Source organism: Peromyscus californicus, unplaced genomic scaffold (genome assembly GCF_007827085.1).
Source record: "Peromyscus californicus insignis strain IS unplaced genomic scaffold, ASM782708v3 Scaffold_14__1_contigs__length_90479793_seg_2, whole genome shotgun sequence".
Lineage (NCBI taxonomy): Eukaryota > Metazoa > Chordata > Mammalia > Rodentia > Cricetidae > Peromyscus > Peromyscus californicus.
The window spans coordinates 79,915,269-80,037,205 of NW_026294436.1; the positions used below are offsets into that span (position 1 = coordinate 79,915,269).

The 121,937-nt window shown below is 42.5% G+C and overlaps 2 protein-coding genes and 1 long non-coding RNA gene across 16 annotated transcripts; 2 read left to right on the top strand and 1 right to left on the bottom strand.

The window, feature by feature from the left end:
• Positions 1-27,394: 27,394 nt before the first annotated feature.
• On the top strand, positions 27,395-49,981 carry Cd34 (CD34 molecule). 2 transcript variants are annotated; one of them, XM_052738106.1, is made up of 8 exons: positions 27,395-27,744; positions 36,999-37,166; positions 37,804-38,066; positions 39,469-39,549; positions 47,004-47,160; positions 47,395-47,447; positions 47,649-47,813; positions 48,518-49,981. In XM_052738106.1, the coding sequence occupies exons 1-8, from the start codon at positions 27,666-27,668 to the stop codon at positions 48,701-48,703; spliced, it is 1,152 nt and encodes a 383-aa protein (XP_052594066.1). In that variant the 5' UTR covers positions 27,395-27,665; the 3' UTR covers positions 48,704-49,981. The 2 variants fall into 2 exon arrangements, with proteins under 2 accessions (XP_052594066.1, XP_052594067.1); XM_052738107.1 differs by having other exon boundaries at positions 27,402-27,744; positions 48,371-48,635.
• LOC128110192 (uncharacterized) lies at positions 45,635-61,457 on the bottom strand. Of its 4 annotated transcripts, none has more exons than XR_008218141.1 (4): positions 60,451-60,752; positions 53,965-54,052; positions 47,729-47,820; positions 45,635-46,307 (listed from the first exon to the last, which is right to left on the bottom strand). XR_008218141.1 is itself a non-coding variant. In XM_052738108.1 (4 exons), exon 1 carries the CDS (start codon positions 61,455-61,457, stop codon positions 60,849-60,851), a length of 609 nt encoding a protein of 202 aa, XP_052594068.1. In that variant the 3' UTR covers positions 45,635-46,307; positions 47,729-47,820; positions 60,451-60,601; positions 60,759-60,848. The 4 variants fall into 4 exon arrangements, 3 of the variants coding, with proteins under 3 accessions (XP_052594068.1, XP_052594069.1, XP_052594070.1); XM_052738108.1 differs by lacking the exon at positions 53,965-54,052 and adding an exon at positions 60,759-61,457 and having other exon boundaries at positions 60,451-60,601; XM_052738109.1 differs by lacking the exons at positions 53,965-54,052; positions 60,451-60,752 and adding an exon at positions 60,759-61,457.
• LOC128110194 (uncharacterized) lies at positions 60,994-121,655 on the top strand. Of its 10 annotated transcripts, XR_008218142.1 has the most exons (11): positions 60,994-61,107; positions 61,981-62,175; positions 66,316-67,618; positions 67,763-68,195; positions 69,548-69,741; positions 75,656-75,869; positions 93,248-93,437; positions 101,551-101,655; positions 102,788-103,039; positions 107,489-107,659; positions 108,226-121,655. It is a non-coding gene; the product is annotated as an uncharacterized LOC128110194 (long non-coding RNA). The 10 variants fall into 10 exon arrangements; XR_008218147.1 differs by lacking the exons at positions 101,551-101,655; positions 102,788-103,039 and having other exon boundaries at positions 68,097-68,195; XR_008218144.1 differs by lacking the exons at positions 66,316-67,618; positions 67,763-68,195.
• Positions 121,656-121,937: the final 282 nt, after the last annotated feature.

Here is a 121,937-nt window from a genome sequence, read left to right on the forward strand (position 1 = left end):
ACTCAGAGGCTTCCAGTCTGAGGAAACAGGATCTGATGAGGAGTTGGTGAGGTGAGAGTGACTGTAGCTTGTTCTGTCTCTCTGATCTTTCAGAATTTACCCCAATATCTGGCTCTGGTTTTTTTCCATTTATTTATATGACCGATTAAGATTCGTGTTACAGATCAGAGATATGCTGCAAAGTCCACAATGAATGGCTGCTGTAATTTGCTGGAGTAGAATAAAATGAGACAGCTAATTCTGTGTATTTTGTTCAACAATAATAAAATATATTTTATTAAGAGGCATTTTCAGCAAAGGCACAGTGAATTTGATAAACTCTCAGCAATCAAAGAAGAAATGATGAAATTTTTTATTAAAATTGGATATCTAAGGAAAAATGTAAAAATTTTATTTTTAAAGATACTTTTATAGGCATGTTTTGCTCAATTTATGTATGTGCACCTGTTTAGGTGGAAGCCCTACCAGCGTCCATATATACCCAAAAAGATTGGGATGTTGGGGATCTCCAGCTCGGGGTTCCATTCCACGCTCTGGTCTCACTCCTCCCATTCCAGACCCCTCCCCTCAGAAAGCCCGCCAATGGTCAGCTCCTCCCCAAGGCCACACCTACAGGCTGCTTAAGACCTGGTTGTCAGACCTGCCTGTGCTCTCCTGCTCTCTTCCCTGCCTTCCCAAGAGTCACTCAGGAGTTGCCTCGCTCTGTTTATTAAACCTTAATAAATTTGGTTTGATTGACTTATTGCATTGGTGGCAGTGGATATCCAATAACCCAATAACCGGGGATCCAATACTTATTGATGGATTCACAACACGCCCCCATGGTTGGTCATGTTTGCGCATGCCTGGCGGACCTAGACACTTCTGCCTAGCCAGTTCAGGGTCAAAATAGCCATTTCCGGACCAAGGTGTCTCACGTGACCAGGACCCCGTGACTTTGCATGGTAAGAGCGCACAACGCAACCATGTGATCTGCGCATGCGTGGAGTAGCCACATTGACTTGTGTACGCGTGCACCACCCAGCCTTTATAAGCCGGCGCCATATTCCCAGCTTCCTCTCCTTCTTCTTCTTCTTCTTCACACACATGTCTCTCCGCAGGCCTGAGCACTCGTCTGTCTCTTTTATCTTAATAAAACTCTTGTTAGTGGATTCTGTCCTGTTTCGTGGCATTTCCTCGCAGAGTAAAAGTGCCACTAAATAACTAATGCTTACCAACTTGGTGCCAAAACCCTAGAACTGAAGTTACAGATGGTTGTTGGTGTGGACCAAATGGTGACCATTGCTGCTTGACAAAGTTCCAGCATTTTAACATCGCAACCCACACTTGTCCAGCATCTTTGACTTTCATTTTTAATGATTCTCAAAATTAATACATTTCCCTTTGGGAAATTTTTGCAGGCTTTGGTAAAGAATAAAAATGTGTACAATGGTAGCCTCTCTAAACAAAATAATTATTTGGAAAAAAAATCTGCAATACCACAGAAACAGGAATTCCACTGTGCCCTCCTAATTACACCAAGAACAGGAATGTTAAAGATTTACTAGACACACCTGATCCCAAGGATGAAATGCCTACAATTCTGATCTAGAGTCTGAGGCCATTAAAAAGGTAAGAGTTCAGTTAATAAATACAGAGAAATCAGAATGGTATGGTATAATGAGAAAAAAGTAAGATATCAGGACCTTCCCTTTTGGGAGCTTTATGAGGGGAATAGGTCCATAGAGCAAGACTAAGAAACTGTAATATAGTGTCTGCTCCCCAGAAGTCCTTTTCCCAAGGTCAGGCATTTGGATAAGGGTCTCCATTCCCATGGGAGCTTGAAGAAAGTTCTTGCTTGATAAAGTGGTCATTCTTATCTCTAGGAAACTAGTGGCCCTTCATTAACACATGACTGGTGCCTATTGTCAGGGTCAACGCTAGATTCCTGAACTCCTGATCTCAAGCCACACTCCAGTTCACATGCCCCTTGTCTTCCTTTTAATCCTATGTGCAATGATACAGTATAAAAGTTGTAATCTTTTCTCAATTAAAAGCTGCTGGCAGCCACCCTGATTCATTCACCCTCAGATTGTGTCTGTGTCATCCCCATCTTGTCCTGCTCCCTCCCTCCACCAACTCCACAAATCCTCTTTGGGCCCTGAACCCCCTGCCAAAGCAAATCTAAGGCAGGTTGTAAACCACCATGTGAATTCTGTGAACCAAATCTGGGTCCACAAGAGCAACAAGTGCTCTTAAACACTGAACTATTTCCCCAGCCCCAGTAACTTTATTATCTTTTTATTTTAAAGATGTAAAAGTTTTAACAAGAACCAAGTTTGTCTCTTTGGACAGATGTTAAAGTGCTTTGCTTCACAAATGTACATATAAAATACATACACATTTTTATAAGGAAAGATGCATGCTGAAAGAAATGAAACAGTAGGCAGCAGGGGTTGGGGATTTAGCTTAGTGGTGAAGTGTTGTACCCGTTTCGCAAAACCCCCAGAGACCACCAAGGAGCCAGTTTCCGATGCAAGCACATAAGGGTCCTTTTATTGTCAGGTTCAACCTGGGCCACTGCACTGCAGATGGAAGGAAATGTGGCAGTGGCCACAAGCCCCGATGTACAGAGTTTTTACAGGGAAAAACCACAAGCTGGGAATTGGCAATTTGGGATTGGGTAGAAGGAATATGGGGCAAGGTGATTTCCTGAAACCACTGGTCCAGACTTTCTGCATGAAGCCACATTTGAAGCTATTGGATTGTACTTTTGGCAGGAAACCACAACCTGTTGAACAGGATTATTTGGATTGCTCAGCAGGATTATCTGGGTATCTTCAAGGGCCATAAACCACAGACAGAATGTCTGCAGAAGCATGCTGTCCTGTATCTGTTTGAGTTGTCATGGCACACTCCTGAGGTCCTTCCTGGAACCGAGTACAGCGGGTTGCCCTACCCCAAGATGGGGTCTGTATTGCTTTCTCAGAAGCGCTTGCCTAGCAAGCAGGCAAGTCCCTGGGTTCAGTCCTCAGCTCTGGGGGCAAAAAAAAAAAAAGGTAGACAGCACCTGAGGAATGACCTCTGAGTTCCTCTAGATTCTGTTTGCACGCCTACACATGTGCGCTCGCGCGCGCGCATGCGCGCGCACACACACACACGCACACACACACACACACACACACACACACACACACACACACACACACGTTTATATATGCATGCTCAAGAAAAAAGAATGTTAAGAGCTGAACAATAACAAAGATCCATTGATTCAAATTCTAAAATACTCCAACTTTCTTTCCACTTTTACCCGCTGTGGGCTTTTGGCTTTCTGTTTTGTTTTGTATTTTTGTTTTAAACTTAGATAAGTGAGAAGATATAAAATACATTGTCCAATAAGGACTTTAAACATGTTTCAATCCAAAGAATGTTTAATTTACCAAAAAAAACCCCATTTCTTTATTCACTATCAAATTCATGTGTTGCAGTTATTTTAAATATTCTACACCTCTCAAAGGAGAATTTTGGAGAAATAGTAAATATTAATTTCTAACCCAGCAAACACTTTTCCAACTAAGTTCAGTCAAAATTCAGATTTATTGGAATTTTCAAAGGCAGACTAGTATTTCCTTTACTTCTTTGTTTCACTCTATGATACATTTGAAAAATATTTATGCTGTTTGTTGAAGCAGACTCCATGAAGTGTGCCCTGGATACTGTTGTTAAATCATTCATTGTATACATGCAAAAGCAATGAGTCATTGGAGGGTTATGGAACTGTTGAAAGAAGTAGGAGACAATAAATTCAATAGCTTCATGACTTCTTTGCCAGTGTTCTTCTATTGAGTCATGAAAGAGCTCTACAAAGATTTATGGCCTGTTTATTCTAATATAAGATTTTCTTATGAAGGAAAGTTTGTTGAATATTTCAAAAAAAAAGACAGTATGATTTATGTTTTCATTTGTAATATTTTACTATGTCTAAATGAGCCAAATTTATAACTCTAAGGAATTGAAAGTTTACCTTTGATTTAGCTAATTAAATTCAAGATTTTTAATTGAGATAAAGCTTTTCATAATATAATCGATAAAATCACTTTTGCCTTTTTATATGAGTCCACATGCACAACACGTTAATTCTAATAGATACTATTATAAATTGCATAAAAAATAACTAGAAAAATGTGAAGAGATTGCCAACTGAGAAAGAGTTGCTTTCCTATCAATTAATTGTAGCAGGAATCTTAAAAGTTCTTATTAATAAAACAAACCTGGAGCCAAGTATTGGGGTGAACACTAGAAGATCAGAGAGACAGAACAAGCCACAGCTAACCTCACCTGGCCAACTTCTCAGCTGATCTTGTTCCCTCAGACTGGAAGCCTCTGTGTCCTCATATCCGAATGGCTCTCGCCTGAACTGTGCTGCTAGAAGCCTGAAAGCTTAACCAGCCAAATGCTTAACCAGCCAAATGCTTCTAGTTCCTGGTCCTCATGCCTTATATATCTTTCTGCCTTCTACCATCACTCCCTGGAATTAAAGTCTCACTCCCTGGGATTAAAGGGGTGTGTCACCATGCCTGGCTGTTTCCAATGTGGCCTTGAACTCCAGAGATCCCAGATGGATTTCTGCCTCTGGAATGCTAGGATTAAAGGCGTGAGTACCACCATTTTCTAGTCTCTGTATCTAGTGGCTGTTCTGTTCTCTGACCCCAGATAAATTTATTAGGGTGCACAATATTTTGGAGAACACAATACCACCACAATTAATCAAACTTTAAGTTCAATGTTAACTTCATATAAATTAATTTGCTTAACTGGACAGACATAGTTTTGAAACTAGTAGTTTTTTCTTTCTCAAAATGGTTACTAGTAAAATGACAGAGCCAGTGTATGTGGGGGGGGGGGGTGTGTGGCAAAAACAGCTTGACCACACAGCTGCCATGACATGCTTAGAGGCCTAGATACAGCTTCTGGCAGGCATTATCTGGAACCAGGAAAAGACCCAGTGGGGCCTGCATCTAAGGGGAAATACCTAACATTTCAAACATTCCTTGTACCTTAGACAAATGTCAGCCAATCAGGGTTCTGAACCCTGGATATCCCATCACTCCAACCTCTGCTATGATAAATCCTTTACCCTGCCTGGGCTCTGGAGTCTCTGCTCTCACTGCTACATTGGACAGAAAGTCCAAGCTCTGAGCTTGAAAATAAAGGCTCTTTGCTTATACATATGGGATTTTGTCTCCATGGTGGTCTTTTGGGAGTCCCTGCAATCTGGGCACAACACCAAGTGTAGTGACATACACTTGCTAGCCCAGCTTTTAGGAGATTGAGGGAGAAGATTAGGAGTTCAAGGCCATACTCAGCTATATAACAAGCTTGAGATCAGCATGGTCTACATGAGACCCAATCTTTTAAAAAATCATGAAGGGTGGAGAGAAACAAACCAGGTCTAGGTGAAATTATTAAAGAATAATTTCAGCTAACAGGAAGTTTGTAAGTATGTTTGGGATATCTTATTTTAAAAATCTGAGTCATGGCACCAATGTTTTAAAAAAATGATAAGTGGCACTGGTTACTGTGCAGAAAGGTCACAAGCCACAACAAAACCCAGTATCAGACCATTCTTAGGAGGAGGCATGGGGGGGGGGTCAAAAGAACCAGGCCTGGGAAAGAAGCATGTTCAGAGAACACACAGAGAGAAAGGTAGAAATAGTGGGGGGAGGAGAGAATAGAGAGGAAGGGGAGGAATCTGTGTCCTGCTTTTTAAGGTGCAGGTGGGCTTATGGAGCTATGCCACACATGTGCTGATTGTTGGACCATGCTGTGCGCACATAGTTACCAGCACTCACTGATGACATAAGATGCAAGACCCCTTGCTTAGCTGCTGATCTGCACATGTGTAGCCATGCAACTGGAGTGGTGGCAGAATGCTAACAATATCCATATACATGATTTTTTTCACTGTAAATTTATAAAGTCATATACTTTAACTCAACTATTTCCCAATTAGAATTGAGTATTAGGGCTGGAGGGATGGTTCAGGGTAAGAATGCTTGTTGTACATGGTGGAGCACACCTTTAATCCCAGCACTCAGAAGGCAGAAACAGTTGGATCTCTGTGAATTTGAGGCCAGCCTGGTCTACAGAGCTAGTTCCAGAACACCCAAGAATACACAAAGAAATCCTGTCTTGAAAAATCAAAAAACAAAAACAATTAAAACAAAAAGAATGCTTGTTGTACAATCATAAGGCCCCAAGTTCAGATCCTATCACCTACATAGCAACCTTGGCATCCTGCAAATACCTGTAACTCTAGCTATGGGGCATCAGACACACATTCTCTGGCCTTTGTGTACACACAAGCATGTGCATAGGAACACACACACATAATTTTAAAAAAGAATATATCATCTACATCTGGTGTATAAGTATATAAAGTTTACATAGCATGAAGAAGAAAATCTAAAATAATTAAATATTTTTATATTCATCATAATTTAAAAGGAATATTTTGAGTGCATTGGGTTATATAAAGTATATAGCTAAAATTAATTTGCCTGGTTCCTTTTTCTTTTTTAATGTAACTAATAAAAAGTTTTAAGTTAAGAGAAACATTTTCTCAGTTGTGTAGCCACTAGTAAGTTGCCCATGTTCCTGTAAATAACCTCTTACTCATCTATAAGCAACCCTAATGAAACTCAATGGAAAAAATAAATTAAATATAAAAGGCATCAAAATAGAAGAGGGATTAGTTTGGAAGAGGGAGGTCAGCAGGAGTAGGGATGGGACAAGAGAAAGTAATGAGATGAATATGATCAAAATACATTATATACATGTATGAAAATGTTACAATGAAACCCATTATGCATAATTAATATAAAATAATAAAGATAAAAGACAAAAATTTCAATTAATATGAGTTTAAATAAATTTCTAACAGGGTACTAACTAGAAAAGTGGAAATCATCTGGGGTTGCTGACTAGAGAGACCCACCAGAAACCCAACTAGAGTGAGAACTCTTTTTCCTCATGGGTATCAAGGCTTTGTTGTTTGCCATTGTCTTTCTGGTCCTTCCTCTTTTAACTGTGAAAGAAAAAGAGAGGAAGGTCACTTCTGGAAGCTTAAAGCAGATTTCCTCTAGATATCCAGCTGGTCAGTGTAGCTGGAGTTTTCCTGCCTGGCTCACAGTCAGGACAAATCTCTCTCACCTGCCAGTCCCACTGCCGCTCAGACCCGACCAAGTAAACACAGAGACTTGTATTGCTTACAAACTGTATGGCCGTGGCAGGCTTCTTGCTAACTGTTCTTACAGCTTAAATTAATCCATTTCCATTAATCTATACCTTGCCACATGGCTCGTGGCTTACCGACATCTTCACATGCTGTTTCTCATCGTGGTGGCTGGCAGTGTCTCCCTCACTCAGCCTTCCACTTCCCAGCTTTATTCTCCTCCTTGTCCTGCCTATACTTCCTGCCTAGCCACTGGCCAATCAGTGATTTATTTATTGACCAATTAGCAACACACTTGACATACAGACCATCCCACAGCAGGTCAGAGTCTGTTCAGAGAAGCCAGATGTGAAATTGAATGGCCTTCCCTAGGTGTAAGAGAGGACACGTGCAGGCTTTTGTCTTTAGGGGTACCACAGGCGGCACTGAGGAAAGAAGGGAAGAAAATGATTTTCTGGGTCTATGAGAAGCTAGAACTTGGGGCATCAGAAACTTCACCTAAGAAAGTAAAAGATTGGTTTGTTTTTATTAAGAATTTTTTATTCATTTTACATACCAATCAAAGATCCCCTTCTTCCCTCCTCCCATCCTTCCAGCCTCCCACTCCCAACCCACTCCCATTCCCTCCTACAAGAACATAAGGCCTCCCATGGGGAGGTACATTTAGTAGAGGCAGGTCCAAGCCCCTCCCCCTGCCTCAAGGCTGTGCGAGGTATCCTATCATAGGTCGTGGGCTCCAAGAATCCTGCTCATGCACCAGGGGTAGATTCTGATCCTACTGCTAGGGGGCCCCTTAAGCAGATCAAGCTACACAACTGTCTCGCTATGCAGAGGGCCTAGTCCTCTGCAGGCTCCACAGGTATTGGTCTAAATTTCATGAGTTCTCACTAGTTTGGTTTGGTTGTCTCTCTCTGTAGGTTTCCCCATGATGATCTTGGTGCCCTTGCTCATAGAATCCCTCTTCTCTCTCTTCAGCTGGACTCCTGGAGCCACGCTGAGCTCCAAAAGATTGTTTTTGTAAAATAAAAATGTGAGGTTAGATGAAGAAGTGATTAAGGATGATTTGGGGAAGAGAAGTTAAAGTGGCTGCTTTCTGACTCAGGCAGAAAAATAGCAGTAAATGACCTTGGAGGTATAATTTTGAAGAGAAGAGGTCTGTGTTAGAATGGGCTAAAATGTGGTGATATATTTTGATTGGACATGTTAATTAGGTGAACCAAAGGAGGCTTTTAATTGCTGGACTTTAGTACTTTGATAGCTGGACCTCGGTAGTCAGCCTCAGGAGGAGAAAGTGGCCAAATAAGGAAATAGACTTTGGGGGCTAGCTTCAAGAATGTAATATTACAGTTTTTAGTAAGGCAGATGGAATTAGGGAGAAGGGCAAGGCCTGCCAGAGCCACATGCTCAAGTGGGCCAGTGTCCCTTCAGTTACCTAACAATTTATGATTATGTTTTAATATCATGCTTATATGCTTATACTATATTTAATATAGTTTATATTTATAAATATAAATTATATATTTACATGTAATTTTACATATTACATGGGATATCAGCATATACAGACTGTCACTTTGTCTTGCTGTCTGTGATCTGGGAAAGAGTACTGTAGTCTGAAGAGATGAAGTACTATGGAGAGCTAACCCGTTTACACAGTGGCAGAATGTGGCACCCAGACATGAAAACTGGGAAGGAATAAACCTTCATGCAGCAAGCTTACCAATAGCCTCCATGTTGGGTCTTCCTTACAAATAGCTCTGTGCCCTGAGACCTGGTACGATGGAGGCAGCTAGCATCATTTATTAGACAGAATTGTAAAATGAAGTCATTTCCATAGAGGGATTTGTTGTCTAATCAGCAGAGTGCAAAGCTTAAAAAATTGAATAAAAATAATTATTTGTCCTCTTTGAATTTTGTTTCTATGTCTTTTCTTAACAACAAACAAACAAAAAACCTTTCACTTCTTTTTTTAGAAGTCAGTGGATCTATGGACATACACAGAGAGCCCTTGACTAATAAAGTCTTACATGCCAACTTTTTCCTGTAATGACCTGCATACATTTCCTTGTATGTGTTACCCTCACTGAAATTCTGCTGTAAGACATCTTCCTGCTGGGGCCAGTGAAACTCAGGATGTGAACACAAGTCTGGGCAAGAAATAGGAGATCTACAGTTGGTCCTCAGTCATTCCAACTATAACATGGATTCTTTCTTGCTTGCATTATTCATCCTATTGTTTAAACTTGTGTTATATCTAACATCTTCCCAATGCTTAGCAAAAATGTTTTCTCAGAAATAGAAAAGCTTGTACAAAAAAACCCCCACACAAACCAAAGAGGTCCAGCAAAACTCCTAAAAGCACTACAAAGGAATGTGAAAGTGTGTGAAATGTGAAATGCATTTTGAGAGGGGTGAATAAACAAAACAAAAGGATGACCTGCCTTATAGCAGACATTTAAAAAGATAGTCCCAAGCAACAATCAAGACTATTCACCAATGACTTCACTAAATGTACTGGGGTTTCAAATACTTTTTAACTTTAAGGAATCTCCATGGATTATTATAAACATTACTGAATGAATAATTTGTGGGGAAACTGGTTGATTATCAAAACACTAAGCAGCAATGAAAATATCCTACAAGTTTCCAGAGAGAAGAAGTATAACATCCAAAGGTCAGGGTTAGAACAGCTCTAGACTGCTCCCTAACAGCAACACTAGGACCTATGGAGAGCCTAAAGCAATACTGTCAGAATTATAAAGATAATCAAATTCCAGTCAAGAACTGTTAACTAAGTGTGAGTAGACAAAAGAGAATTTCAAATAGATACGCTATTAAAGTGATTGCCTGTGGATTTCTCATAAAGTTGGTGGAGGCTGTGCTCCTTACAGATAAAGTGAGATACTAAAGAGAAGGTGAGAAGCAGGAAATCCAACCCAGGAGAATAGAATGCAGCATCTTAGATGGAGAGAAGGAGCCCAGAGTAAGAGTAGCACCAGGCTCAGGGGACAGAGCAGCTTGGGACAGATCTGATATCTAAGACACTTAATTGTTAGAGTAACTATTGTGTCTAGATCTCTTGAGAGTTTCACTTTTTAAGAAAACCAATGATGAATTCACAACAATCAAAGCAAATGTAAACTCAATATATTATATGGCAATCTGTGTCCTGGAGAAATCCATCACTCATAAATGCAAATGGATACAGATTAAAATTAATTAAAAAAAATTTAAAAGCTCAAGGCGCTGGAGAAGTGGCTCAGCAGTTAAGAGAACTGCTGAAGTTCAAAGTCTTGAATGTGAACATAGACTAGAGTAATTGCAAAAACCAGGAAAGCTCTTGCCAGGAGAGAAGGGAGCAATAGAGAAGGAAATAAAAGGATGTAAGTGACCTGAAAGGGGGGGAGGGGATAGGGGCTTTAATTAGGGAAGGAGAGAAGATAATTACAGAAAGAAGGGGGAAGGTAAAATTACAGTAAGGACATCTGACAAGTCATACTAAGAATATATATAGTACATGTTAGTATATAAATATACATATATAGTTTAAATGAAAAATTTCCATCTGAGTTGACTCTCCAAGGGCCGAAGGCCACCTAACAAAAACTCCAGCACCAGGCATGAGAAGCTCTCTTTTGAGTTATTAGTCAGGGTTGCCCAAGAGATTCTCAAAACATAATAGGCTTTTGCTATTGCTATTGCCCTTGGTTGCCCCCCAGAGATGGAAGGTAAGTCCCTGCCTTAAAGACACCATGCACTTCATACACAGAGCCCAGAGACCCCAAGATGGATCTGATCTGAAAGCCTCTTCCCTGAGGACTAGCTTTCATGATACCAAAAGGATCCATTCAAGCTTCCAAAGGAGGAAAACAACCAACAATCCTAACCAGCTAACGATGTCTATAAATCACAACAATGATCAGCATGACATGATAATCCTAAGGGTGTAGTAGTGGCATGCATACTTTGGTGGTAACCAACAGCTCTCTAATTAGAATTAAGACACTCTCAACAAGAGGGAAATCATGTCTGATACTGGGACCCTAGCCAACTACCTAGGTCTTGTGAAGTCAAGGATCTTGAAGGAGAATTTGCAAATACCAGTTTACTAAACCAACATAATCCCTAACTACATTATAAATATTTGTCCTTATACTCACAGATAAATGTAGTTCTCACCCCTCATCAAAGGAACTTATTTTTTAAACAGATGTAGATTAGTAATGAAAACTATAGTAAGTTGAAATGCAGAATTTTAGGGCCCAATTCCAATGAATATATTTAAAATATAATTCCTGCAACTAAGGCTTGGGAATTACTGTGGAAGAGGCAGCAGAAAGATTGTAAAAGCCAGAGGAACAGAGAGTTTGCTGAGAAAGTCTGTCTCCTAGGAATGTCAGAAGCTACACCCATGAAGTCTCACCAACTAAACATGACCTGAATAAGGATGTCACCAATAGAAATGCCAGTGTGGATGGGGAAAAGACCACAAGGCCTCAACCCTACACAAAGAACTATAGGCAACTAAGAAATGCTGAGAGTGGGAGACATAATATTCCCTAGGGAAGAGCACACCAATTGGTTATTCAATACCCAATGGTCAACCCTGAAAACATATGCAAACAAGTAACATTATATGTACAGAGCAGGTTATATTCATATAGCTAAGGACACACACACACACACACACACACACACACACACACACACACACACGTAACAACAATTAAAGAAAAAGAGACCATGAATCTAAAAGAAAACAATGAGGTGGTGCAGTGGAGAATTTGGAGGCAGGAAAGGGAAGGAGGAAATTATGTAATTACATTAATCTCCAAAAATTAAAAAAATTAATTAAAAAAGGAACACTTGCTGATTTTACAGAGGACCAGGTTTGATTCCCAGCACCTATGTAGTAGCTTACAACTATCTGTAACTCCAGTTCTAGAGGATCTGATACCCTCTGCCCATGCAAGGCATACACATGGTGTACATACATATATGTAGGCAACACACACATAAAATAAAAATAAATAAATCTAAAAGACACCCCCTGAAAAGCAAAACAAACTCCACTAAACTTAACCTATGGCTATTTCCAGAAAATATTTTTTAAGAGTTTAGGGAAAAGGAAAAAATTCAAACGTCACTTGGATGACCTCCTAGTTGAGCTCATATAGCTATAGAATACTAAGTGAGTGATATGAATGTTACAAGTCAACATTAAGATGTAAGTATGAAAAATGAACTACTTATTATATTTCCTGGAATTAATCTTGTAGGGTATGAAGAATGAACTGAAAAACATAGGAGGGAGAGTATAAGCCATAGCTCATCTGTCAACCAAGGGAATTTATGAATAATGATTAAAAAGAAAAACCAGTAAATATAGACATGTTATCTAGAATATGGGGAGAAATACCCAAAGAATTGCGTAAAGAGGGAGCTATGGCTCATACAAAGAGGAGAAATGAGGTGAAAGTTTCTTTTTCCCTTTCTGTTTTTATTTCTATTTCATCTTTATAATAAGCCCTACAAAACAGAAGTCTCATATTCTCTTTCTCTAAAGACTCTCCTTCCTCCAATGTAGCTGCTTGGCAACCTCCTTTGCTGAACCTACCTGCTTTCTTGGACCCTAACTCAAAGGGCATAGCTGCCTCTCTTCCTCTTCTCCATCTCCCTCCCTTTTTACAGCAGCAGTCTGGACTTACAGCTTACTTGTCCTGTTGCATATGTGCAATTTGACTGGCCTGTTTCTACTTTTACGTATGTCAGCTTATACACAAAGATAAACTAGAAGATAATTTCTCTAATCTGCCTGAACTTTGAGGATAGAGTGAGGAAGGGACTGCATTAATTTGGTTTCTGCTGGTGCGATAAACATCATGACCTAAAACAACTTGGGGAGAAAAGGGTATATTTTGTCATACAGCTTATAGTCCATTGTGAAGGGAAGTCAGGGAAATAATTCAAGGCAGGAAACCTGGAAGCAGAGACTATGGAGGAATGCTGCTTACAAGTTTGTTCACTCACTATGGCTTGCTCAGCCTGCTTTTTATATATCCCAGGACCACCTGCCCAGGGGTGACATTGCCCACAGCAGTCTAGGCTCTCTGATTAATTAGGAAAATGCCTGCAACAGACTTGCCCTCAGGCTAATCTGATGGAGGCATCTTCTACATCTTCCCTTCCCAAATGATTGTGCTTTGTGTCAAGTTGACAAAAAACAACCAGTGTAACCAACAGGCTGAATGGTTAGTTCTAAAAAGATACTTGTGCCTCTTAATCTATCAGACTAATGAAACAATGGATTGCAAAGAAGTGAGAATTTCCCCAGGAATCTCATGCAGGAAGAAGGAAAACTTGTCAGCCAGAAGGGAAACTTGTCTCCTGGAAATGAAGAAATTTCATACAGTTCTAACAACTTGTCAGCCCACCTTACAGGATGACACAGAACCCCAGATAATGGTGGGCAGGACCACATTTTGATGAGGATTGCTTAGATATGCTTATCCTTGGCTCTTTATTTAATTGTGTAATTATTAAATTTACTATAAATATAAAATATTCAAAATAATTTTGGAGGTAAGTTGATTATAAAATTCATATGAAAATATGGAAGTTCAATAATAGTCAAGATTTCTTTTTAAAAAAATGAGGTAGAAAGAACTGCCTTTACCATCTATATCTCAAATTTTATTTTAAAATTATAGTAGTTAGATGGGTATCAGTTCACAATAGATATATAAATGAGTGGAGGTACCCAGAAATAAATAACAACACTGAAAATTTATCCAAGATTGAGCTTGAATTTAAGATTGGTAAGCAAAACCGGGTATTATGATATACACCTGTAATAGAAACACTTGGGAAGTGGAGCAAGGAGGATCAGGAGATAAAGTCCAACCTTGGCTATACAACAAATTAAATGACCAGTCTAGGCTACATGAGATATTGTTTCAAATAACCAAAACAACAATAAAAAAGAACAGTAAACAAAAGGCAGACTAACAGTTAATAGTGCAGGTTTAGTTAACTTCATGCAGAATAACTGTGCCAAGCCCCATCTTTATGATACCAACAACCATGCCAGTGTTATCAAAAGCTAAATGTGAGAAAGCAACACTTAAGGTTTTGTTATGAAATTATAGAAAGATGACTTTACTTCTGTAACATAGGGAAGAACTTCTTACATAAAGTACAAAGCACAGATAATAAAGTAAAAGATTGGTAAATTCAACTTCCTCACAATTAAAACCTTCTATATTATAAGACAAATAATTTTAAAAGAGACAAATGACAAGCTGAGAGAAAACCTTGTAATATATTACTCACAAATAATATCTTAAAAATAAAATATATCAAAATTCAAAATTTATACATGTAGAGCATATTTTATATCTTAAATAAACTATTAAAGTACGTAGGTTTAAAATAATATGCAAAGAAGGTGTGGTGACATTTTGTTCCCCAAAATATTGTGCACCCTAATAAACTTATCTGGGGTCAGAGAACAGAACAGCCACTAGATAAACATAGAGGCCAGAAAATGGTGGCAAACATGCCTTTAATCCTAGCATTCTGGAGGCAGAGATCCCTTGGGATCTCTGTGAGTTCAAAGCTGCACTGGAAACAGCCAGGCATGGTGACACACTCCTTTAATCCCAGGAAGTGATGGCATGAAGCAGAAAGGTATATAAGGCATGAGGACCAGGAACTAGATCCTGGCTAAACTTTTAGGCTTTTAGCAGCAGTTCAGCTGAGATCCTTTTGGATGAGGACTCAGAGGCTTCCAGTCTGTGGAAACAGGATCAGCTGGGGAAATGGCAAGGTAAGGTGACTGTGGCTTGTTCTGCTTCTCTGATCTTTCAGTGTTCACCCCAATACCTGGCTCCGGGTTTGATTGTATTAATAAGACCTTTTAAGATTCATGATACAAGAAGGAACTAGTTGAATTAGTGCATAGTAAAATAGAAATGAAGAAATTTCTAAAATACACCTCTAAGAAGTAAAAGAGAGAGAAAGACAAGTAAATAGACATGGAACCAAGCAAATTAAGAGGGTATATTAAGAAAACCTAATAAGGATTCAATCAGAGATTCAAAAGGAAAGAATTGGGACACAGAAAAATTGTGAAGAGATACTAAATGAGTCTTTTGCAGACCTGATGATGAGTAAGTGGAACATTCATTGCATTAGTGCTTGGGATTTAAAAATAGGGAAAATAACTGCAAAAAAGAAGATACATTTCAACATATATATCAAAATGCCATGCACCACTAGAGATTAATGAATAAGAGTTATGTATATATGTCAACAAATAAATATCATGAAACACTGGCAAATGAAATCAAGCTACAGAACATGTATAGTACCACGCTGTTTATTTAAAATATGCACTCTTATAAATGTACATCGCTTAAAGATACACACAAATGTATGTAAGTGTAAAGACATTTTCAGAATATCCATTTGCTGTGCTTCACACCTGTAATCCAAACACTCAGGAGGCTGAGGCAGGAGAATTGACACAAGTTTGAGGTCATGCTGAACTACACAGTGAATTTCAGATTAGCCTGGGTAACAGAGAAATATCCTGTCTCATAACACACACACACACACACACACACACACACACACTCAGAGTGGGTTGTGGGGAGGGCTTGAGAGGGCTTGAGACAAATAAACATCAAACTTAGGGGTGACTACCTTTGGAAGTAGAGGGACAAGAAGAAATCATTCAGAAATGAGGGCAAAGGAATCTCCACTGTATTGGTAATGCTGTATTTTTTTTAATTTCTGGATTTTATTTTATTATTTTTAATTAGTTCTTTTATCTTGGGGATTATAATATAATAACATTTTCTCCTTCCCTTTCCTCACTCCAAATCTTCTCATATACTCCTTGGTCTTTTTATGTTGCATTTCTTTCTTTCTTTTCTTTCTTTCTTTCTTTCTTTCTTTCTTTCTTTCTTTCTTTCTTTCTTTCTTTCTTTCTTTCTTTCTTTTTTAACTTCTTTATTGACTCTTTGGGAGTTTCACATCATGCACTTCATCTTTCAGTCCCCCCATATCTTCCCCTTATCCCTGCCACCACTACTACCACCCACCTATGCACCCCAACCCACCCTGCCACACATAAGGAAACAAATCAAAGTATGTGAGCAAGCAAGCAAAACCAAAACCAAACCAAACCAAAACCACTTCAACAGGAAAATCTCTGCTTCTTCTTCTTTCCTGCTTCTCCAACACCTCTTCATTGTCCTGGTGGCAATGGAGGCTTCAGTCTGCCATGTAGTCCACCTCTTTGTCCCATCCATTTTACTGGCAAGTGTTTATTGCAATGAGTCACTGGTCTGGTTCAAGGCTTCTGGTTTCTGGTACACCATCATCACTGGATCCTCACTGGAACTCCTCGGGGATATCCTGTGGCTGCCACCAGGGTATCATTCCACAGGACCAGTCCCTTTACCAGCTCCAGCAGGTCCTAGATGGGGTAGATGCTAGAGTGGGTCAACCCAAAGCCCAGCTGTGGGCCTGGATGGTAGCCAGCTGGTCAGTCCAAGCTCCCAGGGGCCACCCACCTCAAGCGAGGTGGTGGAGTTAGCTCCCCTACATGCATTCCCTCAGAGTAGCTTCACCCTGGCCTGTGGTGAGGGGTGGAGGCAATCTCTCTGGCGTCAGGGGCCAGCTCTCTTGCTATAGTGTCCAGGGAGAGGCAAAGCCAGCTTTCCCAGGGCCAGTGAAGGGTGTGGCCAGCTCAGCATGACCCTCTGATTTTATCTCATATGGTTCCTAAGGCCTCCTGAGGTGACACAGGCCACAGACAGCCACACAGACCCCAGTTGTAGCTGTTCCACTTTGCTAGGGGAGCTCATCTAAAGCATCAACAATCTACTGAAAGTTAATTCAAAGCAATTTATCAGATCATAGACACTTGTTATATTTGGTGTTATTGATTTGATGGCTCCCTCCTTGGAAGCTGCTTTGTCCCTTGGTTTTGATAACTCTTCTTGTTCCCTTTACCTCTCTATACCCCTTTCGCATTCTTCACGGTCTGAGTTGTCACTTTTCTATAACTCAGGTGAAGTATACATGGGTGTGTTTTTTACATTCTATTCCATCTCATTCTTTAGTTATCTGTAATTGTTCCAAAATTCATTATCTCAATTAATTACTGTACCTTTAGAATAGATATTAATATTAACATTTTGGCTTTTGAACTTAAACCCAAATTTTAGAAAATTTAATTTAAAAAGTTTTTTCCATAAATATGTGCCCAACAGATTTTTGGAAAGTCTGGAAATCTGAAGTATGAGAATATCTAACCTAGTTTTTTGTTACTCATTTTCAGATTTAACTTTGGTGCAGCTCTTTCAAGATCCTTTATGTGTGCTTACTATAGACTCCTCTGGTTCCATTCTTACATGGACTCATATTTCCCAATGTATGGTTTCACTCAAGAAATCATTCTAAAAATAATGATATCAGCTATTACTCATGTCTGATAATTAGTTATTTAATACATCTCATAGCCCTTATGCAGTATCATATCACTAACAACAAAAAAACTAAGTTGTAGAAAAATAAACCCAGTTTCCTGAGAAAACACAGCTAATCAGTTTTAAAGTTGCAATGGTAAAGGTGTGATTGTAAATCTTGATTGTCGACTTTATCAGATCTGGAAATACCTAGGAGGAATGCTTCTGTGTGTAGCTAGAGTTTTCCTGCCTGGCCCACAGTCAGGACAAATCTCTGTCACCTGCTAGTCCCACAGCCGTTCAGACCCAACCAAGTAAACACAGAGACTTATATTGCTTACAAACTGTATGTATGGCCGTGCCAGACTTCTTGCTAACTGTTCTTACAGCTTAAATTAATCCATTTCTATAAATCTATACCTTGCCACGTGGCTCGTGGTTTACCAGCATCTTCACATGCTGCTTGTCATGGCGGTGGCTGGCAGTGTCTCCCCTACTCAGCCTTCCACTTCCCAGAATTCTCCTCTCTCCTTGTCCTGCCTATACTTCCTGCCTGGCCACTGGCCAATCAGTGTTTTATTTATACAGAATGATATCCACAGCATCTGTACTTGTTGGTAAGGGCATTTCCAGAGAGCTTCAGCTGAAGAGTGAAGACACATCCTGAATGTGAGCAGCATCATGCCATAGGGTCCAGGGTTGAATACGAGGAAGAAAGAAAGCTAATTGCCAGTGTTCATCTCTCTCTGCTTCCCAGCTGTAAATGTGACCAGCTCACATTCCTGCTGCCACGATTTCCTTGCCGTGATGGACTGTACCCTCAAACTATGAGCATAAACAAACCCTCCCTAACTTATGTTGCTTTTGTCATGGACTTTTGTCACAGCAACAGAGAAGAACTAATGTGCCAGGCCTGATGTTTTTTCTATTCACTCCTCCTCTTCTAATGATATACTTAACCTCAACATTAAAATTTAGTTACAAGAAAAGTATTGATAAAATGATGCTTACTTTAAAAAAAACTAATGAATAATGGACTCTATGGAAAGTGAATAAAGTTTCAATATAAATTTAATTTTAAAATATTATGTCTATATTTCCCCAAGCCAGAAAGTTGCTTCTGTTTGAATTAATAATTGCTGAGTAATAAAACACTGCACAGCTTGCTGGTATAAAACAAGAAGCACTGCATCCATTCGTGATGTGTGTGGGTCAGAACCCAGCAGGAAATATAGTTTCTGCTGTCCACTGTCTGAGATGATATGAATAGCTGGGAGGTGGAACAATGTACAAGTCCTTTCATTTAAATGCCTGATGCCAGGGTTTCAATGACTGAGAGATGAGCTGTTATGTGAACTATGCATATGGGATCCAGATGGGGCCCTTTCTGTGTGGCATGTATGTAGCAACTGGTTTCCAAGAATTTCTTGACCAAGTCAGAAGAGCAGAACATTCTGAAAAATAAGCACATTAACAAATAGGAGCATTTCCAGTGTTCTATGACCTTGCTGTTCAAAGTGTGATCTTCAGGCCAGTAGCATCAGCATTGCTTGGAAAGGCTTTACAAATGCAGAACTTCGAGTTACATACTACATCTATGAAATCAAAATCTGAATTTCCACATGGTATCAAATGAGTTGCTCATATATTACATTTTTTGGGTCCTGCTTTATGAAGTAGATGCTACTAAGATCACCTTTTGTAGGTTAGGAGATCCCAAAGAGTGAGGAAACTTGTTGGACAATAATCAATTTGTGAATGAGAAGAACTGGAATTCGAATTCAGGGGAATGGATTCTCCTACCTACGATGTTTATAAATGTTTGCCAGGGCCTCTCAGAAAACTTCACAACCTTAGGAATATGCTGCTATACAGACAACTGCCTTGTGTTTAAAGAGAGGTTCTAAAAGCCTTCAGTGCTCTAGAAAAGTTCTGGAACAGTGTTCCCCCAAAAGCATCTTTTCTCCCTCTTGTCACACATCACTTGGCCCTGTGACTTCCTGCTAGACTGCATTCCTGGAGTGACAGGACTGTGGCCTTGCTTGTTTATATAGCTCTGGAAGCTGACTTAACACAGCAGCTGCTCCTTCCTTGCTTCTTGATCCACAGGCACTGACTTAATGACTCAAATGAATTCTGCAGATTGTGGGTGGATAACTAAGGGGTGCTAAGATTGTTTACCATGAAAGGTGTATAAGGGATCTGTCTGTGTTTTACCAACAACCCAGGGTTTCAACTTCAGCAAATGAAGGACAGAGGCAACAGCTATGATCCTGTGGGCTCAGCTTATCTCTCCATCCAGACTCTCCTTCCTAGCAAGCAAGGGAACTTCCTGAGAAACAGTCTCCTTTCTTTCCCACCCCTGCTGCAGCTTAACTCCTCTAGATCTATAATTAACTTTCTTCCACTTGATTGATGCAAAAGGGATGTGACCCATGGGAAGGCAAGAAAGCTTGGCAATAATTTCCAGGTTTCTGTGGTGCCTCAGTTTCTGGTACTTTTTAATCTGTTCCCTCTTACGTCGCCTTTTTAAGACATCCACACAGATGGGAACATGACTGCCCAGCAATTGACAGTAGCTAGAACAACTGGAAGACTTGGTTTAACCAGATAGTCATTTGTGTTTGCCACCCTGGCATATTTATTAGCAAAATCCTCTTTTACTGCAATTTTTTAAGCCTCATTTGGATGATAAATTATAATAACTAGGTTATACAATGGTCCTGGGGTCAGCTTAGGAGCTAGAATAGACTAATTTCTCATCTAAGGACCAGGATGTACTGATCATTTAATTGTTTCTCCAAGGGTAGTGTTTATCTGCTGCTTTAGCTAGAAGTGTAGGTAGGTTTTTAGGCTTTGTCTTGGCTCCACTCAGGAGAGATCCTTCCCTTGAAGGACCTGCTTTCTGTTCTAGTATGAATACTTCCAGCATTGGCTCTCAGATTCAAGGCCTGTAGCTTCTTACCTTTCATAAAATGGCCTTAATTCTAGCATGCCTGCACACTATAACACTATTATTGGGTGGCAACATCAGAAATTAGAACTGAACTCCCTGGCAGCCCTTTGATCCTTAGCGGGGGAGAGAATGGCCGGAAGGGACAGCCCTGCCTGGGGCTAGACAGTTAGCATGCTTTCCTCTGGGCTCCAGAGGGTTGCAGACCAGCAGGAAAGAGTGCAGCTATTCTTAGACAAGGTGTGGGAGCCTGGCAGGAGCTGCAGGCACTGCCCCAAGGGTCAGAGACCGGAATCAGCCACCCACTCTGGCTGCTTCCCCTCTCCCTTGGCTGCCCCTCACACAAGGAAATGGCCACCCCACTCTCCCAAACAGAAGTAGTTTGTGGCTGGGGATGGCGCTACCCCCTAGTTCCCTCTCTAGACAGCAGAGCTCTGCCTTCATCTTATGCATCAGGAGTGGGTGGGTGCACTGAGAGCTAGGGGCCTGAAACAACCTGTGTTTCTCCAGAGAACCCTGTGTCATCATGGGAATATCAGTTCTGAGTCTCAAGGAGGGGCCCTGATTTGTCCAGGTATCTAGGTACTGTGGATGTCCAGAGTTGCACTCAGAACTCTATCAGGTAGTCATTAGGCTGATGTTTCTAAATGCCAGCCAGGACAGGGGCTGCATATAACCACATTTCCATAGACTCTCTGTAAAATGAGGAAAACTGGCATGATATTTCATGCTTCTTTGGAATGGACTTTCTCCTAAATTTACTTCTTAAGGTTTAAAAAAAGACCTTGCTTTTATGAAATGGATACAGTAATATACCACAGTCCTTGATATTAAAGCCATAGAGTGGAAAACACTCAGAAGCATATGAAAACAGTTCATTCATTTTCTCAGCTGGGTTTTAGGGTATTTACTTTTAGTCTACACTGTACTAAGGTACCAAGTATACCTGATGTCTTCATGTTTCTTACAGTCAAATGGAGAAGACAGGCAATAAAAATGTGACCATGTAACTGTACAACTGGAAAGGATCACGAATGAGCCTCTAGAAAGAAGACAGAGGAGAACAGAAGATGACAAAGTGCCAGTGTGCTTAGAATGAGCAAGAAAGAGCAGTTGGGTAAAGGGTTAGAGACTTGAGGCTGGAAAGGAACTTGGTAAGTTTTAGGAACTAGAAGAGGCTAGCATAGTGAAGATAAGAATAGTCAAGGGAGAGAGACAGTGGGAGTCCAGTCCTTTCAGGTCTTGCAGGCTATGATGAAGGGTATGGACTTCATCTTAGAGGAAAGGGTAGTCAGTGGAGAGTTTTCAGCAAGAAAATGCAATGGTTAATTTTGATTTAAATCATGCTGCTCTGCCTGCTAAGTGAATCAGAGCCATAGTACAGGCCAATGATATTTCAGCAATGAAGAGACGGAGAAAGGATGGCTCCAGATGATCCCTTCCCCAATTCTGCAAAGCAATACTTTTTTCATGTTTCAGGGACACACGTGTATGTCATTTCATACATTTGGGCTGTTTTGCAGAGGAAATCAGAATTTTTAGGTTCTTCCTAGGCCTTTGCTGTCAGGTCTTCTGATGGTCAGTTTCCAAATCCATACATTTATCCTCAGTGAATCCTCCCTGGCTTGGCTGTGGTACTCTATCTATCCTGCCAGCTCTCCCTAGCTTGCATACTCCATCTCTGGAGAAAACACATCTGGGAAGCAGCTGCTTGGCAACTGTCACAGAATCATATGCCCCTGATCCAGTTGAAGTTGGGGTGGAGAGGAGGCATGAGGACTAGGGAAAAACATGGATTCTTCCTGGTATAAGATAAGGGTAGAGTGTTGGGGCATCACTCCTTTGTTTTGGAGATAGGCCTCTGGGGTAGCTGTTGAATTTACAACTGGCCACTGTGTCTTCCTCTAATTCCTACAAGGCCAGATGTGTCCCACAGCTGCACACCATCTGCCACTCTCCACCACTGGGGAAGCTGCAATTGGAGCTTAGAGACAGGAGGGAAGAGAGTGAGCTCGTCTTTGGCTCTGGAAGGCTTACTGCGGGACTCAGCAGTCAAGACTTCCCACAAAGCGGGCACACAGCCTGGCATTCTGTACAACCACCCCCTCCAAAGTGCCCTGGAGTTTCTAAACTGCGTCCCTACCCAAAGTTCCAGATGCTAGCTTCCAAACTTTATCTCTCTATTTGCTCTGCTCCTTGATCTTTTTCTTTCCTCCCTACTCCAAATGTACCCTAAGTTCCCAACCTGGGTCATGGTGAGTCTAAGTAGTCAAGCTGACATTTAATCCTCCCTGAAAAAGAGAGCATGCTCCTGTCCAACAGATGATGCTATCGGCTCCACCCTGGGCTCCAGGCTTGCCTCAGCCCAGACATATGGATCTTTTTAGAGACTTATGCAATTTGGCTTCCCTATTTTACACCCTGCAAACCCTGCTGCTTTGACACTATATGCTGGGAATGCACCCAGAGAGGGAGGGAATGGATCTGTGCAGGCTCTTTTATTCTTTTCTCCTTGTCATTTCTCCTGGCAACTTCTTGCTCAATCTGGAAAACAAAAAATTTTCTTCTTCTGGCTCAGATCTTGCCTAAAAACAGGAAAGAAAGAAAAAAATCAAATAAGAAGGAAAAATGGGAGAAAGAAAGAACATAAAACTGCCCTGTGAATATTCTGGTCAGTTTTCCAAAATAAAAACTGGGAACCCCTCAGTCACCAACACATTCTGTTCCTCTCCTCCTCCTCCTCCTCCTCCTCCTCCTCCTCCTCCTCCTCCTCCTCCTCCTCCTCTTCCTCCTCCTCCTCCTCTTCTCCTCCCCTCAATGTGAGATGTGAACAGACATAGATTCCAGTCTCTCTGAATCCTCTGGTTTGTAGAGTATATAACCTGAGCATCATTCATTACAAAATAGCCTCCCCCATCACTTAAACCACCCTGAACCTTTGATGGGTGAATTGAAACTTGCTCTGTGTTCTCAGAAAGATACTTTTCTGTGGAGATTTATGTCTCCGAATCCCCTACACACCCCAATCTAGAAACGGGAAGCTGACATGTCTTGGGATAAGGGGAATTCTTTTGCTACCTCTAGAAGAAAGAATGCCTTCTCTGCTCTGAGTACAGCAGCTGCACTGTTAAGGGAGGGGTCCTTGCACTCAGTTGTTATTCTTCCAACATGAATCCCCGGTGGCTCCCAGCTGAGCAGTCTGCAAAACTTGAACCCAAGGGTGGGGACATTTTGGATACAGTTGCTACAATGGGCACATCCAGAACTTCACAGGAATTTGGCTATCTTTGAGCCATGCTTATACTCAGTCTCTAAGGTAGCCTCTTGCAGGCTGTAAACCCATCTTGGAGGGGAAGGAAGGAAAGCTTTGTTTCACCCTTTTCTTCCAAATCTCGGAGTGGACTGAACACTGTGTTTTAATTTGATAGAGCAGTTCTCTGTGTGAAGTCAGAACAGTTCGACAGATGTTTCTTTTGTAGTTAAGTTTAAAACAGCCGACTTAATGCTTGGGCATCCATATTACACTTGTCATGAAAGCTCCTCGTTTGAATTTGCAGACACAAGCTGATTGATTCCTGCCCTTTACAGCCTATTGGGGAGGGAACTGGATACAATATAGGGTGTAAGAAGACTGAGCCCCTTGTGAGGATTCCAGTTCTCTCTAGTAAGGTAAATTGTTGTCTTAATCTACCTTGTGGACATTATAAAGAATAGTTTCTGTATTCTTGAATGAATTCTTCATCTTGGAGTTTTCTTGAAATTGATTGTCCCCTGACCTCAGGTACCAAGAATCTCTTTGGAGCCCCTGGCTTTAAAACACACATGCTCCCTTGCAGCACTCATGCTAAGTTAGACTTGCACCATCACAAAGATTTTCCAGAAGTTTAGAAAAGATTTAGAGAAAGGAGCAGAGGCAATGTTGGCATCCCATCATGCTGCATTCATACAAAGCAGGTCTTTGAGGGCTGCTTCCCAGAATCAGGAAGCGTCACTCAGGTTGCCTTCATTACTAACATTTGGACAAGCTGTGTTCATCCTTCATAAGATTAGTCCCACAATGACCCAGACCTAATACATCCAAAGAAAATTATATGTGTGATTCCAGCTCAGAGGCCACTTATTCTCTTACTCATAAGTTGGTTGTTTTTAGAGGCCAAACTGATAGGGTGGCCCTGGCCTCATGGTTGGATAAAATAAGAGAAATATGAGGTCTTGCTTTCATGGTCTCTTTTCTGGACATTAATACAGTTCTGTCTTTAATGATATCCCTTCTCATAAACAGCTTCACCTATACAAGTATAAGAGATGGTGTTTTCACAGCATAGGAGCCTCTCCAGCTCACTTAAAGTTTATATGTACATTTACTTATAAGATATTTATATATGATATATTTATGACACGTATATATGAGATACATATTTACATAAAAATATATAAGAATCTGAAAACCTTTCTGAGTTAGACATCAAAAAACTAAGATACAAATGACTAAAAACCAATTAATTATATTATTAATTATTAATTTAAAACAATAAATTGTGTTTTCATGCATTAACAACAAAAAGTAATTAAACAGAAGGTTGTGTTTGCAATAGTTTTGAAACATTCATGGGCAGTGATAAGTTAGACCAGGAAGATCTCTGAAAAGTTTACAAGAGACCAGAGAAAGGAACAGAGGTAATGCTTGGCACCCCAACATGCTGCATTCACACACAGTGAGACACAAATTACTGAGGAATAAATCTGATGAAACATAAACTAGAACAGAGAAAATCATTAACTTTGCAGAGACTCAAACCATTTATTTATATATTTATATTTATATTTATATTTATATTTATATATATATCTGGTTCACTGGGCAGACAAATTCAGTTCTCCCTGAATTAATCTGTACAATAATTTTGTTCATAATTCAAAGGAGAGGAGCAGAGTGTGATGGTTTGTAATCCTGGCACTGGGAAGGCAGAGGCAGTAGGAGCTCAAATTTGAAGTCTACTTAGGCAACATAATGAAACCTTGCCTCAAACAAACAAACAGTAACAACAACAAAGAACGAAGAGAGGGAGGAAAGAGAGGGAAGAAAAAAATCTAAGAGGATAATTTTTATGAAATTATTATTATGCATTGAAGAATAATGACCTAAGAATAGCTAGGGCAATTCTGAAGAAATAGAGGAGGAGGATTTGCCTGAAAATTAATAGGACATTTTGAAAGCTGAATTAAATAAGATGATAATACAGGTGGTGTGAAATGCATGTGTTATAAAGGGCAGATGAACCAACATATGAATGTGGCAGGCGACTAAAAGGTCAGGTCAGATCAGGAGAGAGGAGACTAGACAGCAAACGAAGTTTGGAACAGGGTAATCTTTATGATTAATATTTGGGCCTGGATTTCTGTCAGTAATTTCTGCTGTGTCTCTAAGCCTAATCCTCACCTTTCCATCCTCTTCTTGATAGTACACTTGTTCCGTCAATGTAAACCGTTCAACTCTGCCACAGAGGACGAAAAAATGCAAACAGAATGTATAGAACGCATACGATACATTAACTAAAGATCATAGCAATTTGTAAGTCACTGGCAGAATTTAGAATGTGTGCTAAAAATAGGAAGTCAGTAACCTGAATGAATGACATGTGAAATTAGAATAAATAAAATATATTACAAAATGATGAAACAAAGTAGACGGTTGCTCATAGGTAGAAAGAAACAGGAAAGCACATCATAACCAACATATTGATCATGTTATCTCTGGGCCAACAGCATGCTATTTCTAAATTGCTTGTTTATTTGTGACCGTATTCTGTCTCTGAAATTCTGACATAAAAGATGACTGCCTAGAGCACTAATAAGCTATGTAAGTGAGCCTCAGGCCAGGCCTCTTCCAGTAAAACAACAGTACACGGGTTCCAGGTGCCTTTGGTATGCTGACTGCCTTATTCCATAGTCTCACTTCTTGTCCTTACAGTTATAGCCTCCTTGTTGGAAACACAAGATCCAGATGGTACATGTGTTTGCACCCCATCCCAAGTGGATTAACCTTCTCCAATTCTTGCCTCTTGATTCTGGTATTTTATGGCCCCAATAACCTTTGTGACTACCTCATAATAGTGTGGTCTGGTCTGTATAATAATGTTCCTGGTCTGTATCCTTTGGAATAGATTGCCAGTCATTGAGACAGCCACCACATCAAGATAGTTTTCCACAAGACACTGAGACAGAGAATCAGCAGGTCAGATATTCCAGATTTCACTATCAGATGTCTAGTCTGACTATGTCTAAAGGAGGCCCTGGAGGGCAAGAAGAGTAAAAGAGGGACTCAATTTTAGGATATAAATTCTCGCCGGCGGTGGTGGCACACACCTTTAATCCCAGCACTCGGGAGGCAGAGCCAGGTGGATCTCTGTGAGTTTGAGGCCAGCCTGGTTTAAAGGGATTAAAGGCGTGCACCACCACCACCACGGGCTGTCCCGCTCGCTTTTAACATGCAGTACAGACTCTACTGTGACTATCACTAAAGGCGTTTTCAGATTTGTGTTATTTCCTGATCAGCTAAAAACCTTAGTCTTGTAAACTCAGGCTCACAGTGGCCTCCTACCACACTTAAAACTTGAAAATAAAGAAAACAGAAAGGAAAACTTGACCCTGCCCAGACGCAGCCAAGATGACACAGGGTTAAAAGTGAAGTAGAGGAGTTCGAAGACCTACTATCCCGATCTGCCCACTTAGTCAGCGGCTGGCCTGGCAACCTTCCAAGTCATCTGTCTGCAGCCCCAATCTTATGGCGCAGGTCCTGGGCCTCTGAGTTGACCGGGAACTCACGTTGGCAGCAGCCAAAGAGAGGGGCCGGCTCCGCCAAGACACAACAGGGAGGGGATAAGCCAGCATCCCCCACCCTCTCCGGACAGGCAACAGGGGAGGAGAGCTAGTATCCCCCACCCCTGCGCAGGGCGGAGGAGCGCGTCCCGCGCCCGGCGCCTCCTGCACCGACGCATCTCCGGAGCAGTGCTCGAGAATGCAGGTCCACAGGGACGCGCACGCGGGGCTCCTGCTGCCATGGGGATGGGTGGCTCTCTGCCTGATGAGTCTGCTGCGTGAGTATTTACCGCTGAGGGCCAGGCTATGGGTGGGGAGGAGGGAAGACCCCCGCTGTTGACCTCACCTGGGAATCCTTTGCTGGAGCTAGGTGTGAGCTTACTCTGATAATGCTGGGAGATGCCTGCTCCTCATTGAGTGGCTGAAGGTGCAAAGCTCAAAGTTGGAGCTAGAATGAGGATGGAAGGAAGGAAAAGTTCTGTAACTGTCCTTGATTTAGAAAGCAAGGGCCCAGAGTGGGGCCCAGGGAAGGGTTCAGGCACCCTTTGTTCCTAGGACATGGACATAAAGAATTTATGAGGGTAGCCAATTCCAATGAGGGCCAGGAGACCCTCAAGGAGCACTGAGGGACGTTAGTGGAGGAGTTTGTAATAAAGAACAAGCGGAGAAAAGGAACATTTTTTAAATTTAAGATTAGAAAGCTAAACTGGAGTCGCCCCTGCAGATACCACGCAGATGCTAGTGGGAAGGTGCTTTGATGTACACACCAAGTCCTTCTGCTTACCAGTCTTCATCCTGCACAAACCCACACTCATTACTCTTTGGAATGTTCTTGCCCTGCTTTCCTTCAGATTCTAAAGCTAGTCGGCAGGCAAAGCAGACACCTCCTGCTGCCCACACATACTCGTACTTATTAAGCTCTTCCTCTTTGGTTGGCAAAAAAAAAATTAGTATTCACTCAGTCTATAGCAAATTATATTGCATTGGAGGGTGCTGTTCATCCCACCTCATGTTCTTAGAAGTTTTCAATGTTGGGATTTATTCATTTTGCTTCTAGCCCCTTGGGGCTCCTAAATCCCCATCGTATATCTTAAAGGTCACTCACCATGGCTGCGCAGAGTGACCTGGATCTGCCCACAAGGCCTCTTTGTCCCCAGTCTCCTGTACTATTGTCTTTGGGTCCACCTCAAAGAGAGCTGGCTGAGGAGAAGTTGAATTAGGTTCTGGATTCACCTGATTGACAGCTCTGGACATACCCTTTTAGATGGGGTAAAACTTGCTGAAGACTGAAATGCCCAGAATAATGCTATACTGTGCCTTCATAACACAGGTGGATGACCATGGGCTGGAGTTCTCATTAGATGCTCTCTTGGTTACTCAGCTCAGCAGTGATCCAAGCTGGGGTGGAGTGCTGCTTTTTATTTCCTCAGCTGGCCCATGTCAACCATGTCTTGAGCTGAAGGAAGGGGTGGCGGTGAAGAGCATAAAAACCTCTGCAAACCTTGGACTAATACGCTGAGGATATCAGTGTCTCAGCTTTGGGGTAAAGGGCAGGGCAGGGGCCACCATTTCCAACCCAGCCAGACTTCATGGGTCAGTCAAGGCTTTGTACTTTTTCCAAGAACTTCCTAGGGTTTGTGTTGAAGTTCTTTTGTTTGTCAATACTGTTGTTTTCTGTCCTGGGATACATTGTGGAATAAATTAAACCAATGACTGTATGTAATTTAAAGTACCCACAGTGGACAACAGCAAAAATTCAGTGCTGCTATTACTGGAAAATTTGGTTTTGAATGGGAATTCATGCTGAAGAGATAGATTTCCTCTGTCCTTGAGAGAAGCTAGTATAAACACCTACTAGCCAACCACAAGTGTCACTTTTCAGGGGCAAGAGAGATAAGTGACCAGAGTCTAGGTTGTGGCTGGGGACTACCAGTCAACACTTTCATGCACCAGCTGAACTAGAAGCCTTTCAGGTAACTAAGGACCCTTTTCACCTGGGTATCCTTCCTTAAGGCCTGTGTTACCCCTTACCCCAACAACCTGGGTACCCTTCCTTAAGGCCTGTGTTACCCCTTACCCCAACAACCTGGGTATCCTTCTTTAAGGCCTGTGTTACCCTGTTCCCCAACACTACCTTCAGTTCCTATTCACATTCCTTTTCTTCCTTTGGATCCTTAGAGTCTGCTGACCCCACACCTATATCCTGCCTGGGGCTACATGTAAAAGGGGGTGGGGGGAAGCGAAAAAACTTTTATCAGATATTTTCCAGAAGGGAAAGGCCTTCACCCTTTGCTCCCTGCTACATGGTGAGAAGGAGTAAGAGTTTAGGGACTGCTGAGTAATTCAGTGATCTGAGTGCTCCTCTTTGGAGGGTCAAACCAGGCTTCACAACCTTTGCAAATACACTTTTTCATCAGCCTGCGGGCTGATAAGCAGGCAAGGGCCTAGGCCTCTTTCTCTTATCCCTTTGGCCCCACCCCTTGGGCCTGTTCATTGTGTTGCCCTTATTGCTTTTCTTTCCTGAGTGGTCTTTGTCTCCAAAAGCCCTAGGCAAGAAGTGCCAAACTGCAGCAGATAAAGTTAGCCACAGAGTCCTAGAAAAACAAGCAAAAAAGAGCAGGCTCCACTGTCGGTGATCTGCCTGATTTTCTCTGGCTTTGTGCTTGAGGACCTGGGCTTACTCTCAGGGTTCCCCAGCTCCAGGCTCCAATACTTGGACTTCCCTCTCTCATTGACTTTGGTTCATCTAACTAAATGTCCTGTAATGTGGCAAACTAAAAATGGGAAGGCATGGAAAAAACACAAATTTGTCTCTAAAAGAAATGTTCACAGTGGCCAGGGTAGAATTTACATATGGGGGGGGGGCTTTGACGTTTCTAATGATAATATTTTCTTATGTTGGCTAAGAAATAAAAGCAGACTGTCTTTAAATTTGCTCTTGGGGTCCTGGCTGTACTATAGGGAGAATGGTACATGCATCTTGGGGTGGAGTGGGGTAGCGATCCAAACAAACTGGGAGGCCTGGCAAGGTACACTTCCCTGGACCTACACTTGGGAAAGGCAGGGAATGAATCATTTCCCTAATGATGCAAAGGAAAGGGCCTCCTGGCTTAACTGGGAAGTCTGCTACTTCCTGGAGTGGAAAATAAAAGTGAGCCTCTTAGAGAAGTGGTATCCCTAGGTAGTTTGCTCCATTGCTTAAGAAAATGTGTACATGGGTCTTTGGGTAAGAAATCTTAGAACCCTAGACAAGCTCTGAATGTCCAAAGGCAGGCAGGAGGCAGGGTGGCTAAGTGGGAAGTAGAGTCTTGTGTTGGGGTGGTCTAAGAGAAAAAAGGCAGAAGGACTCCAGAGCCCAAGGTGAGCGCAAAGGTGAGTTTCTGCAGAGTTGGAGGACTTATAGGAGATTTCTTACAGAATAGCTTCATTAGCACAGCATTGACTTAACATTTCAAGGTTGTGTCACTATTTCTTCTGACTGCTCTATAATTTATTCCATGCTTTCAAACCTCTGGCAAAAACTGCCCAAGTAGACCAGGTTTGTTGGAGAAGGACTCAGAGAGACTAAGGAAATGGTTCTTGGCTGGCTGACCTGTAGAAGTGACAGTAGTGATCAGAGCAAGGCACTGAGCTGGCACCCAGGAGTGAGTGGCACCAGAAAAGTGAAAGAAAGGCAAGTGGGAGAAACATAGGCCTCTTGGGGATCCAGAGAAGTGGAGGCATGAAGACAAGCTACTTGACAATAATGGGGAAACCGCAATGTAGTGTGGATGCTCATGCCAGTTCATGCTGACACCTCTGCCTTGCCTCTGAAGCTGAGGAAAGCTTCTGTCAAGCCCTTTGTTCTAGTCCAACAATGGCTCAGACTCAGGGTGCATGGCAGGTGTGAAGGGACCCTAATAAGATTTTCTGAATATTCACTTACCTCCTAATGAGCTCATCCCATTAAAGCTATCTGCATTAAGTTCGTTTCCTGTATCGCTGTGAAATTAGCCTTTCTCTGACTTAAAATCATTGTCCTATTTCTGTTCTTTGGATTGTCCCAGGATGAATCCAGTCTTCATGAAAATCCCTAAAGACCTGTCTAGTCAGCCCCTCTCCTAGAGAGATTTGTGTAAATCACAGAGCTGCTAAGGCCTAAGGGTGGAAAAGAATCAAATGATCCCTTATTTTGTATTTTTTTCAGGACTTAGTGAGATCCTTTGCATGTCCTTTGTGCTTAAGGGAAAAATGCATATACTATGAAAGTGATATTAGTCTACAAGAGGGTTATTTACAAACTTTTCCTATGAAGGGCAAAATAGAAAGCATCTCAGGCTTGGGATCTGGATGTGGCTTCTGATGCATACAACACTTTGTCTTACTTTATGACACTTGAAAATGTAGATGACATGCTTGACTGACTGGCTGACCACATGCTATCAACCCCAATGCAGAATTTGTCCTAGGAGCCATAGTTTGCCAACTCCTGATCTGAGTGAAATCAGGTCTTTAGCAATGTGACTTGGATTGTAGAATTTTCCTCATTATATGGAGAAACTGGATGTCTTTAGCACAGTCACTCCCTAATTTAATAAATTTCCTCTTTATACAGAGCATTAGGGGTAAAAGTGCTTGCCATGCAAGTTTGAAGACCTGCGTTTGATCCCCAGAACCCAGATAATAGGAGAGAAATGACTGCAAGTTGTCCTCTGACCTCTGTGTGTGCTGTGGTATATCCTTGCCTGCCCTCACACCTCCCTCTCTTTCCCTTCCTCTCTCCCTCCCTCCTCTCTCTCTCTCTCTCTCTCTCTCTCTCTCTCTCTCTCTCTCTCTCTCTCTCTTTCTCTCTCTCTCTCTCTCTCTAACACACACAATAATAATCATGATAAATAATAATAAACCATAGAGCATCAGAATAAGACTAGAAAGGTGTAGGTGGTGTGAGCAGTACAGCTCAACCCAGTTGCTTATCCTAATGCCCCAGGATCTGCCAAGCATCCTGAGTAAAACACACATATGTAAAAAAAGGTCTTGACATTCAAGAAATTTATAACTTAAGTGAGGTGACAGTTAAACCTCTCCTGAGGAAGCAACTTGTGTGACTTTATGCCAGATGAGTGATAGAGATAAGTACTGATCTGGAAAAGCAGAAGGAAGGGCCTTTTCATGATAGTCATGGACCAGACAGTCTGGCTGCTTTGTATCTCCTTACTTTCTTTGTTTCTCAGAACAACCACAGGCAGGGCCTGCTTTGATCCCATTTTACTGGAGAAGTTTGAAAGTTGCAATGGCCACGGAGCCACACAGCTAGAACACAGGAGAGAAGCCCCTACAGCATCTATCTGCAAGGCATGGCCTCTTTGTCTCTGGGTAGTTCTGCCTTCAAATCAGTGGTTCAATGGCTCACCTCTTAGGGAGTGACTTTACCTCAGATATATCCAGAAAGGCTGGACATCTAGGGGCTGGCTGAGGATGTGATCAGAAAACAGCATCAGGAAAAAACTAAAACTAGCTTGGTGTGGTGGTATACACCAGCAATCTCAGCACTCAGAAGTCAAAGGCAGAGAGAGCAGGAGTTCAATGCTGTCCTTAGCTAAAGTGAGTTACATAAAGTGTGATTTAGCCTGGGCTATATGACACCTTATCTAAAACAAACAAACACACAAACACCCCCCAAAACTCTAAAACTAAGGATATCTGAAAAAATTAGACCAAGAATGTATGGAAACTTGGTTATTTGGGTAATAACTTATTGAATATCTTAGAATATGTTACCTTTTTACAAAAACTGAATCTCCAGTTTACTAATGTTAAGTAGAATTTTTTTAAACGTATTGCACATGCCTCTGATTCTTCATAATATCCCCTACTCTAAAGACTTTAAGCTTTTGTGACTCAAATGGATTATGAAAATAAGGTAGTTTTGTTGCAGTCAATGGCATGATTAATACATATCAAGGTGTTTATTTCTGTTTAATGTGATTATAAATGACTCCAGACCAGTATGGGTTGGTACTTAGGTCTGATTTTAATTTAGAAATTTCAGTTTCTTAGTTTTCAGCTCTTGCATCTCCCTATTTGTTTCTAATTTTCATCTTTGACTGGAATATCAAGATTGCCAGGCTTATTATACTGTATGTGAAAATAATTGCTTCTAAGTAAGTACCTGTAAGGCCAGTGTGTGAATTTCACTATACAAATTCTTTCCGTTACATCTGTTGGTGTCTTAAGATTCTTATTTAATAACTTCCCAATAGCTTATCTCCTGTCTTGCTCTAGGTTTATTGAACAAATTGATAGAAGCTGGAAAGATGACTTAGTGGTTAAGAGTACTTGCTGTTATTGCAGAGGATGCAGGTTTGGTTCCCAGCACTCACTTGCTAGCCTACAACATCTGTAACTTAAGTTCCAGGGCATCCGACCCTTTTCTTCTGGTCCCCTTGGACATACATGTGATAGATATACATACATATCTACGAGAATAACTAATCAAGTAGAGTCTTTGAGGTGCACAGGACAGACTAGGAACTAAATTCAGGAACAGTGTTTTACTTAGTTCGGAGTTATACTATCTTTGCTGAGGGATGAGAGAAGAGCTCTTCCTCATGTCTGTGTGTAATGAAAGAAAGGTTTCCTTAGTTTTTCAGCATCTGAAAGGCTTTCAGTGAGTGTAGGCTGCTCTTATGCCTTTCTAGAATGGGAATCAGAAATTCAGAGAAAGAAGGCCAGTGTTTAATGGTTTAAGGTAGTGGATATATGTAGAAAGAGAGAACAAAGAGACACATTGCAAGTCTTAGTACAGCCTTCCTTTGTGACACGCTAGTTCTGCAAAAGAGCCTTGGAGGCTAAGGCCCAGAGATGCACTCACAGAAGTATCTGTGATGTAGTGTGTAAGTCAGGAGCAGCTCCTGACCTATGGCCATGGCATCCCCTCACCTATGCTAGTTCTTACGTAGCCCTTCACTTAGCCTTGCCTTCTGCCCCTTTTTCTTTGTCCTGTTCTATAGCCTCACAAGCTTTGCTGCTTACCCTAGGTTTGCAGCTATACATCTGAGGTTGGGTCCTCTTTTCATTTTCAAACTGTCCAAAGAGTTGGGGGGCGGGGGTGGAGATGAGACTGCTACAGCTGGAGCACATCCCCAGTGGGTCCATAGCTGGCTTGGATCCGGAGTTGATTCACTATTCTGGAACAGGCACCTCTGTCTTCAGAACTAGCAGCAGGTCTCTCTTCACATCTGGAAAAGTTCAAAAATGTTTGTCTAGATGAAGGAGGCCCCTTGGGGGAGGGGTTCAAAAGCATGACATCATCTCAGCCAGGCCCAGCTTCCTTTGGAGAAAGAGAAGGTCTGGGCCAACATAGACCAGATGGGATTCCCAGGAATTGACGTGTTTGAGTAGAACAAAGAGGGTGTGGGCAGAAAGAAGTGTTTCAAGGGGGAATTCAAAGGATATCTTAGAATGGTACATTGAGAGTGAATTCCTTTAATTCAATATCTGAATGCTACCACCACTTGACCCTACAATGAATTCATGTCTTAGGGTCAGGTTGGTGGGACCCTATCTTAAGAAGGAAATAGCTTAGGTTGGCTTCTGTATCTAAACTACACATGTCCTGTTGTCTGCAAAGGCTTTGAGGCTGTATCCAGATCCTTAACAGCTACCAGAATCAGTAAGACCCATGTCCTTTGCTGCTTGACCACACGATCTATGTTCTTTCCCTGATCAACTACTAGGTGACATAGGGTTTTCATTTCTGGAATGAAGATGGTAATATCACTTCTTTCCCTATTTACCTGGTACATAATAAGACATGATTCCTGTGCTCAATATTAATACAGTCTGCTTGTTACAGGTTAGGAAGAAGGTAGAGGTGGGAGTTGAGACCCTGACTAGCACCTTATGGAAAACATTCTTGGCCTTGGGTTGACTAGAAGCTAAAAATCTGACTTTCCTCTTGATTCTGATGACAATAGCAATCAGTCTACATTGTTGTTGACCTTGGAAAATGGAAAAAAATATAGAGCTAGATTTCAATCAGGAAAATTTAGAGATGCACTTCAGGGTGTGCTGGAAACCTTAGGAACTTTCCTTGCAGATGGTATTACAGTTGTGAACTATGGAGCCTGAGTCTATCCTGGCCAATGAACAAACATCCTGTATGTTTGAACTTCACATTGGTAACTGAGGCCAACTTATAAACTAAACAGCTTCGTCCTCATACCTTAATCATATACCTTTTCAGTCACTAAGAAAGCTAACTTTGAATTCGGAACTTTTTGGAATTCAGTCTTTATGAGGCTGATCAGGATAAGATAGGCCTTGGCCCTAGCTTACTTCCCTTCTTCCTATCCACAACTCTGGCTCCAGATCACTTCTCTTACTTTCTTCCTTCACATGACTCAGGATCATGGTGTGAAGGGTCTTGCATGTACATATAGGATACTAGTATACCCATATGCTAACCCTTCTCTCCTCAACTTGTCATTCCTGGACCTTGGGGGTACACAGTGTGGTGCTGCAGTTCACCTATAGAAGGATGAGCCATCATAGGCTAATACTGGTCTGGATGCGAACAAAGAGCCAATTTAGCAAGGTGTATAAAGAATTGTAGTCTCCAAATTGTCATCTAGAAGTAAGGGCCATCCTAGTTGGCCCATATAGGAGGTAGAAAATGCTTTGGGACCCATAAGATACAAGGTCAAGGTTCTCCTTCCTGAACTTAAGGAAATATAGAATAATGGGGGCAAGAGCATTCACAAGGTATTCAGAAAATGTATACATCAAGAATCACTCTACCTTAGTAATTTGATTTTTCTGACAACTCATGTAAAAATAGATAAACTACCTGTATTTAGGGATTATTAAACTGAGGTACACATGAATGAAAATAGATGGTCCTGGTAAAGCCAGATAAGGCTCTGTGTCTTCCTTCTATGAGACAGGATGGGAAACCAGGCCTAAGTTCTCTAGTCCCATCAAGAGTTTCAGTTTAGAACCTCCTGAAAGTCTCCAGGTTGCTCACTGCAGTTCCTCATTTAAAAGAAACAGTGAGTTCTAAGGTCTTGAACTTTGAAAAAGCAAGACTGAGAATGAAAAATTATTTAAGGGGATTTTCATAGAAAAAGTATGAATCTAGATTATTTTCAATAATTAGTGTATTGGATAGAGGTTGACCAAAAAAAGAGAAGTGTGTAATAAAAGGGAACTAGGAACATAGCCTCTCTCATATTTTCAATCCTTGTAATGTTTACATAGGTGAAATCTTGGTATTTTGCTAAATACATTACAAACATTGTGTTTTTACAGTTTTTAATTATTTGTGACATTTCTATGTTTTAGAAATGTTTCAGATATTTCCTTATGGAAAACCTAGTATAGAAAACTAGTCTGATGTCCAGGAGTATATTATTAATGTTTCCTCATTGTCAGGGGCAGCAGCAATCTTCAGGCAGATTCACCTTAAGTCAAGAAGATGAATCAGGTGTTGTCATGAGGCTCCAAGGTCAGGTTCTGACTTTTCCTTATTTCCCTGTAACCTCTGGTCTCACAGATCTAAACAACTTGACTTATGTTGCGACGGAGACTACTGCCCCAGGAATATCTCCATCAGTTCCTACAAATGAGTCCAGTGAGAAAACCACCATACCTAACATCCTTGGAAGTACCAACTCCTACTTGTTCCCTCAGGGCAGCAATGAGACCACATCAGCCATCTCAGGTAATCAGCTAGTAGAGTCTGTTCCCCCACCACAGATGGGGTCACAGAAACCAATGCTTCATGCAAGAGTACTCTTAAATAAGTTCTAAATGGCTTTCTCTATGCTGTCTACATTTGTAGGCCATATATGACAAGTGGGTCCTGAACAGGACTGATTCTTGTATTTATGCTAAGTTCAGCTGGTAAAAGAAAGGATCAGATTGGATTCCATTGATGGATGTCTCTGTTCTCCTCTAAGTGATAAAAGATGGGTCTGGGTTCAAACTATAGGTCTTTCACTTCTGTAGGATGGAATCATTTTCGATTTCAGAATTGGTGGGTACCTTGATACATTCTAGATCATGCATGTCCAGTCTGATACCTGAAGGCCTCATGCATCTCAGATTAGCTATGAATGAGATCCAACATATTTGTAAACGACAACATGTTACAATGTTAAAAGGTTAGAAACCCTTGTTTTATATTATAACTATGGTTCCAACAGCTGGCTTGAAATGAATTGGGTCAGGGTTAAGATATGAAGTAACTGTCACCTCACCAAATTCCTGTTTCTGTGCAGAAATCACAAAGTGAGATTGTGTGTTTCTGAGTGTATTGTGCAGCTACATACACACACTTATGTTTTGGTGTATTCCAGAGACAATGATCAACTTTACCGCTACCACTGGAAATACTTCAGGCTCTGGAACCACACAAGCTTTTGTGCAATCACAGACGTCCCCAGCCGTCACCCTGCCTACCACTTCAGACAATGCTTCCACTTCAGAGATGACCTGGGAGCCCAGCGTGCCATCTGTAAATGTTTCTGATTACTCACCTAATAATATCAGTTTTGAGATGACATCAACCACTGAACCATATGCATACACCTCATCTTCTATTGCCCCAATTACAATCAAGGTGGGTGAGTTGGGCCCAAAATGGCAGATTATGCCTCACTCCCTATCCCTCTGCTCATATCAGTCAATGAGATTTGGTTCATCTTGAAATCAACATGAAATCTTAGAATATGTACTTTATGTATTACTAGAAAGGCTAGACAGGAAGAAGAAAAGGAGAAGAGGGTTCACAGTCCAGTGAGAAGTCTGATCTGATCTTTGGATTTTGCATTTTGGGGAGATTCTCAGAGATCCTTCTAGTTCTCTGGTTCTTCAGAGGCACCATTTCTTTTGGGGAATATTTAGATCTGTCCCCCTGTATACTAGGGTTTCCTTCCCTAAAATGTGTAGGGCAAAGTGTTTCTGACATGGGAGAGCTTACAGAATGGCAGTAGGTCATCTGCAGAGGTGAGAACTGGACACATAGGGATTTGACCTTCTTGGCCTTGAGCCTGTGGCAGTCAATAGTTTTCAGCCTGAAGGAAGGGCAGGAATATGAAGGTCTAAGGACAGCCATGAGGGGCCTATTGTTCGTTTGTTTGTTTGTTTTTAAAGAGGTAGTAGAGACTCCTCAGGGCCAGGAGGAAAACAGGTGTCACCAACAGCTCCCTGACTACCCCTTTGTCTGTGTAACTGACTGAAGGAAAAACAAAACAAAACAAAAAAACCATTTTCTCTTAAGCATCACCCAAGCCAGGTTTCCCACAATTTTCAATAGCATCTTGCTATAAGCCAGGATAGTAACAAAAGGCTTTATTCTCTCTTTGGGAAAGTTTATGAGGTGGGAGCAAACAATGTAACTACACTGAGTACCCTTAATCTGAAAATCTTGGGTTCAGGTTTTTTATTTTGGAATATTTAATTTGATTTTAGAATATATAACATGAGATCTTGAAGATAAGAACCAAGTTAAAACATAGAACTCATCTGTGTTTCATATATACCATATGCACATAATTTAAAGGTCATTTTATATCACACTTTTCAATAATTTTATGTACTCAAAAGTGTGTAGTGTGTATTTCCCACTTGCAACATCACATCAGAAAATTTTAGATTTTCAAACATTTTATTTTCTGAACTTTTGGATTAAGGGTGCTCAATTTTTACTGCAAATCGCACTGGGCATGTCTGAAATCACAGCAACCAAAAGGCTGAAGCAGGACAATTATGAGTGGAGGCCAGCCCAGGTTACATAGCTACATAGTGAATTCTGGTCCAGTCTGAGCTATAGAGTAAGACTTTGTCTAAAAAAACAAAAGCAAAAAAAAGTAGCTAAATAAATGTAAATCCCTAGGCCTCTGAGAACTTTAAAATTTCCTTTTTCCTAAACTTTTTAAGAGAGTACCTTGACATGAAAGAGGTGGGGGGAAAATGAGGGGCAAGGGTACTTGCATATTTACTTTGTCTTTATTTTAATGTAGGGAGAAATCAAATGTTCAGGAATCCGCGAAGTGAGGTTGGCCCAGGGCATCTGCCTGGAACTAAGTGAAGCAGCTAGCTGTGTAAGTCTACCTTGACCCTATTCTTCCCATACCCACTCCAACCCCTCTGAACACCTGAAGTCGTCTTGGATTGGCCTTACTTGAGTAAGTTGTTTGGGAGCTTAGCAGAGTCAGACTATTTCTAATATTAATCCTTGGATTTGGACAAAAAGAGGCCCCATCTAGTGAGCATAAAAGGCAAAACCAATTTTAAATAAATTTTGTTATTTGATGTCAGATTTTAGTTTGTTTTTATGTTAAGAAAGTCCTGGTCATTGCCCAGATATTAACCAGCCAACTAAAATTCAAATAATTTTATTATTCACATGTAATTCTTTAATGTACACTGAATTTATTCTGGTGTTTATATTAAGTTTTTATATGACTTGGTAATATACTTCAGAGATACTTTATTTGTTCATGTTGATTATACTTTTGTCCATTTCAAATTTGTTGTGTGTAGCTTGAGTTTTCCTGCCTGGCCCACAGTCAGGACAAATCTCTCTCAGCTGCCAGTCCCACAGCCACTCAGACCCAACCAAGTAAACACAGAGACTTGTATTGGTTACAAACTGTATGGCCGTGGCAGGCTTCTTGCTAACTGTTCTTACAGCTTAAATTAATCCATTTCCATTAATCTATACCTTGCCACATGGCTCGTGGCTTCCCGGCATCTTCACATGCTGTTTCTCATCTTGGCGTCTGGCAGTGTCTCTCTGACTCAGCCTTCCACTTCCCAGCTTTATTCTCCTCCTTGTCCCGCCTACACTTCCTGCCTAGCCAATGGCCAATCAGTGCTTTATTTATTGACTAATTAGCAACACATTTGTCATACAGAACATCCCACAGCACTTCCCCCCTTTTTTTTTTCAAAAAGGAAGGTTTTAACCTTAACAAAGTAAAATTACATATAATTACATATAATTTGGGAATTTGGGCGTAGCTTCTCTTACTACTTCCTGCTGGAGGGGGGCACTGTATCTTATGCTAGGCAAGTATTTCATTGCTGAGGCATATCCCTAACATTTTTCACTGTAAGTTTGATGGATTTTTAGCAAGGATATCCTAACATATATTCTAACTTACTATTGCTTAGATATTAGAAAATAATTGGAGTTTGAATATTTATCTTCAATTTGTGTCTTTCTTGAATCTGCTAATTAATTTTTCATTTTTAAAATGAACTACAAATTATCTGCTATGATGTGTTATTTTTCTCATTCTTTTTAGTAGTAATGATTCTTATTTCAGTTTCTTGTCATACTGCATTGGTTAGAGTGTATATGGCATGGTGTGAATTTTTGTGTGTTACAGTAAATCCTGTTTCCTAGCAATAACAAGGCCCTGGAGTAAGGATGGAGGTGAAGGGAAAAGTGCTGTTTTCTTTTACAGTAAAATATTTTCTTAAGGGAATGCAGTGAAGGGAACCTTGTAGGTAACAGCTGACATGGTTTGGACAGACTTTAGGCTGTAGAGACATGTCTTACTTATTTTGGCTACTCAAATGACTGGTTTCTTACTTACAGCTATCTGGTGGGTACCTCTGACTTACAAATCTTTTAAAACTACATATTAAAAGGACCATTTAACTTAGAGCATTTGAAAGTGGCAGTAATCATAAAGACACAAGTTTGAAGAATGAAATAACTCAATGAAATTTTCAAAAACATTTAGGATGAACATAATAGACAAAGTACAAGCAACAGTTAGTGTGTGTCTGATGCCAGTTTTTAACCTCACTAATTAAAGACAAAAATAAAATCATCCCATCTATTTAATTTTACCTATCATCCTGATAGAGTATTTTTATCTATCTATCTATCTATCTATCTATCTATCTATCTATCTATCTATCTATCTCTATCATCTATCTAGCTATCATTTATTTATTTATTCAATTATTTATTTATTTATTTATTTTGAGCATCACACATGTCTGTGCCAAAGTGCTTGCTCATTGTGCCCAGGGTTTAGAGACAACTGCAGAGCATTTTTCATATCAGTCTGCTGTTCTCAGTATCTAATTTAACTAGGGTCATTGTCTAAGACAAATGATATTCCAGAAAGAACTGCTCTTTCTACCTGTGGTCTATACTGTTCGTCTGCTTCATTCCTGACCAGAGAGCTCTTTGTGTGTCACTTTGAGATTGGTGGAGGATCTGTGATTAGCATCTGGAAAGAGCAGCTGCCCCATGTGAGCCAACAATGAAGACTTCTACACTCTTCATAAAGACTACCACTGCAGAACACATTTGAAGTGCTGTCATCCTCTGGTGTTTCCATCACTGTCCATCCATTTCTTCCTCAGAACATTTCCTCCCAAGCCACAAGCAGCAGTGCCTCCTTGTGCCCCCCGGGGTAATTTTTCTTAGACAGCATTCCTGGATCCAGAATTTCTAGCCATGGCTCCCAATATTTTAAGATTCCCTTCCTTGAATCCTCTTAGTTGGACAGTCTATTGCAGAGGTTGTAAGGGTACAGTCCCTTCTAGCTGCCATAGGTTGAGTGTTTGCTTGGGTGTCAGAGGGTTTTGAAGTACTGGTTCTAGTAGTGCAGAGGTTCTCAACCTGTGGGGTGTGATCCCCCTGGGATCAAATGACCCTCTCACAGGAATTGCCTAAGACCATCGGAAAACACAGATATTTACAGTATGATTCAGAACAGTAGTAAAATTATGAAGTATGTTATGAAGCTATGAAGTAGCAAAGAAAATAATTTTATCATTGGGAGGTCACCACAACATGACTGTATTAAAGGGTCACAGCATTAGGAAGGTTGAGAACCACTGCACTAGTGGGAGACTTCAGGCCCTACCCACAGCCCAAATTAGGAACAGGAAGGATTTTCCCTATTAACACATCCTGCAGAACTCGTTTGATACTGATACCTACCTGCATCTAGTACAAGTTTCAACAGAACTGTGTATGTGGCTCTCAGCCCTCCCAGCCCTCATTTTGCAAGTTACATGATGAGCAACCAAGGTGCTAGCTCTCCTTGTGTGGACCATTTAGATCTTTCTGTACAAACATTCTGTAACACTTAATTCCCCACTTACTCTAGTTCTGCTCTACATCCTTTACTTCTGAGCATCCTATACATGCTAAAGGATGGCAGAGCTGTTTTCAAGCGTGTTTCCATATCTCAGATCCCTTATTAGTAGAGCATGTCTCCTCAGGTATAATTTCCATTCTCTCTGCTTCACTCTCTGCTTAATTTAGTATTTATAGTCATGATTCCCAAGGTCATTTCTAAAATGTAAGACAACTTTATTTTCTTGTATCGTAGTCATTTGTGCAGGGGAATTCACCAACATTTTTAAATTGTGATAAAAATACACAACATGAAAAGTACTACCATAACAATTTCTAAGTAAAACTGAGCAATGTTGAATACATTCACACTACACCTTGCTGCCAACATCTCCAGAATTCTGTGTATTTTCCTATGACCTCGTTCCTCATCCCCCCAGGAACTACTGCTCTCATTTCTGTCTCCATGAACGTGGTTATTCTAGGTACTGATATGAGTAGATTGTGACATAAATTCATTCTATATTAGGACTGAATAATATTCCATTATGTGTGTGTCCTTCATTCTGTCTGTCCACTCATCCATTGGTAGACACTTGAGTTTTTCCACCTGCAGGTAGAGTTTTCCTGCCTGGCCCACAGTCAGGGCAAATTTCTCTCACCTGATAGTCCCACAGCCGCTCAAACCCGACCAAGTAAACACAGAGACTTATATTGCTTACAAACTGTATGGCCGTGGCAGGCTTCTTGCTAACTGTTCTTACAGCTTAAATTAATCCATTTCCATTAATCTATACCTTGCCACATGGCTCATGGCTTACCGGCATCTTCACATGCTGTTTGTCATCGTGGTGGCTGGCAGTGTCTCTCTGACTCAGCCTTCCACTTCCCAGCTTTATTCTCCTCCTTGTCCTGCCTACTGCCTACACTTCCTGCCTAGCCAATGGCCAATCAGTGTTTTATTTATTGACTAATCAGCAACACATTTGCCATACAGAACATCCCACAGCATCCACCTTTTGGCTATTGTGAATAAAGTGGCTATGAACACTACTGTTGACATGTTTTTTGGCACCTTAATATAAATTCTTTGAGATAAATACCCAGCTGTAGAATTGTTAACTCATATGGTAATTTATTTTTGAATTTTAGAGGAACTACCATATTTTTGTTTGGTTTTGTTTCCATTCCTAGAGATTGAATCCAAACCTTTGCACATGCTGAGCAAGCTTTCTATCACTGAGCTACACTCCAGTCCCTCTCACTGTTTTTGTTTTTGTTTTTTTTTATCGTGGCTGCACCATTTTACATTTCTGTCAACAGTATACAGGGCTCCAGTTCCCCCACATCCTTGTCAGCACTTGCTCCCCTACACTCTGGTTTTTAAATACACAGCCATCCTAATGCTCATGAATAATTATCTCATTATCTCATTGTAGTTTTGTTTACAGTTCCCTGGTGCTTAGTGATATTGAAAATCTTTTCATGTGCTCCTTGACCATTTGTGTATCTCTGGAGAAATATCAACTCAAGTTCTTTGTTGCAAATATAGTTTTTGGAACCAATTTATCTATTCAGTGCCATGTCTGTTATATGTACTATTTATATCCATACAACTTGAAAAGATGAAACTGTTTGGGTAGTTTTATTACCTTTTCTAAGTTTACTTCACATTTCCTCACTTACACATTAAACTAACTTCCTTTGAGGCAGGCTGTTTCCAACCCTCTGATCACACACAGTCTCTGCCTGCCTTCCTTGCCCTCTACCCAAACACTAAAGATCAGTTCCCTTACAGAAAACATCAGTTACTGATGAAGGACTAATGAGGAAGACTGTCTATTGAAAAGAAATATTTGGAGACAATCTAACTTCCTGCCCTTAGTTTATTGCCCATTTGTTGTCTGACTTGTAACAACAGTCCTTTAATTATTCCAGTCTCTTCAATGAAGATAGGGGTTTTGCCAATTTAATACAGCAAAGAATGTAAGATTACTTTGAAATAGGTGGCTGCAGGGTATCTTAGGTAGGGTTTTTTATTGTCATGATAAACACCATGACCAAAAGCAACTTGGGAAGAAAAGGGTTGGAAGTCAGGGCAGGAACTCAGGGCAGGAACTGACACAGAGACCATGGAAGAGTGCTGCTTACTGGTTTGCCTGCTTCTGTTTTCTCAGCCTGCTTTCCCCAGTCTAGGACCACCACCTGCCCAGGAGTGGTACTACCCACAATGGCTTGGGTATCATCCATATCAATCACTAGTTAAGAAAATACACTACAGCCGGGCGGTGATGGCGCACGCCTTTAATCCCAGCACTCGGGAGGCAGAGCCAGGCGGATCTCTGTGAGTTCGAGGCCAGCCTGGTCTCCAAAGCGAGTTCCAGGAAAGGCGCAAAGCTACACAGAGAAACCCTGTCTCGAAAAACCAAAAAAAAAAAAAAAAAAAAAAAAAAGAAAATACACTACAGATTTTCCTACAGATAAATCTTATGGAGTCATTTTCAATTAAAGGTCCCTCTTCCTAAATAACTTACAACTTGTGTCAAATTGACCAAAAAAAAAAAAAAAAAATAGAAACAATGGGAGATAATTGATCCTAGAAACTCTAGAAACTTAGCATTGGGAAATACCTCAAAGACCCTTAGAAATGTGCCTGCCCTCTCCTCCCCACCCCAATACTTGATGTGCTTCTTTAGCATGGTCAGAGGTATTACAGAATTTGAGGATGCAACTCTAGAAAGGTTAGATGATATTATTTTTTAAAAAGGAACATGTGGGCACAGATGCAGTTAGAAACTCTTGAATGTGATTCTCATGAACAACATGGTGAGGCTGTGGCTTCTTCCTGCCCACTCTCTCATGATGTTTGTCCCTTGGGGGAGGATGTTTATCCTGGACATCCGGAGAAGCATTGTGTTTTGTTCAGGATCCACCTGCTTCTTTCCAGCCCAAACACAATTAACTGAGGCTGGTAAATTTCAGAGTAGGAGGCTGATCACTGTTATTGCCTTGAATTGAATCCAAGAAAGTAACCATGCAGTGGAGAGACTCAAGGTAGAGGCCAACCAGTTGGGGTGTTGGGTTGAACAAGTCCTTGAGTTCTTTTGTTTATTTGGTACAATAAATGCATTCTGGTTTCAAAATTACATGGCATGCACCCTCACCCTCACCACACAGGCACTTAGGAGTCTAACAGTTTGGTCAGAGGGAAATGACAACAGTAAGATGAGCACAATTTGGATCTCTAGGTAATACATCAAGAACTGTGATTATTAGTAATAATAGTAATAGCTGCTGTTTTGTACCAATCAGAATCCTTATGTATTAAATATTTTTATACATCACTGTTGTGGTCACCATACACCCAGTTTAGAGCTGAGGAACTTGATGATGTTGCGCAGTTGATGATAATTTGAAAAGAGTCTAGAAAATTGGAGAGCAAGAATTAATGTCCAATTTGCCAAAGACAGGACTGGCTTCCTGGAAGACATGGAATTTGAGTTGAATCTTGCAGGACATGGAACAAAACAGAGAAGGTAGAGTCTTTCCATCTTCTTTTAGCTGTAGTGAGGCTGGACAGGCTGTCACACAACAGACTTGCTTCCATGCATTTCCCTACTAGCTTTACCTGAGCACATTGGGTTATTTCTGCTAACACAATCCAGATGTGTCTTTGCCCTCTTTTGCAAGCTTACGTGCTTTGTTATAATTTTCTTATGGTAAACAGTCTTTATAATTCAGTTTCTTTATCTATAAAATGAAAAGAATAAAAGAATTACAGTACTCACTTTCTAGAATAGTGGGAGAGTCAAATGAATCAATATGTGAAAAGCACCTAAGACAGAGTATTGGCCATAGTAACTGGCATTTGTTTTAATTGTCATATATCTCTCTATATAGACAATAGTTTTGATCATATGGAATTAATTCATAGCTACTCCTCTTGTCTTCCACTTTATCCTCACATGTGAGCCACCATGTGGATGCTGGGAATTGAACTCAGGACCTCTGGAAGAGCAGTCGGTGCTCTTAACCTCTGAGCCATCTCTCCAGCCCTTGGCTTTTTTTTTTTTAATCATTTAGAGCTGTTGTAACCTTGAAGCATAGAATTTTTCTTAGTTATTAATTAGTATTAAACATTCACTATTGCATTGATACCATGTTTGTGGTGATTCTGAATTCAGTTTGAGCAGCATGCATATATAGGCAATTATTGAATAAGAAAATATTTCCTGTTTGTATGTACATGTCTTATTTCTTTCTTACTATAGTTGTTGCACATAATTTAGCAGTGGTGTTTTAAGTTGGAATTCTAGAAAGAAGGATTTCTTGTGGAGGGCATAATAATGTGACTTGAGTCAGAATTCTTACCTTACTCTGGGTAAGGTTCAATGTTACTAGTAATTACATCTCTTGCTTTTTCTTTTCTTTTTTCTGTCTTCCTAGGATGAATTTAAGAAGGAAAAAGGAGAGGGTCTAACCCAAATACTGTGTGGGAAGGAGGGGGCTGAGGCTGATGCCGGTGCTAGTGTCTGCTCCTTGCTTCTAGCCCAGTCTGAGGTTAGGCCTGAGTGTTTGCTGATGGTCTTGGCCAATAGCACAGGTAAGGGCCACTTTGGGGGCTTGGGATTGACTAGGGCTGAAATTAAATGGGGTTCATGTTAGAAGATCCTGGTTGGAGCTCCTATACCTCAGCTTCAGAGACCACAGGTGCTGGGAAGAAAGGTCTGGTTAAAAAGGCTCATTGGATAAAAGAGCTTCTAGGACAAGATGGGAGGATAGATCAAGATGAGCTGGACTAGCTTCTAGATTTAGCAACCCCTGTTTCTAATTCTAGAACTTTCCAGCAAACTCCAGCTTATGGAAAAGCACCAGTCTGACTTGAGAAAGGTATGTTCACAAGATGATGCATCTCAAGGGGAGCACTGGGTCAGGAGAGGAGATGGTGACCTCTTCAGGCATCCCCTTCTTTGCATCCTTTGACAGTCTGCATCAGGGAGTTGTACCCAGGGATATGGAGTGGTCTGGGCTTCTCACTAGAGCTTCTTTCTCACAAGTGACATGCTGCCATTTGTTTGTCTTTTCCTTAAGCTGGGGATCCAAAGCTTCAATAAACAAGATATTGGGAGCCACCAGAGCTATTCCCGAAAGACTCTGATTGCATTGGTCACCTCGGGAGTCCTGCTGGCCATCTTGGGTACTACTGGCTATTTCCTGATGAATCGTCGCAGTTGGAGTCCCACAGGAGAAAGGCTGGTCAGTTCTGGAGTAGGGGGAAAAGAAATGAGGAAGATAATGAACTTCTGGGGAGGTCCATGGATATCATGAAAAAGAGAGAGAGAAATACCATAAAAAATATTTCTAGTATTTTTGAGATAGGGATATGCATGCATGAAGACATTGTATCTACAAAAGAGTAGGAATAAGATGCAGTAAATGGGGAGAAAGTTAAACTGAGGCAAGCCCACTTGCTAGTCATTGTCACAGCTGATGGTTTATGTCATCTATGCATTTTGTCCTGGATAGTTCAGCTGGATAAAAGAGAATAGGCTGCTAAATTGGACATGCTTATTTGTAAACACATTGAATGCCCTGTGGGTGCCATTTTGCTTACAAGCATGGAACATATGGAAGGAATATCTACTTTTGAAGTGTTCTGGATAGAGGGAGGGAAAAGGCTAAAGTTTGAGTCTTGCCAATGGCTGGTATCTACTGGGGAGGCTCTTTTGTCCCTGAGATTGGTTTCTTATGGGGCTGGTTACTGAGCCACATTGACATGGTGTGGTGCCTCTCCTCTGTCCTTTCTCCTCCAGGAGCTGGAACCTTGATGGCTGTTGGGAAGAAAAGAGCCTGCACATGTAGCTGTACCTGCCCCCTCTTCCTACTTCCTTTGTGCTCTCCTCACAGTACCTCACAACCCTACTTACCAGATAATGCTACTTTATTTCTACACTGTCCAGGGTGAAGACCCTTATTACACGGAGAATGGTGGAGGCCAGGGCTATAGCTCAGGACCTGGGTCCTCCCCTGAGACTCAGGGAAAGGCCAGTGTGACCCGAGGGGCTCAGGAGAACGGGACCGGCCAGGCCACCTCCAGAAACGGCCATTCAGCAAGACAACATGTGGTGGCTGACACAGAACTGTGACTTGGCTGGGTGGGCAAAACTGGGTGGTATCTGGGAAGTGGCAACTCTGCCTCGACCTCATGCTGCCTCCAGCTCATGTCCTACCTTCTCACTTACATATACTTTAGAGACTGTTCCTAGGACTCTTCACCTATGGGGAGGCAGATAAACTTACCTCTGAACATTTAGCTCCCTGAACCCAAATTCTGACCTTTGGGTCAAGTTGTGATGGGGAGAAGCCTAGGTCTAGAGGAGATACCAAGGCTGGTGGCTATGTATCACTTGTCTTGGATCCTTTCTTCCTCTTCTCTTGATTCTTTACAGAGGCTCTTGGGGAGACTAGCTTTTCTAAGCTACAACTTCCTCCTAGGAAACTTCACATTTTACTGTTTCTTCTTTCTGTTTTTTTTTTTTCCATACTGTAGGAAAACCAAGGTATTCACTGACATCTGCTCCCTTATAAGGATATAGCCAGAAAACAGTTCATCCCTTATAACTCTTCAAGACAAGTGGATTTAGTCACCAACTTCTCTCTTGGTCACCTGTTCCTGAAAAATCTGTCTACAGAGGCCAGGACAACTTTCTATCTGAATCCTGGTACTGGGCTCCATGTTTTAAAGCAACAGCTCACTTGGTCTCTTGGGGTCACACAGGAATTCTCATTGGTTCAGTGTAGACAGGACAGTGGAACAAGACTTTGAACTCTGTTTTTTTGTTTTATTTTGTTGCTAGGGATTGACCCCAGAACTCCACACATATTAAGCAAGTGCTCTACCATTGAGCTGTATCCTCAGTCCTCCTTCTTCTTCTTATTTAGAGACAAGGTTTCATGTAGGTGACCAGGCTTGCCTTGAACTATGAAGTCTAGGCAGGCCTTAAACTCTTTGCTTTAGGCTTCCAAGTAGCTTGAATTACAGGCCTGAGCTACCAGGCTCAGTTGAGCTAAGCCTCCTGACCTGAGCTCTTCAGAAGAATCCTCTTGCTTTGAGGCCCCTAGTCTTCTCTAAAATCTATGACTTCCCCCGCCCTCTGACTCCTGGGGGAGCTGTGGTCTCAGTCCCCTGGTAGATTCCTTTCTGTCTGTGCCTTTCCTAGCCTAAACCCCTTCAAGATTACAAGCTTCCTCTCCTGGGGTTGACCCAGGACCCCTTCTCTTATTTTTTCAGAGGGGAAAACAGGGATCCTGATTTCAATGAGGCTGGAAACAGAACTTTCCAGAGATGAGAGGATTGGGTGGATTTTTTTCTGAATAAACAGTGATGAGTGAGAATAATATAATTAAAGTGATGATGAAATCTGTGCTGTGGCCCTATCATGCTGAGTGTGCTAAGTGACAGGGTGGTTTCCATATGAGGTCTGGGGAGATTGTGTGGTAGTGGTGGGGAGGTCAACCAAGGAGGAGGTCAGCATACCGAAGGGACATAGCTGCTGGACAGGATGCCCAGAACTTGTGAATTTGTGAAATACTCCCCTCCATGTTGGGAGGCAAAGAGGCTAGAAGCTTTCTATAGTGGAGAGAAGGGCAGGCTGCAGTGCAGCTCAGGAGGAATGCTGGGTATTCAGAAACACCATTCTGAGAAGTGGGGCATGTAAGTGGCTGCATGAAAAACATACAAAACAAAGGAAAGGATTTATGTTCTAGGCAGCCTTTGTTACCTGATCATCCTCTAACCCAGCTCATAGTATAACCAGGAACCACTATGTGAGGTCTATTCTGGAGCTGGCTGCCAGCTCCCAGATACAGCAGTCATATGCAAGTACTTGCCCATCCCAGATTCCAGGTGAGCTGCCCACATGCCACAAGTAGTGGAAGAGGGATGCTGCTGGATTTTCAGAGGCCTCTGGGAACACCCCTAAGTGTGTCAACAGTGCATAGGGAGTTAAAGGCTAAACAAAGTTTGCTTCTTCCAGTCTTATCGTGTCAAAGCCAGACACACCCCCAACCCATTTCTTGCTGGCATTTGTCTAACTTTGCTAATAGAGACTTCTCCCTAGGATTAAGGAAGCTGAGGGGCAAGGCTAGACCTTGCCCAAAAGGTGGTGGCTGTTTGGGGGATCAGAGAAAGACAGGATGGTGATTGAACATAAAAGTCTAGTTAGCCGGGACTGGAGAGATGGCCCAGCAGTTAAGAGCACTGACTGCTCTTCCACAGGTCATGAGTTCAATTCACAGCACCCACATGGCAGTTAATAACTGTCTGTAACTACAAGATCTGACACCCTCACACAGACATGCATACAGGCAGAACACCAATGCACATTAAAAAAAAAAAGTCTAGTTAGCCTCCATTTAATAGCATACCTTGCAATGAATTACCAGTTAAGGGTCTGGTCCTGGTTAGTGGTGTCTGGAAAGTAGTTAAGGACTGGAAATGGAGTCCTTGGAAACATTAGAGGGAGAAAAGAAGCAAAAGGGCCTCAGGACCATTTTACTCTCATTTCTGAGGATGTAAACTTTAGGGGAAAGGTGTGTATGTGCTGGGGGCAGATGGATCAGTGGCTATGATGGCTGGATAGCTTACTCTAAAGCATTACTTTTCCACTAGGCCTGAAAATCATGATGCAGCAATGGCACCACCTGCTGGCCCTGCTGGGTTCCCACTGTTCAGCCTCAGTACTTTATGTTTGTTGGATTTCTATCTGGTGTTCTACCCGTAACAGTCTAGTACAATTTATCTCATTCATAGCACACACACACACACACACACACACACACACACACACACACACACACACACAGAAAGGTAACAATGGAGAGGACTTTAAATATATATTCAGTTCAACTCCCTACATGCAGCTAATCCACACTAAGGCTTTAGGAAGGATGTCCTAAATGTGAGGCTTCCTTTCATCTTAGCATCCTGCTCTTCTGCAGAGGCCTCTAGGTAACTTCAGTTGGGTGTTTCAATGCCAGTGGCATGTTTCAGAGTGAGTTCGTGACTACATTTTTGCATCATTTCACAACTGTGTACTGTGCCAGGACTCAAAAGCCTAGCAGGTTCTGAGCCTAGGAACAAAAATCTTAGGAGGCTATGAGGCTCTGCATTCATTATGGTTGCACACATGGATTCTTTTGCCAGCTTTCCATCTAAGCAGATAAATGACTGTCCTTTAAGTCTTGACAAGTGCACTATCCCCTTTCTATCTCTTCTAGATAAATCAATCCTGTATTTCTTTATCATGGCATAAGCCCAGGTATAGGCAAACAATTTTGTGCAATAGGATGCTACTCATTTCCTTATAAACCTACTCATGGCCCAATGATTTTCTATTACAATTTAGCCATTCAACAAGTTTTATCAAGTATATTCTGTGTAGTGGCTGCTCTAGAGACAGAATGAAGCAGACATTCATTGAACTTATAGCTCTAACAGAAGAGAAAGACAGCAAAAAATACTTTAGCTCAACAAACATACACATACATTTTCAAGTAATTTTCAGAACTATGAAAAATACATGAGTTTCCCCTTTAGTATATTCCAAGACGCTTGGTGGAGATTTAAACCTTAGCTAGTACTGAGGCCTGCAGACAATCACTGTGATACTTTAAGAGTTGACTGGATAACCATTACAGCTACCAAAGGACAGAACCCCATTTGAGGAATTGCCTTCACCAGATTGACCTGTAGGCATGTCTGTGTGGCATTTTCTTAATTGTTGATCAATATAGGAGGACAGTTCTGGGAGGTATAAGAAAGATAGCTGAACATGAGCCTGAGAACAAGGCAGTAAGAAATGTTTCCCTACAATCTGTGCTTCAGGTTCCTGTCTTGAGCTCTTGTCCTGGCTTTTCCTTGATGTAAGCCAGGTAAACTCTTTCATCTCCAAGTTGTTTTTGGTCAGTGTTTTATCACATCAACAGAGACAAAACTAGGACAGAAATGAATCGTTCTTTTTGTAGCTTTTTAATGGAACTTTTGGAGAAGCCTTCTTCATTTTGCTAGCCATTTTAGACATCACTGGCAACCAAATTGATGAAATTGTTTTACCTAAGAAGTTTGGATTCAATAAGCAAAAGAAAGCCTGCCTTGTCTTCCCTGATCACAGCTTACCAAAGATGAACACAGCGCAGTGTAATTCAGAGACAGCAGCATCAGCAGGTGAATCTGGCAACTTAAGGGTCTCTGACACGAAACTATAGGCCAGCAGTTATTCTAAGCTCTAACTCATCTGAATGTCATTGGCCTTGCTCAATCAATTCACTTTCCTCTGAGCCCCAAGACTCTCTCATGGGAGGATTTCTTGAGTTACCCTAGAATCATGAATAGAACTGCTTGGACCTGCCTGAGCTGCTTTGTGGTCAATCCATGAGGCTCTGGAGTCAGACAGTCTACAATTGGATTTAGCTCTGATATTAGCTATGTGACCTTGAGTGTATTACATTTCAAACCCCCTTACTTCTGTTTCTTCATTTATGAAAAAGGGGGAAATAATATATAAAAAGATGCTATGCCACAAATTACTGCCCTATGCCTTCATTAGGGTGGGGCAGAATTAATCTTAGAAGTACTTTGCTCATTGGTAAAAGAAAACTCTTTAGTAACATCTGGTTAAAGAGCAGACAATGGGACTGAAGTGGCTAAGAAAGCTTATTGTTCTTGTAGAGAATGTGAGTTCTGCTCTTAATACCCACATTGGGTGGCTTACAATCACCTGTAACTTCAGTTCTAGGGGATCTCCTGCTCTCTGGCCTCTGTAGGCATCAGCATAAGACATGGTACACATAAATTCATATAGGCACACCCAAACATCTTTTTTTTTTTTTTTGGTTTTTCGAGACAGGGTTTCTCTGTGTAGCTTTGCGCCTTTCCTGGCGACTCGCTTTGTAGCCCAGGCTGGCCTCGAACTCACAGAGATCCGCCTGGCTCTGCCTCCCGAGTGCTGGGATTAAAGGCGTGCGCCACCACCGCCCGGCATACCCAAACATCTTTAAGAGGAAGGGCAGATATAATTTTTCTCTGACCTCAGACTGAAAATAGCCTAGAGTGGAGACTTTGTCCAAAAACTAAATTTCTTTGCATAATAATCTACTGTTTGCAGAAAGATATAGGAGGCAGTAGAGAGATGGCTGAGAGTCTTAGAGAGATGGAAACATGATAGCAGCAGGGCTCAGGGTGCAGAACAGCTGGGAAGGAGTATCTTGGAGCATCAATAGAGGACTTTAGATATGGCTGCATTGGTGAACCTGTAAGTATCCTGTGCTGTGCCCTGCTTTCAGTAAAAATCTTTGTACAAATGGTCCTGTGTTCTGAAGCCTTAAAAAGAAAAGACAATAGCAACACCTTCCAGAAGCAGCTTGAATTCAGCTGGTCCAGGATTTCATAGGCAAACATGAATATGTCAGTCCTTTCTCCAGGAGTCCTTGGAGACCTAGGGAGAGCACACAGTTTTCACATAATTTTGTATGGGGGCTCAGGCTTTTAAAACAGACAGACAGACAGACAGACAGACAAACAAACAAGTCATGATTTAAGAAGGCTGATAAAAATCAGGTTACATAAGGATTAGATGAAAGAATGTACAAGAAGCAATTAGCTCAGAACATAGACCTTGATTGATAAGCACTCAACTAAAGGCCTTTATTATTTTGATTTATTATTCATTTCCTCCTATTTTCATCCCTTTGAACATCAAGGCTTCATAATCTACTCATAAATTATGCTACTCATTTATTCTACTAGAATTCATCAAATTATCTTCCTATGTACGAGGTATATTTAATAGCTACTGAGGGCTTAGTATGCCCTAAGTACTAGACAAAATTTACTTCATTGGATCCTCAGATGAACCTTAGGGAGAAACAAATGGATTCCCACTTGTTACACAACTCTTCTTGAGAAGACTTGAATAAACATGTCTTCACCCCAAATAGGGCAACCAATGACGGGCCAAAAAAGCAATTCCATTCAGCTTGGTGAACCAAGGAGTTTATTGGGCTTGAGTATAGGAGCATGAGTGAAGGGTCACTTACATGCTACTCATGGGTGATTCACAAAGATCTCCATCACCAAAAAGCCCTATCACACCACAGATGACAACTAGTGAGTGCTACTTTATTGGAATCCTATATTCTTTAGCATCTCCCCAAACCACATGAAGCTGGAGCAAGATTACACAAAACTTGGGGTAGGTCAAGACTGCATGGCTAGAATTGAAATTGAAAGTCCATTGATCCTCCCCACCCACCTTCTTGGAAGGAATGTTAATAGGCCTGATCTTGTGAGGGTCAATTGTGAATGATTATAGCTGTTCTGACTTCAAGATGGCAATGGCCATGTCATCCCCCCAAAATAAAGAGTTCCACAGCAACGTTTTACAAGTGGGAAAACTGAGGCATAGTGAAGTGAAAGGACTTATTTTAGATCCTCTGGACAGCCAATGAGGAAGCCAAAATTGAAATCCAGGCCATTGAATGTCAATATATGCTTTTAAGCCCCATAGTAGGCTAATTCTGAAAAACAAAACTGGTAGGCTATAACCATTGGTAGAAGGGGCCATGAGGACAGGGCCTTTAAGAAGCAAGCATGTAAAAGTAGCTGGATTTTCACAGTTCCTACTGTTCTTAATGGCGTGAGAAATGGTGACATCAGCACTTCTGCCAGAGCTGCCTGTCAGCTGAATTGATTCTTCTATACTGCCTGAGCACACTATAGCAAAGGAAAGGAAGGGAATGAAGAAAGGGGATTGATTGAAGTTGCCAATAGCTAGAAGTTAACTAGTTTACCTTAATGTAGCACAACAGCAATAAATAAATTAATCACTTGAGGGTAGGGAATGACTTTCCTATACTCAGTTATTAAAGGCTTGTATCACTAATTAGTCTATTAGTTGGAACTGTTCCCTCCCTTCCACATGTTATCAGCCTGCCAAAGCAGAGAAAACCCAGCCTTCAGGGCAGAAAATAGGAGAAAAAAGATGCAGCAGATACAAACAGCTGGGCTTCTGTGTGTTTTAAAAGCACAGCTCTTAATGCCTGGGGCAAATCCACCTGCTACAAGGAAAGGAACATTTATCAAAAACCAAAGGGCTGTTGTCTTTGTTGAACAGAAAGAGGAAAAAAAAAAACGATTTAATCTTTAAAGAAAAAAAAAACACCATAATCACAAGAGGACCCATGAAGGATAGTTCCACTGGGTGTTTCCTGGAGCTCAAGACAGACAGACACACAGACAGACAGACACACACACACACACACACACACACACACAATTCTGTGCAAAGGTGGCATCAGAAGACTCATCAACAGAGGGGTTCTCTGCCTGGTGCTCAAGTGCACTCATCTTAAGGAACTTATGTGTATAGAGTTCTTACTAAATGCCTGATGCCATTTCTGTCCTTAATATTTATAATGTCTTGTTTGATGATTTCATTGATAGTTTCAAAGTGCCTTCTAGTTATTTCTGGGAATTCCCGAAAGAAGCCTCAGATGAGCCCTGACCCTAACTGTGGTCAGTAAGAAAACTACTTTGCTCTTGCTTTCATGTTTTTGCAATCACTGGCCCAGGCCTCCTGCCTACCAAGATCTTGGGTAAGCCTCTCATCAAATTCCTTCTATGTGAGAGTGTGGTAATGCACACCTATACACCTAAACTTGGGAGGCTGAGGCAGGAGAACTGCAAGCTTGAAGCCAAACTGGGCTACATAGAGAGATTCTGTCTTTAAAAAAAAAATACTTTTGCATAACAGATAAGTTTACAGCTTCAGGCAACAGCCATCAACATAGATAACATTACTGCATATGATTCACAAGTCATTATTGAACAGTTCCAAAAAGCTCTGAGCCTCAAAGCTGTTTCCATATCTCTGTGAAAGGAACACTAGAAGAGAACAACAGCCTTCATACTCCTTCTGTGCTTTTCAGGCTCCTAAGCGCCCCTCTGTCCTCTGCCTAGTTGATAAACAGACATCCTATGAGCATAAAAACCATCAGACACAGGGTAGGATGTTGGGGCAGGTGTTTCCACTAGCAATAGCCCACCAACAGCTGTCTTATCATCTTGCTTAATTCACATAACAGCTATGTGCTGGGATATTATCAATCCCATTTTACAGAATGGAGAAATGGAGGTTCAGAGAGGTTAGTTCGGCCAGATGTCTGCAAGCCATAACAAAACATTTAATAAGAGTTTGATAGCTGTTTGGTGATTTGAGTAGAAGTGTAAATATGGAGTAAACAGACCCCAGCTGCTGGTAATCTTGGAGCCTGAAAGTGTCCAGTGTCATATAAAGATGATCTTTCAATTGAGATTATTCAATTAGGATGCAAAGGGGGACAAAAATTCAAGTATATGGTTAGCCTCAAGGTCAACTACTCTTCAGCTCATTTCTTCCTATTCTCAAGTTTTCCCAACCAAACTACCTTATACATCAAAAATCCTTCAGAAGTTCTGTGTCTCCATTCGTTAGCTACATGACTATGATATATGTGCCCAAACATTGCTTCCTCCTCTAGAGCTGGAAGGGAGGAGCAGGTTGGGGGTTGTTGGTGGTAGAAAATACCTAGACTTGGAATGCAACCTCAAACTTCTGTTACCTGGTGACTAGCTAGGTAACCTATGGAAAATGGTGTTCCATTGATTCACTTCAGTTTCCTCATATGAAAATTTCTCAGCTGTCAAATGAAAATGTTACTGCAAGGATCAAGTGAAGTGATATAATATAACTGGCTAATATATAGATGGAGAAGATTTTAAAATTGTAAAGTACCACATATATTTAAGAGCAATCCTGGGTGTTATCATTCCCATTTTCAGTTAAGGAAATTGAAGACTCAGAAAGATTGAAAATCATTTGAAAATGGTGAGTGGTGCTAGTATTTAAAATCTGCCTTCTGTCTTCTAGCCAGGTGTGGTGTTACACACTTGTATTCCTAGCACTCAGAAGACTGAGGCAGGATTGTGAGTTTGAGGTCTGCTTGGGCTACATAGTGAGACATTATCATAACAAACAAAAAATCAAACAGAACAAAACAAGGCTGATCTTACCACATTTCAGAGTACTACTATATTTGCCCCAGGGTCTCTTATCTGGGGTGTGTGTTATAGTCTACCTTTCATTTATATTGGAATGTTCATGCTTCTACATAACATCAGATATTGTGCTAGGCATGGAGAACACTGGTGCAGAGGTCTCACCAAGACAGGGAAAGCAGATGTCACAGAAGTAAATATCGGTATTGAGGGACTAATGCCATAAAAAGAATGGACTCAGAACAGAGACGCAAGAGAAGGCAAAGGGGATAGCTGAAGTTGAGTAGGGTGTAGCAGGGAGAGTGTTTACTATTGAGTGGGAAGGAGGCTGCTGTTTAGTATGAGTGAAGCATGCAATTAAGGAAAGTACCAAGAGGGGAGGCTGGGGATACAGTTAAGGAGATCTTTGAAGCCTAGTGAGCCAGGTGAAGAGGTTTGGCTCTCACATGGTTCTAAGCAGAGAAGAGATTGATACTTTCAGTGACCCTTCAGTCTGAAATGTTGTCTTTCTTCTGAGCTGCTATAATAGAAAACTATTGACTGGATAGATTACACAACAGGTGCTTATTTCTCATAGTTCTGAAGGCTGAGGAGCCCAAGATCAGGATGCTTTCAAAATTTGTTTCTGGTAAAGGTTAGCCTCTGTTTTTGCAGGTTTTTTTTTCTTTTTTTAAAATCCTGTCTTCTTGGTTTTTCTTCAAGTGGTAGAGAGCAGTGAGAATGAGCAAGTTCCCTGGTGTATTCTTTTATATTTTTCTATATATATATAGCCTAGGCCGGTCAGGAACTCATGATGTTCCTGCTGCAGACTCTAAAGTACTGAGATTGCATTTGTGTGTAGCTTGCACCCTGCAAATGCCCCTTCTTTAAAGACATACATTCCATTCACAAAAGTTTCACTTCCATGTCCTTACTATATCCCAAATGTTCTACCTCCTGATACCATTTCATTGGATCTCTGGATTTGAAAATAATTTTTAAGAGGACACACATACAGCCCACAGCAGATGTGGGCCTGGATCTGAGCCTGGTGAGGCTGGAAGAAGAAAGGGTAGCTGAGGTGGAGACAAATGTGGAAACTCACACACACACACACACACACACACACACACACACACACACACACACACGGTTCTGAGCTGGGAATAAAGAGGAAGAGGACCTCTGAAGTTTGATTTAGAAAGTAGAGTATGGATATCGTGTGTTATGGAGTTATTTCCATACTGCAACATACCCTCCTGGAAGCAGTCTTCTTAAGACTCAGGAAGCAAACTAAATGTATAAGGTTCAAAACTGAGGAGTCTCAAAAAGCTCCTGAAATTTACAAGTCACAAGGCCCCTCCTTAAGGTTATATAAGCAGTAGCAACAGCTGTGAAGAGAAGATAGTCTGAGCTGTCTATACGCAGGTCAGGAAGTTCCACAACTGCAGATTTCATGAATTGTCATTCAGGATGGGAGTTGGGCTTTTCAGTCATGCAGCTTCTGCTGTGGGATGGCCTGTATGTCAAATGTGTTGCTGATTGGTCAGTAAATAAAACACTGATTGGCCAGTAGCCAGACAGGAAGTATAGGTGGGACTAACAGAGAGGAGAACTGAAAGAACAGGAAGGCGGAGGGAGACACTGCCAGCCACTGCCATGACAAGCAGCATGTGAAGATGCTGGTAAGCCATGAGCCACATGGCAAGGTATAGATTTATAGAAATGGATTAATTTAAGATATAAGAACAGTTAGCAAGAAGCCTGGCACGGCCATACAGTTTGTAAGCAATATAAGTCTCTGTGTTTACTTGGTTGGGTCTGAGCGGCTGTGGGACTGGCGGGTGACAGAGATTTGTCCTGACTGTGGGCCAGGAAGGAAAACTCTAGCTACAAGCCTCAGTCATCCATGTTCCTATAAGCCACCCCAATAAATTCACTGGTTCACTAAGTTAAACTTGATTGGAACAGTTTCTTTGGCTGTCATGGATTGGTTTGTTCATATCTCCCAGGAAAAGTCACAAAACATAGTAATTGGCTGGAGGGAGTGAAAATTATTGGTGACATTCTGGTTTCTTCTATCAGGTGCAATGGGTAAGGGGTGGTGCCCCTTATTGGACTCACGGACACTAGTGGTAGAATAAATAACTGCTGCTTGGCAGATGCATTCTGCATGAACTTGTATCCTAACTCATCTAGCAACCACTGAATTGAGGCTGCTTTGTGCAGAAGAAAAAGAAATGAGAAGATCTTGCCACCTTAAGGACTCTGTTTTCCAGCCATGGAGTTATACCTGGGAGAATATATATTGCTGTTGGAGCAACCAAAGAGAGGGAGGGTACAGTTTCCTCTGGGTAGCTCACTGCTACCTACCACTTGCATTTCCCTCAATTCCTTCACTTTGAATATTTATAAACTATTGTCAAATAAATGAACTATGTAAATTACCTTAGTTGCAGAAGGAAAAGACTGATCTTAAAAGAGTTTACAATCAACTACAGAAACATCAACAGGTGTATGTATATCTAACAGTGGTTAAAAAGCAGAATGTGATGCCAGAAAATCAAGGAGAAATAGACTTTTGTGCTAGCCTTTAAGGAAAGGAGAAGGAGGAGGGTGTGTGTGGTCAGAAGTAGAGGCGGCTAGACTGGCCAGAAACCAGGCTCCTCTACAATCTGTCAGTCTACGCTCTGCCTCCAATCCCCATCGCTGGGACTACAAAAAGATATTTTTATAGGCAGAAACATGAGCTCAGAGACTGGTGAAGATGTCCCAGAAAGACAGCAAAGTGGCAGTTTCAGGAACTGCCAACTGGCTTACCTGCCACAGGCACCCACAGAGGTCTGAAGCTGGCGGTCACGACACTGAGAAGTTAAAAATATCCTGAAATACCATGCAAAACTCTGCTTCTGTGTGAGTGCGCATTTTTCTGTAGAGAGGGCCCACAGTTCTTCTCCAATTTCCTACGGGTCTAAGTTAGAAAACTGTCAAGAAAACATCCCCTGAATAAAAATTTACAGGTAGACGAAAGCATAATCTTTTTCGACGGAGCTCCAGAAGGGACCTAGATGAACACCTGTGAATTTCCCTTAGTTGCCTGAGCCCGACCCACATCTCCAACTCTTTACCTTATGCGAGGTGTCATGAGAGAGAAACTTGGGAAGGGAAGGTCAGAAGAACCAGGACCAGTGAAGAAAAGGACAGCTCTGGAGCCGCCCTCAGATTAGGGCGGGCCTATTGGCGGCGAGAATGTGGTTGGCTGGCTGGTCAGATCCTCTGCGGCTTTTCGCATGGATGGGCGGAGGCGACCGCGTTCCCGGCAGGCGCAGCGCCGGACTTGGCCGCAGGGTGGCGCGGCGCGGGCGCGGAGCGTGGGAAGAGCGGGCGGAGCTGAGTCCGCAGCGTTGCGCCTCCCGCGGGTTGCTGCGCCGCGGGGCTGCGATTGCTGTGCTGCGCCGGAAGCCGCGGGCCGCCCAGGTAGGAGCTGCGGGGCGGGATGAGCCAGGCAGGCCGCGCGTGGCCCCTGCGTGCCCGGCCCGGCCGCGCTTACCCCTCCGCTGCCGCCTCGCAGGCAGGCGGTCGCGGACGGCTGTCTGGGCGGTGCAGGCCTGAGGGGCCGCAGCCCCGGGCGCAGGAACCTGAACTGCGCCCTGCAACTCAGCTTCCCTGTAGGCGGCGAGCGTGGTGCCACGCAGGGGTGCGGCGACTTGGGAGAGGCTTCGTGGGAGGGAAGCGGAGACCGGTGGTTGAGGGGGCGAGGGACGGCGCAGCCTGTTTGAGATGTGGGAGCTTGCTCCTTCTAGCTCTTCAGAGGCATGGAGGTGCATGAGGGAAGGCCAGGGTGTAGCTTGGGACTCGCAGGTGCAGCCAGAGGAGATGCTACCGGGCAGGTTCTGTGCGGTTCCCCTTCCCCATTAATAACGTGGGTGTGGTAGTGATGATGGGAGACTTGGATGGAGCTCTGAACTAGCCAGCTGCGCCCCCCTGGCCGGTGTGCACAGTCACCAGCCACAGACGCCTGCGCCGCTGAGTGGGGCGGGGGAGGAGGAGGAGCAAGCCCTCTGGGTAGCTGCTCTAGCAACCTAGGCAGCTGCAGGGATGGGGCAGATAGAGTCAAGAGTTGTGGACAGCTCTACATGCTGCACCTTAAGTTCCTAGGTGGTGGGTCATCTTCCTTATGGGGGAAGTGAGGCTATGGGGAAACGGGAATATACTCAGGACTCCTTCGTAGCATTGTTTGTAGTCAGAGATGGGATTTGGCACTTGCCAAATATGCTTTTATTATTATTTTTATTCAATTTGGCGTAATTTGTCTTTTGTTTTGGTTTTTTTTTTTTTTTTTTTTTTTAGAGAAACAGCAAGTGACAGAGCAGAGGACAACTGGCCCAGCCAAACCTGTTGCTGCTGCAGTGCTTGTTATGTCAAAATAGAGGGCTCTCTGGACCTTACCCCTCCCTTGCCAAGGCTTCTGGGTGTCCTTCTGCCAGGCTGTACAGAGTCTGCCTTTAGCCAGGGTGTGTTGGCCCCCACCTGCCACCCAGCAGGGTAAGAAGAATGCAAGAGCCAGGCAAGTCTCTCTGTCCTCTCGGGTGGAAGGAGCAGGTATAGACAGAGCTGAGGCAGTAAGGGCCTGGCTTTCTTTGGCACTGGTGGCAAGAGAGTGTATGCCAGCCCCTTGGGCTGGTTTCCACTCCTGGCCTGCCTCTGGCATTGGATAACTGCGTTGGTGCTATTGGTGCCGTCATGTTATATAACACTTACATAATCTCCCACAGTGATAGCTTTCTCTGTTCTGAGGTCACGCTGATAAGGTATATATGTCTATGTAGGAGAAAGGATCTATGGTTTTTGGATGGACCTTTTCTCCCAGCTCATCCCTAGCCAGGAGTCTTTTGATGATTTTGGAACAGGAGGGGTTTAACTGAATAGGTACCCAGTACACTCCAGCAATTCAGTACTAAGAAAGGTGCTGGCTGGGCAGTTTTCTCCATTTTGTAATTTTATTTCTCCTAGCTGAGTGGATTGTTTGGTAGTGTGGATGCCATTCTTGAGCTTTGAGTCCAGCTGTTAGTTTTTGGAGCTACCTGGCATGGCAGGTGGGTGTGGTGAGATAACCCCTAAGATGTGGAACACATGATACATTGTGCTTGATAGTGAGGATTAGCTCTGCCCTTGAGGTTTTGAGCAACAGACTGGAATGATGATATTGGCATTGTAAGACATTTAGAGCAAACCTAGGGGACAAGAGGTGGTCAGGGAAGGGTGTACAGGGAAGCGGATTAGACAGCAAAGATAAACATGGTGTTCTTTTACTGTACTCTCCACTGGGCTGTCCATGGTTACCAGGGCAACAGAAGCAGTGGTGAAATCATGCTTTTCCTTCAGTGGAAAAATCTGGTCCCTCCTCCAACTCCTCCTCCCCCTCTCCCTCCTCCTCCTCTTCCTTCTCCTCTTCCTCGTCCTCCGCTTTCAATTGTCTGCCAACCCTGCCCATTAGGAGGGTGATGGTCTTAGGGATCAAAGACTCCAGCATACCCTCTTAATGCCCTTCATTGTCCGTTTTTTATCATCTCCCCCTTTCCTGCATCTCTTAGCTCCCCCTAAAGCTCCACAGTTGGCAGTTGCGTGGGAGTTGGAATACATGGAGGGGGCAGGGCATCGACGTCATCACTGGGCAAGGTTAGCCAAGCGTGGGCAGAGATGTGATGCAGCAATGACAGGAACATGGAGAGGGTCAGGAATTGATCAGCTCTTCAAGCCAGAGGTTGTTTTCAGAATGGTAGATAGGTAGGAGGGGGAGAGTGAGATGGTAGAGGGCCTGCAGAGTGCGCTGCTCTGGGCTCAGGGTGTGGGAAGTAATGATATGCCTCATGATGAAAATCAGGGTTCATTCAACAATTATTGTACGCCCCTTAAATTAGGTAAGGTTCTGGAAGCTTGGAAGCCAGAGAGGTAGCAGTGAGCCTTGACCTTGAAAAGAATGTATGCATGGGAGGAGGATGAGTAAGTATATAGGGTAAAATCCTATATCTACATCATTATAAACCTGGCATAGGGGTAGGGGAGGTGGTATAGGCAGAAGACAGCTAAGATACCAGACTGGAGGTGGGAGTTAGTGTGAAGCCTGTGGAAATAGAAGGGAGAGACAGGTCAGACAGCCATTTTGGCTTGGGGACAGGACATGGAGAAGGAAGGTGCTAAAATTTTGAGCCTTAATGGTTGCTGGAAATAGGAAAGTTAGTATTCAAACTTTTTCAAGGGAGACACATTTGATTTGTTTTTAGCTATCTTTGGGATGACATTGGGATATCAGTATAGAAATATTTATGGTCAGATTTACGGAGTGTGAGATGGAAGTCAGTTCTAGGAAGAGCTTGAAAGTACAGGTGTATGCCTTGTTCTTGTTTATTATCCCAAGACCCTTTCAGACTCCTGGGCTAGTTTCTGTCAACCATCTACATCTTCTATCATACCATATCTATTTTTAAAATGTAGATTTTTGTTTACACTTTCTTCTTTTTTGTAGCCATGTCTGAGTAATGTAACACATGTAGACGCACTTCCCTCCCTATATTGGCCTTTGCCATTCACTTAGAGCAGTGGTTCTCACCCTGTGGGTTGTAACCCATTTGAAGGGTCAACCGACACTTTCACAGGGGATGCGCATAAGACCATTGGAAAACACAGATTTTTTTTATGATTCATAACAGTAGGAAAATTACAGTTACGAAGTAGCAACACAAATAATTTTATGGTTGGAGGTCACCACAACATGAGGAACTGTATTAAATAGTCACAACATTAGGAAGGTTGAGGACCACTGATTTAAAGGCTCAGGAAGTACTGTTGACACACTTTCTTTCTGTCTGTCACTTGCTGAATAGGAGTACAGAGTCAGGGTCAAGCTCCCAGAAATGATGTCTATAGCCATTTCTACTTTTGCTTAAGTTTCTGATTCCAGGTTGGTTTTCAGAATAAACAGACTGGACTTTTTTAGTGTCTTATAGAGCAAGTAGCAGAAATGGAGACCTGAATCTCATAGTAGGGGTACATAGCTACATGATGACCTCTGTTCCTCTCTGAAACATGAAATGCTAAAAAGCAGATCCTAGTGAACAAAACTATGGCCTATAGACCAGGTGCTTATTTCTGTACTTTATCGGATCTTAGAAATGCCTGTTGCTTATGTATTACCACAATGACATGGTCAAGTAGGTACAAGAGCCGTATGACCTGCAAGCTTGAAATATTTACCATCTTATCCTTTAAGACATTAAAGATAAAAATTTGCCAACCTTGCCGTAGGCTACCACAAGAGCACAAGTCTCCACTGGGAGTTCTTGCTAGGACTGGTTCAGACCTCAGAGGTTCTTGAACATTGTGTATTAGATATTTACAGTCACCTCATGAGAAGAAAGTAGATGGTCAGAATAATTCTGTATTGGGAAACTCCTTTCTTTCCAAGCCGTTTCTGTGGAGCCTGGAAGGTATCCCACTCTGTTTTGAGGCCTAGAGTCTAGAGTTCCTGAGCAGAGCTGGATTGTGGCCATGGTTTGACAAGTTGTTGTGCCTGATCCTCAGGGATGTGCAGAGGAGCTAGACTGACCCCAACCAATCTTGGGGCAGATGAAGGGAGACTAATGAGTTCTTCAGTGTCCTGTAGGATATTTTCTGGTAGTTTTGCTTTGCCCTCCCAAGGGTGCTAGACTAGAGATTGTCTGCAAGCAGCCTATTTGTCTTGTGTGATGATGGTGCCCATCCATACTGTTAGAACAAGGCCTAGGCTTGGGATTGTGGGAGGTGCTGTCTGTCATCTTGGGACTGGAATCAGCCCCTAGGTTTCTTACAGTTCAACTTTCTGGAGCCCTTTTGTTTCCTGATTCCCCCCTTGTTGGCTTGGTCCTCAGCCTGAAGTCTTGGTAAAAAAAAAAAACCCCTAGCTGGTAATGGGACTGATTTAAGACTTGGTGCTATGAGCTAGCAGCAGCACAACAGCTGGAGAAATTTGTTTGGTTTAGAGTCGAGATAGAAACTGAAAGAGGTTGGTGGCAAGAGGAAACCATATGCTTTGATCAGTGGGGATAGAAAGGGTAGCAGTTTTGTTCCCATTACAGCTGGGAGGGAGAAAGGATGAGGTGTCAGTAGGAGGAGGGAACAAAGGATCCAGAACAGCAAAGAGAGTCGCCAACCACACCCAGAGTTGCTTTTAACTGGTGGTAGTGGTGAGACTGACTCCAGGAGTTTCCTCTTCACCTCTTGATACTTCAAAAAGCCTCATCAAACACTCTTTCTACCTTTCATTTGTAGAGTTAGGATGACCCCGTACTATAGAGGTTTAAGTACTGTTGAGACAAATGCATTGACTTGAGTTATTGATTTCATTGTCTGGATATTTATTAAGGTTCTGTGTTGGGCAGTATGTGAAGTTCTGAGGAGATAGGGAAGTAAAGCACTTACATTCTGGTCTGGAAGATTCATGGATAACTTGGATACCATTTGTGTGGTGGTTTGAATAGGCATGGGCCCCATAGACTCATATGTTTGAATGCTTGGCCCATAGGGAGTGGCACTATTAGGAGGTGTGGCCTTGTTGGGGGAAGTGTGTCACTGTGGAGGCAGGCTTTGAGGTCCATTATATATGCTCAAACTAGGCCTAGTGACACAGACTCCTGCTGCTGCCTACAGATCAAGATGTAGAACTCTCAACTCCTTCTCCAGCACCATGTCTGCCTGCACACTGCCATGCTTCCTGCCATGATGATAATGGACTAAACCTCCAAAACTGCAAGCCAGCCCCAATTAATTGTTTTCCTTTATAAGAGTTGCTGTGGTCACAGAAACCCTAACTAAGACAGAAGTTGGTATCAGGAGTGGGATATTGTTGTGATAAGCTTGACCATGTTTTTGGGACTTTGGGTTAGGAAAGCAGTAGAATGCTTTAAATGCTGCTTAATAGGCCATACTAGTAGGGACATGGAAGACAGTTGTGCTGAGGGTGATTTGAGCTGAGAGATCCTGCCTCAAGAGGCTTCAGAGGAGAATAATTTTAGTATGTTACCTAGAAATCCTTCTTGTGATATTTTGGTGAAGAACGTAGCTGCTTTTTGCCCTTGTCTGAAAAGTTTGAGGCTAAAGTGAAGAGTTTTGGATTAATTGCATTGGCAAAGGAAATCTCATAGAAGACTAATACTGATTCTGTCCTGTGGTTATTAGTGTTTGCTCTTGTGAGGATTTATAATGAAAACGGGCGAGCTGAGCAAGTGAAAATACAAGATGTACAGATTGAGGAGAAAAGGGACACCAGAAAGTGAAATAGAGCTAAGTCCTGTGTTCAAGGAGATAAACAGATGAAGAAATGGAATAAAGGGAGTGATGACCTTAGGGCAAGACCCCACCCAGTTAAGCTTCCAGTTTGTGAAAAAGAATTAAAGAAACACTTCGGTCTAGGCGTGGTGGACCTAACCTCAGTACTCAAGCCTTTAATCCCAGTACTCAGAAGGCAGAGGTGAGTGGCTCTCTGAGTTTGAGGCCAGCCTGATCTACAGATAGAGTTTTAGGACAGCCAAGCTTAGGCAGTGAAGGAAGCCATCAAACCAGATGGTCAGTAAAGATTTTTGAAAGAGGGGGCCATGTTCCAACCCCAACAAGCAGCAGAATTTGGCAGCTTCAGCCATGTGGTTCTGGCTTTAGAATCAAGGTTAGAAGAAAGGGGTTATGGGATCTCAGCTACAAAGGAAAGCCACTGAGGCCAGGCATGTGTCAGGGGTGTCCCTGCATGGAGGCCTAGAGAGGCCATTGTGTGAAGCTGTGAAGGTGAAGCCTGGATGGCCCTGGAGACCCCATGATGTTGGAGATGCCAGAGCTGTGGGATACCTGCCAAGGAAAGCTGCTAATGGAATGGAACCAGTCCAGAGAAAGAAGTGTGTTGCAGTCAACAAAGCTAAAAGGAATTGGCGAGCTGAAGAGCATTTTGACATCAGACATGGAGGTATAGAGTTTGGAGTTTGTGCAGATTTTCCCTCTTGCTTTAGTCCAGTTTTTCCTCATTATTCTCCTTTCTCTATGTTTTGGAATGGTAATATAGATCCTATGTTGGAAGTATGTAACCTATTTTTTGATTTTGACTTTATAGGACTTTATAAGAGATTGCATGAATCTCAGAAGAGACTTTGAACTTTGGACTTTTAAATATTGTTGAGGCTGTGATAAGAGTATGGGGACTTTTGAAGTTGGACTAAATGCATTTGCATTATGTTATGGCTACAAGCCTTATGGGAGCCAGGCCCCCATAGACTCATGTGTTTGAATGCTTGGCCCATAGGGAGTGGCACTATTAGGAGGTGTGGCCTTGTTGGGGGAGGTGTGGCCTTGTTGGGGGAAGTGTGTCACTGTGGAGGCAGGCTTTGAGGTCCATTATATATGCTCAAGCTAGGCCTAGTGACACAGACTCCTGCTGCTGCCTACAGATCAAGATGTAGAACTCTCAACTCCTTCTCCAGCACCATGTCTGCCTGCACACTGCCATGCTTCCTGCCATGATGATAATGGACTAAACCTCCAAAACTGTAAGCCAGCCCCAATGAAATGTTTTTCTTTATAAGAGTTGCTGTGGTCATGGCGTCTCTTCATAGAAATGGAAACCCTAACTAAGACAATTTGTGGTAGATTATGTGGTTTAGAGGATGTCTGCATCTGTCATATTTGTTTCTCTTACCTTTGTTCTGGATTCAGAATTTGGCACACAATAGGCATCCAGATAATTATTTGGTTCCATCCTTATTTGGTTTGCCTTGGAAATGTGCAGAAAGTAGCTGAGTAAGTAGATGGAAGAGAAGAACTCAGAGTAGCAAGAGTGACACATTTGGGAGAAAATTGATGTTATAGGGTATACTGGTGATATGATAGCATTTAAGGAAAAGGATAGAGAAGGGGTTAAGCTACATGGGCATGAGAGACTCCAGTGTTAGTGGAGCTATGAGAATGGTGGGTCAAAGGCTGAGTGCTCTCAGTTACTGCAGAGGACTGGAGTAAGAAGGCAAAGTTAGTATGGCAGGGAAAGGGACTGCACAGGAGATAGAAGCTAGTGAGATGTCAGTGGACTAGGGTGAATGTAGATATGAAGCCCATGATTCTTAGGTTAATAGCTTGGCGGGGATGGAGAAAAGACAGAACTCTATTCTGCAGTTCTCCATTGAAAAACTGCCAGTGTATGTCCCAAAATACCACTCAGTGATTTTTCTGTGGTGGGGCAAATGCACAGGTTTTATGGCTACTCTCTGTAAGTATTTACAGTATTTATTCCACCCTATACAAAGGTGGAATTAGTGTCATAAACCTGTATGTTCCTGTTGCCCAGTGTTTCCACAGGTAGTCAGAATATGGCCTTTCTCATGTAAATCTCCACTTGTATTCCCCCAATTTATTCCCCCATCCTGGAGTTACAGCAAATCTTAAATGGTAGTATTTTTGTACAAACTCTATTATATATCTCCACCTGATAGGTTATTTTAAGAATGTAACTCTGTTAGTGTTATCACACCTTGAATAAGCAAAAATATCCCCAAATATGACCTGTTTTACAGTATGTGTTTAAACTTCCCTGATGGTTCATTAAAAAACAAAATCCTTTTTTAAGTCATGCTGTAAACAGGATCCATGTTTTATTTAGTTAGTAACTTGTAAATCACTTGTTAATAAAGAATCTGCTTTGTAGTTTGCATTTTAGCTTTGCTTATTTACCTACCTTTATCCCCATCCAACTGCCAGAGCAGCTTTCCTGAGGTTTGTTCAAACATTGTTTATTCTTACTGTGTTTATGGTTTCTTGGTCATTTATTTCCTTCGGTAACCCTTCTCCCCTCCCTGTTTCCTTCTCTCCCCCCTCCCCTTCTCTCCCTCTCTCTTGTCTTACTTTGTAGCCCTGGCTGGTTTGGAACCCACTGCGTAGAACAGACTGGCTCCCAAGTGCAGAAATCATAGACATATGACACCATGTCTAGCTACTAACTATTCTTGAGGTCCTGCTCTGTGCCAGGCAATGTATTAGACCTTGGACAGACACCTGTGAGAAGATGGTCAGGGCCTGACTGTCAGGGATACTACATTCTAAACAGTGAGAACTACTGTCAACTTTTCTTGTGTGCTGTATGACTATGACTCATTTCCATGCTGCTTAATCTGCCTGTTTAGGGCCTAGGGTTCATGGATTCATGCTGTCATTTCATGTGGTTGGTGAGAGGTGTCCATAAGAAGCCAGATATAGTTCTCTGACTTGCCTCCTTTTCGTACTCCTGTAACTTGCCTTTTGTAGTGGCATTGCTTTGCTATTGTGTTTAACACTCTGGCTTGAATGTGTGTAGCTCTGACAGTTGGTGAGCTTGCTTAAATAATGGATGTCAGAGAGACTAAATGAAAACATTCAAAAAGCTCTTCCCAATTGGTAAAGGTCTTGGCAAGTGCCCAGTGGTGCTAGTATATTAGAGCAAGTTGGATCCATGTTTTTGCTAACTGTGGATTGGGTTGGGCTCTTGCCTGTTCTACCAGCTGGTCAGGTGACAGTTCCATGTTTTCAATGTGCTGCTCTTTGCTGAAGCTGTACATTGTTAAGCATCTGTGCTACTACAGAAACAGAATCTGCTGATACAATTCAGGCTTATGCTAATAACTTACATTTCCCTATGTAAATAACTTCTCCAGATTTAAAAAATAACCTGTGATTCTTAGATATTATTAGGTTTATTTTTGTTATTGTTGGGTTTTTTTTGTATTTTCAGTTGCATTTCAGCTATATTGTAGGATTGAATATTACAATTTTTAAAAATACTTTTTAGTAAATGTATATTCTCAGATGTAAAGACTGGTATACTTCTAACATTCATATGTTCTCTATTATATACTTAGGATAATACATAATATTTTAAATTTAGCATGATAACTGTCTCTAGTCACTGAAGGTTACATAGCTTAGAATTTGATTTTTTTATAAATAATATTTTGATACATGAACATATCAGTTAAACTTTTAAGTATCCTCCTGTATATATGTTATATATAACATTTCTATATTAATAATACATAGTAAAACACAACATTGAAAATTGTCAGTGGCTGTTATATGTGGTGCTTTCTCTTTGTCTGTTTGCTAGTTACAGTTCTGTCCTAGACAGCCCCTGTCTCTTGGGTATCCTTCCTTCTTGAATATTCAGGACTTTGCCCACTCCCCTACTCATTCACATCACCTGTTTTACCTCTGTTGGATCTTTTCCACTGGCTACTGTTTTCTCATTTAAAGAAGCCCCAGATTCCACTTTTTAGACTTTTTTACTCTCGTGTTTCCATGTCCACCTCGAATCCCACCACTCTTGATTGACATGCTCCTGACACTTCCCCTGGTGAGCACCTGGGATCTGACTTCATTGGTGGCTCTTCAGCAAGGTTTGACAAACCTGGTCCTGCCATTTTCCTTGAGGCTGTCTGTCTTCATCTTGTTTCCAGGGCATCTGTTTCTGGTCTCTTATTGCCTTCACTGGCCACTCATTTTCAATATTCTATCCGTGGGGCACTTCTTTATCTTTTCCATCCTCACTGTGAGTCTTTTCTACATCAAGTCTTTAAATGTCTTACTTATAATGTCTCTAGTTCATTTCAAGTCACAGAAGAGAAATAGCAATGACCATGCATTGATTATTTCTGAAGTTGCTTGATGAGTTTTATTTTACTGCTTTCTCTATAATTTTATTTATGTTATATATTTTCCCTAATGAAAAGTTAAAGTCTGTGTGATGTTGCTTCCCATTTTTTTTTTCTTTAATCCAGGCTTTCTCCTGAGTTGTAGACCTGTATATGGGTTTGCTGGTTTAACATCTTAGTACTAATATTAGTAGATATTTGCCACTGAACATGTCCCAAACTGAACTAACTTTTCTACTTAGTTTTTTCATCACAATGATGGGAATGCTATCCTTTCAGGTACTTATTAGAACACTAAATGTTGTATTTTGTTTTTCTCATTTTTGTGGTCCTCTACCCCCACCATGTGCAAATTTGTAAAGTACCCCCACATCTGACCTGTCAGAACTGCTTCCCCTGCTGGCACCTTGGTCAGTTGCTGTGATCTCTGCTTTTCTGTCGCTCATAGGCTGGAGTCCTTACAGCAACTAGAATCTTCCTGTGAAGCAGAAGTCTTGTTATACTCTAATGTACTGAAACCCCAGTGGTGGCTTTCCATCTCACTCAGTAAATACTGTGATCCTCAGTGAGGTCCCCAGGACAGTGTAGCTTGTATCATTACTGTAAAATAGAGACACAATGTAAGAAACATTAGAGAATCACACAGGTAGTTTTAAAATATCTTTAAGCAAAGGAAATGAAGCTGTTGAAATTAATTGTAGTCATGTATTTTATTTAAACTTGTATGTCAGAAGTGTTTTTATTTCTGGTGAGTTACATTGTCCTTGTTTAGTTCACTGTTTGTGCTGAGTCATAGCACATCTCCAGCTGTAGCTAGTGACTGCCATGTGGTACAACACAGGTCTTTAGGACCCAGCTCCTGTACATCTCGGTCCTCTCAAGCTCTTTTTTTCTTTAACTACACTTTGTGCCATCATCATTGGCCTCCTTCATGTTCCTCAAGCACTGTGTTAGGGGCCTTTTTTTTTCATCTCTAGTTCTCTCTGTTTGGAATCTTCTTCCAACTCAGCCTATGTTTTTCTCTGATTTCCTATGTGTCTTACCTTCTCAGGGGCCTCTGCAGCCCTCACAATTCTCTAGCATTCTCTGTAACCCTTCACACAGTGCTTTTTCTCTTATCACCATTTAATATGATAAATATTTCTGTGCTGGTTTGAGTAAGAACGTCCATAGGCGCATATATTTGAATGCTTAGTCATCAGGGAGTAGCAGACTTGGGAGGGATTGGAAGGTGTTGTTATGTTGGAACAGGTGTGGTCTTGTTGGAGGAAGTGTATCTTTAGGGTGGGCTTTGGAGTTTCCCAAAGCCCAAGCTAAGCCCACTGTCTCTTCTGCTGCCTGTGAATCCAGATGTAGAACTCTTAACTACTTTCCAGCACTATGTCTGTCTACATGTTGCCATGATAACAGTGGACTAAACCTCTGAAAGTATAAGCAAGCCCCAGTTAAATGCTTTCCTTTGTAAGAGTTGCTGTGGTCATGGTGTCTCTTCACAGCAACAGAACACTTGACTACGACAATTTCCATCAGTATCTTTTCTCTTTCTGTTCACTGGAACAGGAGTTATATGATTAGTGATTTTTGTCAGTTTTGTCCCTTGCTTTGTTTCAGAGCAGAGACAGAGCCTTTCATGTAGGAGATAGACATTTGTTGAATAATTAAATGGAATTAATGACTAAGAATGCTTATTAGTAAGAATAGCACAAATGAGTATACTGTATTGCTTTGGAATATGTTGGTGTCATCTACTAGTTTAAAGTTCTGGTTCAAGTGAGTATATATTTTTCTTAATAGAGACTTCACAAATATGTATGTGTTAAGGAAGTTCTAGATTCTATGTAATAAATCTATCAGTTTCTGAAACTCAGCTAATATATTAGTTTTAATATTTCTAGATATCAATAGTTACAAACTCATTGGTAGAGTTTGTATATTTTTATGTTTTAATAGCTGGATTCAAGACCATTCATTTGGGGAAATTTTGAAACTAGATATTTCTAGTTAAGTTTATGTAGATAGATTTTAGACATGATGTCCTTAATTGAAATTGGCAATGTCAGGACATAAGGTGGCAATTATTTCTAAGAGCTTGTTTTCAAAATGTTCTTTTGAGGAATAATGGCTTTTGCTCATTTTTAAAAGCTCACTTCATTTGAAAGGGACAGATTTAGTATTTACTTCTTTAAAGATATTCCTAAACATTCTGTTGACAGGCATTCATTATAGAAGAGGTCAGCAAATTTTCAAACTCTCCTAGCTAAAAAATAGTATAATTCTTCTGTAAGTTGAGCTACTTTCTCTGTATTTTATGAGTCAGTCAGGAACTGTATAGTAGTTTGGCTTCAGTCATCCATTGTGTTGAAGAGTGTGTCTGTAAGTAAGTTTGCACATCTAACATGCCACTGCCCCTCTTCTGCTCTTGGGATCCTACACAGGAGGCCTCTTGTACATTAGGTGACAGTTGCCACACAAATTTAAGTGTTGTGCCTGTGTCCATAAACATGCTAAATAATAGTTTGGTTTGACTTATTATTTTCAGCAAAAAATAAAGGATACTAACATTTTCATCTTCATCCTAAGGTCCCTCCTTAGACATACTCACTCAGAGGTTCTTGACCACATTACTTCTGCTAACCTCGTCTTTGTTGTTCCTCATATTTAAAGGCCTGAATTTCACCAATACTTACTGCTTGATGGTCTAGAGGATAAGTCCATCCTATGGCCCAGAACTATAAAGCTGTGTTTCATAGACTCTGCCAGAACAGATTTATTTGGTAGCTGCTGGAGACATTGTATGGAATGATTTTGTAATGTTAGGGAAGACATCACTGAGGCATTTATTGACTGTATGTTTTTCTAGTTTCATAATGTGACCATTCTAGTCATGACCATGCTGTGATTTAGGGGGCTAACACTGCTCATTCTGGAAGAGGTAGCCATGGTAGCTTGCGTAGCCAGCTTACTCCTTTAAAGCACATATACATGAATGTATAGCTGCATACATACACACAGACATAATTGCATATATTTTGGGGGATGCTGGTATTCCAGTACATCTATATAGTGTGTGATGGTCAAATCAGGATCATTGATGTATCTGTCTTCTCAGATATAATTTCTTTATGTTGGAAACATTGAGAGTCCTTTTTGCAAGACCAGCCAGTCAGTTAATCTGTCAGTCCTATGCGAGCTGTTCTGAATTATACAGTAAATTATTGTCAGCTGTAGTTGCCCTACTGCACTGCAGGAGATTAGAAATCTTTTGTCTATCTTACTTCACTGTCATGAATTGTCCACTTTCCATGCTTTTGACCCTTTCCTAACCTTTGACCACTGTTCAACTTTCTGCATCTGTGAAGTCAACTTTGTAGCTTCCATGCAGCATTCCATGCCAGTGAGAATGTGTGTTCATCTTTCTTTGCCTGGCTTATGTCACTTAATGTAATAGCTTCTAGGTCATATGGCTTCAAATAACAGAATTTCAGTCTTTTATGGTGAAATAATATTCTACTCTTTGCGTGTGTGTGTGTGTGTGTGTGTGTGTATGCGCTACATTTTCTTTGTCCATTCCCCCATTGATGGACATTGAGGTTGATTCTCTCTTTCTCTCTCTTGGCTATTATGACTAGTGCTACAGTAAACATGGCATAAAAATGTCTCTTTGACATACCAACTTCAATTCCTTTAAATATATTCCTTGTGTTGGGATTTCTAGATTATGTGGTAGTTCTATTTCCAGTGTATTTTTTGTTTGTTTTGCTTTTTGAGATATAGTCCAGACTAGCCTAAGACTCATGGTCTTCCTGTCTCAGCCTCCTGGGTGCTGGCACTACATGCCGTGCCTGGTTTATTTCTAGTTGTTTGTTTGTTTCATTTTTAAGGAACCTGAATACAGTTTTCCACCATAGCTGTACAAATTTACAGTTCTACCAGTATGACAGAGTTACCTTTTTTACTTTATCCTTCCTGGCATACTACTACTACTACTACAATTATTATTATTATTATTATTATTATTATTATTATTATTATGTGCTTTTGATAGTATCCATTTTCATTAGGGTGAGATGATATTCCATTGTGGTTTTGATTTATATTTCTCTGATGATCAGTGACATTGAACATTGTCTCAAATACTTGTTGGCTGTTTGTCTTTTTAAAAGAAATATTTGTTTAGGTCATTTGCCCATTTTGAGATCAGACTATTTGTTTTCTCCTGTTGAGCTGTTTGAATTCTTTATATGTTCTGGATGTTGATCCTGGCAGGTAAATAGTTTGCCAGCATTTTCTCAAGTTCTGCAGATTGTCTTTTCATGCTTGTTTTCTTTTCTGTGCAGAAGTTTCTCCAATACTTCATCGTCATCCAGCTTTCTTAAAGAGAAGCAATACCTCTTTGTTGCATTCTTTTAGTTCTTTCATTCACCATGTGGTCCAGGAACGTATGATTACATCCTGGAAGGACCCTTCTCCATTGTGTTTATACAAGAGGCTATGGATTATACATTTGGAGTCATTGCCCAACGGTTATGAGCAGAAGCACACTTTTAAAAGGTGAGCTGCTGGAAGGAGACTTACTGGCTTTGGCCTGGTTATACGCCCTCCATACTATCTACTGCTGGGACTAAAGGCGTGTGCCGTCATGCCAGGAGAGAATATTGATTTTCTAAGACATGGTTTTTTACTCTGATACCCAGCTGGCAGTAACCACAGATATAAAGACCAGTGTGTTGTGTTTCTGGGAAGAGGGACTGTAGAAAGGAGTAATTAGGATTTCATATTACTGTAGTCTGGGCTTTGGAGAATTCCTTTACTATTAGATCCGTCAGGGTAGGCTGTCTAGAGGAGGAGGTGGCAATTTTTCATAGGCAACTTGGAAGAAAGACTAGGCTAAGGATAGTTTTTAAATGAATTATTTTATCCTGTTGTTTTAAAAAAAACTGTAAAATTGTCTCTATTTAACTAACATTAACAAGCAGACTTCAGGTTCTAGGATTTTGTAGCATGTCTGATGTACAACTAAACTGTTAGAAGACGTGAACACAGGAACAGTACAGATGATCTTTCTGTCTGGTGCCACAGGTCTGTTCAGTTCTGGGGCTACTTTATAGGGTGAGAAGTGCTGCAGCTGGTAAAGCATGTTGGCCAGGAATGAGCCTGTTGCGCTTATTAGCTAGACCAACACTAGAGGTATCATTGGAGCAAGAGGAAAAAGATCATGGGCCCTGGGAAGGCTTGAGGACTGGGGTAGTCCTAGCTGAGGATATTGCAGAGAAAGGACTTAACAATGGGGTAGTATGAAATCAGTATAATGGGAGACCAGCATTAGAAAATATGCATGTATATGGATAAGTCTTAATGAAACTTCTTATTTTGTGTAGTTAAGTGTTAGTAAAAAATAAAAAAAAGTGTAAATATAATAGAAAAATTGAAATGTATGATATGTGATAAAGGTATTATTTCATGAAATATTGCTTCATTTTTGTATACACACACACACACACACACACACACACACACACACACACACACACACACACACAAACGCACAGGACATATATACAGTGGTGCAGGGGTTACTTTGAGTAACCTGGGCCTTACTTTGGGTCAAGCTCTAGAATATATAGGAGTACCGTCCTGAATGGGTTCCTGTGTTCTTAGCATAGACAGCAGGTTCCAGCTACTTCCCCAGAAACTATCTCTATGGAAGCAACTGTAGTGAAGTCTTAAAAAAAAAATAAGAAAAAAAAAAAAGCAAAAAAACCTAGGTAGGTCTGAGGCTGTTTACCCATGTGAGATGCTTCCTATTGTAGAGGAGCTGGGGAGAGAGGCCAAATAAAGGCAGGGATAGGAACAAATGTCTCTGTCCCTCCCTTCTTACTGAAGAGTTTCCAAGAATACAGACATTTAGCCCCAGCCCTTGTCTCTTGCTTCCTGCTTTAATAGCTATTTCCTTGCTTTCTAAGATTTATTCTTTTTTTTTTTTAATTTCCCAGCAGAAATATTCCCCACATATCAAGGTCTGGGCAAGAAAAAAGCCATTCTAACTTACTTTACTCTGCTAGTGTTGTGCTTCTGAGGTTCACTGAGGAAGGTGGTGAAATCACATACTTGGGTTCCTGGAGGATGGTAGTAGCTGACTCTTCCTGGTGATGTCACTGAGGTCTCAGAAACTCTGACTCAAAGTTGCTCAGGCTTCGTGTGTTTATTTGTGTGCCCTGCCCCCCTTGAAGCATTTCTCAGATTGTGGCTGCTTCTCTGTGCCAATGGGCCTGCAGAGTACTGACCCACATGCTGTACCTCACACAGAGGTTTAAATTAGGATCTTTAATCTGTAAGGAGCTTACAGCTTGTGAGTAGCCAGCTGTTCTGGACTTGATGTGGGCAGAACTGAGCTTTGACTGGCTGTTGTGGGGTTCAGTAAATCATGAGGGTTGATGATTTGGTGTCAGGAGCCACAGGGCCTAGGAGTGGGTGAGTAGGGCCTTGTATGATGGAATGGGGCAATAATGTATCCTTGTGATTGAATGGAGGCTCAAAGTACTATGGGTCTGTTCCTCCTGAGCATTAAGCCTAAGTACCTGCTGATGTACAGTTAGCTCTGCAAAACATGCATTTTCATATCTGTAAAACATGTGTTTTCATCTCACATATGTGAATCTGATATGCCTAGCACAATGCCAGTGCTGTGAGGAAAACTCAGAAGTGTGAGAATTGAGCCTTTCCTCATGTTACTTCTTATTTATTTGAGGTACAAGACTAAGCCCTGCTGAAACATTCATCCACAGGCCAAGTATTCGATTTGGCTGGTAGCTGTTTGTTCAGGGTAGCCAATTATAAAACTCCAAAATCATAAGCATGGGACATTAATAGAAACACTGACAAAGGAGGCAGCCCTGGGCTCTGAATGGTAGGATTTAGGAGTTGGGGAGAGGGCAAAGCACAGAATGTGGGAGGAAGGTGTGAGCTGAGACAGAGGATGGATAGGCAGTCAGTGTTCGGACAGTAGGAGCCTTATCCCTTGTTCATGTCCTGTCAGTCTCACATACTTTCTCATTTCATGACTTAACCTAGCTCTTGGGTTCCTCCTTTCCTCCTGCATGTTGTTATAATGATTCCTAATTCTTATCGAGCACTTGCTACCTATCAGTGTATGCATGACACTGAGTGTCTTGTTACATATTGATAGCAATCTTGCCATAGGTGCTTAGTGTTTAGTGGGCACTTTATAGCCAGCAAAGATTGAATAACTTACCCACAGTGACGTAGCAGGAAGTGATTATGTCTGGAATCTCTACTAGGGTGTCTCAAGTTTCCAGAAAGTAGAAGCTAAATTCCCAAACCTGTGCACAGAGGTCCTCGAGTCTCCTAAAATGTGCAAAGCCCAGACTAGGTAGCCAGTGTTTTTTTTTTTTTTTTTTGGTTGGGGAGAGGTTGCAGGGGTGTCAGGAATTCAGGGCTTCCTGGTTGATTCCACTATAGAGTCTGGTTTAGGATCTGCAGCTTGATCTCTCTACTTTAAGGCCTCTAGTATTTGACTGAGTGTACTCTGTCTCCAAGTTTTTCATAGAGCCATGTATGGAGGGTGATTCTTTATCTGCTTATTTGGTGACAGGGTATCCTATCCTACCCTACCCTAACAGGGCACAGTATCTGGGACTCCCAGAGAGAGTGACACTGGTGTGAGGAGGAACAGACCTGGTAGGGTGATTTTCCTGGAGCCAGCAGCCATTTTCTCTGAGTAAAACCTCGAGTGCAGAGCCTACTCACAAAACTCAGGAAATCTCTGACTGGTTACTCACATCTTCTGCTCTCCTGGGTCCCTGCCTTCAGTGGGGAAGAGGGAGGGTCACATGAGGGCAGATCTCAACAAGTTCTGTTCCTCTCTGTCCCCAGATGAACCTGAAATGGACACGAAGTGCCGAGTCGCTGGGGTGGCTGGGAGCAGCCCTAAATTTAGCAAAACTGTAGCTGTTGGGGGGCCGGCCTGGAGGAGGCCAGACCCAGCTGAGTGGACTAGATTTATAGTCAGCAATGCGGTCAGCATTGTCTCTGCTTAGTGTCACCTCTGCTGGGCAAGCTTGAGCTTATATAGCATCTTTTGGTTTCCAAAGACAAGAGTTTGTTGGGCTGTCCTGCAGGGGTCCCTGGCTCTGCCCTCAGAGACACTAAGGAAACTATCCCTTGGTTTTCCGCTTACCCATTCATCTATTCCTCCCTCCCTCATGGTCTGGAATTCTTACTGCATAGCCACACCTTGGACTGTAGATTTCTTTCATGTCTGTTGGCAAGCTTGCTAACCTTTACCCCAAGGCCCTGGAGAGAAGATCTGAGCTTTAGTAGCTCATATGGCTTCTAGGATACTTTTGGTTATTGTGATCAAGGCAGGGGTTTCGAGAAGAGGAGTTGAGATGGTTAAACAGGGTTTTAAGGCCCGAGATGCTCTCTTTTGACTCCTAGAAAGTGAGCCAGCTGATGATAGTGGTTGTCCACATATCACCCAGAGTCAGTTGTGATGGTTTGATGTACAAGTCTTAGACAGTTAAGAACTTCTCTCTGGCCAGCTAAGACCTGTGTCCTGATGTGGGCAGTTTGAGGGGAAGTGGCTTGTAAGATTAGAGAATGGCAGTCTGTGGGTAACAACATCTTCCCCTTGGGACTATTCTCCTAGCCCTCAGATCTAATGGTGATTGCTTGGTCAAAGGAGGCTCTGTCTCATTAGTGTCCCAGGAGATGATAATCTGGCCGAAGTTTCTCAGATCTTTAAGAGTGATGATTACACTGTTGGTCAGGGCTGGGATCATATCTGTGATATGATTTGCTAGTATAAATCACTATGTCTCAGTCAGGAATTGTTGGGCCACTGCCATTATCTTTGTTTTCTTCCCCGACTCCCATGTGTACAGGGATCTTGATAGAGAAATACTTCAGTGTCTTGCCATATTTGTACCCAGAAAGATGTTTCCAGGCACTTGTCACAGCTCCTGTCCCTTTAACACACTTACACCCCAGGCTGGTCACATGAACTACACAAGGCCATGTTCCTGGTGCTCCAAGCATGCTAATGATGCTGGCATGTTTAGGTGCTAATACCTTTAAGGGTAACAGGGAAGGATTTGCAAACAGGCATCATGTGGGAATGATTCTAGTCTAGCCTGGAGCTGTTTTCCTTCTTTCTGTAGTCGAAGTATTTGTTCTGTCTTGCAGAACTTCTGCTTGCTGAAGTTCTCTTAAATACAGGAAACACATACTTATTACCCTGGAGAACATGATATTGCTTCCTAGATAAAAGACCCAGCCTTTGGCTAAATACGTCAGTGTGCAACACTCAGTAGCCATCATGTGTTTTAGTTATACGTCTGCAGTTGACAAGTTGCTTCATTCTGGAAAGGGGAGTGAGTCTCCCAAGGAGGACCTCTGCTGGTTCTGGTTGGTAAAAGAAGGGGTCCTTGTATAGATTCTGGAGCATGCTGATTTTTTTAAAGTACAGGATAGGTATCAAGCTTCTTTCTATGTAATCTCATTCCCTATACTCTGCAATTGTAATGTCAGAGTGAAGATGTGAGTGATCCCTATGACTAGGAAAGAAAGGGGAGGAGTGGAGGTCAGCAGAGCAGAAGCTAAGGGACCTGGAGGATGTGTACATGGTCTTGTTGGGTGCTTCAGACATCCATGCCAGCAGTTTGCTGATTGATATTTCCTGTGTCCCTTACACTTACCATGTTTCCCTGTTGTTGATGTGGCACATGATTTTCTTGTGGAGAAGCCCACAGTTAGGAAGGTACTTTTGCTCCAGAGAGTGTACAGCTTTCACAAAGGATGTTTGGGTACCTGTCTTTTTATATTCTTCCCTTTGTTAGTGAAAATCATCAGGGATTATTGCATGGTAAAAATCCTTGGTGTTCTTCAAGTTCAGGTTCATTTCTTGTCTATTATAGGCAACTGAGGTGAGGTTTTTGGGCTCGAGCTAGCTTCTGCTGTCTCAGCTGTCAAGTAGCCTGGCAGAACCAAAAGTTTCAGGAGTCCCGATCAGTGAAGGCACATATTTGAATGGATCAGCAGATGAGTATATGTATTTAGAAACTCACCCCAGAGGAAGAACCCTGGGTAAGCCTGGCTGCTCATCCTTGCTTGCAGGTCAGAGCACACCCAGGCTGCATCCTCTTGTCCTAGGCCAGCTGAGGTCATTTCCTTATGTACCAAGGCTACTTACACCCAGCCACTGTTTCCTGTTTTGTGTCAGGAAGTGCAGGTCACTCGTCTTGTGACCTCAGGGTGGCTTTTGCTCATTTACCAGAGTTTTGTTTCCCTTATAGTTCAGATCCAGAACTTGTCTTGGACTCCCTCTGTGCCTTCTTCTCTGACCTAGAGCTTTGGCAGCCACTGGGAATTACAGCCCTGGAATACTGATTCCAAATTGTGCATCTACTGAGTTTCTTGGGCTTGTTTTTCACAGACCCTTTGCCCCTAGCTTCTACCACTTCTGTCTCATTAATACATTCTATTTCTTATAAAAAGTGACTCCATTTCACCATATTCATAAGACACAAATCCATCTTTAGACTCAGTCTCAAAAGAGTATATAAAATTTGACAAATTAAAGAATTTTGAAAGCATATTTCTTTTCTGTGGGAGTAGTCAAATGTTACATGTCTGCCATACCTTCAAATGTGGTAAGAATGTGCTTAGAGGTCTATATGTGGCTTTTGGATTTTTTTGTAGCAGAGACGGAGGCACTGAAATTTGTTGGTGGTGGAAAGTCAACCTATTTGTACAAAAGTCCATTTTCTTTGAGTTAAAAAACAACATTTAAAATCTTTGTCATTAGTTTATTTTTCATAGTGTTTTTACTGACCTATAATATAGATGTAAAAATATGACCATTTAATGTGCTCAGCACAAGGTTTATACAGCCCATAAACAGCTCCAAGATAAGGGAAAAAATGGGAATATTACAATCTCCCAAAGATGCTCCAAAGTATTTTCTTGTCACTCACTACCCATCCTAGGGTAGATACTATTTTCATCTAGTTGCTAATAGATTAGTTTTCTCTGTCTTAAACTTTATATAAATAGAACCATACAGGATTTTAGTCTGGCTTCTTTTACCCCTTTCTGTTTATGACATTCATCCATGTTGTGTGCTATTTTCTAAGAAGTGTAGTATTCCATATTATTAACAGAGCACAGTGGGTACCTCTGATACTGTGGTGTATGTTTGGTTGTGCTTAGACTGTAATTGGAAATAGTACTACGTGACTATGTTTGTTCACGGCTTTTGGTGAATGAATATCAACATATTTATATGTTCTAAGCAATTTAGTTATGAGACCATTACTGAGTATTCTTAGTTCTGTCATTAGCGGGTAGAAGCTCGGGGACCACCATTGTATATTTGGTTTATTGTTGATCTACCTATATAGTAGAATGTAACTACTATACAGCTCTGTAAACATATGCATGCATATATGCGTGTGCATATACACTTATGTGTGTACATTTTTGTTGTATTTGCTTAGAAGTAAAATTGCCAGATTATATTTTTAAGGTAGTACCAAAGCAATTGTACCAATCATGCTTCCAGCAGGAAAGTAGGAAAGTTCTAGTTGTCCCATGTCCTTGCCAATATTTGATGTTATCTTTCTTTTCACTGCTAGTTATAATAGGTGCTGTGGTCTAAACATACACTTTAATGCTTAGCCTCTTGCTCATTTCATAATAGGTTTGCCTGTCTTATTCTTGCTGGTTTGTAGGAAATTCAGTATTGATATAGGTATTGTAAACATTTTTTCCTTCCCCTAACTTCTAGTCTCCCTATTTTCAGATTAACCCTTTGAAAATACTAGCATTGTATACAGTATTGTGGAGGATATCTTATTGCTAACCATATTGAAGTTGGGCCACATTGATCAAAATCATCTGCAAAGAACCCCTGAGGTATTGGTTATATAGGGTAGAACAGGATCTCTTCAAGTTATTGGCATATGAAAACTGATGTCTTTGGGACACATCAAAAATGTTAAGTGTTTGCTGTGTGTCATGTGGTATTCTAGACACTCCACATAGGCTGCCCCATTTATTCCTAAAGTAATCTGGCCAATTAAGTGCTATTATTACTCCATATTCAAGCAATAAGTAATATAAATAAATAAATAAATAAATAAATAAATAAATAAATAAATAAATAAATAAATAAATAACTCAAAGAAGTTTTATAAATGCCCAGGGTCACAAAGCTGGGTTCCAGGCTTGCAGAGTTTGTGCTGTTCATGCTATTCTGTACTATTCACTGCACAGGGCCACATTTCCCAAGTATTGTTCTATTGTGGTGCCAGTTCTAATAAGTGCTCAGTAAATACCTCTTGAAGGAAAGGATTCAACAGTGTGTGTTAGACAAAGCCTTTACTGAGTAGGGAAGTTTGTCCTGGCAATGGGATGCTGGTATAAGAAGCAGTTGCATTCCATACTGCTGTATGTCTGTCATCAATAATACCTGTCACTGAGGAGACAGTGAACATTTGTGGAGTGAAAGAATCAGTGTACAGGTAGTGGACTCTGCTTAGTAGATGTGGGAACTCAGCAGGCACTGTAGGAATCAAGGCTCAGGCCAGCAGTTGGTGTTATATGGGTGGCCTGGAACATTCAGTCCAACTAGAGTATCCTGGTTGTATAGCAACAGGGCAGCAAAGCTTGTGGTTAAAGAACAGGGTCCTTTGTCAGCAGGTGAGGTCATCCCAGTCATTGACAGTTAGATTAGAAGAGGTTTCAGCAGGTATGCAGGGCTAGCAGGAATCAAAGTCCAGTAAGTAAAGGTTATGAGGCTTCAGGCAGTAAAGTTCAGGGTGGCTGGAGAGAGCCAGGAGTACTATTGCCAGCCTGGACTTCCCTCCTGAATGGGGTCTTTCTTCTTGATAGTTTCTAGTACCTAGGAGGAACATATCAAACTCAGGAGGAGACTTAACTCAGGTTGAACCAGAAGAAGCTCCTGTGCATGTCTTGCCCAACTCTTCATTTGACAGTTGAGGAAATTAAAATTCCAGTGAAAGGTTATTCAGTAATTAGTAGAGCTAGCACTAGAACCAGGTACCACAGAGTTTTTCCTATTTCCTCATGTTATGTCAAAAATTAAGAGCTGATGGGAATTGTGCAACTGACAAGGAGAGAAGATGGAAGGAAGGCCTTGAAGAGGTTAAGATTGGATTTAATATGGGAGAGGAGAGGGGGTGCAGGCTAGAGAACAGCCTAGGCTGGGATTTGGATAAGGAAGCTACTTAGAAAATGACCATTGACTAGATATCTTTCTCAATCTTATTAAAATATGATTTACAGAGACGTGCAACTTGCTAGAGAATGGACAAAAGGACTGAGTAAGAAGTAAGGATTGTACCTCAGCTGTGCCTAGACTTACCTGAGGCTTTAGGACTTCTCTTTTTGCAGAGCCTGGGAAGATTTAGGACTGGAGAGCAACAAAAGGGACTCCTGAGATGCTCCTCCAGGGGACCAGCTTCTAGGGATTCTCACACGTAAACAGTGACATCACAGTGCACCTGGTCTCAGTGGGCTACAGGTGGTATTCTAAGGGTTTCTCTGTGTTTGCCCATTAAAACTTCGCAGTAATTGCAGAGTAACTGTTATATCTGAAAGGTGAGGAAACTGAGTCTCAGATATAATATCTTTCCCTTAGAGGTATATATGGCAGAGGCAGAATGTGTGAGCTAGTTTGAGGATTTGGCACCAGTAGGATGTGTAGGAGCTTCTGGAGCTCAGCTTCTGACCATTTAGTTCCTGGGTTTCACCCTGTTGAGGTAGCTGCCCTGGTGCTTCAGAGAGGGGCGTGCTGCCCTGTACATTTTTTATAGATTAGCCCCTGCCTTGTGGCAAAACAAGTCAAGTAGAAAAAAAACAAACCAACATTTCATGACTTCCTGCAGAAAAAGCCACAAAGCTTCTCAAGTAGAGGTAAGACCACCCAGAATCCCTGGATATTTCCTGCTAAGGGGCACAAGGACTTTAATCTTACCTGTGGTGACACTGAGATCTGGCCCTCATGTTGCTGTTTCTTCAGTGGTCACTGTCTCTGACCCTCTTACACCTGTAAAGTTTAATATAGTGGCTGGGGTAATGCCTGGAGACTGAGGGTCTGTCCTCAGTTCTCCACAAGCTAATTCAGGGACTTTGAGATTTTCTGGGTTCCCTTCTGCAGAAGGAGGTTGGGTTTGAACAGTGGTTTCCAAAGAAATATAGAACATTATCTTCAAACAAAATATTGCTTAGAGGTACAGAATATAAAACAGTAAAATAAGCTAAAATTTTTCAAAGAAGAGGAATAAGAAGAGGAGGAGACAAAAAAGGGAAAACAGGATGAGGTCATTAGATTTGGTTGGGAATTGCACTCAGTGCTGCTGTTCTGCTTCTGCATCTTTCTACATATGGTTCCTGCCCCTCACTTTGCCTTTGCTCCATCTAGTCTCATGGAGGGTTTTGAATTACTCTGGGTCTTCTTTAGCTTCTGCCTTCTCACGGAATCTCAGTGCTGCTGCTGATTTCCTTAGCTTCTAGGTTTCTATTGCATTTGTCAGCCATTTCAGTCATTTAATTCTTCATACTACCTAATGAACGCCTCCAAAATACATAGGGTTTTTTTTTGTTGTTATATACATACACAACATGTGCTTGTATTTGCATTTGTACATAAATATCTGCATCTCTGTATATGTGAATTCATACTGCACGTGGACATGCACATACAGGTCCTTAAGGACCATGAGCTTTATTCCCTAGTGCCTAGTACATAACCTAAATGAGTCACCAGAAAAGTTTTGTAATTATGGGGTTTCCTTCCTTGCTATCCTAAATGTCTTGTACATTTCAGATGATACTCAATTAAGTATGATTATGTAGATTGTGATTTGTGTCTGGAAAGTCTTAGACTTGAATTTTGGTTCTGGCTTGTACTAGCTTTAAGTCGTTAGGAGACATATGTAGCTCTACTGAGGTTGGGGTGAGGCTCTGGCATTCAACAGGTACTTAGTGAAGGCCTGTATGAGATAGGCATTATTCTAGTTGTTGGGAATTTAGCAGTTTGTAAAACAATATTTTGTCATAAAACTTATGTTCTAGTTAATCTTCAGGAAGCCCCCCACAAGGTTGTTCAGAGAGGAAGAGGAGAAAAGAGGACTTTGGACAGGGTTGGGATTGTTCCTGGATAGAAGTTGTCCTTTGGTCTGAGTGTTGCACAGGGAGTTCTGTGTGGTATTTTTACTGTGAGATGAAGAGGGAAAAGGCTGCTTGGGTTTTCCTAAGGGACACGAGCTCTGAGACCCAGAAGGGTGGCCACAGGTAGCCACATTAATAATAAAGCCAAATTTTAGTTGGTTGAGGCCATAGCCATCTTGTTTCTACCTCCCAAAGAGAATGTCTTGGAATCAAGGACTTCCCAGATAGAAGAAGTGTGTGAGATATGAAGTGAAATATCATCCAAGGGTTTCCTTCTGCATTCTGAGGAAGCAGCAGCAGAAGGGGACATGTGTATGAGCAGTAGTCAGCTGTCATAGTCTGAGGTGGGGGACACAAATATATAACAAATCTATTTAATGTCTTCATGTCTCAGATGTACCGTGTGTTCAAGCAGCCTGCCCTCTCTTAGGGGGATTTGTTTTTATTTTCTAAATTGACATAACATTTGTTCACGTTTATGGAATACAGTGTGGAACTTTGGTATTTATATACAACATGTGATGATCAAATCAGGGTGATTAGCATTTCTTTCTTTCTTTTTATTTTTTCTTTTTGGTTTTTCGAGAGGGTTTCTCTGTGTAACAGCCCTAGCAGTCCTGGACCTAGCTCTATAGACCAGACTGGCCTTGAACTCACAGAGATCTGCCCGCCTCCTGAGTGCTAGGATTAAAGGTGTGCATCACCATTGCTTGGCATGACTGTGTCCTCCAACATTTATCATTTATTTCTATGTATTGGAAACCTTTGAACTTTTCCATTTATTTTGAAATATATAACAAATTGCTATAGATTATAATTACCCTATTGCGTTATAGAGTGGTAGAAGTTATTCTTCCCATTCAGCTACACCACTGTATTTATTGCCCTTTTTCCATTCCTCTCCCTCTTCCCTCCTTAGATCCTGGAAATCACTGTTTTCCTCTCTACTTCTATCAATTTTTTAAGCTTTTACATATGAGTGAGAGTACATGGTACTTGTCTTTCTGTTGCTGGCTTGTTTTACATATGAAATTATGATGTCCAGTTTCATCCATTTTTTTTGAAAATGATAGTATCAAATTATTTTTAAGAGTAAATAGTATTCTATTATATATAAATACCACATTTGTTTTTCCATTTCTCTATCAGTGGGCATCTGGCTTGATTTCTAGTCTTGGTTATTGTGAATAATGCTGCAGTGAACGTAAGAACTGTAAGCATCTCTCTACTGAGGGTGATTTTGAGTTGAGTTGAAGTTGACCTTTCCTATTCTTAAACTTCCTCATCTACAAAGTGAGGATAATACTAATTATACATACCACATAGGGTCATTAAAGGATTAAATGTACATAGAAGGGCTTAAAACAATGCTTTATAATCCTAATACTCTATGTCTGTAACTCTTATTGTCTGTCCCATTTGTGTGGCATTGGTAGGCTTGTTTGATTTGTCTGTGATCATGAGCTTGTTGACAGGATATGTCTTACATTTCTCATTCCCTGTGCTTATCTCAGTGCTTGTAGCCTAGTGGACATGTTGTAAAAATGTTTTGAAGAAACTGTGACCTCAGGATGTAGGCTGAGATTAGTGGGAAGGTTTGAGGTGGCATCAGAGCAGACAGTTTGTGAGAAAATGAAGGGAAATGCTAGAGGGGGCAGATTAGGACCAAATGATAGCAGTTAAGTTTGTCACTAGGGAACCATGCAAAGTTGTAGAGTACAGGATAGATGTGAAGGGTCACAGTTTAGAAAAGATGCTGATAGAAGTTTCTAGACTGGGTTGGAGGAGAGAGCCTGGCCGTAACAAGGTGGTTGGGAGGGTTCTGCGACACATGGCTGCAAGTTACAAGTTGTGTGGGCAGGAACGTTCTGCCTGCATTTGCTCTCCCTCCTCCTTAGCTCAGTGCTAGAAGAAATCAGTCGTCAAATTGTGACCTTCCCATGTCCAGCCCTGACTATACCCAGGCCTGATATTTGTCTGTCTGTGTCTTACTCAGATATACCTTGCATGTGTTCCCAAGTTTCCAAGCTGCATGAGTCTTTGTATCACAGACCCAGTGCGACTTCAATCCCTCTCGCTCTCCAGCCTCTCTGTATTTTTTTATTTTCATCTTAAGTGAGAAACAGTGAGGCATCTGGAAGTAAGCCATGTGCTTTTGTTTGTTATTCTCACCAAGGACAAGCCTGTTCCCAAGCTCCAGGAGCAGCACCCTAGATCCCTGAGGAGGGTGATATGAGACAGAATTGGAGAAGAATCATCCTACGGAGACACTGCTTGGAAAACACTCCTGCCTGGGTGTCCATTTTGTTTCTGCCTGGCCACAGCGCTCTCAGCTTTTGCTTGTCTCACTGGTTCTACAATGCATTAAATTCAGGGGGCATTCTATATCCTTGTGGTAGCTGTGGCCAGCTTCTACTGGCTGCTGTGACACTGTGTAGTGGTCATACCACCTACCTGTGGCACTGGGTTCTATCCTCATGTCTTGTGGCTCTGACCACAGTTGTTTGGAGGTAAACAGAAAAATAAGGATTTATCTTAAAAAGATATATCGGAATATAAAAAGTTTCTGTTAGCCTTTAATTAGCATCTCCCACATACAGGAAACCTTCTATAATTGGCACACAGAGTTTGAGAACACCATTCCTCCTGCTTAAGCAGTGGTGTGTGATGAGAACAGACATTTATTAAACGTTTATTATTATAGGCTGGGCACCATGCCAAGCACTGTGCATAGATATCTCACCTACATATTAGCCTTTCACAGTGGCTGCATGCCACAGATCTTACTAGTGCTGCTTCATGGATAAAGATCTTGTAGATGGCTTCATGTCCCTCAGCTAATGTGAGTCTCCTGATTTCTGAGCCTACTTACCACCCCAGTCTTCATACCATGGGTGTCAGAGAGGACGATTTAGATTTGGAAGTCTCGGGTTAAGTTTATTATGGAACGTAAGCTATTTTAGCTGATCTTGTTTTTCCCATTTACTTATTTGTAAACTGGCAAATTTAATATTTATGTATTTCACAAGACCTCCTTAAGAGAGTAAATCAGGTGATTTGCCATGAAAGTATTTTATATACTAGTTTAAGTTAATAGCAAGGAAAAATTATTTAAAATTATAATATAGTAAAAGAAAGGTTCAGAGGCATTGGTTTTATTTTGGTGTGTGTGTGTGTTTAGTACTGATGCACACCAGGGGTTATAAGGTATGTAGATGGGGAGCAGTTCATTAGGGAAGGGTAGGCTTGGGGAGCTCTCCTGAGAGGCAGGAATGTCATTTATGTGTGCAATCTTGTGAAGTGACTGTCTATTGATTGCTAACTGTGCCTCCATGACAGGCTCAGTTCTGACCTGTTTAGTAGGACTAGCTGCATGAGGTGGCAAGGGTTTGCAGCAAGCCCAATGTGGAGTGAGTCATGAAGTCATGTTCATGATGAGGAGGCTGCTCTTTGGGTAGGTAAAAAGCATGGGGAGCAAGTTTAGGGACTTGACCTTATTTAAAGGCCCTGCTAGGAGAGGGGCAAAGACAGAATCCATGTCCAAGGGCCCTGAGACGAAGTTGGATCCCTAGAAAGGTCTCTAGACCAATAGACTTCTATTATTCCACATTCCTAGTGCTGGTATCAGTGAGGTACAGGGTTGTGGGCCAGCAAAGAGGATTATGAGAAAGGCAGCTTCTGCCCATGGTCCTTCTGCAGGCCTCAGGGACATGGCTGTGTCTGAGAGATAACCTGGGCCTAAGCAGGCTCCAAATCACTGAGAGCAGGGAACATTCCATGGTGAAACTTTTCTTCATTTTCTTGTCTAAGGCACAAGGCTTACTCAGGGTTCTTGCCATTTTATTTTAACTTCTTACCTGGTTCTCTATGAATGAGAAAGGAGACAAGTTGTTCAGTCTTGGGACAGTGATATGCTAGGGCAGCTTGCTGGAACACATTTTTCATACAAAGGTGTAGCTTATAGGTTGGAAGCGGCTAGTCAGTAGTATCTTGGCATTTTATAATTCTGAAAATAATATTTGTAGGTAAGCCCTAAAGAAACTGTCTTATGTTCTCATTCCTGTGTTCATTGGTCCATTTACATAGCAGATGGTTTCTGGAGATAGATGTGGCCTACTTGGTAGCATTGGGGGCTATAAGACACAGTTCAGGTTCATGAGAAGCATCTCAGCAGTGAGATTGTTTTATAACTGTTCCTAAATCATGTTAGCTCTAGAAGCTATTTTAGGAATGCCTTTGGTTATGAACCATATCTTATATTTAATTTTGATTCTCTTTTCACTCCTGTCCTGGATTCAGTAGCAGCACTAACAAACACCATGCCTGGCTTTGTCTTAGGTATTCAAAGTACTTAGAGCTCACCAGTTCATCAGAGCTGGCACCTACATACAGTCATCTCTGAGGGACGACCTTGGACATTGTCCTGTGTGGTCACTTTACCTTCCAAATGTCAGAAGGGCCTGAGCTTCCACTTGGGGCTCTGAAATGCTAGGACAGAGGCAAAAAAAGTGGAGAGTTTTGCTGCCTTTTGATCTTGGGTCTGTGTGTGTTTGTAATAGGCTTTCAGTGTACCCAGGATATGTAACAGCCTGTAAAGCTCTGTCTTCCCACCTGTCTTATGAGACTAATGGCTTTCCTTTGCTCCTTTCCCTTCATCTACTACCTTATGAGGTAAGACCAGCATTATACTGTCTCCTTAGCAGAAATCTATAGTATGTAGCCACAGGGAGATACTGGGATCTCTAGGGTTCGATTTGCTGGGTGAGGGTTGGTTTGACCCTGGTCTTTCATCAGTGTGACAGGACATCTGATTTTTGTGCCTGTGCCTCAAACTGGTGCAAAGGAAAAGGAAGTCAAATAAGATACCTCCCAGAGATGAGTTAGGCTTGTGCTATTCTTAGGGGAAAAAAGCTGATTTTAGCAGAATCTGCTAGAGGGTGAGCTGAGTGCTGGGGCTTGTGGCATTATAGGTTAGTCCCTCTGCTACTGCTTGGTGACCCTTTCTAGAAGCAAGAGTTGGAAGAGAAAAAGGTTCAGATCAAAGGAAGGGGACAATAGCAGAAACCTCAGAGGACCAGTATGGCCTGGAAGGAACTATGGCTCTTGAGCTATTCCCAGTGGGTTGTAGAATGTAGGAGTTGACCTTTTGACAGGGAGGTCTCATGTAGCAAGTGCTGATAGGACCTGTAGTAATTAGCTTTGGGAAGATTGAGAATTTTGAAGCTTTTCTGGACCCTGTCTTTGCAAAGCCCACTCACTGGAGGCAACAGCTGAGCCCCATGGGACACATGGTATACTATCAAATTCTGGATTTCATGTGTTGTTGGCATTTAGAGAAGATGGCAGGCTTGTAACCTCAGAGTGCACTACATATAGGAAGACTTCAATAATGGCTTTCTCTTTTTTCTTTTCCTTTCCTTTTTTTTTTTTTTTTTTGAGGTCCTAAGGATTGAACCTAGGACTTTGTGTATGCTAGTCAAATACTATACCACTAAGTAGGAGATGGAGTGGGGGCAAAGATGGGGTTATAGAGTCAGAATGGAGAGTCAAGGCAGCCACAGAGTAGCTCTTCTGAAGATCAGAATCTGTGAGACTTTAGGTGCCTGGACCATTTCAGAAGTCTGTCCTATTCTTAGTCTCAGTTCGGAGGGAAAAAGTCAAACTAGAAGTTCAAGGGAGGGTACTGATTAGCCAAGAATTCTTGAAAGCCTGAGAAGATGAGGGGAGTTCTAACACATTACTGTGTATTTTGATTCTTTTTTTTTTTGGTTTTTTTTTTTGGTTTTTCGAGACAGGGTTTCTCTGTGTAGCTTTGCGCCTCTCCTGTAACTCACTTGGTAGCCCAGGCTGGCCTCAAACTCACAGAGATCCGCCTGGCTCTGCCTCCCGAGTGCTGGGATTAAAGGCGTGCGCCACCACCGCCCGGCTACTGTGTATTTTGAAGGGCACTACTTTTGCAGCTGTGAAAGCCATGACTGGGGAGTTAGGTGGCCATTCCTTTTGTAGATTTCACAGTGTTCACATATGAACAAATGACTACCTTACAGTTTTGCTATAGCAACAATAACAATTTGGGTAAACATATTTAGCAAATACACTAAGTTCTTTACTTATATAGATGCATCACAACACTGGGAAGGATGTGCTGAGCTTGTTAGGCCACGAGACTAGTAATCTACTTAAGATCTCCCACGTTGGATACAAATCCAATTCTTCTTGTCTAGGTACCAGGTAAAGGCAGATGATATTGAGGATTCCTTTGAAACCCCTGAATTCTTCTTTTTCCTTTTCTTTCTTTCTTTCTTCCTTTCTCTCTCTCTCCATCTTTCCTTCCTTCCTTTTTTTTTTTTTTTTTTTTTTTTTTGTCTTGTGCATTAAACCAAGGGCCTCAATTTTGCTAGGCAAGTACTATACTATGAAGTTATAGCTTTAGCTCCAAACCCTAGGATTCTGAAGGCTCTGACTGAAAGGCCACTCTAGGCCATTTGGAAGGGAATGGGAGATCAATGTGCTTAAGTGCAGGAATGGTAGTTGGTGCTTTTGGGGATCTCACTGTGATTACTGTTTTGTGGCTATGGGTCATTGTGATGGTTTTGATTAGGAAGATTTTATGAGCAAGAGGATCCAGTGGCTCTTAGGTAAAGGCTTCTCTAGGTAAGAAGGCTGGTGAATCCCAGGCTTAGCATCTCAATACCTTCTGCTTTCTTTTTTTCCAGCCCCTGCCTCATGACTTTGGGCTCATAGAAGCTCCAGAGGTGCTTATGTCATGTCAGACCCATGGAAACTTCTTGATCGTGTCCTCAGCTTCCTCTCTAGCTCTGCTGCCCCAGAAATGTGCAAGTCAGTAGAGTCCAGGTGCTTACCTGAAGATGCAAAAGAACTTGAACCATCTTATTCTGGGGTCAGGTGAGCCCAAAGAGCTGTCTATACTTGGTTTCCCTTATCATCTGCCTCTGCTGTTGGGGGTCTTGTTGGCCATGGTAGAGTTCCTCACAGTACTTATGCTAACTGTGCATTTCACTGGGATAAATGAGTAGTCATTCTGTAGATCCTGCTTGATTTCTAAATGCTCACCCTGGCCTCCAAAGGAGTTGAAGTTTTCCGAGGGAGGTTGGTGAATACTCCTTGCAAGGTGTTTGGAAAGTTTAAAGTGAGCTGATTTGTCTTCAAAGTACATTGGGCATTGCTGCCTTGTCTTTGGGGTGAGAACATTGGCCTTATAGGGTTATACTAGAGCCTAGCTTGAGAATAACATCCCAGAGGGCATTAGAGAGTGGAACTCCCTGGAAGAATATTACTCTATTTTCCATCTGCGTGTATTCATGATATTTCCTTACTCTGGTCAACAACTCTCTCCCTCCAAACTTTAGAAGATACTTCACACTGTCACACATTTTGTGGAACTGTACTTTTGATAAGATTTTACATTATGATTATCATTATGTAAATATATCCTGGGTACTGTCCTAAATGATTGTGCTATCATATTTTAGATGATGGCTTTGGCCCTGGAATTCTTATCTCTGATCTAGCTCTTCAAGCTAACACTTGGTCATTGAAAGCCAGGTCCTGTGACCTGACCATATGTGATAACTTTGTTCTCTCCTCCTCTGTCTTAGGCTGTGGGTCTGGACATGCTGCCCTGGATTAAGGCTAAAGCAGTATGGAAATGAAAACTAAAGTTAGGGCCCTGTGTGTTAATGAGTCTTGATATCTAGATCTGACCCAATGAAACAAAGCAGGATTTGTTCTTTAATAAGAAAGAGACTCCATTTTAAAATTACATGTCACTAAGCTTGTATGGTCACATCAGTCAGCATAGTTTGGAGAGTATTCACTTGTCCAGGTTCTACATGCCCTAGAAACATCAACCTGTACTCCTAAGGTCCAAGACCCTCATATCTGCAGCCTGGTCTGTTCTGTGGCACAGGCTGTAGTCCGCAGTTGAGGAAAGGATTACAGATCTCTAGTTTTGGTTCACATGGCCCAGCCATGCTCAATATCTGCAGATTATTTCCATTCATTGACAGAACCAGGATTTTAAGAGCAGCCAGCCAAGAGACCCACAGGGAGTCTCAAGACTTTGTGCCCTTGTCCCTGGACAAGGGGCAGGTCAGTGGCCCCCAGGTATTATCAAGACAGCAGGTACATGTCACCTTGCCAAAAAGGGTTTTGCTTACATCCAAGGAGTGAGCAGGGCAGGAGTTTAGGTTTAATGATCAGTGGCCTAGGTTTCATAGATACTTTGGCTTCTTTCACTTTCACATGAAGTGCTGTGAAGCAGCCTAGGCAGGACACTTTGGAGCCTAGATTTCTGGTATAAGAGACAGAATGATTCAATCTGTCCAAAAGAAAGTACCTGCTTAAAAGCAGAGCACATTGGTCACAGTGTCTGCTATCCTGGTTCTGATCTTACCCCAAACATGCCTCCTTGTGATATAGCCCTTTCCATATTCTACAAGGGGCTCTGGGTGTGCTGAGTTCATTTGTGTTGTGAATTCAGAACCTGGCATGTCTACTCTGCATATTCATCACTCTTCTTTTGCCCTTTTGTCTTCAAATCTCACCTGTTTTGGACCCGAACACACTTGCTCCTGTCTAGCTATTCTCATAAATAAGAAACAAGGTGTTTTGTGCCTGGTCAGTACTTGGATGGAAGACTTGAGAATGCTAGGAATTGCAGAACTAGTGAGTAGCTTTTGTTGTAAGATGTATAAAATCATCATCTTCATTGTTATTTTCCTTGCCACAGTGTTAGCTAGGATCAGTTGAACTGCTTTCTTTGGGTTGGGCTTTGAGCTGAGTGATTTTGTATTGTCTCCAAGAAAAACCAGTGATCTACAGATGAAATTGAAGCAGGAAGTACATGAAAGTTAATTGAGTTGTTGAAGTTTATATAACTAGTAAAGACACTGCACAAGAATTCAGATTTAAATCTGTTTCGTTTGAGAGTCAGGAATTTTTAACCAGTCTTTGTACTTAATACTATGTATTTAATAAATGTTTGTATAAATTCGGGATTGCTTCAATAGGCTAGCAGTCTTCATGGTATCACTATTAGTAATTAGAAGCAGTTTTTGAATACTTATAGTCGTAGGCTTTCCAGTTCTATGGAATAGATATCCATTTTTCTGATTAGGAAACCAAGACTTAGAAAGACCAAGGTTACTTGCCTTAGGTTGCACAGCTAAGTAGTATAAATTAATTGGGATTTGGGTGCAAGTTATCTCTAGAATTCTAAATCTGCACTCTAAATCCTTCTGTTTTTGCCCACATTAAGTAAGACTCATTTTCTTCCTCTTCCTTTCTTCTTGCTTCCCTCTTTACCTTATGGTGCTTTTCATAGTTTGTACCTGCTCTTCCTATTTTCCTTTTCAGATTATGTCTGTTCATGTGAAGCTTAATTCATAGGACTGACTCTTCAGTCTGTGCTTGCTTAAGCTTTATAATGACCTCTACTGCAGTATGTCTCCCCTTCCTCTCCCCCACTTCCTTCTCTCTTTGAAGTGCTGGGGGTTGAACCTAGGGCTTTACATATGCTAGGCAAGCACTCTATCATTGGTCAATATTCAGAGCCCCCTCCCTTTTTGAGCATAGTGCTGTGTAGCATAGGTAGGCCTTAAACTTATGATCCCTCTGGATTACAGGTTTACACTATCATGCTGGTTCTATTTTATTTTTGACTAAAAGAAAGAGTAGGAAGCCCAGAAGTAGACACACACGTGTTGAGACCCCTGATTTATGACAAAGAGATTTATGTACTACTGAGAGTAGGGAATAGATAGTTGTTTTAGTAAACACTGCTAGTTCAGTGTGATAAGATTGAGGAAAGAAATGAATCTGGACCATATAAAAAATAAATTTCAGCAAGACCACTGAATATTAAAGCTTCATGTATAAGCTAATAGTATCTTCATGACCTTGGGATAGGCATACAGTTCTTAAAGATGGCACAGGAAGCCCTCACTATAAAGGAACAGCCTGATAAATTGGATATTAAAATGAGAAACTTCTATTATTGTGACCTCAGTAAAAAGTAAAAACAAAAGCAATGTGGAGAATATCCATGTAGCGTAGCACCTGAGGATGGAAGGCAGGTCACATCTAGAATATGTGGTCTTCCAACAGATCCTTAAGAAAAAAAACAAAACTCCCCTTTCCACCCCCAGTGAGCAGAAGAATGTTCTGCACTTAGGAACGTGAGTCATAGGCAGTTTTTTCTCCCGTTTCCACGTTTTAACCTATGGATCTTGGATTACTGGTGCAGCCTGGTGGCTGGCCTCAGACCTATTTCTCCTTTCAGTAAGAGCACCAGGCCTTTCATTTCCCATGCTGCTTCGCTCAGCTATACCTCTTTTCTCATGAATGTTACTATGTGTCTTTAACTCTCCTTTTGCTTATAAATTTTGATCAGTTGAATTTTTCTCTCTAGCTTTTTCCCTCTTTGTTTTTCATTTCCCTTTTGTTCCCTCAACCTTCTTGCTGAGCCTTAAATCTTTAGGTTGTAAAAGCTACCTACCATACACTCTCAAAAGACTTGGGGAGAGCAAGCTTGTTCTGTGGGGCTCCAGAGACCCACAGGCTCATATTTACCTACATGAGGTTTGTTCTTTGCTGTGCTACAGTTGTCCAAGTTCTCTAAAGAATGGTCAGAGTTACCACAAAGAGGCAAAACAGCAACTTGGTTGCACTGTTTTCTGTGGAGGGCCCTATGCCTTGGATGGTGTTAGATTATGATAATCTCTTCCAATCTTGTCTCTAAAGCCCTGATCAGACCTTCCACGGACATCCAGGGGAGTAGCCCTCAGTGGGAAAGAAAGCCAGTGTACTAACATGATCTCTCTGCACTGCCAGTTGGTCAAGGTGGGCTACAAATACCGTTACTTTAATGGTAATCATGTCTACTTAACAAATACTTTTAATACAGCATTCCACCTGCATCCATCAGGGATGGATCTGAAAGCTTTGATTACCTTTGTTTTCTTCAAATGGCAACATATGTGTGTTGGTTTTCTTTTGGAGCTTATTCTTGTTGCATCCCTCTCTGGCAGTACTTGTTCTCCCTGGCATTACACATTCATTATTGGACCCATGAACACCCTGGAAGTTTTGTAGGTGTATGTGGACTTTACAAGGTTTTTTTGTTTGTTTGTTTTTTTTTTTTTTTTTTGGCAGTGTTTAAAATCTTGGAGCTTAACATAAAGCTTTTGTTCTGAAAAATTAGATAGTCTGGATTCTGTGATCTCCATTCTCAGATAGCCTTGAGCACAGAGCTGGAGGGACAGCCTACAAGGACTGGCATATTCCTTCTTGGGACATTATTTCCCAGAAGACTGCTTTTCTTCTTTATTACTGTTCTTTTCTACTTTATTGTTTTATTACTGGCTGGGAGACATCATAGTTGGTTACTTCAAAAAGGGAAGTATGGGCTAGCCTGGGGATTAATCAGTATGTTTACTATTAATTCATTGGAAAAGCAAATTCAAGCTTCTAAAGAGTAGATTTGTTTTTTAGTATCCATAATGCACATTTGAGAATGCTTAGAGGATACTAAGCTGGCAAATCTGTCTGAGGTGTTGGCCCATTTCCTATACTTCTGTACTGTATATTAGCTTAGCACTTACTAGGTACTTCATGAATGCTTTACCTCCTGAGGTCACCAAGCCCCAGCTTTGTCTACTCCCAGGTTCTTAGCAGAAATGCCTTCCACATCTAGTATACCACATGTGCATCTAGCTGGCCACTTCCATGGGAGACTAGATTTATGTTTAGTATATCTAGGATACACACTCGGGCCCCAAATGTTCCAAGAGTGTTAGCTTCTTGCACAGCTCCCCTGCTTCCCCTAAGGATCCAGTCTTCCAGAGCTGGACTTGATGGGAGAAAAGAAAGGCAGCAGGCCAGCAGGAATCCTACTTTTGCCCACTGATGTGGCTAATGAAGTTTGTGACCAGTACAGAGTGCATGCAATTCATACCCTGGACAAGGATGGGTCAAAGTTTAGCTCCATCCCTTTAAAGAAAAAGAAACATTGTTTTTGGCATTTTGAAATTTTGACCCATATCCTTTGGAGGCCAAGGAGAGCTAACTGTGTCTGGAGAATTTGTTTAGTCCCCAAGGCCTGTAGGAATTGAGAAGCTGAGAAACCTGGAGTTGTTGGGCAGGAGCTGACACCCTGCCTTTTCAGGTTCCCAGGCCTCTGAGTATAGATGGCAGAGTCCCTGCTCAGGAGTTATCCTTGCTGCCCGAAAGAAATCAAATACTAACCGTAGCATCCTGTAAAACTGCTTCCTTGTATGTTTCACTAAGTAAACATCCACCCATGTTTTTGAAACTGAATTCATCTCTGCTTCCTGGTCATCCCTTTTGGGTTTTTTCTGTTCTCAGTGCTCCATAGAATCAGGTTAATGGAAGAGACCTAGAATTAATCAGAGGCACCTAAGATAACTGCTTTAATCTTAGTAAAATTCTGAGGAGGGTAAATGGACTTTTAGGAAGAAAATGGAAACAAATCTTCCTACATGGTGTCATACTTTGCGAGCCGTCCCTGCTGTCATGGGCATTTCCCTGTGAAGGCTTAGCACAGTCTTGCTGTGGTTGTAGACCACAGTGGCCTCACTCCTCAAGTTCTGTGGCCTTGTATGTCCCTACTCTTGTCCTGTGCATCTCTTGACTATTTCTCATGGTTTACCTCTTCTCACTTCCACTCACCCATGACATTCCTGTTGCCATGGGACTGAGAAACCACATCATTTCACCAAGTTCGTGAGATTATGGGCTAACTCTGTACTGAGCCTGCTTCCCTCTGGTTCCTTCTCCTGAAAGAGAAGGCTCTCTGGCAGAGCTCTTTGTTTATTTGATCCTGGGCTCATGGATAAATCAGGAATGTCCTGACATGAACTTAGGCGTGTGTGTGGTGTGTGTGTTTGTGTGTGTGTGTGTATACATGTTTTTCCCCATGGAGAAGGAAACTGTCAAATGGGAACTTTGGTAAGCAGAGAACCATTCTGGGGAATTTGCTTTAAGTGACATCAGAGCCATATGCCTTGGTCATCAGACCAGTAGGTAACTTCTTTATTGGCATACTCTACCCTGCCTCCCAGAAGGTGTAAATTTGAAGCACTTTCCCCTCTGTTGGGAGCCTGGCACAGATACCCCAGGCTTCTTTTAAAACGAGGGAATACCAGGTTGTCTTCCAAGAGATCCTTCTCTCTGCTGACTAAAATGTTGGCTCTAATGGTTGTGTAAAGGCTATACAGAATAGTGGGTGTAGAAGAGGTGGTTTCCTGGCCTCTTGTTCCTGTTCTTCTTACTAAAAGTACAAGATCCTGATGTGATGCACTTTATGAATCAGCTTACCGCCCCCAGAACCTGAACACATCTGAAACATCTGGTTAGAGGCTGGTATGAGAAACACTTACATATATATGATGGTTTGAACACAAGCCGTGTTGAATGTGTCTGGTTATGTAGGGTTCACTGGGTTGGTGTCTGAGCTGTTATTGGAAGCATTCTCAGAGAAGGGCATGTTAGAAGGTCTGTGCTTTGGTGCGGTTGAGAGCTGTCGCTATCCTAAGGTAACTTCCACCTGCCTCTGAAGCATTAGTGGAACACCTTCCTCATAAGAGTTTCTGGGTATGTGGGTACACTAAACTATTGTTCAAGAATTGAGGTTTGGGCTGGTGTATGTTCATCTTGGTTGGTTACCAGTCCTGAGAGAAGAACCAGTTATTGGCTACCTCAGGTCCAGGCTTGGACGTCTCTCTTGTTTGTTGTCATTTATGTTGTCGGAAGGCTCTTGGGAACAAATGACTCAGCAATGAATTGCAGACTGTGTGGCCTATGTGCCTTTTGGGAAGTAATTGAACAAACCTATCTAGATCCTAAAATTTTGCCACTGAATGAATAGAGAGCTACATTACACTGGATTTCTTCAGGCTGCTATTTGGTTTGTTTTTCAAATACCTGGCCTGATAGAAGGATCTCATTTGTGGGTTAGGCAGACAATGTTTTAATTATGCTTTTTATCCTTAGGAAATTCAGGATATAAAAGTCCTGATTTCGTAGCTAAAAATAAAACAAAAAGATTTAAAAAAAAATGGAAGGAAAGAAGAAAAAGGCAAAAATAATTCCAGAAAACAGCCGTAGCTGTAATTTTGGATTTGTCTGTGGCAGAAAGAGTTAATGGGATAGGTCTTATGGTGAGGTCTATTTTAGCCTATGGCTATGAGAAGCCCATATGGCTCAAGAAAAGATGATGCAATATTTAGTACAGGACAGGCCTGGCTGGGCCCTGGGGGCTGCCACTCAAAGAGTTAAAGTTAGTCTTACTGCCATGAAACTCCAAAGGAAGAGGAGAGGCTGCAGGGACAGAGACCTGTGTGTTCCAGAGCTGTTAGGTATGAAAAAGGAAAAAAGGCTGAAAAGTGTGGCCAAGAAAACAGAATGTAGGTCCAACTTTTTTTTTTCTCTCTCTTGTTTGACCAGCCTTGGCACTGCCCTCTGCCTCGCCAGGGGAAAAGCTGCAGTTCTGCTTCTGCAACACAAGGAGCAGACTGGAGAATTTAGATCTGCGTCACAGAGCTCAGAGCAGAGAGAGAGAGAGAGAGAGAGAGAGAGAGAGAGAGAGAGAGAGAGAGAGAGAGAGAGAGAGAGAGAGGGAGGAGAGAGGAGAGAGAGGAGGAGAGAGGAGAGAGGAGAGAGAGGAGGAGAGGGGAGAAAGGGAGAGAGAGGGGGAGCCAGCATGAACACACAAGCTGTCGATAGGTCTGTTAGCAGCAGCCGTGCTGCAGCAAAGAGAGAAAGCAAGAAACAAGTCATAGCAACACTGGGCACCAGGTTCTGCCAAGCGTTCAGAAATCTGTTGGGGGCCAGAGGCCTCTGGGTAGCCTAGGCTAAGATGTCACGCAAGGTGCCATGGGCGGTTCCCATGGGAGGAGGTGAGATGGGGGGGCAGGAGTGGGTACAGGAGTGGGGTGGCAGGGGAAGACTTAATCAGAGTGGATTCTGGAACATTCAGGACTGCGACACCTTGTATCTGGATAGAGATTTGGGTCTGCGCAGGAGACGACTGGTGGTCCAGTGAGGCTTAAGGACTTGATGGCGTAACCTACTTCTCCCCCACGTACGTATTTTGTGTGATAAGGGCAATGTCTCGGGTATGTGGGTGCTCTGCCTCTTCTCACCTCTCTTGATTTTTGCTGTTTTTCCTTCCCTTGGAGGTTGTTGTTGTTGTTGTTGTGTTTTCCACTTTAATTTCTTCTCCCTTCGTGTCAGCTACTTAAGCCTGACAGGGTGGGGGGAGGAGTGAACCATCCCTGGCTCCTCACTTAACCTCCCACCTTTACCCTGTTTTCTTCTGGTGAACAGACAGGCTGGTTTTCCAGGTTGTTTGGGTGTCAGCGTCCATCTGTGCAGATCTCATGGGGAAGGAGGAGAGTGAGAAGTGACAAGAAGCAGTCAGGAGAAACTGTTTTTCCAGGCATTCCCTTTTAAAATGTCTAGTCCTGGGCATCTGGGGTGGTAAAGAGCATAAGCATAGGGTAGGGTGTGGGCTGGGAGAAGTGGGTGAAGCTGGTAGGATGTGACTGCGTAGTTGAGAAAAGTGGAGAATGGTGACGCAGTCACTGTTGCATCTTGTCAGGAGCTCTGTGGGGACAGGTAGTGAGGCTCCTGGGATCTGTCAGGCCAGCAGAAGGGTTAAGGATGAGCCTAGGTGGGAAGCTAGCATTTAGAGATTAAATGTCATCCTTTTGGCGTTGGAAAGTTGTTTACCTTGCGTTCTCTGTGTCTCCATGTTGGCTCCCTTCCAGTTCACATGTGATGGCCTTCCCTGTACTGCTGCATCATTAACTAAGTGACTGAGCTGGCCTTCTATTGGCCAGGGGAGGGCTCTTACTTCAGATACTTCCTCTCATTGGTGGGAGGGCCAATGGCAGGTGAAAAGCTCTTTTTGGTTGGCTGAGGACAGAGTATCAAATCTGAATTTGCATTTCACTTGCTTAAAGGGGAGGGGGAGAAGCCCAGCAGCTTCTAAAATCTCTTTTAGGGGTGTGCGTAGGTGCGTGTGTCTGCCTGCTTCAGACTGCCCAGTCGCAGCTTCTTCCTTTACCTTTTTAAAATTTCACTCACTATAAGGAAGAAGAGCTTAGAGCGCCCCAAACTTTTTTTTTTTTTGAGGGAGGAGATTGGGGAGACTGGTTTGAAGAGGATTGACCAAATTGGAAGAAAATATTTGTCCTTTGCTTTGGTATCAGAAAAGGGAATTTTCCGATCTGCCACACCTCAGTGTTGCGGCAAAAATAATTCTTGGCTCCCCTGGAAACCATCGGGCAAGGTAGGGCAGAACTGCTGCTGCTGCTGTCGCGACCACCGTGGGCTTCCTACTGAGTGGGCTGCCCCCAAGTGAAGGGATCTACACTGATGCTCTGATCATCCAGAGGTCCTTAGAGCAGCTCTGAGCTGAGTCCACTTTGGAAGAACCTGCCTTTTGGAAGCTGCTTGGAAAGGTGAGCATGGGGACTAACCTCAGGACATTGCTTGGAAACTAGTTGTTGTAAGGTTTTCTGAAAAATGAGTGGGTAAAGGTTTGAAGGACTCCCATTAGAATGATTTGTCAGTCTAGGGAACTAAGAGATAAAGAATAAAACTGGGCCAGCATCAACCGTCTTGTATTGGGGGAGGGAAGCAGGAAAATCAGAGTTCTGGCATCCCATCTTGTCCCTGTGGTGGGTCTCATATTTGTGGGAGGGGGTTTGCTGGGCCCTGTACTATGTGTAGTGGCCCCACCCATGACTGCGCATCCAGAGCATGAGCGCAGTGCGCCCTGGGTCTCTGGCCTGGGACAAACACCTCCCTGCTTGTTATATAACTCAGGGTGGCCTGTGCCTTCTCAAGCCTTCTTTGCAACTCTACTTCCCCACTCCTCGGGGCTCACAGCTGAGGGTCTGATAGAGAACATGGGGAGGTTCCTCCCTGTATGGGCTAGCCCTTGCCTACTTAGTGACCAGATTTGAATACAGAAATGATCTGCTGTCTCATTTGGGGATATAGGCCCCAGAATGTCCTTCTGAGTACCCTGTGTCACCTATGGTCCCTGGGGCTTGGAGGTGGGGGTAGTGTCCTCCTTTCCCTTTTACCCTTTCTGAAGAAGACCTGACAGTATTAGTATGAGGGAAGGTGTGAAAGCCTATTGGGAGGGGGTTGGCAGTTCCCCTTCCTTGTTTCTAGCTTTCCTTTCCCTGGCTGGGTTCTGGTTTCCTTTGAGGCTGCCATTTTGAAGACATCTCTGCTGGTCTTCCACATGGTGGCTGGTGCTGTTGGTTTTGCTGGCCCTGCTGTGCCAATTCTGAGAAGTGGGTGGGGGTAAGAAAAGGGTCTATGATAGAGGGGTACAGGCACTATATATATGGATGTAGCTATGATTGCTGCAGTGAAGGTGGTCTGGAGGCAGAACTGCCCGATCCCACCCTTGGTCACAAGAACTGGGTCGGGGTCTAAATGGAAACCTTCTGGGTCAGGATTCCATGGCCTCGGGCCCCATCTTTAGAGTGTGAGCACTTGGCTTCCATACCCTAGTTAGCCTGAAACTCAGAGATGTTCCATGAAGAGCCTAGTGTTAGAGAGAGTAGAGACAGACACAGCAGCTCATCTGAGATGTGGCAGACCTGTGTTTTGTGTTCTTCAAATAGGCTCTGTCTCTGGCAGCCTCCACATGGGGATGGGGGTGAGGTACACAGCAGGCAGCAGTGTTTGGTCAGTGGCCCTGCCTTTCCTCCATGCCCCCTGCCAGGGCTACAGTTCTAACTGCTGTCCTCTAGTGAGGCTCCCTGCCGCCCAACCCTTTCTAGGCTCTGCTGCGGATAGCGGCCATCTTGTCTTCCTGCTCAGAGATTTAAAATGGTTTCCTATCATTGTCAGGTTGAAATTCCTCCCATTCAGTCGAATACTCAGGGCTGTCTGAAAGTGGCCTTAGCTTTCCCAAGAAGCCTTCCTCGGGTAAAAACTGGCCAACTCACATTTCTCTGCTTTTATTTTCTCCCTTTTCAACACTGGTGTTTTCCATGCCTACTCTCTACCTGTTGCAGTCCCACTGTCTCCATGGAGCCCTCCCTGAGCACCTTCTGAGAAGAAATCCCTGTAACCACTGTTATAAATCTCCTTTCTTTCATGGTATTTTGTTGTGTGTGGTTCCGTGTGTTTTCGATCAGAGTTTGTGCTCTAACAAGAAGCCTGGGGAAGAGGGAGGAAGACATTCCTATTCAGAGCTTCTGTTGCTGGATGCCATGTTAGACACTTCAAGAACAGTTACTTGTTTGTTTTTTTATCATAACCCTTTTAAGAAAAGTCCTGTGGCTGACAAGAATCCCAGTCTTCCAGAGTCTTTTTCCTGTATGAATCTTCCATGTTTGCAAAATCTTAGAAGGCGACACCTTTCAATGTGACTATTTTAGGGATATTGTAAGTCTCTTAACACTATGTTAGGTCATTCAACTGGTCTATACCTACTTTGTAACATTCTCCTTTTCCTTCATGGCCAGATTCAGTCAAGGTGATACATTTTTTGTAGATGAAGTAAACAAACCTAGGTTGTTTTTTATTTTGTTTGTTTTGTTTTTTCCTGCCTTCCTCCTGTAAGAACAGCCAGAGGTGGGTAGGTAGGAATCCCTTCATAGGAGGGCGAGCCCCAGGCATTGAGGCAGGTGAACACATTGGATTGGTCATACCATGTCTGTACCCCAATCTCAGTTGGGTAATTTTAGACAAGTCATTCTATTTCTAACCTAAGTGACCTTAGTTTTTGAAGTAGAGCCCTAGCAGCCTATTCTGTAGGCATGTCCATTGTATTGTCTGTTCCTTGTAGATTTGTCTGAAGCCCTCTTTTCCTGCCTGGGGACTTATGACATGTAAAATGAGATAATAACAGGTGACTACCAAATTTAGGGAGATTTATGTACTTCTATGTTGTCACAGCAAGTACAGAGAGGAATGTTTCAGTAGTTTGGACCTCAAGCCCACAAGGTGGTGGTGTTCCCCCAGGGGTAGTGCCCCTTTGTTTCTAAAGCAGGAAACAAAGGGGCACTGGGGGTAGCAGAATGGAGGTTAAGCAGGGAGTGTTCCTGGGTAGGAGCCTTTTGATGCTAGGTTTGTTTCTCTTCTTGCTGAATCTCAACAGTGGCTGCATGCTTCCTGATGCTGTGAGCCCTGTGGGAGGGGAATCTGAGCACCCTGATGGCCCTCATCACCAATTCTGGGCTGTGTAGCTGAGAGTCCTCTGTCAACAGCAATCTGGGTCCTGGTGATGGCTGCTTTGTTGTGTGTGTGTGTGTGTGTGTGTGTGTGTGTGTGTGTGTGTGTGTGTGTGTGTGTTTCCTTTTTTTCCTCTTTGGAAGATGACTCAGTGTATCAGGAGCCGGGAGATGGAGCTCTCAGCTGAACAGCCAGAATGTTCTGACAACATGAAAGCAGCAAAAACAGCTCATTGGGGCTCTGGGCCGATTCTCAGCCTTGGGGCATTTTTTAGGGAGGGCTAGGTAGTAAGAAGGCCACTGCTGTGCGTCAGGGATGGGGAGACACCAGACACCTCACAAGGGTTCTGAGACCCTTGGATTTTAGATTCAGAGGAGAGACAGCTGATTATTCAGTGGGCTTAGAAAACAGTACCTTTTTACCTCTCCCCCTTTCTTCTTCTCCTTTTTTCTTCTTTTTTAAAAAATTCTTCTCACTGGTCCCAAATGATAGACATATTTTTCAGAGCTGGATACCCTTTGGGATTTCTCATTGGATCTATATGTGATGGGTTTGGTGGTCTTCTTGAGGGTAGAAGGTGACAGATTCCTTCTTCCCAGAGTGGCCAAGGAGATCCTCCATGACAGTGTACTGTAGTCCCCTGGAGTAGGTGCTTTAGTAGAGGCAGGATGCCGGAACACCCTTTGTCTGCTGAGCTTTGTGTGGATGGTAGTCCACCTCACTTGCCCTAACCTGAAGGCAGCTCCCCTGTAGTATGTCAGCTTTCCCGTTCCTTGTGGTGGCATGTCAGAGCTTCCTTTTTCCTTCCATCTTCCTCGCTTTCTTTGAAATGAATTCTCTCTGCATCTTCCTTCTACCCCTTTAGCACATCGTCATGGAAGCTCAGAGTTCTAGGCTTTTCCTGCAGCATTGTGCTAAAGACACATGATCCCTTGCCCCACCCATCATGCCTCCATTGCAATTGTATCCTGGTCAAACTATTACCCTTTTCTCTGTGGCATCTTTGACACAGTCTAGGGTGAGGAACAAACAATTTAAGTTTGGGTATGAGGGACATCCTGGCCCTGAGCTTCCTCCAGGCTTTTTCCAGGTACCACTTTTAATTATTACATTTTCTAGCCACTAATTTTAGTGTAGACATTTGGCACCAGAGCACTTCTTCTGCCCAAGGACCACCTAGAATGACTCATTTGGGATCTCTGGGAGGTATGTCTGAGGACCAAATGGGGGCAGGGAGATATGATTGAGATCACAGCAGAGTGTAGCAGAACAGGCATAGGAACTAGCTATAACTATATCTATACCCATAGTGCTCTCAAAGGTATCCAAAGCCTCTAGCTTTTGTGTCTGAGTAGAGAACATCTTGACTACAAAGACTGCATATGTGTAGGAGTTGGGTACTTGAGGGTTATACTTCTTGGTTCTGAGCTATGCATATGATGAAAACCTGACTGTCATGTTTCAGAGAACTTTGTTGTTTGTTTGTCACTTAACAAAAGGGTAGTGGATAGGTACTCCTGGATCAGATGTTGTGCCCACAGGTACTGGTCCTTTTCCACATTGCTCTACCCAGGGTTATCTTGCATCCGTCACAGCTGAGGACTATTATCTCAGGAGCTAGATATAAACTCTGATTGCAAATCATTGCTTGATTAATTTTGTGAGCAGAGCCCAGCTAGCTGATCTACCTTCCTTTCTCTTCCCAACAGAGAACTCAACAGAGTACAACTCCATCTCTAAGTAGGTGACAACCTCTTGGCAACTCAGACTCAGCTGAGGATGATGTTTGTGCATCTAAGCCATACTGCTGGTTAAAGCAGTTTGCTTGCATTTTTATAGAACAGAAAAGAGGAGCTACTTGACCACTCTGCTTTCAATAGGTAAGTGTTCATCTTCATTCTTGTATGTTCTTTTCTACTTTCAAATATGCAAAGTCAATAGATATCTGTAATCCTGGGTGCAATACCTTCTTCCTCTTCTATGTGCCCTCCCTTTGTCCTTCAGAAGGAAAGGCTGGAATTTAGTATTCAGCCATTACATATCTCCTTAGACTCACATTTTAGAAACTAGTTTTCTCTAAAATGGATCCAGTAGCCATGTCCTTGGTGAGGAGTACTAAGAGCCTCATGAAGGACCCTGCTGCACTCACTGTGGCCAGCTTGTGCTGAGGCTCTTAGCTGGCTGGCTGCATGAGGATGGTCCTTGCCAGCACTTAGCATAGATCTGCCAAGTTCTAGCTCCAAATCTCTAGGCTGGTAGGAACCTCAACTATATATAACCTTGAGCTAAGCCGTTCTTATCAGACTTGTCTACCCTTCCCTGTGGGAGAAGAGTACTTCTATCATAACCGCAATGTGGAGAGTGAGTTATCTCCAAGGGCTAGAAGGTATATATGTCCATATCAGGCTTCGGTCTGCCATACTTATTCTTCTTTTTCCTGTTTCAGATGCTGATAGATGAAAGGTCATGCTGGATGAAGTTGCTGAGGTGGAATGAGGGCCAGTAGGATGCCATGTTTAGAGAAGGAAAGACTTGGGCACTCAATATGGCTAAAGGTGGTTATGCCCTACATCAAATACAAGCTTCCAGTGTCTCCTCTGTTTCCTGCTTAACTTGCTCTGCTGAAGAATATCTTTTGACCTTTCTTCACTCTTTTGACCTTTTACTCTCTGTGCTTTCCTACAACCCTTCCTCTTCTTCCCTTTGATTTTTTTCTTTAGGATGAATGAGGACATTCTCAGCTGCTGGTCCAAGAGCCATGTCTGTTCTTTCTGTTCTTTATCTTTACCCCCATTTAGCAAGGCAGGGAGAGGAAGTTGTCCTGGGAAGGAAGGTGTGTAGTGAATAAGCCCATAGTGTTGGGTGGTGGAGTATGGTAGATTAGATAGTCTTTTCCTTCTCGTAGGTACTCTTGATTCACCAATTTATGTGGCTCCATGACCTCAGCTGTAGTCTGATGTGACATGGACCTAGTCTTGTTGGTGGACTAATATCAGGCTGCTGATTAGAAACTAGAAGCAACAAAGGAAAGGCCTGAGCTTTCCTCCCAGATAGGTGGAGTGTGTTTGCTCCCTGGATCTGTTCCCTCAAACTTTACCATTCAGAACCTCCAACAATTGTTCTTTTCTTTCCATTCCTCCATTCCTGGCTTTTCTGTGAATGGGGTGAGTAACTAGCAGAGTGCTGGCATAAGGTCAGCCTGCTCAACTAGCTAGGCTGTGAGATATTTGGGAGACATCTGGGCAGCACTGTAGACAGGGTATGGTAGTACCAGGGCACTTTTACTTCCCACAGTTGTGGGAAGGAAGCTTCTTGGCTCCTGACATCTAACCTGAGCTTATTCTGGGTGTAGTTCCCTTTACAGTCCCTAAGGTTCTGGGAACTGCCCAGGGCTCAAGCATGCTCTTTCCTCTGAAGAATGGGTATTTTGGACACATTGAGCTTTTAAGGAGCTTAGGCTAGGTCTGGGGTCTAAAGTTTAGACTGGGCTGAGCAGTGACTGGATTCTAGCTTTTTCTCTACTTGGGATTTTCCTTTGAACAAATCATTTTCTTCTTTAGGCCTCCAATTTCTTCAGAATATCTCCAGGCACTTGACAGGGAAACACTTTTCCTCTACCTTACAACAACAGCAGTGTTGAGTTAAAGTGGTGATGTCCCTCAAAACTAGAATGACAGCTCCATTGTAGACACAAACCAGAAAGCAGACAGCAGGTGCTTGCTGCGATACTCAGAAGTCCCGGTCTATCATTGCTGGCAGTGTTCTTGGCCCCTAGGGCTACTGGGAACTAACAGCCAAATGTCTAGGGTCTAAAGAGAAAAGGAATAATCATGGATAATTCTACTAGGTACCTGTAGAATCTCAACCCCAGCCAGGTCATGCAGCTACTCTACTGGCATTATGTAGATGTGTTTTACCTTCCCTGCCCCCTCCCACTACTGTCCAAGGAAGATTAATGAATCCGACTCACATATTTGATTGTCTTGTCTCTCCCCTTGAGACAAGCCTCTGAGATCCCTGCCAAGAAAGCCAGTTTGGATGAATTATCTGTTATTTTAAGGAGCTGGACAAATTCAGTCACTGCCTCAGTGGTGTGTGAGGGACAGCTGGGGAATGGAGGGGCGGAAGTTTGACAAAAAGGTAAGTTCAGTCAGCTCTACAGCTGGGAGGTAGAAAGGAATAAACATGGTTCTTCAAGATGAGCCCCACTGGGAGGCTGAAGCCAGATGTGCCGCTAGCTGTACTTCAGAACCCTAGGTCTTGTGCCCAACTCTAGTGACCTCTGCTACCATTCACAACCCTTCCTTTGCCTGATTTGGAAAGTAGGTGGAGAGCAAAGGGGATCTTGGCTTTGCCTTTTGTCACACAGCTGTCTCTGTAAATTAGGGCTGCACCACCCTGCCCATTTCCCTCTTTCAGACCCTCATCTAATGCTTTGCTCCTAGTCACTAACCTGCCTTCTGCTGTGTGACAGGCAGAATTGCGCATTGCCAGCCAAGCAGGCAGGACAGTTAGCATGCCTTGTAGGATCTAAGCATGCCTGGCACTTTTCCCTTGGCCTCATGTGAGTTCTGCAAGACAGCTGTGGTACTGAAGATGAAATGGCATGGCTGACCATAGTAAAATGCAAGGTGCCCTACCCAAGGACCTGATTGGTCCACACCATCTGGATTCCATGGTATCCTTTCCTTACTGGGGCTATGAATTGTTCAGTGCATATCTTGGCTTTATCCTCTGGCTTTGGTGTGTCCCCAAGACTGCAGCCTTAGAGGAGGATGTGAACTCTCATAGGTCACTTTTTTATACATATGTTGTGCCTCTGGGATAAGTAAGAGATAATGTCCTTTTAATCAGCCTGCCATCTATAGGAGGACATTGCTTTCCTTCCTTTTCCTGGTCAGTGGCCATGAGGAAAGCATACACTGGGTTTGGTTCCTTGCTGGTTCCTTTCCACTGCTTATGGGTTGATAAGCAAGAAAATACTCATGAGGCCCCATGGTCTGTACAGAGCCTGGTGCTGTAGAGTCATGCCTATGTGGGTAGAGTACAGGAATAGGGTGAAGGGAACCACACAGGGCCGTGGTTGTTTGTGGTTGGATAATAGGAACAAGTAACGAGGGTGTGGGAAGACACATCCAAATGTCTAGGCTCTAGGCAGGGTGGAGCCAGGATGAGTCTCTAGTGAAGCAAGGAGATGGCATCAAATATCTTGGTCTCCATATGCCATCCATGGAAGAGGAAACTGTTCTCCCACACTTGGTTACACAGATATTATTTCCTTTATATTGTTAATGAAAGTGTAATTATTGAATGATTTAAATTAAAGTCACACAATTGATGAGTGATGTTGAGATTTGATTCAGCACTTCTGATTCCAAAGCCCTGTTTTCTCCTCACCCTTGGGCTGAGGTCAGACATTTTTGTGAATTAACATCCTCAAGAAATTATATAATCTCAAGTGAAAGCAAACTTTCTATGTCCTAGCAAGGCTGTACACATTCCTTTTTGGGGGAGGTGAGGCAGATGTTATTTGGTGTCTGTGGAAGGGGTAAAAATTCTCTTCTAGATGTAGGGGACAGTACTAGGTGCTGGAAGTCCAGAGGCCCAAGACTAGGTTTCTTCTTGTGCTGTGGGTGTAAGAGTTCCAATAACAAAGCAGCATAAAATACACAGTAGGCATAGGTAACACTGTGTGTGGATGAGGAAGATACCACCCACTGAAAATATGGTGACTAATTTCTGTCATGTCAGCACTCAGGAGGCTGAACCAGGAAACTTGAGTTCCAGGCTTGCCTGGGCTATGTAGTGAGACCTTATCTCAAAACAAAACAAAACACAGAAGAAAAAAGGGGTCCAGATGATAGACAAGTCCTGAAGCGCCTCAGTACCCTGGGAAACTGTCTTAGTTGGGCTGTCTTCCAAAAGATTAGAACTGATATGGACACCAACTCCTTTTTTCCCTAGGCATTAAAAAAAAAAAATCCTTACAAGTTCTCTATAGCTCACAGAAGCATGTACTAGGTTAGGAATCAAGGTGGGAGGAGAGGTCAGACTCTGATCCACCATCTTAATGTTATTTTCACTTTGTATGGCTGCCCTTAACCTCTGTCTTCTTCTTTCAACCCTCATCAGGCATTAGCTGCCTTTGTGCCTCAGTCTAATCACTGTGCCTTTCTTGTCTGTGCAGCACAGGGAACATTCAGGTCAGGTCTTTGCTAAGTCACTAAGTATGTGCTTACAGGAGGCTAATTTGAATCCCAGTCTCTGCTAAGACTATGGTTTCTTCAGGAAACTGACAAGCCCAGGTGGGGAGAAGTCACCCAGTGTTAGATCCTTTGTGTGCTGTGTGCTCTGTGAGGTCGAGGTGGGCCAGTGGTGCTGAGCCACAAGTGCTTCTGCTCCATGGTGTTCAACTTCAGGACTCAGAACTTGTTTGCTTGGAAAGAGGTGACTCTGGTGACCCAGGCTATGCAGTTCCCTCCTCCTTGGCCTAACATTGCTGCTTGGGACTACTCAAAATATAGGAGCTGCCATTGGCTGAAAGTGCCAAAAGCTGCACAGGGATAAGGTGATGTGTGGTTAGAGGTTATGGCATGGGGAAATAGGTCAGGGAAAGTGGATTTATGCTGTTTTGTGTTCATTCCCGTGAACACAAGTCAGTTTACTTGTCTGTGAAACAGGTTCTGAATGAGGATCCTGTTGGAGGTTCCAACTCATGTTACCTCTAGGCCTGTCCTGGATGTTTGTGCAGTGTTTGCTTAGCCAGAAACTCAAGGCCAGGAAAATGAACCCATTTGAGAGAGAAAACCAAGTTTTGTTCCAAAGAGGCACCCTAGCTAGTGCTAGTGTGAATGATGGTTGGTGATGGGCTTTGGGTAGGTAGTAGGAATGTGTTTTTGCATGGGTGGCAGTGAAGAGAAAGGGTTAACTGAGTGAAAGTAGTTGGTGAGGACCTACTAGGTGACAGGATAGGACACTGTTCCCTCTTAGAGACAAGTAAGAGATGTGCATATGGGAGCTGGCTGTGGTGCAGGACATGGATTGAAAGACCCTGTATGTTCAAGGGAGATGTTCTGTTCAAGGCCTGCTCCTGTGCCTCCTTTGCACAGTAAGTGTGGTTGGGACTCAAGCCTATCTGCAATGTGACAAAAATTCTCCAAAGCTGCCTGGGTAGGAGCTCCAGGGCCAAGGAACATGTGGAACAGTCTTAAGGATTCTCAGGAGCTTTAAGGAGCCTTAAAGTCACTACACACTTAGATCTCTTGACATTAGCTGGTTCACTGAGTCATTTCCCAACACTGAGCAGAGGGGTAGCATTGGTCTTGCCATGACTGAACTGAGCCAGGAAGAGCCCTCTCAGGACCCAATTGCTTGTTCCCAGCTTTGGATTTCCAACCCAAGTCCTCTACTCCAGCTAGACCAGGGGTTGGAGCAGAGCATTGAGGTCCTTAGCAGTGTTCTGGATCTCTGAGGGCTTCACTTCTTACTTTGCACATTGGAGAAGAGAAGGAAAACTAAGAATATCTTTATTCTCCTGCCCTCTGTTTCTCTGACTGGTTGGAGCTCTTGTGAGAGCTGGCTTGCACTCGGCTAGAATGCCAGGCATCCCCATGTTCCTGAAAAGATTTCTTGTTAAGGCATTTGACACCTTCAGAGTTTTTCCAATGAATCCGGGCATGTTTCTGCTGTGTGTTGCTCACTGAGAGGAAGTCTCACTGTGGCAACTTTGAGTTTTCTCCCGTTCTATTTGTGAGGGATGCCTGGAGCTTTCCCAGCATGTGTGTTGTGTCTGTGTTACCTGTTTGCTGGCTAACATATATCACCACTGGAAGCACTGGCTAATGTGCTGCATAGTTAGATGCTGGGAATACTGTCATCAGCTCAGAACCCTTGCCGCATGATCAGTGTGGAAAAATAGGCCTCCCTTGTATCGGAAAAGCGAGTCAGAGGAGTGATGGGCACCAGGCTTCTTTGAGTCCTGAAAACAGTCCTCAATTTTTTAAGGGGTGCTGAGGCTGAGTATTGGGCTGTATGACCTCTTGACTATTCAGCCTCTAAGTGACCTTTATTTTAATAGATCAGGGCTCTGACGAAGGGCTAGAGAAGTGCTTGCTTTTGCTTATCATGAACTTGGGCATGAATGATTAGACTTTCTCTGGGAGTGTTCCCTTCAGAACATTTGAGGTGGACAGGGTCAGCTAACATCTGTGTCTGTTTATAAGCGTCTGTCCCTCTCTGCTCACTGAATGCAACTATAGTTTGAATGGGAGGGTGCATGGGAGTACTTTTGATGGAGGATACTTGTAGCATCCTGTGAATTTGTCTTGTATTAGAGTTGGTTCTTTCTAGTCACCTGGAGAATGAAAAAGAGAGTGGACCCAACCCAAAGCTGTGAGGGAAATTCATGTAGATGTCATGAAAGGCCTGTGTGTAACTTTGCTGAGTTCCTAAAGGAAGGTAGAACCTCCTGAGGAGGAGACTTTGGCTGCTCTTGTCAGGTCTGCCTAGCCCTGAGGCTAGGGACTTTGAGACAGTCCCTGAAATTATGTGGCCAAGGTTCTAGGATATAAAGTGGCTCCTTGGTTCTACCTTTAATCAACCCTGGCTGCCTTTATAACATCCTTAAGCTGGGAGTGTAGAGGAGACAATGTAGGCACAGAACCTATGCCTATAACCCATTTTCCTTTGCAGAGAGCTTATGAGAACTGTTCTTAATTCTCATATAAAAACTAGAGAAAGTATATATCTTCCAGGAAATATCTGTTCTATTCCTGTATTTGTATCATTACTACTCCTACCCTGGGCCATTACTGAAGTGAAGTGGATACTTGACAATCATTGTAGTTGGGAGAAAGGTAATAGAGGAAGCAAGATCAGATGAAGTTTTCTAAGGAAGAAGGTAGGAGAAGAGTTTGAGTAGACTCACAACTCTGGGAGTCACGGGCATTGGTTTTGGTGCTAAAGGCTTAGTTGTATGTTGAAGTGGACATACTACTTAGAGGGAACCAGGAGTGTTAAATGATTAATTAATGGCTCAATAAAAGTTGTGCTAAGTATGGAAAATCCTATGTCCTTTTGAGTTATTTGCTAGCTGTAGATTTAGTATCACAAGGCTTGATAAGACAGGCCTGTCTTAAGTTCACACTTACTATTGACTTTCTTCCTCCTTCTTTTCCTTAGCCATTTCTGAATATAGTCATTTCAATCTATGGAGGATTGGATCCACAGATGCTGAAGTCCTTCTGTGAGGTGAAAACAATTTATACACATCCTCTCATGAACTTTCAACCATGCCCAGATTTCTTATAATACCTAACTCAAAGTAAATGCTGCCAAATAATGCTTAAAGAATTCTTTAGAGGATAGTGGTTAAAAAGTCTGTGCATATAAAGTAGTGTAGTTCATATTTATATACACATGTTCATGCACAATGATTGGAGTGCAGGGAGGCAGAACCTGGGGATATGGACGACTGACTATAGTCATGTGCAGTTACATTGCCACATTCTTGAAGTACAGGTTTTCTGGTATCAGTGAATGAGTGACTTTGATTTGGAGTATAAACAGACTGCCCACTGCAGGGACCTTTCTGTCTCCAGGGTTTAGCTGCCTATAGACCCTGGTAGAGATCAGGTTGCCCTATAGTAGATACCTAATTTGGAGTGGTGGTTGTTTAGGTATGCCAATCCTAAACCTGATCAGCTCAAATTCTAATAGCTTTGGATATCTAAGACCACATGCTGCTCTTCTAGGTGCTAGGCACAGAGAGGGAGGGAACACTGCCTCTGGCCACTGGCTGCTCTCCAAAACAGGTGAACTTTGTGTTCAAAAGGAATGCATTTAATCTTTTGGGCCTAATAGGAGTTACTTGTATTTTCTCTCCTTTTTGCCCTCCTTTCTCTTCACCCCCATCCTTGCTGCCTCCCCAGCCACCAAAGAATTTAATCTGCTGGACAACAAACAATACAGTTATAAAACTTTGAAAACAAGAGGGTGCGGCCTCCCCAGTGAGGAAAAGGGCATGCTGGGTAATGGCCCCAGGGAAAATGCCAGGCTTGAGATTGAGCCTGTGAAAGCCCAGTTGGCTGGGTACCTGAGTGGCTGCCCTGCCCTGCCCAGTTCTAAGCTATCTCCAGTCCAGAAAGGGGACAGAAAAGGGCTTGTAAAGGGGAAGTTGTGCATGTTCCCCTCTGATGGGAATGCACTAGACTGTGAAACTTCCTCCTCTGCCTCTTCTGACTCTCTTCTCCCTCCTTTTCCATTTCCCCCCTCCCACCTCCCTGCTCCTTCCACCTCCTCCTCCTTTTTCTTGAGACTAGCAGACAGAAGTTATAACTGAAAAGGGTTAGAATAGCATTGTAGGTGCCGCTACTAGCTGGGACTGCCAAAGGTGAAACAGGGTTTGGGGCTTGTGTTGCCTAGAGGCTCAGACATATCTCTGCTAAGCCTAACCTCTCTCCCCAACCTGGAGCATGCAGCCACATATACATCATAGCCTGTGCTCCAGCCTGTGTACTGCCAGGTGTGTGCCCATATACTGGGCAGAACTGCCACTAGGAGATCAATAGGTCCACCCTGGCTTCCTGGTGCCTGCCTAGGGCTGTGCTGAGGAGAATGGCTAACTGAAATGCTTTCTTCTGAGAGTGTGTAAAACACTCCACAGGAGGAGTGAGGCTTGTTGCAGAGAACTCCTGGGAACCCAGTGAGTAGGCACATGATCCAGTGAGTATGGCATCAGATAGGATGTTGTGTCTTTCCCTTCCCTTGCTTTTTGGCAGGAGGAGGAGGAATTGACCAGTCCTGGCTGGTGAGTTAGGGAAGTTGGACTTGGGTATCTCCGCCCTGACCTGATTAAGCTGGTATCCTTATTGAACCCTCTCCACTGAGCCATATAGACCATTTGGGAATGTTAAAGGCGTAGGCTATGTAGGTCTGGGGCCATGAACTTTGTGGTCGGCATTGGAAGACCACAGGCAGGCTTGCCTTTCCTCTTGTGGCAAGCTTCAGCTTCCATGGAAGTGCTTCTGGGCAGTGTTTTTCCTTCCTGTGAGAGCAAAGCCCTCTGCCACAAGGAGGGCACATTGCTCTCTAGCCTTCACTCTGTACCTGCCTCCCTCCTTCTTTACTATGTGTATTTCATCCCAGAAGGCAGCCGTAGTACCATGCCTTGTCTAGCCCAGATATTGTGCCAGGACCTTAGTGCCCTGTATGGAATCGCACTAAGTTTGGGAGCTTTTGAGACCCAAGACTTGTTCAGTAACATTGAGGAAGAGACAGAAAAATCTAATTTTTAGAATGTGGTTCCCCAGGAACATAGGTCTCCATATCTCTAACTCAGTGAAGCCAAGAGAGGCTGGCCTCCATGGACTTTTGAAACCTTTGCTTCTCACTTGGTTACCCAAGCAGGCACTTGCAGGACACACTGAGTCTCAAGGGTACTATGCCCACTTTGGGAATCAGTTGTCACTGATGTTAGGCCAACAAGTTACAAATTCCCCTTTATTCATGTAGCCTCAACATATATCCCTTGTTTTTATCACCCTTTCCTCTGATTCATTAACCACAGCTTGTTGGCAGCATTCCCTACCTACCCTGACAGCCAAAGACAAAATGTCCTGGATGCTGGGCCTGGGCTACTGCTGAGAGTGACAGGAAGCCAGGCAGCCTGTTCAGTTCATATATGTGCAGTCTCTCTTGGAGGTAAGATGTTCCCTTTTCTTCCAAAAAGACCTTCCCTAGCCTCCCCTCCCAAAGATAAGTTCTTTTAACTGGTGGGAAGCCCTAAATCAGTCTTTAGACGCAGACAAGAAAATGGATGGCAGGCTTCTGTCACCCTCCCCCACTCTGGCTGGAACTCTCATCATGCATATAACTGTGACTCAGCACCCAATGCTGGGTCAGGAAGGAGAAACTATTGCCTGGCTGGAACCTTCCCACGTTCTGCATGTGAGCGCATCAGACAGCACAGGCTGGGCCACTAGGGTGAGGTTCCTGGAGCAAGTGTTTTCCCCTCCCACCGGTTTTCTTCCCACATTTTTTGGGGTTCTGTTCTGGGCTCAGGATATTTAGGATTCTAAAAATCATAGCAGTGGTCATAGATCACTTTTTAATCTTTGTTTTTAGCCAGTGGCCCATGAAGAGTGTTTAACCTTTAATTGTACTGTCTGGCCTGCTTGAGTTGGTTTTTCTGTGTGTTAATTTTGTATATCTCTAGACAGAATATGATTTTCTAGATTACTGTACCTCTCCTGCATGCTGTTGCTGCCTCTGGCTATTTCCTTCCTAAGCACTGTGTGTGTGTGTGTGTGTGTGTGTGTGTGTGTGTGTGTGTGTGTGTGTGAGAGAGAGAGAGAGAGAGAGAGAGAGAGAGAGAGAGAATATTGACCAGTTTTCCCTAGCCTACTCTACAGATGAATACACTAAAGCCATTCAGGATGATGGCAGGGCCCTATTTTCAGCATGTAGATAAGCAGGTGTTCTAATTTACAAGGAGTGACCTTGCCTCCGCCCCTCTGGTCTCTGCCTTGCCAGAGAAGTGTTCTGTTATGGGTGGGTAGAATGGCCCCAGAGAGAAATAGGTACAGGAACAGATGAAAGCTGGAGAGTGGTGTCTCAGACTTCTTCCATGTTCAGTTACCTTTTCAGTACTGCTAAGTGAGGTACAGTGATTTCTTTCCTAGACAACTCCATCAGACCTTGTAGCTTGAAGTTTACTTGAAGCCATTTAATTGAGGAGGGGGATCCTATTACTCACACTGAGAGCAGAGCCCTAGCAGCCCAAGGTTTTCATGGGCTGCTGCCATAGACATCCCGGTGACTTTCAGGCCTGGTGCCAGAAAGCTAGAGCCTTCTAGACTTTAACAAATCACCCAGTTATTCCAAACTAGTGAAGAATCATCACCTTGTTGCAGAAAAGGGACATTGCTCAGCTGACCATGGGAATTCTGCTTTTGTGGGATGCTGAGGCCTGAGTGGAGTTGGATGGACAAAGGGTCTGAATGCTAAAACTACTTTTCTTTCCCTCTTCTGTAGCTTAGTGTTTAAATCACCATTCAGTGGTTCTTATCTACCAGAAACCAGGGTTTGCAGTCCAAGAGTGGAACCTTAGACCTTACCTTTTCCTTCACTGGTAGTTTCCCCTTGTCAGGCATAGCACCTCCCCTGGGCCTGGGCAGCATTTCACTTGCTGGGTAGGAAGAAAGGCATTAGCTTCATGCCATGCTGAGAACCAAAAGAAATAGGTGTTTTCTAAATTAAAGCAAACTGGGCTAGCCTTGGAGAAAGCTTTCTAGAGCTGAAATAGGACAAATGGGGGTGGCAGCGGAGGGAGTAGGTGGAGAGTTGCCAAAAGGAGGTAACAGCACAGGCTGAGAATTCTGGGAGGAAGGGTGTGCCCTGTATCCCTGCAGGATATCTCTTAACATAGAGGAAGGGAGACTGAGGATACTAGCAATAGGAAGTTGCTAAGAAAATTTGGCTGAAATGAAAATCAGAAAAGCTGAGTATTATATGCAAATCTCATCTGTTCCCTTCATTTACAGGGTTTTGACTCTTGTTAATAACTTCCATCTAATATATTTACGACCTACCATCTAGTTCATAAGGCCCTAATTTTGGCAACCAGTGTCACTGTCACTCAGGAACTCAGTGTACAAATTTGCCTACACTCCTCTGTAGCTGAGACCCTGGAGAAGCCCAGGGAAGGTGCTGAGCCTTCTGTTTCTCCTCTGGCTGGCCCAGGTTCTTAGAAGCTAAGCCTATCAATGTCATTGGTAGGCTTCATTGCCATCATTCCCTATTGCTGGGGAGGACAGAGGTACCAGTCAGGCAATAGAGCAAAAGCAGGTTCTAGAATACCTGACCCCCTTGCAGTACCAACACCATGCGCCCTCATCTTTACGCAGGTGTAGCATATATTACAGGGAGTCTCTTTCACTCCCATCCAGATTGCCTGGGCTAAATACCCCTCCCCAGTCTAGCTAAGAGTTCTCCTTGGAGATTACAGTCAAGCTGTACAGACCAAGCAGTGGCAGTGGGCAGAGGGACAGGAATACAGACATTAGTCCATCTGTTCCTATGACTACAGTTTCTTGTGCAGACATCAGAATAATACCTGCTTCATTGGACTCTTGGAACAACTAAGTACTGTGACTCTCACATTATATTTGCTCTATTACCCTATAGCAGCCATAAAAAGAGATAAGCTTACATCTGGGGAGGCCAAAAAAGAGTTGCTGGGGAACCAGAAACATGCATCTCTATTCTTTCTTCCATGAGATCCTCTTTCTTTGGGTTGTGACATCAGAGGAAACACACAGCAAAGAGGCAGTCCAATTTGAAACATAGTTTGTAAATCTTATTTTCAGATAAATTTAAAAAATGTACCTCATTTTTGTGTTAGAGAATTATCTATATAATACAATAAGATACCAGCTTTTAAAATTATTCTGCATTAAATCAAATTGCCAGCCTATGGGGTCATGGGATGGAAAGGATGAACATGTGATCTTTTTGAATAATACTCGTGGAAGAGTTGTCCTGACACAGATGCCACACTTGTGTTCAGTGGTTAACATCTCATAGGTCACTGTCCTGAAGGAGTGACATAATATATGTCACTATGCATGACAGACACTATGCATCTTGGGAAATACTACATAAATTCAAGTTATTACAATTGTACATGTGTAGAATGGACTTGGTTCTTTTATTTCATTGTGTATATATATTGTGTAATTTATAATGACTAATGTGAAGTCATACAGGGAACAAGCTTTGCATTGGTCTTGTCTGCTCAAAATGTTGACTGTGATTCTGATGCTGCTTTGCACAACATTGTACAGCTGTCCTCTGCCTCTGACAGGCAAGATGATTCTCAGAACTAAGGCTGGACCTTCTGACTGCACTTCTCTGCTTTCTTCAGTGAGATCCTCTTCTTCTGGAAGCTGGTTTCACATGGTGGCTTAGATTTTTCCATCTTTGTATCTAGCACCATTTGAAATCAGTGTTTTAGGAGTAAGAATTGCAGCACAGCAGAGGTTAGGCTACAGAGAAGCAGCTGTACACAGGATTGGCTCTCTCCTTCAAGAAGTCAAAGGAAGAATTGGAACAGTGAAATTTGCTCTTGAGTCTGTTTGGTTTAGAGGCAGTGATAGTGGGCAAGTTGTTGTGTTCAAAATAAATGCAAGGGCATGATCAGGGGCAGGGAGTGATCCACTTTATCCAGCATTCCATGGGAGGGGGAGGGTGGCTTGGGCCTGGCTCTGTAATTTTCATCATCATTCAGTGATGTTCTGGGTGTTGATTGTAGCAGGAAAGGGAGAGTGCTCCGTACATGGAGAACTGCTTCACCCACATCAGTACTGCCTGCCTGTACCTGGAAGATGCCTGGAGTACTTAGCCGTGGTTGCAACACAGCTGAAATAAGACTTGTCACTTATCTGCCTTGAGGTTCAGACCTGAAGACCACCACTGGCCTATCTCTTACACAGGCTGACCGATTTCTCCTGGTGTTCAGAGTCTAGTTTTTGTCTAGCACCATTTGAAATCGGTTATGATGTAGGGGGAAAAGCACCAGTCTCAGAGCCTCGTGGTGTCTGGTCAGCAGCAGCCTGTCGTTTCCTACACAGGCAGAGCAGAGAAGGAAGATCGAAGTTTCCTAACTTCTTTAATGCATATGTATGTGGTGGCAGAATTTAGAGATAACTTAATGGAGTTTCAAAATTAAATTGTTGTAATTTATCTGATATCCTCAGTTGCGCTTTCTGACATGTGGTACATGTTAATTGTATAAATTGTTTGCTGTTGAACCGTCTTTCTGTTAAGAGTATGTTCATGCATCCTGGCTTTAATAAATAATTTGCTATATTCAGTTTATCATGTCTGTGTTTTTATTTGTTATTTTCCATTCATAATTCTATGGCAATGAGAAGTGGGCCCTGGAAAGTTAATTTGCTATGCCAATCATAAAGAATTGGAAGTAGGTTGCTATAGACAAACATTAAAAATGGAGGTCATTAAGACAGGAATGAAATTCTAAAGATGAAAGATAATCAGAGACAGAAGGTTGGAGCTCTAGGCTGGGGGATGTTACTAAATGAGTAGACTATTCATGGTTCCAAGGGAACTGTGGACTCTGACCCTCCTCCTGTCTGTTGC

Bases quoted from the DNA above. Each gene is read 5' to 3' on its own strand.
- LOC128110192 (XM_052738109.1), bottom strand. From the start codon at position 61,457: ATGCACCTCCATGCCTCTGAAGAGCTAGAAGGAGCAAGCTCCCACATC.
- Cd34 (XM_052738106.1), top strand. From the start codon at position 27,666: ATGCAGGTCCACAGGGACGCGCACGCGGGGCTCCTGCTGCCATGGGGA. The intron at 39,550-47,003 runs GTAAGTCTACCT...CTGTCTTCCTAG, and splicing joins TAAGTGAAGCAGCTAGCTGT to GATGAATTTAAGAAGGAAAA. The intron at 47,814-48,517 runs GTCAGTTCTGGA...TACACTGTCCAG, and splicing joins GTCCCACAGGAGAAAGGCTG to GGTGAAGACCCTTATTACAC.